The sequence below is a fragment of the Ruditapes philippinarum genome, unplaced genomic scaffold (genome assembly GCF_026571515.1).
Source record: "Ruditapes philippinarum isolate M1 unplaced genomic scaffold, ASM2657151v2 ctg64_1_1_1_1, whole genome shotgun sequence".
NCBI lineage: Eukaryota > Metazoa > Mollusca > Bivalvia > Venerida > Veneridae > Ruditapes > Ruditapes philippinarum.
Window position 1 is genome coordinate 122,395 of NW_026859760.1, and position 144,179 is coordinate 266,573.

General features: G+C 32.4%; 5 protein-coding genes and 1 long non-coding RNA gene across 9 annotated transcripts; 4 read left to right on the top strand and 2 right to left on the bottom strand.

Annotated features, from left to right (window-relative positions):
* Positions 1-2,766: 2,766 nt before the first annotated feature.
* Positions 2,767-35,497, top strand: LOC132757831 (uncharacterized). 2 transcript variants are annotated; one of them, XM_060749274.1, is made up of 21 exons: positions 2,767-2,946; positions 3,905-4,123; positions 5,403-5,414; positions 8,195-8,305; positions 8,600-8,722; positions 10,706-10,872; positions 11,271-11,628; positions 12,214-12,755; positions 13,097-13,265; positions 13,555-13,708; positions 18,215-19,200; positions 19,900-20,081; positions 21,226-22,399; positions 23,153-23,436; positions 24,943-25,111; positions 25,766-27,108; positions 27,567-29,060; positions 30,846-31,687; positions 32,174-32,406; positions 32,968-33,099; positions 34,096-35,497. In XM_060749274.1, the coding sequence occupies exons 2-20, from the start codon at positions 3,931-3,933 to the stop codon at positions 33,081-33,083; spliced, it is 8,652 nt and encodes a 2,883-aa protein (XP_060605257.1). In that variant the 5' UTR covers positions 2,767-2,946; positions 3,905-3,930; the 3' UTR covers positions 33,084-33,099; positions 34,096-35,497. The 2 variants fall into 2 exon arrangements, with proteins under 2 accessions (XP_060605257.1, XP_060605258.1); XM_060749275.1 differs by lacking the exon at positions 5,403-5,414.
* Positions 35,498-39,060: 3,563 nt separating this feature from the next.
* Positions 39,061-50,410, top strand: LOC132757833 (metabotropic glutamate receptor 2-like). The gene is made up of 8 exons (XM_060749276.1): positions 39,061-39,240; positions 41,326-42,197; positions 42,440-42,537; positions 43,104-43,457; positions 43,771-43,886; positions 44,628-45,933; positions 47,550-47,783; positions 48,850-50,410. Exons 2-8 carry the CDS (start codon positions 41,326-41,328, stop codon positions 48,882-48,884), a joined length of 3,015 nt encoding a protein of 1,004 aa, XP_060605259.1. The 5' UTR covers positions 39,061-39,240; the 3' UTR covers positions 48,885-50,410.
* A 1,649-nt stretch (positions 50,411-52,059) lies between these two features.
* LOC132757834 (inositol polyphosphate 5-phosphatase K-like) lies at positions 52,060-79,563 on the bottom strand. Of its 2 annotated transcripts, XM_060749277.1 has the most exons (13): positions 79,283-79,563; positions 72,927-73,031; positions 71,876-71,969; positions 70,873-70,989; positions 69,384-69,491; positions 67,630-67,697; positions 66,971-67,082; positions 65,809-65,918; positions 65,107-65,257; positions 62,165-62,239; positions 57,783-57,926; positions 56,568-56,756; positions 52,060-55,812 (listed from the first exon to the last, which is right to left on the bottom strand). In XM_060749277.1, exons 1-13 carry the CDS (start codon positions 79,459-79,461, stop codon positions 55,801-55,803), a joined length of 1,464 nt encoding a protein of 487 aa, XP_060605260.1. In that variant the 5' UTR covers positions 79,462-79,563; the 3' UTR covers positions 52,060-55,800. The 2 variants fall into 2 exon arrangements, with proteins under 2 accessions (XP_060605260.1, XP_060605261.1); XM_060749278.1 differs by lacking the exon at positions 62,165-62,239.
* Positions 79,564-84,800: 5,237 nt separating this feature from the next.
* Positions 84,801-105,480, top strand: LOC132757836 (RPA-interacting protein A-like). Its single transcript, XM_060749280.1, has 8 exons — positions 84,801-84,895; positions 97,653-97,749; positions 100,606-100,770; positions 101,335-101,413; positions 101,908-102,028; positions 102,703-102,766; positions 103,389-103,526; positions 104,871-105,480. The coding sequence occupies exons 2-8, from the start codon at positions 97,672-97,674 to the stop codon at positions 104,898-104,900; spliced, it is 675 nt and encodes a 224-aa protein (XP_060605263.1). The 5' UTR covers positions 84,801-84,895; positions 97,653-97,671; the 3' UTR covers positions 104,901-105,480.
* LOC132757837 (ciliated left-right organizer metallopeptidase-like) lies at positions 84,948-87,640 on the top strand. The gene is given in 1 exon segment (XM_060749281.1): positions 84,948-87,640. A coding segment is annotated over 1 exon segment (1,716 nt). The 5' UTR covers positions 84,948-85,243; the 3' UTR covers positions 86,960-87,640.
* On the bottom strand, positions 91,601-94,284 carry LOC132757835 (uncharacterized). 2 transcript variants are annotated; one of them, XR_009629504.1, is made up of 2 exons: positions 93,879-94,284; positions 91,601-92,913 (listed from the first exon to the last, which is right to left on the bottom strand). It is a non-coding gene; the product is annotated as an uncharacterized LOC132757835 (long non-coding RNA). The 2 variants fall into 2 exon arrangements; XR_009629505.1 differs by lacking the exon at positions 93,879-94,284 and adding an exon at positions 93,115-93,226.
* Positions 105,481-144,179: the final 38,699 nt, after the last annotated feature.

Sequence of the window (144,179 nt, forward strand, 5' to 3'; positions counted from 1 at the left end):
GCATTGCATAAGGGGCCAGTTAAGTGTCAAATTTCTAATCAGCGATGCGTGTTCTTATTTGGTTTTTTTTTTTACTCATTTTTGGCCAAAAAGGCCGGACCGGCCCGACCATCGACGACGGCCTTGATAATATAACAGTAAAACTGTAGCCAGCAAAATGCAAGTCAATTGCAAACAGCTAGGTCTTGTGTCAGCAAATTTTAGATGCATGCATTTATTACTGCAAGTATTGAATTAGATATAATATCCGTAGAGTTTTTGTGTATTTTTCCAGTTTTGTTTTTTTGTAATATGGATGGCGTTGTTCACTTACAATCAACGCTGATTATCTTTGTCCCTGTATCAATAGTTTGAACAGTGCAATTCATTGCTGCAACTTCTAGACCAATTTTGCTAGGATTTGAAATTATATATTTATGTAGCATTTCTTTGTCCATCTTGATCCTAGCTTAATGATTTACAAGGACAGCGACCTTTGTTGTGCCTGTAATTTGCAAGTTCAGAGGCACCGTCTTAAAAGTCTTTTGCTGACTGTTTGGTCAAATGTCTTTGAAAAATCTGGTTGCATATTGGGGTATGAGCACTTAAATCTATTAATTTACTAAAGAAAAGGTTGGTGACACAGAAATTGTGGTTCAGTTTATTTTTCTGTGATATCACCTTCACATCAAAAGATTTTTTCACTTTGTCTCGGACATGATTTTGCCACAATTATGCCATGCTTATCGTATTACTTTAGTGTCAAACAGAGCCGGATTATGTCTAACATTATAGCCAAATACTAGTACATGTTGTATAACAAAATGCATATTCAACAATGTCCACCCGTTTTCAGTTTGAGTGATATACGTTTATTAATAGTTAACATAGTAATATTGCTGCATAAAATGCTAAGTAAACTCCATAGCTATAGTCCATCTGTTTAATGAACGTAACATTCTATAATAAAATTATAACATAAATGATGAAACATTTGAAGTCGTCTGCTCAGTTAAAAAGAAAATGTTGCACACCCGGGTTGATGGACATGCAAATATGCCCCTAGCACCGGTTTTAAAGCCAATTTCGGCATTATAGTATAAAATATATATATAAATGCACGTGCACGAGTGCTCCGTACTCTTAGTGCCTCAAAGGGCGGATGGACCCTTATTAAGTTATATAAACATCCGCTGACGCGGTCTTACGTAAGTGTTATCGCATGACCGCCACAACTTTCCTTTGAAGATCGGCGTTCTCTAAATTTCAGTATTGGAAAACTTTGGGGTGCTCTAAATGAAGTATCAGTACGCTTTGGGGTGCTCTAAATAAGGTATCAGTACACTTTCTCGCGCATGCCCAGTTTATTATTTTATTTCAAATAATATAAAAATGAGCATACCTGGAAAAGAGCAAAACAAAACATTACACAGTTTACAGACTTTTTTTAAATACATGTATTTATATATCATCTCGATTTTTTTCAACATCTGAAAATGCAGTTATTATAAAGATGGTGACTCCAGTGGAAAGTAATCGCCATTTTCTGCATCCTGACCTCGAGGACAAATCTGACACAATGGTCAAATTATTCTTTTTTTTTTACTTTAAACAATGTCTTCGTTTTACAGGAGATTCTGACCAGTAAGCCATTCAGTAAATCACTACAGGTATATGAACATAATATTCTAGCGTTATTATTAATAGATGGAAGTAAAATCACTACATTGTCGTTAGTTTTAAAAAAATACGCGTACATACCTCTGAAATATACACCGGGATACTTATCGACAATCTTTCCTTGATTATATTTTGAAAATGAGCTGGAAAGATGATTATTATTTCGCATTTAAAAAATTGCATCAACTTACCTCGTGAAATGGTTATTTATGTCCAGTTCCTTCAACGGCATCTAGTGGGTGTATTTCTGTGGGTATTTCTTAAAATATTTATATGCTTAAATAAAGCAAATATTACGAGAGAAGAAAAAAGTCGTGATGGTCATGCGATAAAACAGTTACAGAATAAATACTCGGACTTCACCGGCTGGTATCAGCGCATGGGGCGACAAAAGGGTCAATCATGGAAATTAATCTCGACGTTCCGTCTCGATTAATTTCCTATGATTGACCCTTGTTGTCGCCCCATGCGCTGATACCAGCCGGTAAAGTCCTCGTATATATTCTATAACTATTACTTCATGAAACTTTCAATGAGACATTTACGTGCCGTTCTACATGACAATGCGGGGGCGTCAGTTGGGCGAAACTAATTTGGAGGTTTAGTGAAATTCGGGGATTGTGAAGTATGCATATAATATGCCTCCTGGCACAATTTAACAGCCATTGGTGTGCTGAACGACTTTCAAAGACTAAATGTTCAGCGCTTCTTCTGAAGCTGTGACAACAAAAAAGTGAAAATCTTTCATTTTATTGGGATATCTTTACTAGATCAGATACATATACTACATACATGTATATTTTAGTATCTGACTGAGTATAGACCCATACCATATAAGATTGGTTAGAGTAATATAAAGCTCCAAATACACAGAAGCGCATGGACAAACTCAAAGAATCTTGACATAAACAATTAAAAGCTATCAGTTAATTTGTTTCCTTTTAAATTTCAAGTTATCCCGCACGATTATTCCCCTTCATCCCGCGGGAAATTTAGTGATGCGCGAACGATATGTAAAACCGATATACTACAGCGACCAGTCATGCGCGCAACAACTTGTCATACTGGTTTTGAGTCTGTCTAAAAATAGCTGCGGCGTTTACAATACACAGGTACGTCTAAAAATAGAAGAACTTGTTGGACATACAACACCCTGCCTGTGTAATTTTCGGAGTGACAGAAGAAAAAAGCCGAACAGACGGACGGTTTTAAGGAATAGGGTGTGTGTGTGCAGACGTAAAAACCTTTTTATTTCGTTGTTATGTGGAACAGTTAATTAATTAACAGGTAATTATTTAATTTAACCGGTAAAACTTATCAAGGCATGCTAGCTGGTGTTTACAAATTTTTCATAAGGTGGGGTAGAAAGTACTGTACTGCTACATTTACAGATTATTTTATAATATTTTGTCATGTTTTTGCTATTAGATCCTATGTCTTTTAATGATACATTTTTTCTGTATTATTTAATAGATATATTCAAAATAGCTGGAAACGTACAGAACCATTAGAATGTCAAAACTGCAAATTCACAGTGAAAATTCTCAGTTAATCTGTTAATTGGTTATCTCTTTTTGCACTGGACCCCAGTGTCAATTCCATAGACACATACTGAATGAGTCTAGTAAGTCCCAGATATACCTATATTGTAATACTTGCAAACTTTCTTGAAATTTTCTTGAAATTTTAAATGTTTTAAATTTTTCATAGTTTTATTAGAATATCTCATATTTTACAGAAATACATGTACCATTGGTTTTGTTTTAAAGGGACTCCACGAGGATTTTGGACATACTAGGACTGAAAATATACATTATTGAGATTTATGTACCATGAAAATAACCTATAACTAATGTGAAAAATTTTAGATCATGAAGAATTCACTAGCTCTGTTTTCCCAGAATTGTGCAAAATAACCAAAATTGTTATGTTAAAATTAACATGCTCTTAACTCAAGAATCACTAAGAATCGCATAAAAAATTAATTTTAGATTTAATTCTGAGTGAATTTCTTATCATCTTTTGCATACGTTTCTGTTTAAAGTGCCACCACAGTTGATCTATAAATGCCATGGACGCCAGTTGAGTTCTTTTAAGTTAAGTTAAAATTTGATGTGATATTACCTCACCTAATATTTTACTTCATGTTAAGTTTCGTTGATGAAGTCCTTTCTGTTTTCCTTTTTTAAACATATTATTAAAATGTCAACATTATTTAGGTATTTTTATATTATTTTTTTTGTAGGGTTGTCACAATAAAAGTTAGGAGAGATGTTGACTCCACTAGTACTTGCAGCGGTTCTGCTGGTTGGTACAAATGGACAGACTATGACGCGTCAGAACTGTAACAGCGCGGGACACGAGGCCGTCATTCAAGCCGATGCAGACGCATTTATTGCAGGCTTTTTTGCTTTCCACGAGACAAACGATAATGGTGTAGGCTGTGGAGAGATTCGCACCGGAGGTATATTGAAGTTTTTGCTCATTGTCAATATCGTTAAAAAAACCTCCTGTGTGCCATTTCCTATATAGGGTATATTCCATTTTGAAAGTGCAATAGAAATTTTAAATTATAATAGGGGTGAATAAAAAATTACAGTTAGAAATTTACGAAACGGGGAAATCCCCCAAGAGCATTATCAGAATGTAATATTTTCAGTCTTGATTTGTTCTAAACTGGCATTGTACACAACAAAATGGTCCCTAAAATCCAACTCTTTTGTTCCTTACTCGGTATAGAAAACATTTCTAGCAAGATCATTGTCCAAGAGGGTTGTTAAATTGTCCCATGTGGAATGCCAGTTTAGAATTTTTACAGAATCATCATCATCTTACTGTTAGATTTTATGTAGGTGTTTCCAGCTGTGCTTTTTAGTTTCACAATTTGTGTTAAGCAATGCAGTATTACTGTGCTTTCATTTGATTGGCTTAAATGCGTGAAATAAACACCAAGCTTTAAAATTCTGCTGTATTTATGTATACAGGAATGGAAATTAGTGTTGTGTTGCATGAGCATGAATAAAAAGAAAATGTTGCATGATTGTATAAGTAAAACAGACACTTATAAAAGTGGATATTCATATTTAATCTTGATAATACAAGTTTTAAATCTCCAAAGCTCTAATTATCGATAAAGCTCTGAGTGGTTTGTGTTTGTATATATAATAAGAATGAGACATATTTATTGATTGACCTATAACAAGTATACCACCGGCTTCTGTGGTTGAGTGGTTCAGGTCAGTTACTATTTTCAAAGCATTTTCCCTACACTGCTGTGGGTTTGAATCCCACCAGGGACTTTCATGCCAGTTAGATTGTTGGACGAAATAAGTCTCTTGGAAAGTCACATATGAAAGTCTCTACTGTATTTGTAATAGATAAATTCTTTGATAAATGGTTAACAAAAAAAATGTAAAACATATTCATAGTTCTTTTGTTGCCTGGTCTCTTAACCCTTTTTATGATCCTGAACATGAACGTATACCAAGTTTGGACCGAGGTACCCACTAGAGCATACCAGCCTGCCTGTATACTGGTATTAATCAATGCCCAACGACAGTGTTGCATGAACTTCTAATTAATTAACAACAGCTGCATGTTTTTCTGAAATTTGAAATATGCGTACAGCGAATTGGGTACTATTGATGCCTGGAATGACATATGTGTAGTATGGCTTTATGCATGCATGTTCTGTTTGTAAAACCAATGTGTAATTGTATGTGTTAACTGATTTTCCTTTACAGATTCTGAGGAGGGTATAAACTGTTTTTGAATTTGTTGTTTATTTTCTTTCAATGTTTTTGCTTTAAATGTTTTGCAAACATGTATGTCTGAAAATGGAAATTTCACTTTTTAAAAATGGTATTTTGTAATAATAAAACATAGTAACTCCTTGTCAGTTGATTATAATTGAATATTATCTACATGTAAATGCATGTTTAATTTTAACATTAATAAAAGAAGGGGAAATAATTTTGCGTAACTCTTAAAAGCTATCAGTCACAATATTTTAGCTATGTCTACTCCACTTTTTGCAATGCAAGGGATAAATTAGATACTTGTTTGTTCAAAGTTGTTTTTTTTTTGAAAAAGTGAAATTTTCAAGTACAATTATTTTGCATGTATATAGCTTAGTGTTTGCATGTTGTTTGCTTATTTCCAGATATTTTTAAAGTTATGTTAGTTGGTATGCACAAGGTGGCTTTATAAAACTTACATTACAAGATTTTATATATTTAGGACTAGTTCAACTTTGAATTTGAAACAGTCCATGTTTAAGATTCAGATCTTTTTTATTGTAATAGACCCATGTTAAAATTTTATAAGGGATGACAATTTAGAAACAATATTCATAGGGACTTTTTGCATACCACTGTGTTATGAACTAGTACCAGTCTGAAGTTGATCTTTTCTGATTGGTTTAAAAATGGATGGAACTGACCAATGGCAGATAAGCTTTCTTCAGACTGATTTGGAAGGCTGATTTGTTAAAAGCTTTGAATGAATAATACAAATACAAATGAAAAAGCAATGAAAAGTTATTGATCATGTATGTGTGTGTTGCAAGAATAAAATTTCTGTATTTTTGAGCTGTTACCGAACTTTATTCAAAGTATTGTTCATTCAAAGTTTAGAAAATTAGCGAACAATGTTGTTTTTGTTTGTGTTATCATATATAATCAGATTTTGAACACATTTAGTATAATGTCAGTGTACATCATTATCAGATTTGATGAAGAATATTGTATTTCCATGTAATGAATGAATTTAAAAGCATATTCAAATAGTAGGGATTTCCATGACCAAGGGGCTAAGGTCACTGTCTTCAAATCTCATACCCTGCATCACTGTCCCAGGGTTCGAATCCCAATTGGCAAGTCAGGTTCTGTCATGAATAATTATGAGGAAGCTATCCAGGTAACTTATTGAAGGCCTGTGGTCGTTTTAGCTGGTTATAAATTGAATGTCAATCAGTGGTTCTACTAGAGTGCCAGCTTATGTTTAAAAATACTTGTATTACTCCAGCCAAAAATCTGAAAAATTATGAAATGAGAGTTTTTCTTGTTAATCTTAACAATATGGTTGAAGACTAAGTATTTACTTGTGACTATTTTGTTACACAGTCACACCTTATTTTACTGTTTTATATGGGAAGTTTTGAAATTTTACTGGAAGTGGGGCTAAAACTGTGAATTGAATTTTATGTTCTAAAATGAGTGGAAAATGAAACTACCATATTTGTTAATGGAGATAGATAGTGTTCATTCACACATGGTAAAGCACTCATGAATTGACAGTCACTTAGTCAGTAGTCACTTGAGTTATATTATCTTTACTTTTTTTAATCATTGACTTTTCATATCTTTTGTTTATTTTCACCACTATATTAAGTCAGAGAAAAGACAATTTTTATCAGATATCAATCTTTGTGTTTGTCTACTATAATAGCACTTCTTTATTATTTTGATACTTTAATAAAAGACGTACCATACACAATATATGAAGATATAAAAACTATAATATACACTTTTTATATGAGGATCTTTACACTTTTTTATATGAGGATCTTTACACTTTTTATATGAGGATCTTTACACTTTTTGTATGAGGATCTTTACACTTTTTATATGAGGATCTTTACACTTTTTATATGAGGATCTTTACACATTTTATATGAGGATCTTTACACTTTTGATATGAGGATCTTTACACTTTTTATATGAGGTCTTTACACTTTTTATATGTCTTGAGATTATTACACTTTTTATATGTCTTGAGATCTTTACACTTTTTGTATCATGTAAGATCTTAACACTTTTGATATAAGATCTTTACACTTCATAAATGAGATCTTAACATATTTTTTACAAGAACTTTTGATTTTTTATACATGAATGACATCTTCACATTTTTGATATTCACAAAGTATGTAGACTTTTAAAAGTATTTTATATGGAATAAAATTCTGCTTAAAATCTTTTTAAAAACCTTAGTCTTTTTGAAATAGTATTACCCATTTATTTTTGTGCATTTTTATTGTCCTGCCTTTATAGTAATCTTATTATTTCTAGTGTCCTTTTTGTTTAAAAGATAAAGATATATGTATAATATTCCTTTTTAATATAGGTGCTGATGTAATCTAAATGTTTACAATTATTCCCCCCCACCCAATTCCATTATCATTTAAATGCAGAGACTTTAAGTTCATCAAATTTGCCTGTTATATTTACTAGTTTTTTTTTAATATGAATTCTTCAATAGAAAAAAAGGATACATTTCAATACATCATTGAGGGAGTTGCATTTTTGTAAGTGAAAAGCATAAATTAAAAACCAATTATAATAAGAGTATTGCTTGTTCTTGACTTAATAGATTCCAACTATTTTTTATGATTCAGTTTTTTAGATATCGAATCTTTTCAGCTAAAAAGAATAAAATGATAGAATAATATAGAAAACTAGATTCTAAACTTGTTAGGTATACCTATAACTGAATGAATTAAGATATAAAACATCTATATATTGTTATATTACAGCCATGCAGTCGTATGAAGCCATTCGCTGGGCCCTCGATCGTTTAAACAAGATAAACGAAGTTCTAAATGGCGAAGATTTAACAGACTATTACATTCCAGGAGTCAAAATAGGTAAACATGGACCTCAGCTTTTGTTTTGCACAAATCAGAGTCTTTAATTTCGAGACAGTAAAATGAATATTTCTGCTTCTCTGAAACTTTCATTTTCTTTGTGTTTGAATGTTACAATAGACTTTAAATTCTTTCATTTGAGGAGGACACCCAAAGTTGGTGGTTTTACTTGAGCACTTGGCAGATGCTATGCGACTGGTATTTTGTCAGGGTGATTTGAAACCCAACAGAAAAACGTGATATTTTTAAAAAGCATGTGTTGTTACCATATTAAATTATTTTCTTTATTTACAGGAATGATAGCAAATGATTATTGTAGCAGTGTGACAACTGCTATCAGTAAGGCAGAAATGTTGTTCCCGCAGTTTGGTGCTGCCGAGACGGAATGCCAGAAAAATACAGACAAACTAATGCTCGGTAATTTATTTATTGTTATTTTATGCATGCATAAATTCACACGTAGTCACTTACTTCTTAATATTGTATTTTTTGTGTATAAAATTTCATACAGTTAGAGCAAATAAGTTTGTCTGTAGTGTAGGGCATAGACCATGTGTCCATTCTAATAGCATAGATTTTTATGCCCCCGCCATGTAATGGCCGGGGCATATAGTGTTACCCTGTTCTGTCATTCCGTCCTTCCATCCTTCCGTCCTTCCGTCATTTTGTCATTCCGTCATCATCAGTTTCCGTTCATTATCTTAAGAACGGTTGCACACATTCAACTCAAATTTGACATATGGATATGTCATGAGAAAATACAGGTCAAGTTCGAATTTGGTCATGGTTCGATGATTTTTGACAGAGTTATGCCCCTTTTACTTTGAAAATAATATGAAATTTCAGTTTCCGTTCATTATCTCCCCAACGGTACAACACATTCTACTCAAACTTGACATATGGATATGTCATGAAAAAATACAGGTCAAGTTCGAATTTGGTCATGGTTTGATGATTTTTGGCAGAGTTATGCCCCTTTTACTTTGAAAATAATATGAAATTTTCAGTTTCCGTTCATTATCTCCCCAACGGTACAACACATTCAACTCAAACTTGACATATGGATATGTCATGAATAAAATACAGGTCAAGTTTGAATCTGGTCATGGTTCAATGATTTTTGGCAGAGTTATGCCCCTTTTACTTTGAAAACAATATGAAATTTTCAGTTTCCGTTCATTATCTCCCCAAAGGTACAACACATTCAACTCAAACTTGACATATGGATGCGTCAAAGGAATGCGCAGGTGAAGTTCAAATTTGGTCATGGTTCAATGATTTTTAGCAGAGTTATGCCCCTTTCACTTTGAAAGTAATATGAAATTTTCAGTTTCCGTTTATTATCTCCCCAATGGTTTAACACATTTAACCCAAATTTGACATATGGATATGTTTTTGGAATGCCCAAGCCAAGTTCGAATTTGGTCATGGTTCAATGATTTTTGGCAGAGTTATGCCCCTTTCACTTTGAAAATAATATGAAATTTACAGTTTCTGTTCATTATCTACCCAACAGTGTTACATATTCAACTTAAATTTGACATATAGATATGTCAAAGGAATGGGCAGGTCAAGATGGAATTTGGTCATGGTTTGATGATGTTTTGGCAGAGTTATGTCCCTAATTTCACTTTGAAAATAATATAGATACATCTTAGGAATAAGCAGTTTAAGTTTGAATTTGGTCGTTGTTCAATGATTTTAGACAAACTTATCTTTCCTGAATGTTGGAAAAATTTTGAACTTTCAGTTTCAGCACTCATACTTTTAGCCATTATTTTGGCTACAAATATGCAATATGCTATTTTTAAAAGGTTAAGACTGAATAATTTCAGTGCCTTGAACATTGTATGAAAATGGTTTGTGTTAACATTAAAGGTTTTAAGGGCTTTGAACTTAAAATGAAAAAAATAATTAATGCACCATCTGAAATTTTGGCTGCATGCGGGGGCATCCGTGGCATGATGACACATTTCTAGTTGTCTTAAGTATTTTACAAAAGGTGTGTGTTTATTCTAATAGAGCGAGTTCGTTTGTTTTGTAGTGCATAGTTTGCACATTTTAACACAGCACATCTTGTTATGTGTTTATTTTAATTTGACAATCATGCTATGTGTTTATTTTGATATATAATATTTGCTGTGTAATCAATTTAATTGAACACACAGGCTATGTGATCATCTTAATATAGCATATTTGCTGTGTAATCAATTTAAATGAACACAGTCATGCTCTGTGTTCATGTTGATATAGCACATTTGCTGTGCTATCAATTTAATTGAAAACACATGCTCTGTGTTCATTTTGATGTAGCATATTAGCTTTGTAATCAATTTAACTGAATACACAGGCGATGTGTTCATTTTGATAATGCACATTGATGATTATTGTATATTTCAGGTTTGTATGTTCAAATGGCCAGTGGAAATGCTATGGCTATGCATGAAATGGCCCACAATCGAAACCTTCCATTGGTTTCTTATACTTCATCAGCCCCTGCTCTATCCAATGTAGAGAAATATCCAAACTTTATGCGTACTATACCACCAGATGGTCCATTGACTAAAGTAAGTTTTTTTTTAAAAAATAGCAAAAAACAGTTCAATATATTGTTAGAGCAAAATTATAAAAAAATTGTTCTTACTGTTTCTTGTTATATTAAATAAAAAGCCTGTCAGTTTGTATATTTGGAAGCCTGAGTGCTCATTCATTCATTTGATCAGATCAGAGCCAGTCAAGTTAGGTTCTCTAGGCCTGAAGTCATTGTAACTGCAAATGGTCCTTAATGGATTTTGGAATAAAGATTTAAAGATGTAATGCTCCTCAAAGTTTGATGCGTTTGAAGCATATTCTTGTAGTAAAGATATGGCAGGTTTACACAATAAACTTTTTTCATTTTATATTTACTATTTTACAAGTCAATAAAAATATGTCCATTGATTTTGTTTTTTCTGTCTGTTAACAGGCAATTGTAGAGTTTATAAAGCAGCTAGGCTGGGAGTACGTGGTCGTTGTTCATACTGATAACAGCTATGGTAGGGAAGCCTACAGAGCCATACGCCCGTACCTGGCTGAAGCCGGAATCTGCCTGACCGCTGCTTTCCCTGCTGACCCTAATGACGACTCTGACGCAACTGTTGACGGATTATTAGACAACGTCATGGCAACAAATACAACTGGAGTGATCTACCTTGGAAACAATATGATTATTGAGGCATTCTTGCGACGTGGAGAGGTTAAGGACAATGCTGGTTTGCTCCAATGGGTGGTAACTGACAGCGTTTCGTTATCGGAAACATTTCCCGGACAGAAATACCCAAGAGGTTTGACAATCTATCTTTTTCAATTGCATCAGTTAATTAAAGTGAACAACATACATATCTGTATTAATATTTTATGATATCTTTAATATTTTCTATTCAGCTATTTAATCTAACCTTGGGACACCTTTCTTACCTAACCCATAAGATTCTGATGCAGATAATATTGATAGTAACTTATCAAGTTTATAAGTAGATGAGGTACTGACATGTTGGTTATCTAAGTAGGTATAAAGCCAGACATTTGGAAATAGGTTTCTATTGTTTGATCTATTATGCTGCCATGTCATTTTCCCCAGTAAGAAATATTTTGAAAGAGCATTTATTTTTTTATTCAAACCACTGTTTGCCTTCCATGAGAATAAATTGCTGTAATTTTTGACTTAATATTGTTCTGTAAAATTTTATTGGTTCTTTAGAAGACCACAATTATTTGTATATTAGATTTGTTATGATGTGAAGTGTCAGAGCATTATTACATTTGTATGCAGTAAGAGAAAGTCTTAACAATTTGCTTGGCACCAAATTTGATGAATTTTATATGAGAAAATGGCAATGTATGAATTATTTTTGCAATTTTACATTTAGGACTGATTTCTGTGGTACCATCTGGACGTAAGATCATTGAATTTGAGGACCATTGGGTGAGAATTGACAATAACAACCCGTCCGATGAGAATCCCTGGTATAAAGACATGCATATGAAGAGCTATAACTGTCGTCTGCCGGGTGTAACAAATTCTGAGTATACGACAGATTGTCCGGTCAAAACAGAAACCCAGAGGAGAAATGAATTCGTTCAAGATCAGTATGTCGAGCCTGCTGTACATGGTGTCTATATTTATGCACGTGCCTTGAAACAAGCCCACGCCGTGTTGTGTGGCGGCCAGCGAGGAATGTGCGCAGCGTTGAGACAACTGTCGACAGCTGATTTCTATAACAACTACATGAGAGATATTGATTTCATGTATGGGAAGGCAGAACGTATTGAAAGTTTAGCTTCATTCAGTCTTGACCCATATAATGCTGCGGCACAGGTTAAGTTTGAAGGCAACGATTTGACCAATCCGTCATTCGAAGTTTTCAACTTTAATGACTATCCATATGGGGATGCATTCAAGTTTCAAAGTGTAAGTTTTCAACTGACTTTCATTCAGAAGTGTTTGTTTAATAGTTAGTTAGAAGTTTCACATATGTATATCTATATTTATATAGAGAAAAATATATATTTGTCGGAAATCAAATTCAATTTAGATGATAATTAGAAAAAGTATATATAGAAATTGTTTCGCAAATTCTTTACTAAGTAATTTGTATTTAATCCCTTGATTTATGTAAACAAAGAACAAGTGTGATTTCATTCTTTTCCATTATGAAGAATTGCTAGAAACTAAAAGAGAATATTACTGATATTTTATGTTAGTTATAATTTTAAATCTATATATAAATACTTTTATTTTATTTTTGACAGGTGGCCACTTACATTAATGAGTTACTTGAAGTAATTACATCTCGTCTGAGATTCTATGATGAACCACGTGATACAGTTCTTCCATTTATTCCGAAGTCACAGTGCCCAAGCAAGCCTTGTAATCCATGTTTAGGAGCCCTGATTGACTCAAAATACGTCTACATGCCAGGTATGATTGTCAAAATATTTTTCTCTTGCATTTTTTTTAAGCTAAAAAAAGTTATGTAGAAAAATTGAAGCTATTTTTGATGATCACTGCGTCATGCTTGTCATCGTAGTTTTAAAACTTCTACGTAGCAATGAACGCAATGCTCTTGTTGGAATTTGTCATTTACATGTTATATACATATTGGCTAATTGCTGAAAAAATGATTTTAAATTTCTGATTTCAAACAATCAAGCATACTTTATTGTGGATACACTTGATTTATATTGTTATATATTTTGGTTTGTTTCAGGTGACGTGCTAATCAATGCTGCATTCAGTGTTCATATGCCTGGGTCTGTACCGTTATCATGTGGAGCATTTGATAACTCTGCACAACAAGGGATACAGGCAATGCAGGCCTTCATTTTTGCTGTGAATTATGTAAACAATCAGCTTGCACCAAGGTATTGTTTTTATGACATATGAAGGGGTTGGGAGGATGGGTACCGTGGTCCAGTACCGTCCATAAAAGGGCTCATTCAAACTGAGCCTGCAACACTTTTGGCGTTCTTAAGGAATTCCATTTCTATTTAACCTTTTTCTGCCTTACATGCTGTCCAGTTGTCCATCTGTACACCAAACAAACATGGAATGTTAGGGTTATTCTTGTCCTATAATGACCTATAGACAAATTTTTTAGCAGTTATTTTTAGCTCACCTGAGCATATGCTCAGGGTGAGCTATTAGGATCACTCTTCGTCCGTCGTACGTCGTCAGTCGTCCATTGTCCGTCATACGTTGTCCGTTCACACTTTTCAAACGACATCTCCTGCCTTACATGCTGTCCAGTTGTCCATCTGTACACCAAACAAACATGGAATGTTAGGGTTATTCTTGTCCTATAATGACCTATAGACAAATTTTTTAGCAGTTATTTTTAGCTCACCTGAGCATATGCTCAGGGTGAGCTATTAGGATCACTCTTCGTCCGTCGTACGTCGTCAGTCGTCCATCGTCCGTCATACGTTGTCCGTTCACACTTTTCAAACGACATCTCCTCTTAAACCATAAGGCAGATAATAATGAAACTTCACAGGGATGTTCCTTGTGTGAAGCCTTAACAAAGTTGTTCAAAGAATTCCATTCCATGCAGAACTCTGGTTGCCATGGCAACCAAAAGAAAAAACTTTAAACATCTTCTTCTAGAAAACCTAAAGAGCTAGAGCTTAGATATTTGGCATGAAACATCTTCTAGTGAGTGTCTACCAAGATTGTTCAAATAAAATCCCTGGGGTCAAAATTGGCCCCGCCCCAGGGGGTCATTGATTTTCCCTATATGCATATAGTAAAAACTTTAAAAAATCTTCTTTTAAAGAACCCAAAGAGCTAGAACTAAGATATTTAGCATGAAACATCTTCTAATCGGTGTCTACCAAGATTGTTCAAATAAAAGCCCTGCGGTCAAAATTGGCCCCGCCCCAGGGGGTCATTGATTTTCCTTATATGCATATAGTAAAAACTTAAAAAAATCTTCTTCTAAAAAACCCAAAGAGCTAGAGTTTAGATATTTGGCATTTAATATGTTCTAATGGATGTCTACCAAGTTTGTTCAAATAAAAGCCCTGGGGTCAAAATTGGTCCCGCCCCAGGGGGGTCATTGATTTTCCCTATATGCATATAGTAAAAACTTAAAAAAATCTTCTTTTAAAGAACCAAAAGAGCTAGACCTAAGATATTAAGCATGAAACATCTTCTAATAAGTGTCTACCAAGATTGCTCAAATAAAAGCCCTGGGGTCAAAATTGGCCCCGCCCCAGGGGGTCATTGATTTTTCCTATATGCATATAGTAAAAGCTTAAAAAAATCTTCTTTTAAAGAACCCAAAGAGCTAGACCTAAGATATTAAGCATGAAACATCTTCTAATAAGTGTCTACCAAGATTTCAAATAAAAGCCCTGGGGTCAAAATTGGCCCCGCCCCAGGGGGTCATTGATTTTCCCTATATGCATATAGTAAAAACTTAAAAAAAAGTCTTCTTCTAAGAAACCCAAAGAGCTAGAGCTTAGATATTTGGTGTAAAACATGTTCTAATGGATGTCTACCAAGTTTGTTCAAATAAAAGCCCTGGGGTCAAAATTGGCCCAGCCCCAGGTAGTCATTGATTTTCCCTATGTGCATAAAGTAAAAACTCAAAAAAATCTTCTCTTAAAGAACCCAAAGAGCTAGAGCTAAGATATTAAGCATGAAACATCTTCTTATCAGTGTCTACCAAGTTTGTTCAAATAAAAGCCCTGGAGTCAAAATTGGCCCCGCCCCAGGGGGTCATTGATTTTCCCTACATGCATATAGTAAAAACTTAAAAAAGTCTTCTTCTAAAAAACCCATAGAGCTAGAGCTTAGATATTTGGTGTAAAACATGTTCTAATGGATGTCTACCAAGTTTGTTCAAATAAAAGCCCTGGGGTCAAAATTGGCCCAGCCCCAGGGGGTCATTGATTTTCCCTATGTGCATACAGTAAAAACTCAAAAAAATCTTCTCTTAAAGAACCCAAAGAGCTAGAGCTAAGATATTAAGCATGAAACATCTTCTTATCAGTGTCTACCAAGTTTGTTCAAATAAAAGCCCTGGAGTCAAAATTGGCCCCGCCCCAGGGGGTCATTGATTTTCCCTATATGCATATAGTAAAAACTTAAAAAAAATTGTTTTAAAGAACCCAAAGAGCTAGAGCTAAGATATTTAGCATGAAACATATTCTAATGGGTGTCTACCAAATTTGTTCAAATAAAAGCCCTGGGGTCAAAATTGGCCCTGTCCCAGGGGTTATTGATTTTCCCTATATACATAGAGTAAAAAGTTAAAAATCTTCTATTAAAGAACCAAAAGAGCTAGAGCTAAGATATTTAGCATGAAACATGTTCTAATGGATGTTTACCAAGTTTTTTTCAAATAAAAGCCCTTGGGTCAAAATTGGCCCTGCCAGGGAGAGGGGGAGGGGGCAAAAGTCATTGTTATTCATTATTTGTCTATAGTAAAAACTTAACATCATGAAATATCTTTTAATGGGTGTCTTCCAAGTTTGTTAAAATAAAAGCCCTTTGGTTTAAACTGGCCCGGCCCTTGGGGCCTATGTTCAGGTGAGCGACCCCAGGGCCATCATGGCCCTCATGTTTTGTTTGGTCATCAGAAGGCATCCAGGCTCGGTGACTTCCTGCTGTCTAGCACAGTGTAAAACAATGCAGTTCATGTATATTCTACAACACAAGTTTAAAGGAAAAATCTAAATAGTTTTCTTCAAAAAATGTATTTGAAGGAATAAGGTAGCAGTGGTCAATGTGTCTGTCTATCAACCCGAGATTGCGGGTTATTTTCTCATTTTAAACCAGTACTTTGTCAGTTCCAGAAAGCGGACTCGAGAATGGTTTAATTTTGCTAAAGGTTTTTTTTTCAAACTTCAAACTGAAGTCAAAAAGCATGTATACTAAATGTGATTAAGGAGACATTGATTTCACAAATCTAATTGGTTTAAGATATATAATTGTTGAGATATTTATACCTTAACTATGAAGTATTGTGTGATAAAAACACTGCAAGAAGCAATTTTTAGCTCGACTTTTCTATGAAAAGGGGAGCTATCCTACTCGCCCCGGCGTCGGCGTCGGCGTTAGCGTTGGCGTCACACCTTGGTTAAGTTTTTCGTACCACCCCACTTTATTTCAGAAGTATTACAAGTATGGCTTTGAAACTTACCATACTTGTTCACCATCATAACCTCCATCTACAGACAAGAGTACATAACTCTGTCAAGGTTTTTGACAGAATTATGGCCCTTTTTTGACTTAGAAAGTGTATTGAGCTTGGTTAAGTTTTTTGTACCACCTCACTCTATTTCAAAACCATTGGAGGTATTGCTTTGAAACTGACCATACTTGTTTACCATCACGACCTTCATCAACAGACAAGAGGACATAACTCTGTCAAGGTTTTTGACAGAATTATGCCCCTTTTTGACTTAGAAAATACATTGAATATGGGTAAAATCCACTTATTGCCTTAACCCTTTGAGATATTGCTTTGAAACTTTTAATGCTATTTCACATCATTACCCCCATCTGTACGCAAGAGAAGGTAACTCTGTCAAGGATTTGTTTTAAAAATTAAGGCCTTTTATCGACTTAGAATCTTGGTTAAGTTTTTAGTACCAGTCCACTTTTTGACTGAACTGTTTGAGATATTAATTTGAAAGTTGGAATACTTGTTTACAATCATGATTCCCAAACATGTCCAGGAGAAGGTAATTCTGTCAAAGATTTTATTTGAATTATGGCCCTTAACTGTCAATGTTTTGTATTATAGGCAAGCACTAAAAAAGTTTTTTTTTCTTTCTTACCAGCCCTCTTTTGACTTAAACATTTCAAACTTTGCTGCAGTGTTCAAGGGTATCACACAATTCAGTAAAATAATTCTTCACTAAATATCTTAATGCTCATGGCCATTGTTCACTTTAAAAATACAGAGATTCTTGTATTGCCTTTTACTGCAAAAACTTTTTTTATTGGCAAGCAATAAAAAAGTCGAGCGCGCTGTCTTACGGACAGCTCTTGTTTTATATGTAGTTTATTAGCTAGTTTGTCATAGTAATGCCTTTAAAAGCACCTGAAAGAGTAAATAGTACTTTCTTAAATAGATTATGGAAGTACCTTAAGATGGTTAGAGTCGATGACTTCTAATCCAGTTACCTCTTTGGCGTGGGTTCGATCCCTGGGAGATGCTTTGGTAGTTTAGCGCAGAGGAAGGTAGTCTAGTACTGGTGTAACTCTCCAGGAACGATGGTTAGGAAACTACCCACCTATATGACTGAAATACCGTTGGATAAAGGCGAAAAATGAAACAAACAAACAAACAATAAGATTACATTATTTGGGATGTTATATTACGCAAGTGCGTTTAACTTTTGTTTAAATTTTTACAGCACTGGCCGATTGAAGGGAGTAACACTTGGCGCACTTGGATTTGACGACTGTATGGACCCAGTTTTAAGCAATCATTTAATCACTGAAGTTCAGAGGTATGGCCGCCAGATCACAGATATGAATGGCGATAACATGCTTGACCCTCGTACTGTAGAGGTGTTCATGGCGCGAGGTCTTGACCCTTGGATGGCAATTTCTATGTCCAATTTGATGGATACAATGAAACGTCCAGTAATCGGAGTAGAAACATACACTGAGGCTCTAGATGGATCCGATATGTACAAGTATCCATATTTCCTGCGAGCGCAGTATGGCCTTCGAAATCAGGCTATGTCTATCGTGAATGTGGCGAAGAGAAATGGCTGGAAATATTTACAGAGTGTTCACCACACTGGAATGTGGGGTATTGAGGCAAATGATGTTTTAAAGCGAGTTGCCGCAGAAGAGGGTATCTGCATTGTAGCCTCATACGAAATTCCTGATATGGGTGGTGGCGCTGAAGTTGTTGAAAAATTGCGTGCACGACCAGACGTACAGCCTGTTGTTTTAATGCTGCTTTCATATGGCTTTCGCAATTTTATGGAGGGCATGAAGGAACTCAATGTTATTGATGAATTCCAACTTATATCTGCCATAGGCGATAATAAACAAAGTGTGGCAGGGTATGAGGATTACATCAACGGTATGATCAGTTTTGAGCTATGGTGGCCTGCCACTTCTGTTGGCGGATTGCCAACTTTGGAAGGGTTCCGTCAACATTTGAAGAATATAGATGTTAAGACGTACATGACCAATCCATGGATGCAAGAATGGTTTGAGAACTTCTACAGCTGTAAGTTTAATCCTACGGGCTCTGAAGTAGCATGTGGAAATCAGAAATTGTTCGAAGATTTCGAACTGAACTCTGATGTGATAGCAACAATTTATGGTGTTTTTGCAGCAGCACAGGGTCTTGACGAAACATTAAAGGAATATTGTGGGACAGGTATGTAAAATTTCTTATCTTTGAATTTTTTTGAAACTTTTTTTTTTTCAATTTAAGTGGAATTTTATTTATATAACTACTGTCTTTGTTATGATATTGAGACAATTCAAATTATGAGCGGTTAAGTACTGGTAATCAGGTAAGAAACTTCAATTCATCCGTGTTACATAATGTCAGGGTTCTACTTGAGTGCCTGTTCGCACCTGAAGTAATGAACAGAGTCACATGATGTCAGTCCCTCAAGCAGTAAAGCTGGAATGTCAGCATGTGACATTTAAAGTGTTGGGGCAACTTAAAACCAAACAAAAACAAAAAAATTATCGATTGTTGCAGAATGAGTAAATCCATTTAGAACATTGTATAACAAAACCATCATCAATGTTATTGAAAATTTCAAAATAAGAACCGGTACTGACTGAATAGGGGAACAGTGCAGACCATGATCAGACGGCAAAGACGTGCTGGCTGAGCTCTGTCTGCACTGTTGCATAGGTAGTTTTAGTATCTGTCAGCAAGTTAAACATGATGTCAGTCCCTCAAGCAGTAAAGCTGGAATGTCAAAACAACAATTTTAAGCTAGCTTATTTGGTAATACATAATAAATTTTAAAATGTTACCTGGATCATTGGGTCAGTATGTCTGCTCACAAAATATATATATAGATAAACATACATGTATTATTTTATTTTCATATTTTAGGATATGATGGGTTATGCGGTGATTTTATCAATGCTAGAGATAAGGGAATGGTTCTGTTGCAAAATATTCGTGGGAAAACCAGATACACCGAAGACGCAAATACGTATAGATTTTTTGACAACAATGGCAACTTGCCAACAAAATACTTCAACTACAATGGAGAACTGGACACATTTACATATGTAAGTGTAAATAGTAAATTTTCATCATATTTTAAGTTTTTGTTGTTGACACATACATACATTTTATATTGTGATGAGCAAAATTAACTTTATCTGAAAAATCTTTACCCATCTGGCAGTTACTTGAATTATATTTGATTGTTTGGTTTGTTTGGTTATTACCCAGGCATGAATTTTCTTAGCCTTTATCAGAACATATTCTGGAACATTTTATCTACAAAATGTGATTTTAGGATTGCTTGCCAGTCCATTGACCTAGTAGAATTTAGGTCTGTGAAAATCAAGCAGCTTATCACCTTATTTTCTGAAAATGAAACGACTGATTTTCCAATGGAGGGACTAATTTATCCTTAATCAAAATAAAATGATCACAATTCTGGGCTTTTTAAACCTGGTGAATATATCAAATGGACTTGTCCGTCTTTCAGTCTGGTAAAAACCATTCATCATTTATAGGGAAAATTCATTATTAAGTTCTGATTGAATAATAAACAATGCAGATCATGATCAGACAGTACAACCTTTACGAAATTCCTTTTTAACTCACTTGTATGCTAGTTTATATGTAAATTATACTTTAATGTGACGGCAGACCAGACAGCAAGGTTGTGCCAGCTGATCTTGGTCTGCACTGGTCACATGGGTAGACTCTGTTCCTTCCAGAAGGCTTCAAGTTTAAATGATTATGAATGGAGGTTTTTTTTTATCAACAAATATATACCCTTAGACATAACAGAATTGGGTGACATACCATTGAAAAACAATGTAATCTATTGACTTTACATACTGTTGATGACTGAATGAAATTTCTTGTGCTCAAGGGGCATGAGGGATGTTGCTTTTTTCAGTATCCCTCATGTACAGGCTTATTTAAACTGAGTCTGCAATTTTCATGTAATTGCGCTGATTTAAATTGAAAAATTTAAATCAAAATTTAATAAAATTGTATTTTATCCAGATATCCATATATACTGTTTGTAGTATAAGAATATTATGAGGGTAAAATTACATTAAAACATGACAATTTGTGTGTTCAAATTATATTTTATAAATTATTCTGTATGTTATTGAGAGTTGATGTTTTAATATATTTTCATCGGATATTTTTAGGTATTATTAATTTTCGTTGAATTTTATTTTTCAGGTTGGCGATTATAAACCAGCTGAGGGAGTACTTTACTTAGAGAACTTCAGATTAATTGGGGACAGCAGTACTTCTCAGGTGTCATCTGAGTGTCCAGGCGTCTGTATGGAATGCTTGTACCTGTTTGGTAACCAAAAGTTCATGTATATTCCCGGTGACATTATCATACCAGGAATATTTGATGTACATTACCAGGGCGATTCTCCATACAGCTGTGCTGATCTCAGAAAAGACAATGGATTCCAGTACACGGAGGCATTCCGTTTTGCTTTACAACAAATAAATTTAGGTCAGGCAGGTGTGAAGTTGAATAATGTCAGGCTTGGAGGTCTGGGTTTTGACGGCTGCACCGATCATATAAGAGCATCGGCTATTGTAACCGGAATGTATTCTGGTGCTTTCCCAACTCCAGGTTCAAATCTTGCAAATGTTGATGTTAATATTGAAGATTTAGCAGGGTGGTTATCATATGAAAGTGAAAGTACAATCAGTATTACAAAAATTCTGGAAAGATTTAATGTACCTGCTGTTACCCCAGGTGCTACTTCACCAGTTCTTGATGACAAGTCCGAATTCATCAACTTTTTCCGTACCATTCCATCAGACGGCCGTGTTGCTGAAGCTATGGCCAAACTGTCCAATAAACTTGGCTTCAGTTATATCGTAACACTAAATGCACCAGAGGAAGGAAGCCGTGATGCAGTAAGGCATTTCCGCATGTATGCTGAAGACCTCGGCATTTGCATCGGGGCTTCATATGAGTTTGAGACAGACGGTGATGAAAACCAAATTCTTGACTATGTTCTCCAGTCAACAACAAAAGTAGTTGCAGTTTTTGCAAGCCCTGATCGTTACATTGAAAACTTGATAAAATTAAAAGATTCAAAATCAGCTGCTGCCAATCTGATTTTCATCGCCAACCAACCATGGGACACGCAAGCTAAAAATGCCATTCAGGGCTCATTTACCCCTATACCAGCTACAATTAATTTCAGAATGGACGGAAATGTAGTAATCGAGGAGTTCTTGTACTATCTGGAAAGTGAGAGTACCCGACTACTAGAAAATGCGAATCCGTGGTTCCGTGAGTACTATGAGGTGGTCATGCAATGTAACCTGGCAGGAACGTATAAATATGACAGAGCATGCAGAGATACTAGCTTTGATGCATTAGGTATGTGAAATGTATCATTATGTAGTTTTTTTACTTAATATAATTATAATTTTATGCCAGTTAAAACCTGACATACTTGATAGCTAGCTCCAGGATAGCTTTCTCAAATATTTAAAAAAGAAATTCAGTACTTAAGTCTTTTGTTAGTTCTGACCACGTCCTTTCTTTGATTTTCATCAAGGCACAAAACTTGAAATGATAAATATACAAAGTAATAATTTTTTAAGGGCTATGTAGATATGTGTTGTTGCTGAGAGATGTTGCTCTAAGTTTATTGTGAAATCATAATTTGGATGAAAAAAGAACCCATGCTGTTGTTGTAGAATGGCTTTTGCTCTAAAAAAAAACAAAGGGCCTCGAAGGCAGAAGTTGCTTTGTACATTTTAAGTTTGACTATTTAAAGAATAGGGAGAGCTATTGTTCACACTAAGGCCACGGTGTCACTGTCTACTTTTTTTTGCATTCAAGATGGTATATCCAAAACTACTCTAGGGAACATGTTTAAACTTAAAACACTTATTTGAAAGCAAAATAGGATGTCGCTTGCCAAAGACCCATAACTCTAGCATGGATATTTACTGAATTATGATCTTTTTTATGTTAGTTTACCTGACTCTTGACTGATAGCAAGAGCTAATTACTTTCATTTCCTACAGGTTAAGGGATAATGTAATACTTTACCAGACAGAGTTAAAACATTTTAGTTTTGCCTTTATAATACAATATTGATATTATCATGTTACTTTCAAACAGACATTGACCGGATCCAGCAAGATATTCGTGTTGTTCCAACAATGAATGCCGTATACGCATTGGCGGAAGGAATACATCGTACGTTAGAACAGAAGTGCGGCGTGAACTACAATGGCGTATGTGCAGCTTTTATCAGCGATGACGACACTTACGCTCATATAATGAACAATATGGATGCTCTGAGTTTCCAAGATATTACAGCCATGGCGTTCCGATTTGTACAGCGTGAGGCCGACAGGAAACTTCAGTTTACAAGATTCTTGGTTGACGGGACAGTTTATTTGGTATGGTATACTTTTATTATAGTACTTCATATTTGTAATATTGAGATAGTTAAAATAGATAACATTGACATAGTTAAAATAGATAACATTGACATAGTTAAAATAGATAACATTGACATAGTTGAGAAAGGTAACATTGACATAGTTAAAATAGATAACATTGACATAGTTAAAATAGATAACATTGACATAGTTGAGAAAGGTAACATTGACATAGTTAAAAGAGATAACACTGAAAAGTTAAGAGATAACATTGACATAGTAAAAAGAGGTTAGATTGATAGTTGAGATAGGTAACATTGACATAGTTAAAAGAGATAACATTGACAAAGTAAAGAAATAACATTGACATAGTTGAGATAGATAACATTGACATAGTTGAGATAGATAACATTGACATAGTTGAGATAGATAACATTGCAGGGTTGAGATAGATAACATTGACATAATTGAAATAGATAACATTGACATAGTTGAGATAGGTAACCTTTACATAGTTGAGATAGATAACATTGACATAGTTAAAATAGATAACATTGACATATTTTAAAGAGATAACATTGTATAGTAAAGAGATAGTATTGACATAGTAAAAGAGATTAGATTGACATAGTTGAGATAGATAACATTGACATAGTTAAAAGAGATAACAATGACATAGTTAAAAGAGATAAAATTGACATAGTTGAAATAGATAACATTGACATAGTTGAAATAGATAACATTGACATAGTTGAGATAGGTTACATTGACATAGTTGAGATAGGTTACATTGACATAGTTGAGATAGATAACATTGACATAGTTGAGATAGATAACATTGACATAGTTGAAATAGATAACATTGACATAGTTGAGATAGATAACATTGACATAGTTGAAATAGATAACATTGATAAAGTTAAAAAAGATAACATTGACATACCCGTAGTTGAAAAAGATAACATTGACATAGTTAAAATAGATAACATTGACATAGTTGAGATAGATTACATTGACATAGTTAAAATAGATAACATTGACATAGTTGAGATAGATTACATTGACATAGTTAAAATAGATAACATTGACATAGTTGAGATAGATTACATTGACATAGTTAAAATAGATAACATTGACATAGTTAAAATAGATAACATTGACATAGTTGAGATAGATTACATTGACATAGTTAAAATAGATAACATTGACATAGTTGAGATAGATAACATTGACATAGTTGAGATAGATAACATTGACATAGTTGAAATAGATAACATTGATAAAGTTAAAAAAGATAACATTGACATACCCGTAGTTGAAAAAGATAACATTGACAAAGTTAAAATAGATAACATTGACATATTTGAGATAGATTACATTGACATAGTTAAAATAGATAACATTGACATAGTTGAGATAGATTACATTGACATAGTTAAAATAGATGACATTGACATAGTTGAGATAGATTACATTGACATAGTTAAAATAGATATTTAAACATTTTTATTTACTTGTCTACAGGAGGGTTCTTACAACAAAGATGGAGAATTTGAAATTCCCCTTGAGGAGACACTCAAAGCTGTTTACAAAAATGTTCCATCGACATGTATTGGTGAATGTCTGCAGTGTCAGAGAGATGGTTCTGGTGAGGAGGAGTTTATGTATGTAGCTGGTGATCTCCACATTGCAGGTATGTAATTTTTTTGTAGTTATTTTAAAGCAGCACACCTCTAGATTCATGCTTATTTTCATAAAAGTTTTAAAAATGTATTTAAAAGTAAAATACTGTGTAATGTATTACTGATATTAACTGTATAAATTATAAAAAAAAAACTGTCACTTGATATTTCGTTTCTTTTACGTTTCAGCCTTATGGCTTTTAACAAACTATTACAGTTCTAGTAAAGTTTAGCATCATGTCATTCTAATAATAACCATAGACTGAAAATGTGTTGGGGCATTACACTAAATTTGTATTCCGGTATATACCGGACAAGGTGCTTGGATGATTTATAGCCCAAATCTTGCCTTTTCTCCCACTGAAATGCACTTTAAATAAGGCAGTTATTTCATCTGCTCTCACCAATTTATATACCGTAAAGGTACTGATCCAAAACTGAAGTGAGTTAAATAGGAGCAATAATCATAACAAGGGAGAGAATTATAATCATAGCAATAATCAATAATATCAAGGGAGACAATTGTATTATTTTGATAAATCCATAAGGCTAAAACGTGAATAAAAAGTCACAAGTGAAACAATAGAGTTTTAAAATCTAGACTGTTAAAATTTTCTTGGTTTAACATAAACAAATGCGAACATTTTTTCATTTGAATTTTACAGCATTGTTTGATGTACACAAAATGGGAGGAACACCCTACACCTGTGGCGAAATTAACGATATGCATGGTTTCCAATTAATGGAGGCATTCAACTGGGCTATGGAGTATGTTAATGAGAAGAAAGGAATTTTCAGCCGCAAACTGCAAGGTGTTAAACTGGGCTCATTGATCTTTGACACTTGTTCTAGTCCAGTTAGAGCTGGAAATCTTGTTGCAAATTACCATGCTAGGAATTTCGAGATTCGAACCAAAGAATACAGGATCGACCCATCTCTCATCGACTTGTATATTGGACCAATGACAAGTGAGGCTTCAATAAGGGTTGCAGATGTGTTAGCAGAAATTGGCATCCCACAAATAAGTTATGGCGCATCATCTCTGGAGCTGCGTAATCAACGTAAATATCGATATTTCATCAGAACGGTTCCTGCTGATGATAAGCAGGCAAGAGCTCTCATCTCCATCCTAAAGAAGTATGAATTCCCGAATATCCAGTTAGTTACAGAATTCACTTCAGTTGGAGAATATGGAAGGCAAGAATTCCTGAGGCTGGCTAAGTTAAATAGAATTTGTGTTTCTGCAGAATATGTGATTGGTCAGAGTGGAAAGGTGACTGAAGCGGAGGCTAGAATGGTTGCCTCAAAGTTAAGAGAGAAGCCTGATGGCAGGGTAGTTGTTGTTATCATGGATGATCCATATACATTCTTGAATGAAGCAGATAAGTTTGATTACATAATAGGAAATTACTCGTTTATTGCCACAGATAAATGGGGCTTTGGCATTTCAGGTTATAAAAACCTTGAAGGTTTGGACAGGTTAATTGTGAGTGGACAAGTCCTGACCCTTGATGTCGAAACTGCAGATTTCCCTGAACTTGATCTATATTTAGAATCGAAGACGCCAGAAAACTATTTGTCAAACCCATGGTTTAAGGAATACTATGAGTATATTCATAATTGTTCCGTCGGTCCACCTACAACCAAATACCCATCTGTGTGTCCTGAGTATTTGGTCGGATATGCAAGAGCTGAAAACTATATTCAAGATCCTTATGCTTTGTATGTAATAAACGCAGTGTTCTCAACAGCTTTAGGAATCGACCGAACACTTTTCCAATGGTGCGGAGGTGAGCGATATTATGGTGTTTGCAATATTCTGCGTACCCATGGTGAACGAAGAGAATACTTCCTTGAGAACATAAAGAAAGCTACATTTGTAGACCAGACCGACCAGCCATTCTACTACACCGCAGATGGGGAAAGCGACCGAGGTTTCCATGTGTACGAACCACAGGCCAATGGCATGTCACTTTACTATGGTAGCAACGGTTACTACTGGGAAGATGTAAGTATATTATAGACACTAAATTTAAACTGGCTACAGTTACTTCTTCTGAAAGAAATAGTATGCATATATGTTTATTATTTTAAGTGAATGGACTGTTTCTTTCAGATAACAATTATGATAAATCTTTCATTACTTAGTTAAAGGAAGAAATATACTGCATGCTAATAAATATGTGTCAAAAGTTGAATACTTTAAAAAAAAGGGTTTACTTTTTCCCCAAAAATATGCTTTTGATTGGAAATTTTGCACTTTATACATAATAGTTATCTCTGCAAATAATGATCACCTGCATAAATGAAAATTTATTTTAGGCTCATTTACCATTCAACTTTAATTCGAAACAAATGCAGTTCACTTTATATCATTATTCAAGAGGCAAAATTTAAATGATTTTTATCGACTTCCAAACTTTTAGTGTGTATTATTCCTTAATTTGATACTTTTAATTATTTCAGATTGGAAGTTATAATGACAGTCATTACTTAAAAATGGACGTACGATATGATCCAGACTGGTTTTCCAGTTGTGATAGACCAGGTTCATGCCAGTGTGAATTTCCTGAGTACCAGCCCTCTCGCTACATGAGCAAACCATCACCGCTAGATCTAAATGTTGTATTTATCTCGGACATCCATGCAGCTGATCCTAACAATGACATGGGCTGCGGTGCCATCGATACTGGTAGCAGCATGCAAAATCTATTCGCCTTCTTGTACGCTCTTGAATCTGTTAACAACAACACTGATTCCAAATTCCCAGGAAGTTTGAAACTGGGTGGTGTTGCCCTCGATACATGCTCACAGCCAAGCCGTATCGGGCAGGATGCTTATAGTTTGTTGAGCGGAGAACCTGTATGTGGGGATGACTCGGCAACACAGGTGGTTCCACCGGCATCTATTATTTCTTACATGGTCAGGAATAGTGCCAATTCCATAGCAACCAGTAGCATGCTGTCACCACTGAAAATTACCTCCATTAGTATGAGTGCCACATCTGTCGAATTAAATGACAAGTTGGAACATGCATATTTCTTACGAACAGTACCACCAGACAATGTACAAGCACTGGTTGTTGCAGAAATCCTGAAGGTTTTTGGCTGGGATTATGTCACTGTTGTCTATGCTGAAAACTCCTACGGCAGATCAGCTGTCCAAACTCTTCTATCACAGTCAGATCGTACAAACCCCTCGTTTTGCTTCGGGCGAACAGTTTCCATGCCCCTTGATGCTGACCTCAACGATGCTAAAAGTGTGATCGATAAGCTTAATCAACTGATCGGAGCTAAGGTTGTAGTCACCTTCGTCACTTCTCAGCAAGTACCTCTGCTTCTCCAAGCTACAACAGAAAAGGGACTTAATCACAGATTTATCTGGATTGGCAGTGATACGTGGGCAAATAATATGCATCTCGTACGAGGCTACGAGGAAACTGCTGCCGGTGCAATTACTATTCAGATCCGCTCCGAATACAGCCAAGATTTCAGAAACTTTGTAAAAAGTATTAATTTTAATGATCGTAAAGGCATTCCAGATGATTGGTTTGAAGAAATTTATCAGACTGTTCACCAGTGCCGAATACTAAGCAGCCAGATTCAAAAGACTTACACTAAGATCTGTACTGGTGACGAAAAATTCACAGACGAAATGATCCCACAAGATCCATACGTTCTGCAAACAATCATCTCTGTGTTCCAGATTGCAAATGGTCTCAGTGATGTAGAAGCTTGTAAACAAAGTGGTCTCACAATATCATCATGTTTGTCCCTGCAGCCAGACAGAAGGCAGCTCATTTACAATAGCATTTTGAATGCCCAGCACGATGTACTGCCCGAGGACCTTGGTGAACGATCGTTTAATTTTAAGTTCACAAGCGAAGGCTTTGGTGATATTGGTTACAACATTTTCAACTTCAGAAGAAACTTAACCTCTGGACAATTTGAATATATTCAGGTAGATCTATAAAACTTTTATCCATAATAAAGTTCTTCTTAGAACTATTAGTACTTTAATCAGGTTTTATTATGTTATTATGCAAAAGTAATTGTGTATATATACATTTTTCGTGTTTTTCAAACTTTTAAACAACAGATATAAAAATTCCTACAGAAACGAAATTCTTTCAGTAGAAACTATTGCGCCACCAAAACTTGTAACTCTAGCATGGATTTTTACTATATTTTTTTTGTATAGCTTTTCAATTTACTATTTAACATCTTGTAACAGCTTTGTTTATTGAGAATTTTAAATAGAATTATAGCATAAAATCGGCTATTTTTCCCTCTTTTGCCCATGTTATAACGGGACCAAAAACCATGTGTTAACATAGTCACGCGCTCTTGTTATAGCCCGGTTTCACCTATGCGCAATACATACAGGGCCCAGTAAACAAACAAACAAAAAATGACGATTTGGCCTGTTTGCCAAAGAGTCATGCGCTCTTGTTATTTTGAAATTTATTGGTTCGAGGGCCTCAGTCGCATATTCAAGTAACTATGCCGGAAAAACGGCGTATAGACATCGGTGCTTATCTTGGTTGTCGCCCTTTCTAAGAAACGGACAGTTGTCAATGTAAACAAATACAGTAGAATCTACCTGTCATTCAGTTTAACACTCCGATTAACTTACAAAACTAGATAACACAAAATTAATATGAGAAAATGTTTTTTATTTATGTTTATGTTGATAAATGCTCTTTATATTTCTTAGAGAGAATATCGCTTAGTGCCTGATTTTTTTGTAAACTTGTTTGCTTGAAAAGAAAAACCGATTCTGTCTCTGATGTCACTGATCTTTTTCTACCGTCAATTTGAAATCATTCTAAGAATTTCTGAGGGTCATATTTTGTCTTGGGTAGAGGGTAGAGTAATGTAACGTTTTTTTTCTTGAGATAATAAATCTCCAAAGGCCAAGCTTTGTTAAATCAATTAAAATTCAAAATTTCGTTTGGTTCCGAGAATTTTCCAAATTGTTGGCCCCGGAAAAATGAAACGCATACGTAAAACATAGAATTGGATAAATACCGTCCAAGCACAAGAATTTAATGTTATTGTGTTTTGTTTAAACTATACATCGCGACTCTGTTTGAAAATTTTATGCTATAATAGCGTCAACGCACGTTTATTTCGTGTTATAAAGTCTGCAGAGTCCCTCGGAACTGTTGGAGCCCTCGCCCTACCGGGCTCGGGCACCAACCGTTCCTCGGGATTCTGCAGACGTTATAACACGGAAAAACGTGCGTTAACCCTATATTATTAAATGTGAAGGTTAAAACCCATTGAATTATAAAGCATTGGTATTGAATTAGTGATTGCATGAGGTATTGCACATTCAGGAAGTAGGTCTATATATATTTGAGCCGTGTCATGACAAAACCAACATAATGGGTTTGCAACCAGCATGGATCCAGACCAGCCTGCTCCTCCGCGTAGTCTGATCAGGATCCATGCTATTCGCTTACCAACCCTATTACAAATAAAGAAACTGATAGCGAACAGCATGGATCCTGATCCGACTGCGCGAATGGGCAGGCTGGTCTGGATCCATGCTGGTCGCAAACGCACTTAGTTGGTTTTGTCATGACACGGCTCATTTTATTATTCGAAAGTAGTTCTATATGTATTGTATTATCAGAAAGTAGTTTTATATGTATTTTATCATCAGAAAGTAGTTCTGTAGAGATTGTATATTTCAGAAAGTAGTTCTATTGGTATTTATGTTCTTTTGTACTTTCTTTAGGTTGGAAGCTCAGCTGGTGAACTACGTCTTGATAAACGTCTGTATAAGAGCTATAGTTCTATAGTCAATTACCGGTCTCAACCTTTGTCCAGATGTCCTCTAGGTAGCACATGCCAGTGTCTCGACAATACTGGGACACCGTTCCCATTTAGCCGCCAGGAAGATGGTTATGTCATCACAGAGGAGGGCCAATACGTGGATCCTACAACTGGTGCACTTGTAACGATCGAAGACACACCTGGCATGACCGATAGATTCCGTGATATTTGGGCAATTATTGTCTGCACTCTAGCAGCGATTGGCGCGTTTGCCGGTCTTTGCATGTTTGTATACCTCCTCATTGTATATCCTGTACGCGGTGGAACAACTGTACTTGGTTACATGCTGTGCTTTGCCATAATTCTTATGTACTGTCTGGTGTTTGCTTTTATTTTGCACGCGTCACGAGAAATTTGTGGACTTCGTCGATTTGCCCTAGGATTTGTTTACTCAATCGCATACTCGGCATTATTTGTAAAATTAGTTGATTGTTGGAGAACAAAAGACAAAGAGGACATTTATATGGTAAAATATAACAAAATCGGTAACCCATGGGGACTTTTCTTCAGTGCTTGCCTTATTGTTCTGGTTCAAGTGATGATTAATGCAGAGTGGTTGATTTTGGAGGACCCAGATATGGTACGCGTAATCTACAACAATAAGCTGTGGCCACGTTGTGTTCCAGACGACTTTTATGATGAGGGTCTGATATTATCGAACTTGTTCATCATGTTCCTAATATTTGTCAGTGTTCTGGTAGGACTAGCTGCCTTCGGTAATGACAAGAACCACTGGGATTGTAGGTAAGTGAGATTTATCGTCCAATTTTCATTCTACATCGTGGAAACTGGTACCTTGTATTCTGAAATAATACAGAAAGTGGCCCCTGAGGTTGTTATTTCTAATCAAATCTGATACCTTGTATCAATATCTTTATTAGAGTTAGCATTGATAACAGAGTTTTCAAAGCTTAATTTATTGTCACCATTTTGTACTAAACTAAATTAATAACTTGAATCTATATGGAAATAATGTGATGGTTAACAGAAAAAGAATAATGTGCTTTCAAAATTACTTAAATTTTAGAGAGTGAGACTCTTACATATTACTTTTTCCCCCAAATTTTGAACAAAAATTTATAATCCTAATTATATTGACCATGTTCCAAAACACTGACAAAAACTTTTGAAATCGCTGAGTCATAATGTACATTTTGTTCATAACTATATTTTCTTGGTATCATGCATGACATCACAATGAAAATGACATCATCATCTAATCCTGCACAGGTGGATTGTGGGATGTGTTGTGTTGACTATACCAGCATGGATGGTATGGTGCCTGGTAGCGGCATTAGGGGAGTACAAGATGCGAGATGCTGCAGCTGCCATTGGTCTGCTGTACAATGCCACAGTAATGTTGATGTGTGGGCCACTAAGAAAGTTATACCTACTGAATAAATATCAGGCTAGCCTTGAAGAAGAGGAGAGAAAGTCTCAGCTAGCTCTCTCAAGCCAAAAAGGTAACATATTAAGTTGATAAATAGCGGATGTTTTGTTTTAATGAAAATACAGGCAAACCTATGTCAATATACACAATTTGGCTCTTTTTAAGAAAGGGTTACAATATAGAAATATTTGCAGACTTGAGCCTCAACAGGCATCCGTGGCCGAGTGGTTAAGGTTGTTGACTTCAAACCACTTGCCCCTTACTGCTGTGGGTTCGAATCTTGACAGGGACTTTGGATTATTTCATGTGAGGAAGCTATCCAGTTAGCTTACTGAACGTGGTTCTACTCAGTTGCACGTTTTTGCCTGAAATAATGCACAGAAGGGCACCTGAGATGTTTTTCCACCATTAAAGCTGGAGCGTCGCCATATGACCTATTCTGTTTCGGTGAGACGTAAAACCCAATCAAACAAACAAGAGCCCAAACAGATATTCACATACTATTTTCTATTTACTCAGGTGACTGATACGAGTACACTTGAAGCTCTTGTTTTATAAATACATTGTACATGATCTGAAATTATATTTTATACTCTTCACATTAATGGATGACAAATGTTATTTGTTATTTCAGACTACAATTCCATGTACGGTAGACAATATGATAATATGCCTCACATGCAGGATGGTGACTCTATTAGAGGGAGCACTATGAATGATGATGTATTTATGTATGACCCTAAAAGTTAGTCTTCATATTTAATTGGTGAGTATAGGTATTTATAACTTACGCAGTATCTGGAATAGTATCATTAAAATAGAAGATATTTGCCTATTTGTATGGCTTATTGGATAACATTTCCAATGTTGGTGTGAAACCCATGAGGGAACTTTGTAGTTTTTTTGCTTTTGGAATGTATTAAGCTATTTAAAGCAAGTTGAATTAAGGCAATTTCTGAAATGGTTCATGTTTATAATTTGTTGCCATGACAATGCCTAATTACAGTTACTATAGCAATGACCTTCACCATAACTTATGTTGATTTTGTCATGTTGAAATAAGACAGTAAAAATATATACATATGATATTGATCCAAAATAAATACGTAAATCATCAAAAGTGACTTTAGAAATGCTTCAAATGATATTGGGTTTTGCCGTGGCGAGGTGATTAAGGCAGCTGATTTCAGGTTCCTGTGGCTTCAAAAATTCCCACCACGTTTGGATTTCTTGAAAGTTACTAAGCTATTCAGATTACAGAATGTTGTGGGTTTGCTCATCTTACTTGTGCGCATGATCATGCCCCTAGATTTCTTCACTATGTCACTGAAGCTGGAAAATGGTCAAATCTGTTTAAAAACCACTTCTTAATAAAGATCACTCTGTCAGTTATGGCCACTTTTTGTCACGGCATCATTTATTAAGAAGCAGATTTTAACCTCCAAATAAAGACCACTTTCCTATTTAATATTATAAAAGCCATTTTGGGTCTTCCATTTGGTGGCCTTTTGTTCACAGGTTTAACTGTAGCTAAAATATAACTTTGAAGAAATTATTATTACAGGAAAAATTGCAGCTTTTTTTATCCTTTCTTAAAATATTTGTTTGTTTCTAAAAGATTATGATTAAATGTGTTTTAACATGCTTGCAAAATGAAATGATATATAGATATGTATATACATTTTGTAAACTCAGAAAGTAGCATGTAATATGTAATATATGTCAGTAAAAAAAATAAAACATTGTTTCCATTTTTTTTCAGTTATAAATGTGTACAGAGAGACAGAGTAAAATGTGTTTAAAAACAATTTGTATGTTGCCATGACAACAACAGATCAGTACCTGATTAATCCTCATATCAACAGTTACCATAGCAATGACCTTCACCTTCAAGTTTTACCTGCTCTTCTCAGGTGTTACGATATATAGATATGGATAGATGCGTCATTGGTTTTGTTATAAATAAGTATATAATCATGTGTTTTAGTAGTTAAGTCTTGTAAAAGATCTTTAAAGAATAAGAATTATGGAAAGTCTTGCATAAATACATGTACATCAATGTACACTGTTCATGTTATTATAAACATTTTAAGCGTAGATCTAAGTCTTGTCAGTTTTGTTTCATCATGGCTTTTACTTAAAGGCTACAAAGCCAATGAACACTGTTAAATAATGTTTGTTTTAGGATAAATATACAAATTACATGTCAGTTTTTTAAGTTCTCAAGATTCATTTAATATATCAACTTTTGATGGAAATCATAATACATGTAATTGAAAACATATTTAGCATGATAAAATTTGTGTGACCGAATGAAATGCAGACTGCTCCATGAAAACCCAGCTATATGTGCTGCCCAATGAAAATCTTTTACAGACATTTTTTATGTTTCCTTTCTTTGTTTTGTCTCATTTTTGTTTGTGAAATACACTTTTAAAGTCTTTAAATTCAAGTAGAATTCAGTAGAGAATTTAAAGTTCAGTCATTTGCCATTCTGAACATTGTAGCAGTCTTAATCCTAGGTGTAAATTAGAAAAATGGGGGTGATATATTAAACTTTGTCATAGTTTTTGAATTATAAACATTGTTAAATCTCTGAATTTGTATTTGAAGAATGTGATTTTTATGAGAATTTGTATTTAAAGTTATCCTTGAATTCTTGAATATAGTAACTGCTTTGAAAAACTGCTTTTCATGCTGGTTTTGAATGAAATTTAATTTTGGTACCCTTTTGGTATCCTTTGAGATTTGATTGTTTGAAAGTTTGAAAGTAATTTTAGAAACCAGTCTCTCTTTCCAACAAGTGATTGGCTGTTTCTTAGTTTAAAAAATTTGAATTTAGCCAATAGGAAGAGTTGTTGTATTGTGGACTGGTCCCAAAGTGAAGCAAAGCTGTTATACACTAGTTAGAGAGTTTGTTTGTGATATGAAATGATTTGTTTACCATTTTGTACATAATATTTTTTCACTGTTGATTTGATACAGACTAGCTAAACCTAACTGAATAAATATTATGTAGATGCCTTGTTTAGTTATATATAATTGTTTATGTACATACATCGATACATTTTAGAAACACATGCAAACATATTTTCCTGTAAAGTGCTTGATATTTTTTATATATAATATTAAAAAGAAAAAATGCAATAAAAGTATATTTCTTATGTTGAATATTTGTTATTATTTAGTATTTCAGTTGAAAACTTATTTAAACCCATCTATTTTTAGTTTAAACAATTTTATTTTAGCTTGGTTATAATTGATTCTTAAAGATTATTTGAATAACCTTCAAGTATGCTGCCTGGAACTAACCATTACTAGTGCCATTTAAGGTAAAATGGTTATGGCTCAAGAAGGGCTGAAACCCAGTTCCTTGAATTGAGAGACAAGATACCTTAACCACTATTCCATCCCTTCCTTTAACCATATTTTTGTTCTGTGTAAGTATTCCATCAGTAGTGTTAATTCTATAATATTCACCCCTTTTCTATTAAAACCAGGGAGTTACCAAGATTTTTCTTCTGCTGTTTCTCCACAACACATAGAATTTGTTGTGGTGCCCTCCGATTCAAATTTGTGACAGCATGCTACTTCATTTTAAACTCGCCTGTCTTTGTAGTAATAATGCACCTAACTTGGTATGGACATTGTCCATGACCAGTAGATGAACACTCTTGATTAAGAGGTTGGCAGTTTAAAGGTCAAGGTCATTGTAGCCTTGACAAGTTAAAGTTGTCTGAGCAATAACAAGAAGAGCTTTTGACCAGAAGTCTTAAAGATTCGATGCGCAAGTTGGTCATGAGTAGTAGAAGATGACCACTATAGAGCTTGAGGTCAAGGGTCATGGTCACAGTAATACTGTAACATCATTGTCCTGTAAATAACTTTGAGAAGAAATAAGTCTTAGTAGTGACATTGTCCGTGGCCAGTAAATGTCTTCTATTCATTTTGAGGTCAAATGTCAAGGTTACAATGACACTGTGTAAAATCATTGTCTGATTAATTAATAAGCCTAACTTTATGAAACTTTCTAGCACATAGTCTAATCTATAGCAATAGTTTAAAGCACAAGCACAAGATGAAACTTATCAGTTATTATACCATTAAATGTATATATTAATACATGTACGTGTATAACATTATTATGACATATGCATAATTATGCAAATATGTCACAGCAGATAAAGTGGGGTATCAGTGACCTATGAACACATCTCTTGTTTCTCTATGAATACCTGAATAACAAATACTGTAATATAGTGCTAATGGTAATATAGTGCTAATGGGAAGTACGTTGCATATTTGTGGCCTCTGGAACAAGTGCCAATATAAAATGGGATAAATCTAGAATTGATCAGCATGGATTCTCTATAATATGATTAAGGAGAAGCATTGCGAATAAGACAAAGGCATGATAGTTCAGTGTGTTAGGCATAATAAACAAAGCACGAACACTTTGGTCCATTTTACAAACAATTTTCCCTACTGTTACACCGTTGGTAAAAGACATTGTCCATTCAAAAAATAGACTTGTTATCTCATGTCAAAAGATTGGTATAAAACATCGCCTGTTTAAAAGATTATCAGGATTATCTTTGACAAGTTTAATTAGGTGGATAATATTAAGAAGAGAAATCATGGTTAATGTCACGAATCAATGTCGCTTGTATGACTAATAGGTTGCGAGGAAGACGTTAATATTTAACATGCACAAAAAACGCGCGCAATTTTGGTATCATGCATTGTTTGAAGATATTTTAACCGAATAAACTCACAGCGTTTTACCGCTCTTTTTATCAATTTTTTGTTGTTGCAATTTCTCTTAATGAATAGGATGTCCAATGGTGTTATCCCCCACGTTTGATAGTATTGTTCCTACACCTTGTCGTAATGCTTAAATGGTGTGCTGTATAAGATACCCTTTTCTCTCAACGTTTTCAAATAACCACGAACTTTTGGAAATAACTTGCGTTCCATATAGGCTGGACTTCTAAAAATCGTGCATCAGACATCACGAGTAACAAACACGAAAGATAGAAAATTAAATTTGTTGATCGTGAAACAAACTTCGTATACAGTACATAAATTTGTAAATCGTGAAACAAACTTCGCATACAGAACATAAATTTGTAGATCATGAAACAAACATCACATATAGAACATAAATTTGTAAATCGTGAAACAAACATCGCATACGGAACATAAATTTGTAGATCATGAAACAAACTTCGCATACAGAACATAAATTTGTAGATCGTGAAACAAACATCGCATGCGGAACAAAAATTTGTAGATCGTGAAACAAAGATCGCATATAGAACAATAATGTTGCAGATCGCGAATCAAACAGCGCAAGTCAAACATGATATAAATTTGTAAATCCTATTTAAACATCGCAAACAACAATTAGAACATAATTTTGTAGATCGTGAATCAAACTATGACATATAGAAAATAAAGTTTTGTCCCTTCATCTAACGTAGCTTGTTATAGATGGCCCTAACATTTGAAAACCTTCATGAAACATTGCATGTAACGTATAGTACTTATAGTCTATAAGGTCGAGTGTGAATTTTCATAAACGTATCACAGACAGAAAATAAAATTATTACCCGCAAGAAGATCTAACTGACAGAACATTAATTTGTATTCATGATCATAAATCAAATATTTCAAGTAACGGATAAAATATATTTGTGTAAATCGAATTCAAAAATCCGTATTACATACAAATAAGATTGTCCGTATCAAAAATCTCAAGTGACGGATATGTAGAACATACTTCGCCTCGTCTGCGACGACTTTTTAATAGGTAACCGTTCCGTTTATATACGTATTTAATTACAAGTTCTTCCATGTCACTTTAAAAACACATTTCATTTCTAATAAGACAATATCACGAAAGTCAATGCAGTAATAGATATGTAGATGTTACAGTAGAAATATAGATTCTAGACAAAGCTGTTACGATCAGGGTCTTTCAAATACAATGTAGAATTTCAAAGACCCTGCAATAATTAACCCCAGCTTCTAGGTATATATTAACAGTTCATAATAGCAGATACTTATATTCAAATATAGCTATGTGATAATAGTAAAGTCTCCTCTCTCCATTACAAGAAATTCTAATTATGTAACTTGACTTTTTATTATTTTTCCAAAAACCTTGGAAAAGTAAGTCATTTAATTAGCTTGTTTTCTGATATAAGGCTGGATTTTCTAATGCTCAAAGCCTCAAACTCAGATACATCATTGGCCATAAACCACCACAGAGTGTGCACTGATCAATGAAAGTGAAAAAGTTTAATAATTTATAATCTCGTTGAAATTAACATTTTTTCTCAATAAAGCTTAATGTTTAAAGTATAATTTATATATAACCATTAGAATATGAGGCACAAAACCGGTGAAACATTTTAATAAGATTAGAAAGTTAGTGACAACCCCATTCCGTTAACTTATAACTTGTACAATTTCGCGGTGCAATCAACCAGAAAGGTAAGCGCGAAGAATTCCGATTATGATCATTGACCTCGGAAATTCCCGAACAAGTGTAAATATCACGTTATCTCGGTCATAGGCATACCTAATAACAACAGAAGCATCCCGAATGTGTATTTAAAGTTACAGGTGATTGAACACAGGTGTGATAAAAATAGAATACTCTATATTTAGAAACTCGTTTTACCAGTTTTGCTAGCTTCAAAAAAGAATGCTACACCAAGCGTGTCGGAATACACTGTGTATCTATTTGTAGCGCTCCCGTGTTGTACAGGTATTTTCGACAATTTGTATACTGGGCTGGGTTTAACCCCTTTTTCCAGTTGAAACGTGAAAGCTGTCTCAAAAAAGGACTTACTAAGGGGTCCGGAATAAGACAGCATTTGAAAGAAACCGGCATAGCAAGGTAAGTAATTAATTTTACTTTATTTATGTGAAAATCAATTAAAATATCCAAGAGACAGGCGTGTTTTGTTTTTGTCTGCAGAAAATGCTGCCATTTAGAATAACTTGTGTATTTTAATAATAATGATGACAAGTTAAGGAAAAGTAATTGTAGATAAATTAACAAATGTGATTTATTAAATTTATGCACTTTAATAATTTGAAAGTATGGAGACGATGATTTTGTTTACCCCACCCCGTTTCGATTCCCTATATATACTCAAAAAATATATATAACTATTTAATATAGAAAACCTAAGTCTGATGCAGTTACAAAATAGTTTTTCCTGAAAACTTTTAGGCAAAGAAAATTAATTTTTTATTGATTACTTTTCCTATGTGTACTTCGTTTTTTCTACTGAAAGACAGATCTACATATCAAGACCAATATTTATCCAATTTGGTGAATTGTATGTAAATTTATATGAATTAATTAAATCAATATTATAATTTAATATTTTGATATTTCAGGCTTTTCCACAACATCATAATAGTATTGTTGTTGTTTTTTTGTCAGTAATGTTTTTGTCAGAGATATGGCAGAAATCTAGATCTATAATCATAATGTGCCAATTAAAGTTCATATGTATATTATTTCACATATTGCCTTCCAATAGTTATGTGAATTTTTGTTATTTGCCATACCTATTAAGTTTCTCCAATTTAAGTGTAGTGTAAAAGTTGGCACCGTTTCTCTCTTTCATAGATTTCATTTGTATAAAATAGAAGTCATTTTACTTATCCCATTTAATATACCAATAAATAGATATTGCCTTAATATGTATAGAAACTACAATAAAATCCATATTGATAAAAGCTTTTTAAAATAAAATTTGGACCAAAAGTTGTGCGTATCATAATATGTCTTAAATGTACTAAATACTGCTTTAAAAATCATTGCACTTTTTTACTAACCAGGCACTTAAATTTGTCTAGGTTTAGCTGTTAAAACAAAATAGTTTAATAGATAAGAACAAGTTAAAAGAAACTATACAAGACTTAAAGGCCCAGAGAAACTGAAGCTACAGACTGTAGTTATCTAACCACATGTTTTTAATTTCCGTCATCCCATAGGATTTTACAGATTTCAATAAAATGATAATAATGATAATGATAACAAAAGGAGTGGTGGCCTAGTTACCTTAAAGCACCTGCTTTTCATTACTCCTTAAAATTATGACTGTTTCCAAATTTATTATGACTGTTTCCAAATATGACACTAAAGAAGTGGTCATTTCTGACTTTAAAAAGATTATGATAAGTTTTAAGAATTGGTTTCACAGTCAGTCTTAGATTAGTTAGATATTGTGTGCTGATAATGATGCTGATGATATTGATGATGACAACTATGATGATGATAATGATGTTGATGATGATAATAATAATGATGGTGATGATAATAGTAATGATGATGATGATGACGGTGATGATAATGACTAAAAATAATGATGATATTGATGATGATAATATTAATGATAATGAGGATGATATTAATGATGATAATGATGATGATAATGATGATGATATCAATGAGGATAATGATATTTGAGAACAGTCATGGTTATCATTACAATCATTGTTAATGTCACTATAAAAAACTAAATATTGTTGAACTTGGCTTTGACCTTTATAAATGAAGTTGGTTGCAATTTATAGAAATGTTTCATTGGTTTTAAAGAGCATATTAGCAGTCTGATCCATTATTTAATAACTCAAAGTAATAAAAGTAGTTATTAAAGTCTACCTAATAGAAATATATACATGTATTCAATATAATAACCACGTCACGACAAAACCAACGTAATGCATTTGCGACTTAAGCATGGATCCAGACCAGCCTGCGCATCCGCGCAGTCTGATCAGGATCCATGCTGTTCGCTTACAACCCTATTACAAGTAGAGAAACTGATAGCGAACAGCATGGATCCTGATCAGACTGCGCAGATGCGCTGGCTGGTCTGGTCCATGCTGATCACAAACGCATTACGTTGGTTTTGTCATGACGCGGCTCATGTGATATATGCATTTCTTTCAATTTAAATTTCAGATGGCATTTACGAAGTTTATCTTGGCCTTTGCCCTCATCGGGCTATCTCAGGCCCAAATAGAATGTCCTGCTGATGGCTGCATCTCCACTGACGTGGCTCTGCTTAAGACCGGAAACACCCAGGCAACCAATCATTATTATATAGGCGCAATGTTTAATGTTCATGAGGAAGGTGATGATGCGTATACCTGCGGAGAGATAAGTCAACGAGGGCTCGTAAATTCCGAAGCTTTCTTTTGGGCTATCAAAACATACTCAGAACGTGCTGGTCTAACAAATAATGTAGATCCAGTGAGTGTCGGTGGTTTCGTTATGGACAGTTGCGGTAGAGTCGAGAAATCAATTGAAGACGTGTACAGTTTCTTAACGTGTAGAACGCAGTATACTAATGTGAGTCCACGGAATACTGTTGCCGTTGTTGGTGCATCAACTAGCGCCCAGTCTATGGCTACTGCGAAACTTCTCAATGACATGGAAGTTACTCAAGTCTCGAGTACCTCAACATCACCAGCCCTGAGCAATGATATGTATGAATATTTCCTTCGTACAGTACCGTCTGATGCTCTGCAGGCTGTCATTATGGCCAAACTTATGCAGTACAAGTCAATCCGGTTTGTTCAGGTTTTATACGAAGATAATGCCTATGGAGAGGGACTTCTGCTGGCTTTCAAAAAGGCGATTGAGGATGAAGAAGATGAAGATGTCTGTATTACTGCCCAATCTCAGTTCACGATGAACGCACGTGGTGCCGAGTACATTAAAACAATGCTATCTGGGCCAAAAGACACCAAGTTTGTACTAATACTGGGTACCAACACCGCTGCACGATTTGTCCTGGAAACGGTGGAGACAGAAACTGAACTAAAGAACCAGTAAGTAAATAGTACCTCACATGAGCCCATTAATGCTAAAAGAATAAAATTAAAGAGACTTAGATTTAGAAATGTCCAAAAATAGCTGCATCATGACTCATATGTTGGCCAACACAATACTTGAACACTTACTCAACTGTTAATTATTATATTTCTATTGGCCAACACAATTACTGAACACTCTACCAACTGTTATTAGTATTCCTATTGGCCAACGCAATAACTTTTTTGTTCTCTTGCAGATTTATATTTGTCGGAACATCATCATGGGGTACTGATCTTGATGTGATCCGTGGTCTTGATTCAGCAGAAAATGCCATCACCTTTTCTTTTGATACTAGTAAGTTGGGTTTTTATCTCGCTCCAATCAAATTTAGCACTTTTTGAGAAAGTTTGTAAAATGTATATGTTTTTCCTTCTTTGAATAAGTCTTGTAATTTCAAAAAAGTGACATACACTTTTCAATAGTAAAGTTCAGTTTCTAAGTCTGGACAGGGACATTAACTTTTTGTTTGAAGAATCATTCATGTACATGTGTATTTACTGTCTTTTGGCTGCAAATTTTGCTGTTTTTGGTTTAAACTGTATTGAAATTGCTCAGAGATGAAATCTTGCTGCTTTAATAAGGTTTTTGATTTTGTTGTGAGAACATATGATAACTTGTAACATATAGTGAGATTCTAAGGGTTGATACTTGCTATCTCTCACAAAGGGGAGATAAAGAAAGACTCTTATAACAAACTAAACAAAATAGTAAATTTGTTAACACCTTCACAGTATAAATGATATGAAGTGATTTGTCTGTACATACATTGTACCACATGAACAATATAACATTAATAAAAACAAAACAAAAAGTTGTTTAAATTTGTATTCTTAGCAATTTTTCTTTGCTGTTTCTTATAGACAGTTACATGAATAACGGTGACGTAACAGCTTTCTACAATAACATGTTCTTGATGGAACCCGACAATGGCAAAAACCTTGATGACCCCACTGTTAACATGTACAACCCATGGTTTACCCAATACTGGCAGACGGCATTTGGCTGTAGTTTTGAAGCAGGCACATGTGATTTACCCAATCAGAGACTTGAAGACAAGATTGGTAGGGACGACCCATATGTTCCATTTACGTTGATGGCAGTGGATGCCATTATTCGGGGAGTGAAGTCTGCGGCCCAGGCTAAATGCGGCGACATCCACGTCTGCTCGAATCTTCTAAATCCAGACAGGAGCCGAGGCACTGATCTCTTTAACTGTGAGTATAATCAGTGTCATTTATCAGAAATTTTCAATATTTTTTTGAAGTAAATAGGAAAAACTAGTATGAAGTATTTCAAACAGTTCTGTGCTTATAAAATAAACTAAATTGTAGAACTTTGCATTTTATTTGGTAATTACATTGCTTAAATAGTTAAATATTTTCAAAATCATCAATTAAATTTTGACCAAGTTAAATATCTTTAATATTAATGTGACAGATAATATTAAATGAATATAGATCAAATGGCAATTTATATGCTACTTGCGGTATAATAGCGACTTACATGCTTAAATTTGTTTTTTACCAGACATAAAGAATTCTACCAATAGTAATGGCCAACGATTCTTTAGTGTCAACGGAGATGCGTCATCTGTGTATGGAAATTTCATGGTACACCAAGTAAAAAGTGGAGCTTATTACGACGTATGTTGAATTCATCTTCCCGCCCATTTTGCTTGTTCAGTAGATGCAAGAGTCATGCAACATAAATTTATCACAGATTTGACAGATTTCTCTATACAAGAATTATGCAAAAAAAAAAAATCTTCATAGAATTGATTGCTTCAGTGTTTGAATATCATGCCGTGTCACGACAAAAACCAACATAATGGGTTTGCAACCAGCATGGATCCAGACCAGCCTGGGCATCCGTGCAGTCTGATCAGGATCCATGCTGTTCACTTACTTACTCTATTACAAGTAGAGGAACTGATAGGGAACAGCATTGATCCTGACCAGACTGCATGGATGCGCAGTCTTGATCCATGCTGGTTGCAAACTCACTATGTTGGTTTTGTCATGACATTTTTATTCTATAAATAGCACCGCAATTTAAAAGGTTTTCTAACACATGTGCATAATTATTCTTCTCTGAACATAAAAATCACAACTTTTCAGCCCTATTTATCTATCTATGAATAAGGACTATGAATAATTATGAATAATTATTGAGATGTTCTGATTGTGTAAGAGCTGACCACAATTATATATTGTGAAATTTTCTCTAAAAATGTTGAATAGTAAGAAAGACAACTTGTTTAAGATATATGCATGTAGCTAGCTTGCTAATAGGGCTAATAGGGCTAATAAATTTGATGAAAATTGCAGTGTGTTATGTGTTTGTAGTACAATATTAGTGAGGTATATTTTGTTTCATCATTTCAGGTTCTTGAGTACAGGGATTCAGTGTCAGAAAACTATGGTTTTAATGCCGGCAACAGGCCAGCCATGGTTACATTCTCATCATCTTGCCCAAACAATCCATGCCTTCAGTGTGGGGACAAACAAACAACAACTGAAGTACCGGAAACGACCACGACTGTACCTGTTGTCAGGACCTTGCCACCACTTTCAACAGAGGAACTTCTAAGCCAAATGATAAATAAATATTTTGAAGATGATCAAGAATTTACTGGGGTTTGGAGAGATCAGGAACGCATGAGTAAGGATAGTAGTACACGATTTGAAAATGGATATGATTGGATAATTGCTCTTGGCGTCTGTGCTGGACTTGGTCTTGTTTGCGTGTTAGTGTTTGAAATCTACATCCTATATAAATTGATGGGAACAAAGATTGGAAAACAATGGCGTACCATGTGGCTAGGGCAGCTCCTCTTGTTTGGACTTTTCTGTTCGTATTTGACCCTATTTGCTTACCTTTTTACACCAACAAAGGCTACTTGTGGCATTACACGATTTGGTGTTGGGGTTTCTTATGCCATGTGCTTTGCCATTTTATTAGTGAAACTCATGGTGTTGCTTACTTCAAAAACGTCAGCAGATACTCTACTTCCTGGTGATGTCGACTCTCCGAACTATCTCCGTGGAATCTACCAATTTTTGATGTTCCTCTTCGTTGTTGGCGTACAAGTTGTGATTGCTGTTCAGTGGCTTATCCAAGTTCCTCCGGATGCAGTTCAGGTTAAAAGTAATACTGGGGACCTGGTCTGGATCTGTAATCACTACACATGGTCGTTAAACAACAGCTGGGACGATATGACAACCTTTGTTCGTACAGATTTTGAAAATCACCTCATTTCACTGTCCTACATTATGTTTTTGATCCTTTTAACAACAATCATTGCAATGAAAGCACATGGAATTATTACCAACCATAGAGAAAGTGTGTTTATCGGTATCGCCGCTGGCTTTTCGGTCCCCGTCTGGGTGGCCTGGGGTCTTGTAGGAGGTTTGAATAAGGACCACAAGTATGCTGAAGAATTTGGTGATGCGTCAATAGCTTTTGGCTTATTCATCACCGCTACATTAGTTCTGTTTTCCATGTTTTTGCCAAAGGTGCGCCAGCTTGTCAACATGGGCGTTGAGGGAATATATCTAGAAGACGATCGAGATACATACTACGGTGGTTCTGTGGTGATGGCGCCACCTAGCTATAAGAGCAGACCAAGCTCTGTGGTGTACGTAAATGGAGGGAATGGCTACAATGATCCAGTTATAATCGGAGATCAACGTAAGTATACAGTGTTGCTCTGCAATTGAAATATGTCCGAAATATCTAACATTGATCAGTAAAAATTGTAATAATTTGGATCATAAGATCAGTTCTGAATTGATTGTATTGAAGTATTGAAAATTGATTTGGGCCTCTGTGCCAGAGAGGTTTGAGTTGTTGACTTCAAGTAACTCTCATCTCACCACTGTGGGTTTAAGTCCTAAAAGGTTGGCGGTTCTACTTATGCCTGAAAAAATGTACTATTGCAGAGACGGGGCACTGTATGTCTTTCTTTACCAGTACATCTGGAACGTCACCATTATAATGAGCTTAACCGTGTTATTGTCATGTAGCACTTACATTCACATTATTTCATTCGTTAAATAATAGTTATTACATGTACTTTATTTTAGTCATTGGTCATTTTGCTATTAATGGTTGAAAATTTTGTGGTATTTTTTAGCTCGACTATTCGATAAGAATAAGTAGAGCTATTGCAGTCACCCGAGCGTCGGCGTCGGCGTAACCACTTATGTTAAAGTTTTTGTAATAGTTCAAATATTTTCAAAGTCCATTGACATATGGCTTTGAAACTTTGCACACTTGTTCACCATCATGACCCCAACCTGTAGACAGGAGGAGGTAACTCTATCAAGCATTTTGACAGAATTATGCCCCTTTTTCGACTTAGAATTTACGTTAAAGTTTTTGTAATAGTTCAAATATTTTCAAAGTCCATTGACATATGGCTTTGAAACTTTGCACACTTGTTCACCATCATGACCCCAACCTGTAGACAGGAGGAGGTAACTCTATCAAGCATTTTGACAGAATTATGCCCCTTTTTCGACTTAGAATTTACGTTAAAGTTTTTGTAATAGTTCAAATATTTTCAAAGTCCATTGACATATGGCTTTGAAACTTTGCACACTTGTTCACCATCATGACCCCAACCTGTAGACAGCAGGAGGTAACTGTATCAAGCATTTTGACAGAATTATGCCCCTTTTTCGACTTAGAATTTACGTTAAAGTTTTTGTAATAGTTCAAATATTTTCAAAGTCCATTGACATATGGCTTTGAAACTTTGCACACTTGTTCACCATCATGACCCCAACCTGTAAACAGGAGGAGGTAACTGTATCAGGCATTTTTTTTACTATCAAGCACTAAGAGTAGTCGAGCGTTGCTGTCCTACCGACAGCTCTTGTTAAAGTTTTAAAAAGTTGGAAAAAAACCTAGCTCAATTTGTGATATTTAAAGTATTGATTATCATTATCATCATTTCATTTGCATGAAGCATGTTACTTCCTTTTAGAATTAAGTCAAACCGTTTTCATATTATACAATGTATATTCCTATTGTATTTTTTTAAAAAGTTGAGATAGTTTTGGCATCTATTTGGGAATATTGTTTTTTTGGGGAAAAAAGTTATTTTTTATTTGAAAATTGGGTGTCATGGTGATAGGGAGAAAATGCCTGGCAATATAGATGGAAACTTAAAATATTACCTGTTATTTCATAACCCCATCTATAGAAAAAATAAAAAATTTGTATAATTTTCTTTGATGATTTTTGAAAAGTAACTGAAAGTTTTAAGTTTTAATGGTCATGGATTAAATTTTCTCTTGAAGATTCGGTTCACCTGCGTCATCCTGGCAGCAACTACAGTGCCCCCGTTTACGTAAAGAGACCGGGTTCAACTCTGGGACATAGCGGTAAAGTTTTACAGGTGACCGGAGATTTGACGGGTAAACATCCAACGAGGGAAAGTAAGAAATCGATGTCCGAGGCCGGGTATGCATATGCCGGATCTGGGTATGGTACCTATAGAAAATCCCAGTCAGAGATGGGTGGAACTTTGAAACGTAAGTATTTTTATAGTACCGTATTTAATTTTGGAAAATGTAATGGCCTGCCCTAGACGTTTATTAAAGAATATACAGTAGTTCAATATGGAGGTAATTATAAACGTTAGTAGGATACTGTATTTTATTTTTTTTTTGAAAATGTAATGCCCCCCCTCTAAATCATAAATGTTTCTTAGAGAAAATACAGTAGTTCAATATGGGTGGAACTTTGAAACGTAAGTAGGATACCATATTTTATTTTGGAAAATGTAATGCCCGCCCTAGGTGTTTATTACAGAAAATACAGAAGTTCTGTATGGAAGTAATTTTAAACGTAAGTAGGATACTGTATTTTAGTATTTTAAATGTAATGCCCCGCTCAAGGTGTTTATTAGAGAAAATACAGTAGTTCAATATGGGTGGAACTTTTGATACTGTATTTTGGAAAATGTAATGCCCCTCCCAAAGTGTTTGTTAGAGAAAATACAGTAGTTCAATATGAGTGGAACTTTTGATACTGTATTTTATTTTAGGTGTTTATTAGAAAATATTTATACAGTAGTTCAAAATGCACGCGTATTTTAAGACAGTGCAGTTTTTGGCTCTCATAACTTTCATCTAATGTAAAATAAAAATATTGGGTTACATCCCAAAAGTGTATGATATTTCATAATGGCATAACCAGCTCACAAGATATTTTGATGAGGAATCTCAAAAAAAGAGTAACTTAATTATAGTAAAGCAATAACAGTAGTATTATGTACAATTGCTTGAACTAGTCATGGAGTTGAAATTATTTTCCTTCATTGCATTGATATTGATATCATTTCAGTAATATAAGTTTGGGTCTTGGTCCATTCAGTATGTTGAAAAATATTTTATCACATATTCATGTTCTTACATCTTCAAGTGGATACAGAGAAAGGCAAATTATGATTTTACATCAAAAGTCATTCAGAATAAAAATTTGGTATCTAAAATAAACAATATGACATGGAAGCACATACCCAAAAATATATTGTTCAATGGAAAAAATATTTCTCGATTTATATTGAAAATTAATAATTAAACTTTATTTTTGCAGGATCAACTTCAACAAGTAATATTGGCGCTCTGTGAGGGCATTATGGACATTAGTGCTATATTAAGGACATTACAGCCTAAGTGACACCTCATTGGTCAAATATACTCAACAAGTAGCCAATCAATTTGCTTGTTACAAACAGTGCTAAAAACCATGAAACAAGAAATGGATTTTCCAGCAGAGAAGCCCCAAAAATATTTTTTAATTTTTTTTTTTCATTAACAATAAGGGAAATAAAAAAGGACCATTGGTAAACTACCGGTATTTATAGTGTGTTTTAATTTTCTAGCAAATTTTTATATTTATATAAAAAGCATAATATTTGGAAACTGGTATTTCACGACAAACACCTCAATTGATAATGCCTTCATAATTTTGCATGCTTTTCTTGCATTTATTAAAATTTTATTAATACTCTTTAACTGAAATATTACATAAGCAAGTTTTTTCTTCTTCATGAAAACAAAGTGTTCAGATTTTCTTCTCTTTTTTATTTCTTTACTTTATAAATTATATATACCATTTATTTCTTCTACTTTTTAAGAAAAACTATATCTTTTTGTGATACAACTTTGTGATTGTCTTGTTAAAAAAGAGGCATAAACGCTGACTAAAAATACTCATTTGTGAATCTGTAATTACGTCACTTTGGTGATAGACAAGTATATATTTAAATGTAACTTTCTTTTCTCTGAGAGCTAGTTTTTTTGTGTTTTTTTTTTAAGTTTATATTTTCACCATTTTAAAACTTGAAGTTTTAAAATGTTAACTTTCCTTCCTGCCATTTTGTTTCAGTCCTGAATTTAAAAGATTTGATGAGGTACACACGAGTGCCCTGGTAGGAAAACATTGCATCTGGAAGAAAAATATAGAAAGTAATAATTGTAACCCTTTTCCTACTGATTTTTGAAATGGACTTGCCTATTTTCTGTATACATGGACCAGTGCATTATCATATTCAGGGATGTTGAAATCGATTAATATATAAAAATATATACATGTACATCAACAATGAGATTAAGTAAGGCTACTTAGATGTACAGACGGGCCTCTTACATTTTGGACCATGTCTGTGGTTACCATAACAAAAAAACTTAAGTAGTATAGATGCAGGATGACAATGCGACACTTGATAACTGAAAGTAGTATAAATGCAGGATGAGAATTTGACATTTGATAGTTCAAGCTTTAAACTGGTGAACATGGCAACAAGAATATATTGTTAGCCACTTAATGACATAGTTAATTTTGTAAATATTGTTTTGTTTTGTTACATATACATTATATAACATTCAGGCAAGCAAATATTTGGGATTTTATTGGTAAATCTTTAAAATATGTTGCTTCTGAAATGCTACTCTATGTAAATTTTATTATAACATTTGTTTTGGTTGAATTGATTTAGCAGCAAAACATGATATTTTTTTCTATATTGATGTGCATTAAACACTTACCTATGTATTCTAGGGTGTCACAAACTACTTTTAACATGCACGCCTACATTTAGAGATTAGATTTGAATGATGTTAATTGTTGTTTGTTTATTTTAAATGTTTTTTTTTTAAAGTTTGTTTACAGTAGGACAAAAAGCTGGAAAAAAAATTAATAATCAATATATTGTAGAAATTTTTCAAAATATAAGTCTGAATTTTTGTATTTTTATTTTCTATTTAGAACTATATCTATATGCCATAAAATGTACAAGTGTGATTAAGGTTTAACTAGTTTTGAAATTTTTTTTATTTTTTTTTTTATTTTTGTAAAACCAATTCCGTGAGCATGATGAATATATGGTGTTGGTTACCAGCTTAGTGTTGCTGGTACCATGTACATTGTCATACATGTATGTATGATATAATAGATGCTGGGTACCATTCTGGTTGTGCTGGTACCTTCAAACATGTGCTGGTACCATCATTTGTTAAAGCAAGGTATCAATATAGTTTTGCTGGTACCCCAACATATGTTATTACCATCTTTTTTGGTTCCAGTTTTCACTGGTTCCTAGTTTGTCAATCAAAGCAAGTCATTTGCTTTCGTTACAATCATTTAAACATTTTTCCCTTCGGTTTCAGATATATCTCGATTTTTCTTTTTTCTTTATTCCGTTGTAAGTGTCCACACTTTACACGAAATATGCAATAACCATTATGTGAAAGAATGACTGACTAAAATGAGTGAATGAATGATTATGTCTCAGAGTTAAAAAAAAAAAATGCTTATATTTTGTATACAACCTGTGTATGTTAACCGATGCTAAATGACTATAAAAAAATAAATTGTATAGATTGTATATTTTTGTTTTGTCTTAAAAATAACGTTAGTGGCACACAGTAACTAGCAGGTTGCACATTGCGATACCTTGGTTTATAGTTAGTGTGACCGCAGAGGACCAAAATATAACTTCTCTCGGATGATAGCCAAAATCAACAAAAATATAAATTTTCTTTAGGGATAGCCATCCATAGATCTCAGGAGATTTTTGTTGGTTACTTATGAAAATGAAATCGGCTACCTTGTTACTTGGAAGGACAACATATTTAGGACATCACTATCTTAACTTGTTTTTCCCTCTCGATAAGAAGGTTGCCATAAGATGGTGACTGATATACTTTCAAAAGCTTTGCAGAAATGCAAAGAAATGCGTTTTATTGATGGATTCAGTGGCATTGGTATATTTGATGGCCAACCAAATTAGTTTAGCGAAATTTGTAAGAAAGATATATTCACAAGTTTTCTAACTTTCCCCTCACCGCTGTGGGTTCGAATCCCGACCGAGACTTTGGATTCTTTCATGTGAGGAAGCTATCCAGCTAGCTTATGGAACGTTGGTGGTTCTACTCAGGTGCCCGTTCATGCCTGAAATAATGCACAGAAGGGCACCTGAGGTCTTCCTCCACCAGTAAAGCTGGAACGTCGCGATATGACCTATACTGTGTCGATGTGACGTAAAACCAAAAAAAACAAAACTTATGTAAGGGACCACAGTGAAATTTTCAGGAGTCACCAAAATATATATGTATAACTGCAGTCAACAAATATATGCTTATACACTTAAGAAATAATATTGATCTCAGCGGTCTTCATAGGCTATATTTAACATAAGCTTGGAGTTTTGATGCATAAGAATGACCACGAGCATGTTAAGAAACATCATTAATTTTATATTCTTTTGCCCATTCTATATTCTCAAAAACTTCAAGTCGGTGCTTTAAATTTCTTTCTCCTTTTTTATTTTATAAACTTTGGTATAAGAATACAACATCGTAAAAATAAATTGGTTATAAATACTTAAAGAGAGATGCAGAAACGAAAAAGACAGAGAATAATGTAAAGTACAAAAATATCGAGAATCCATATAACACACAAAAACAATACAGTTAACAGTATTCTAAAGGACAGTCCCAATAATAATATTTATATAATATTTACAGTTTGATATTCTTAATTTTCATATTTCATCAGTAAAACAAATAATTTTTTAAAACGCTTCTACAATAATAATATACCGGAACTAGGCAAATGTGGGTTTTTCCCCATCTAATCCGGAGGTTTGTAGGATCACTTTGTTTCCAGATTTTTTTAACTTCACAACAGCAGATGTTAACCCGTGTAGCAGCTGTAAAAAGTTGTCCCGTAGTTCACTTCAGTGTTGTTATATCTTTCTGGTCGTTCGGAATCATTGATACCAGCACTATTAAGTGTTGAGAATTGAGTCACTCAGGCGGGTGTAGGGGGCGTAAGGGATGTTGCACTTATTCATTATCCCTCATGTACAGACTCAATCATACTGAGTCTACAATTTTCAGGTTATTTTGTTGTGATTAATGCTTCCAAAGCATGACTTTCTTTATAGATTTTTAAAATTTTGCAACATGTCGATCACTCTATTGTGAATCATAATGATAGTGCACCAAGAAGCTGTAAAGGTAGAAGTTAGTTTGAACCCCCCGGATTAAATTGGTAAAACTACATTTGCCAAGTTCTCGATAAAATCTATTGCATCATCACAAATTATTTTCATAATTATAAGTTTACAAACATATATTACATAATGTTTTTTTTTAAATCTGCTTCTACATGAACTGGTGTATCCGACCTGCTTGTTACAAAACGGACATGTCCTGCTAAGAATTCAACCAACAATTTCAGGTAAAATAAACTATATGGTAGATAATCAACAGTAAAATATTCCAACTGCATATATAACACTTAAGTTGACTAATGCATCATTAAATTGTAACCCTGCACATCCATTTGACCAGTCAGTAAGGGGATGGATAGAAAGGTAAAATCTCGTCTCATTTAGGCCACCCACAACTCCCAGGGCTGGAGGCGGGGCCAGGGTTTACAAATGACTGGCGCATAAAAGTGCTCAATTATATTGAAGGTGGAATGTGTAAAATGAAAAAGGGAGATCTGACAAGTACTTAATGACTTAGGAAATACAACTTAATCATAGGTAAAATTAATGCTATAATAATGGCTATATTTCATATTATATAATTATATACATTCAAAGATGCAGGCTGATTTTTTAAGAAATTTAAATGTACAGAAAATGATGCTAATGTATAAATACATATATAATATATATTTATAACAAGAGGGCAATCTTTGCTCATTTTATCACCTTCGTAGGTGAGAACTCCCGAGTCTTGCCCATGTTTCATGTGACTTTTCTATATACATGAATATATCAGATATGTCTTACTTGATTATAAAATTAAGATATCGGAAGTAACAGGAATATATAATCTCAAATCATGTGAGACAATCATCAGGTTGTGTCATACACTTGCGTAAAAATACAGAAACAAATAGTTAACGCTATTATAAATTTAACAGACAAAAGTAAAATGAATAAAATAACATATATAGCTTACAAAAATCTCTAGCTTATAGCATGATAAATAGAATAAAGCAGCAGTAAGAAGGTAGGACATTTCAATTTGATTTCAATCTTCTGAGGAAAAAATATTGATGAAATATATGAAGTGTTAAAAATCGATTTACTTAGTAAATATTAAGCATGTCATGAATGTTTTACATCACATATAAATACCTCACCAGCCCTTTTTTGACAGCAAAATTAACAATTTTATGATAATTATTACTATCATTGAAAAAAATCATTGAAAATTTACCAAAATAACTTAAGTTACTTATAAAGTACAATTTCTTTAAAGGAGCTCCACTGAGGTCAAAAAAAAGCCTACAAATGTAAGTTTTCAAATGTTTTTGTAGACCAAGAGAAGTACTTAAAATGAAAGAATCTGCAAAGAATAGTAAAGAAATATACTCAGAATTATATTGAAAATCGATAATACCGGTAAGTGCAATTCTTGGTCCGATTTGAGTGAAGTGTTGCCACACTTCATTTTTGGTTCATTTTGCAGAATAAAATTATTCTGGAAAATGGAAATAGGCAACAATCTGAAAATTTGCTCAAAAACTTTTTGTTCAAACCAACATCAAATAGTACACAAATCACAGAAAAATATCTCCAGTCCTGTCATGTCAAAAAACGTCAGTGGAGTCCTTTTAAGAGTGTAACTAAGTATATATAACTAAAGTGTGTCAATAACTACATTGTATTCCATAACCTAAGAAATAAAGTACAACAACATACTAAGTAAGCATAGTTTTAAAGTTAAATAACAGTTTAGATATTAACAAAACATTAAAGTTTCTGCACCATCAAAGTAAATAAGGCACTAAACATGACCTTGACCCTCAGATATCACAAATAAATAAAGGTTTTATGCTAAAAAAAAAGAATAAAAATCTATACCGGTACTTAACCTTAACAACCTTGTCCTTCTATGACGTCAAATCTCACCTATGCAAGGTATCTAAATCCCAAATATGTCACAATCATATTCATCAATAAATAATGCTCATTAAAGAGCAGATGAGAACTATATAATATGCAACCCTAACCAAAACCATGTGCTACAAGACATTCAAATTAAAGAAAAAGACAAAAAAGGACTACTAAAATAACATGCAAAGTCTTACAGACTATAGTAGAAACATTAACATTCTAGGCCTTCCCCTCCTTGAGAGTATTTTTTACAATTTTTTTTCAGTTGCCATAGCAACTTAAGTTTTACTAGGATAATATAATTTGAGCAAACAATAATATTATGACATACATCTTGTATCTTTATGCAAAAAACATCTGTTCATAGTTTTATCAACATTGGCCGAGATGGTTTGTTAAGAGGTTGTTTAACCCTTACCATGCTAAATATCATAAATGGACTGGTTCATCTTTTTGATTTAGACAAAACAATTTACTTTGAGGGAATATTTCAAAAATATGTAGTGTAAGTGTAGACCATGATTAGATTGCACAGATTATTAAGATGATACTGGTCTGCACTAGTAACATGGGTAAGATATGTTGCCACCAAGCAGACTAAATTAAAGGTTAAATGAAAATATGAATGGAAGGATGATACCACAGAGGCAAGACTACGAGTGTTCACAATAATCGACACAGGCATTTCATACCAAAGGAAAATGTTCATACAAGGTACGTCCATACCAAATAGATAAAATTAGACAATAAAAGAAGGCAAAATGAGAACAAAAATCTATTTTTAGCCTCAATGACCGTCACCTTGAACCCATATACCTCAAATTCAAACTAAAGGTAAACATTCATGTAAGGTAATTACCAAAAATTTGGCACAATCAGAAAAAGTTAGGAAGAATAAACGAAATGTTGGATGGACAAACTGGCTAAGCATTTGCTTCTACGTCCAAATTTTACTCTGAACACTTACAAAAATATAAATCTCGAATAAATAATCTATATTGAAGGTGCATAACACTTTTCAGATTTACTAACTACTAAGTAAGAATAAAATATATTGTCCTTCTAAAAATAGCACTGTTCGATCAACTGGAATTCCTTTGAAGTCTTCTATTCTGAGCACTGATTCAGCCAACAATCTACAAAGAAAAATGCAAAAATTATACATAATGACAATTTCTCAGTAACAGAAAACAGGAAATCTCTCAAGACGAATAAAAATATAATAAATAGGACAAGAGCTGTCAGTAAAACAGCAGGCTCAACTATTCTCAGTGCTTGATAGTAAAACAAGAGCCTGGATAATACAGAAATATGTTAGTTCAAAAAGGGCCATAACTCTGTCAAAATCCATGTAAGTTATGGGCCTAGGATGATGACCTCCTTCTATGCCCTTAAATATGTGTAAGAAGTTTCAACCCATTTCCTTTCAGTAGTTTATTACATACCAATGTGTATGCAAAACCTTTAAGTGTGATACCAACACCTGGGCGAGTACAATAGCTCTCCACATTCTTCCAAAAGTTAAGCTTATAAATTACATGCAGTCGAACAAGTCTGTCCCAAAGACAGAACATATAGGCACATGAATATAAGTATTGCAGTTTTTTTCAAAGTAACCTTTCTACACAATAATTTTAGTTTAAATATTATTTATTTCAGCACATTTGTGAAGAAAGCTTATATCTTATTTTAACAACTCTTAATTTCACTTCCTGGAGCTTGCCAGTTACAGTATCATATAAGGAAACATGACTGAGACCACATTTAGACTCGAACCCATGATCCCTGGGTTCAGAGGCAGGTACCTTAACCACTAAGCCACCATGTCTTACTAGTAAATAACTTAAATTAACTGCATTTTATTTTGTTAAAAATAAACATCAAACATTACCTCAAACACGTTACTCATTCCCCTCAACCATCCTTTGTATTTACTGATGTAACATAGCACATATTTCCCTGGGGGTTCCTTCAGGTAAGACCCCTTAATTTCCAAGGTAACGCCCTTATCGCCCCGGTCTTCAGCATTGTTCTTTCCATATACCCATGTTTTGTAGTCATCAAATGTTTTGAAATCAGCCTAAAAATTAAAAGAAATATAGTTTAAATGTGAACAAATATTGTATATTTTATATTTTTATCATCATTAGAAAACAGGAAGGGGGGACTCAAGGCCAAGTGGTTTCCGAAAAGATTTTCCCTGCCCCATTTCAGTCTATATAAAACCGAGTAACCCCTTAAGAGAGTATTTTTATGCAAAGGTCAGAAATTGACACTGCCCCAATGTAATACCATACATCAAACATCCAAGCTACAGGCCTTCAAATTTCTTAAGAGTTTTAAAATCTTTTCTTATCCATAAAGATTTATGTAAAATCTGGTTATCCCTTGAGCAACATTGACACTAAAAGCATGATTCAAAACAAAGTCTACCAGGCATGCTGTGTATCAAATACCAAAGCTCTTAGAATTGTATCAAGGTACATAACTTCAAAATCAAATATCAAATATTTGCATTGTAGGTCAATAAATTTTGCTTTTTGTTTTTTGTTGTGTGTTACACCAACAAAATATACTAGTAGGTCATGTGGCGATGTTCCAGTTTTACTGTTTAGGGAAGTCTTCACGTGCCATTCCGATCTTCAGGCACGAACGGGCACCCAAGCAGAACCAACAACGTTTCATAAGCTAGCTGGATAGCTTCCTGACATGAAAAAAACTAAAGTACTTGTCGGAATTTGAACCCACAGTGGTGAGGGGCAAGTGGTATAAAGTCAAGGACTGTAACCACTTAGCCACGGAATCTATAGGTCAATAAATGAAAGCTGGATGGAGAAAAGTACAAGAATTTATTTATAGCCTTGGTAACCTTGACCCAGATTCCAATGAACTATAGGGTTAAATTCAATGCGACTTTACACCATAAAAATATCCAACATATTGGTGATTAATTATAAACAACAAGACAAAGAGTACTTAATTATCTTTCTATCAAAACAAGTGATCCATCGAGTAGGGATCAATCTTGTACTTGACAGAACTTTACAACATTTAGTTAAACCAAAATAAACTTAAAGTACAAGTGTAAACAAATGTAAGAAATTACCTTATAAAGTCCTATGAAATCCCATGGTGAAGAATCTGGCTCAATCCCACATCGAATAGTGTAGTGAAACGTTTGTGTTTTACCATACCCCCACTTGTTGATGGGATCAAAAATGACAAACGGGTTCGGCTCCATATCAAACACCTGAAAATAGACAAGAATATCAGCGATGGGAATAAAATATTTCCCGACGGATAAAAAAAAAAACATTGCCAAATTCTATGGACATGTGGAAAAATCAGTTTCTAGCCAAAGTGACCTTGACCTATTTACATCAAACACAATCTAAGGGTAGCTGTCTATGCAGAAAAACAACATACCAACTATCTATGACATTATTGAATCAATGAACGCTATATGAGAGAAATCTATTTTTAGTTGCCTTGGCCTTGACCCCATTGTCCTCAAATCCAAACCAAAGAAAAAAGTTGTATCAACAAATAAAATATCTGAAAAAAAATCTTAATTTTTGTTAAAGTGCAATAAGAAAAGATACCATAAGTATGATGGAAAGGGTGAAAGGTCAAGTTTTATAACATTTCTTGGATAAGTTAAATGTATATGAAATAACAACATATGTGGAGGAACTGTATTGTCAAATGAAAATGACCATTTTATTATACATCTACAAAATGGCGTGAAACTGCAAAATCAGAATTCAACTGCCCCTTTTCTTTTTTAAAAATGTGTAGTAAAAAGAAATATAATCTATGATATATTTATAGTTCATTGAAAAAAAGCAATGTCAAATGATAAATATTTTATTCTGGCTACATGCTAACTTGTACAGCTCTACACTGATTATAATAGTGTAGTATATTATATCTAGAATATCTAATATAATATAGATACTAGCAATAGGGCTCCCAGTGTTTAAAGCAGCATGCCTCCAGATTTACGAATTCCAATTGATGAATCTTCAATAATATGACTCATATCTCAAGTGTACAAAAAAGTGCTTAAAGCCATGTTAATTATAAAAACACTTATTTTTAACCAAAACTATCTGAATTAGGTCAAACTTTAAAGTGCTCTTCAGAATATTCATACATACATGTATAAATATGCTAACCCATATATTTTTCTTAAGAACTATTTTTAGATAAAGGGTGTTTATGGTACTTATCTGGAGATGTGCAACCTTAAACTGACATGAAGAAAATGTCTTTTTACAGACATTCAATAAAAATGTCTATTCTATGAATATTTGATAAAATGTCTACTGTATTTATGAAAATTCAAAAAAATGTCTATTTATGGACATTCTAGAAAATGACTTTTAATGAAAAATTCTAAAAAAAAATGTCTATTTATTTATTATTTATGTCAACATGCAAGTGAGGATTAAGAAACATGTTTTTATCCCCTAATCCATTTAGTTTTAAATCTGTAACATGACTTTTCAGAAATATTCCAGGGAATTTTGGGATATTATGCAAGTGAATGCAAAAAGATGATTACATAAAATACAAGTTAGACTTATCAAAATTTACATAGAGTTGCATGCGTATCATATTAAAAGTTTATATATTTCAATTTTCAAGTATTAAAGGGACTCCATTGAGGTTTATGACCAGACAGGAAATATATTTTCCAGATTTTTCTACCATTTGATCAAGTCTATACAAATAATTTGTATGCAAATTTCAGATCATAATTTTATGCTCACTAAATCCAATTCTTTGTACTGAATAATCAATTTAATTGTAGAAAAAAAGCCAAAATGAAAAGATTTTAACACTTTAAAGTCAAATCAGGCTAAAAATGGCACAAATGAAATTCTGAGTATATTTCTTTATAATCTTCTTCACATTTTTCATATTTTTAAAGTGTGTCCCTGTCCCATGATCTTTGTAAGAATTTCAAATTTTATGTTTTTGGACCTCAGTGGAACTCCTTTAATATAAGATTTAAGATACACACAACAACAACAACAAGGTCCCAATATAAAGGTGATAATCATAACAAATTGTTGAAGTGCGACAATTTTTGGTTGTTACCGGTACTCCAGTGAATATCTTAACCATTCATCAAAGTTTAATGTAAATATGCACAATTAAATTGGTAATTTGTTAGGCATTAATATTAAAACAAAGCCAGCCAAGTTATCTTTGAATTGAAATAAAAAGCTTACAATAACAATATAAAATGAAATAAAAATAAATCAATAAATAATAAAAAAATAATAAAATCACTACATTTAGAAATATGTAAAAACACATCAATATCAAAAGGTTAAAGAGGTATAGTAAGGAAATCACCCTGGGGCTGACGATGATTAGACACCCTAAGCTGTTTTTATTTGTGGATTTATTCAGTATTTGCAGAGTAATTGCCCTTGACTTAGATAAAACCATTCCAAAATGTTGATGTTTTTTCCCATATAATTTTAATAAACAACATTAATTTCCTACTTATTTCAATCTCTATAATGATGGAAACTTTGCTTATTTATAATGATCCCTGTTTTCTTCATATCAGACAGTTAACATGACATTGTTTGTTTGTTTTGTTTGGTTTTATTGTACAGCAACACAATTTAGGTCATATGGCACCTTAACAGGAAAGATGATTTTGGTTAACCTTGAATGTTACAAAGCAACACCAGGGTCCAAAATCACCTCACTGCTGGAGCTAAGAGATACATAGATTCCAGTAATTCGGACCCATTTAGTCGCCTCTTACGATCAAACACGGTTTAACAGTGGCCGCAATTCTGATGTCTCAACCCAAAAAAGCTACCCCTCAGGCATTGAAATGTACACAAAAGAAAAGGGTCAAATCTAGGTAATCTGACCATATATCTGAATAACAAAATTAAGACATTAGCAGACATTAATCTGGACACAATTAAACTAAAAATAGCAAAAGCTAAAAACTATATCAACATCTTCATCATAAGCATTTTATACCAGTTTGAAAAACTTATTTTTTTTATATATTTGAATATATATTCTGTATCTAACTTTGTCAAATAAAGTAAACTATGAAGTGTTATATAGTCAATAACATAAAATGTAAGCAGAATTACTTGCCCTTATATCAACAAGTAAATTTCAAGTAACTTGCATGACATTGTGTCAGTAAAATACAAATCCCGACAACCTCTGAAAGAATCTTATGCAGGAGTTAAATTTGAGCCCTAGAGGTGATAAATGCACAAACAAGAGGCCCAAGTGGACCTGTATCGCTCAACTGAGTAAATGGAAAATTGTCTGACCCAAGCTCCATAATTTATATAAAATTGTTACCAAGGAATAGACAATTTTTGACTCAAGGGCTTTGATGAGGACCAAAAGGCAATACCATTTTCTTGGTATTAAGGCTTACAAAAGGTCTTTTCTACAAAAGTAGATGTAAAATGTAAATCTATGTAAAATGAGCAGTCCCCAGGAAAAGGCGTACTATAGCAAAATTAAGCTATACTATGTATACATACAAAGTATCTTAAATCCAACCCTTGTAGTTTACAAAGTATCTTAAATCCAACCCTTGTAGTTTTTGATAAATAGATTTTTATGACTTCATATTTCAAACCTATTTTTAGCTCAGCAAGATATAGAGGATATTGAATGAGTGTAAGTTCAATACTGAATTTATTGCACGAGTTGAATAAAATTTTATTATGCTAGCCCCTGGCGAGCATAATATTATTTTATTCAACGAGTGCAATAAATTCAGTAATGAACTTACACAAATTTAATATTCTATTTATCACATACCCAAAGTAAAGACCTTTTAAAGTGAAATAAGAGTCATTTTTCATTGACGCGTCTATAGTATAATGCTAACATTTAGGGTGTCTTTACACTATGTTTGTTTAACGCTAATGACGTCACGTCAAAATATATGCACGGCCGTGCAATACCATATTTACGGAGTCTCAAAATCGGCAAGGGTGTGTGATCAAAACTTATATGCATCAGACAGTATGTTTTATAGAGGACCATTCCTGTCACGTAAGGTCAACATATTCACAGTGGACCCTACAGAAATGACAGACTATGCACAAACGGACGACAGCTCATCACAATAATTCACCTTAGAACATATTATGCTCAGGTGAGCTAAAAATGAGGTGAGTTAGAAAACTATAAGAGAGGCCAATACAAAGATTACTACTAGTACACTGTAAATTCAGATATTTTCGTTCAGCTAAAATTTCAAAAAATCTGTATTCAAGACAAATGGACAATTTTAAATATTTGACTTACAATTCTTTTAAATAAAATTAATTAATATAATACTTAATGATAATATCAAACTTTCTTTGTGAAAATCAGCAAATTTTATTTTTTTTTGGCGAAAATCTTCAATTCGCAAAATAAGGTAAATTTAATCTGTTGCGAAAATTTCTGATTTTATAGTATACTGTAACTTACTTTAAATTCATACAGTCCCGTCATGGGTTTATGATCGCTGTCTTTGTATGACGGACGACTCTTATAGTGTATCAACTAAAATATGTAATGTTATAATACTATATTCTAACATTTACAACAACATTTAGCTTTAACTAACACACCCTTTCTTGAGCTTATTGCAAAGCAATTGTAACTGAAAAACAGAAATATACATGGAAAAGCCTTTGAGAAATAAAAAAAATGAAATGTTTAGTCTGGCTTTGCAATATGAAAATTTTTTAAATGGACTGGGCTGTCTTTCAATTTAGACAAAACCACTCAGCTTTTCAGAGAAAATTTCAAAATACCGACAAAATAGAGAACAGTGCAGGCAATGGTCTTGGTCTGCACTGGTAGCAGGGATTAAATCTGTTGCCAATAGTAGGCTAACAGTTGAAGGACACAAAACAAAGCTTTCATATGTTGTGATCTTTGGACAATAATAAAAGTGCAAAAGAAAACTTATGTTGGTAACAGGGAAACATCTTATAAATTTACTAGTAGTTCACATTGTCGATTGAATATGAATCATTTCAAATAATGACTTTTGACCTTTGACCTGTTTGCTAAAAAAACCCCATAGTTTTCCAAACACAAGCAGTTGTCACAGAAATTTGGCAACTGTTAATGTAATTGTTTCAGTATAAATTTAATGTGTCATTAAAAGCAGTCCAGCAACAACTCAATCATTTGATTAATATGAATAAAAAAAACCGGAAAAGTATATCAATATAAAAAGTTGAGACAAAATAAATAAATTTTCATATAGTTAAAGGAGGAATTCATAAATTTGATCAAGAATTGAAAATCGATTATGTGGGAAATCTATGTAAATCCTTATTTCTTGAAAAACTAAAATTTCTAAACACATTGCAAGGTGACACCACTTGCAGTGTGTCCGATTATTTGACACGTCAGACTAGTACATTTGTAATTCAAACTCAAGCTTTTGTTCCTTTGAGCAAGAAACTTTACACTCACTGCTTAGAACCACTTAGTTCCAGGAACAGATTCAAGAGTGTGTATATAAGCTAATAGCTTAAATCATTAATGAGGGATATACGTTCATCCGTAACTCAACTAAACAAAATATTTTAAACATATTGCCATTTGTTGCCAGTGGCAGCTTGGTAAACACTTCAGGCTAGTAATTTAAGGATTGATGGCCACTTGGGTTCAAAACCCATCAGGGACAAGCCATTGGTCCTTTGAGCAAGAAACTTAACACTGATTGCTTGGTGCTTGTTTGACACAGGAACTGATTTTAGAGTGTATCTATAAGCTAATAGCTTCCTACACAATCAAATAAAATTAAAACTCTGTATATAAACTTAGTAAAAATTGGTTGCAACAAGCCCAACTTTGATTTGATTTGGTGTAAGATGGAAATCTATTTAGTCAAAAGACTAACTGTGAATTTACCACTGATTAGTATTCTAGGTTTATAAACACATATAATCAAATTTTCATCTTAAACCACTATGAACATTTTTTTTTTATCACAGCACTCAACTATTGTTACCATGTACAAATAAAATAAAAATATACTACACTAGTACAGTTTAACAATGAGACAACAAAATTAATTTTAATACTAAACTATATGAGTATACAATATAAATTATGTGCTTAAAACAAGAAACCCAAGTAGGCCCATTTCGCTCACCTGAGTAAAACATAAAAAGTAAATGGAATGATATTTGTAGGATCACAAACATCACTCTAGTTGTTCCAAAGATAGAAACTGGAAATTGGTAGCTCAGGCTCAAAAACCTCTGACCTTAAACTATGACCTTGACCTTAAAGTGATGCCACCTACAAACTTTAAACTTGCAGATTAACCTACATGTTCTTGTTATAAGTCACTGCCTTAAATTTGATAGCCATGTATACTTAAAAGTGAAGGTGCAAGACTTAATAAGTATTTTTTTCTTAATACAAACTGCCTGAAAATTATGCAACTACCCTACCCACATGGACCATCCTTATATGTGATATTGGGGGCAAGTAAAGATGATCGTCGAAGTGTTTCAAGTGAGTATGACTTAGAATAACAATATCTGGCATGAATGAATGTAGAAATGCAGAATGTGAATGTACCAGAATGTAAATGTACATACATTTTAAGCCATTACAAAAAAATGTGAAACACTAAGTCAAATTATAAACAATAACTAAAGCGAACATCTTACAATACTAGTGAGTTTTCCTAGCTACTCAATAAAGAGCAGAGTAAAAATCTCTCAAGCAATGTGAAAATGATATAGCCATACATTGTAACATTTTATACTAATAACACAAAAGATCTTTCCAGTGTTGATCTTGTATTTTCATTTGTTAAAGATATTTGCTAATTCTGAAAATCTCAAATTTTTGACCGAAGCAAGCAACAAGTTGATTGGAGGGTTGATGCAGTGATGTCATACAAGCAGTGCCGGGAAATTACCATCACACTGTCCCCACAGGGCATTGCCTTAAAAATCAGAGCTCTGCCGATCCAAGTCAATGTACCCTGCTTATTCTTGGGAGAGGGGTGGGATGAGGGGTGCTGGTGTTGCGTATGACTGGTGCATAATTCACATAAAGAAAATATCTTCCTTTTTGTTTACACAATCATTTATATAGGAAGAAACCATTTTGGCAACCAAAATTGCATGAAATGAAATTATCTTTTTTTGCATATAACTCTCCGATTATATTCAAAACAGAAAATCACATTGATAAGACACATCACAATGAAATTATCTCCCTTCTATAAGAATTTTTCTTTAATCTAGCGGCCAAAATATAATCTTCTTTTGACTATCAAATAAAATGATCTTGATCTTCTTACAAACTTTCTCTCCCATCAATTTAGAGTGAAAATCCTATTTGGTTATGCACACTGAAATTACCTCCCTTTTGTATACCATTTAACTTACATTTATTTCAAAACTTGCAGCTACCGGTTTATGATCTCCCTTGTTGTAGGCGGGGCTATAGTACTTTCTTTTAGACATCTTCAACCCATCAATGTCATCATGAGTTTTGTATAAAATCCGATCACACCATGCTGGTATTCTTTGCTTCTCACTGCAAAATGGAACATTTTTTTTCTTGGTTTCTTGTACAACACTGTACAGGTCATTGCAAAAAAAAAATGTGTGACTACTGTCTATAGGCATGAGAAGGCAGATTGGAAATACAACTAGTCTTTCTCACGCCAAATCGATAGCTTATTAATAATTTATGGCAGAATTCAGTCTTAATCAGGAAATGAAGTAAGAAATTATTAAATCAAAACCGTTAACTTTCTGGCTCAGTCTAACAGTTTAATTATTATCAGTCTTTCAAAAGTATTTAAGAAAGTCTTAACTTTAAGTCTCATATATTTCAAATCATGGGCCTTAACCGGTTTGAAACGAGAGTAACATTAGCCACCAATATAGAGCTAGGCCAACCTGCACATGTGTGCGATTTGACTAAGCACTACATAAATTGGCTAATTTTCATTTTTGATATCCCTTAAATTGATTATGATCAGTTTCAAACATGGAAATTGGACAAGTCCATTTAACAAATTCAGCAGGTAACCATTAAAATTATGCTATTATTACCGTACAAAGACTGGTTCCCAGCCTTACCTTGTATCATAGATATCAGTATCTTTATCAAATTTGTATGTAGGTTTAAAGTTGATTGGTCCCTCATGAAAATCAACCAGCATTAAGCCCTCCTGTTGAGCTTGTTTTAACTGAAATTACATAATGATGACAAGAATATAAATCTGACTTGAAGTAAAAAATCTCTTTTTATCCAATGTCAGTATTGCCCTTACGACTAATATGCAAAGAATTCTTAGTGTGCTATGAAGCAAGATACACCTTGCAAAATATATGTCAAGAGCTGTCAGTAGAGCAGGGTGCTCAACTATTCTCAGTGCTTGAAAGCAAAACAAGGACCTAAATAATGTAGCATTTTTTAATTTCAAAAAGGGCCATAATTCTGTCAATGACAATCTTTTATGGGCCTTAAAGATCCTGTAACACAATTTTTTTTTATTGTTTTATATCATAAATATAATGCTCAAATGAAGATTTATCAATATTGCAAGTTCCAATAAGCATTATTTGTAAAGATATTACCGAATTTACATTTCATGTTAGTAAAGGGTGGTTATCAGAAATTTATTTTCTATAAAGTTTAAGTCAAATTTTTCAATAAGAAATGAATCCATATATTTTAATGATTACATATAATGTGGACAAATCTTTGCATATTTTACATATTCTTCGATGTTTGAAAATTGTTTTAGAAGCATAATTATACAAATATATAAAATTTAACTTAAGTGTGGTAACAACCTTAATTACAAGATACAGGATCTTTAAACAGTGACCTCCTTATATCCTCTTTAAATAGTGTGTGAAGTGTCAACCCATTCCCTTCAGTACGAACTTGCACGAAAAAAATTTACCAAAAAAAAGTGACGACAACTGACACAAATGAATGGCTCTCCCTCTTGTTTGCATAGTCAAACTTAGAGTGCTTAAATTTGCAATGTCTACTGAATATTTTAGTCAAACAAATTTCAAGCAAATTATAGCTTACATTGTATATGAAATTCACTTACAAATCTCTCTTCGCCATTTTCGAAAAAAATGTACATGTATCATATTCCAACTTATGGCGTGTGCCAACAGATATACTCAAAAGTTTTGCTGATACTTGCCGGAAATTTCCAGAATTTACTCAGCTCATAAAGTTTCCTCTGCCTTAAACAAATACATGTATAATTTAACTTACCTGGTCTAATTTGAGCAATTTGTCGAGTTCATTTTTTTCTATAAGTTTTATGGCAGCATCCTTCGATATATTCTCTAGACGGCAGTTTAAATCTCCCATCCAGAACACATAGCTAAAAATAAAACAAAACAAATTTTTTAATTAATAAAGAGAGACACACAAAAGATTTTTATTAAGAATAAGATCTAATAGAGAAAAGCAAAATGCAACAGTTTGCTACATGACAAAATGCAAATAGATTACGACACAAATCTTTAGACGCAAGGTTGAAAATGCAGAAGAAAAAAAACCCCGATAGTATGATGTTTACTGGTAAAAATAGCTGGTATTGCATTTGTGAAATTCCCAATTTCTAATAGAGAAAGATGTATGATTAAAGCTGCACATACCAGATAACCCATGACAAGTTATATCCTCTTGTCTAGAAATGGTCTGATGATCTTATATAAAAGTATTCCAACTTATAAAGCAATACCACAAAAGGTTAACGCAAAAACAAAATTGTAGTTGACACAAAATGCTTAACTTAATGTGTGACACTGATGACAACACAAACACCCGGGCAAAGAAGGATAACTCTCCCTATCATATCAATGTAACAGTCACACAAAGTATTCACATAATTTAATCTATTGCTGTAAGAAAATAAAAAAACATACTCATGATCTAATATATTCTCAACATCCCGATCCCTGAACTTTTGCGTACTTAATACAACATTGTAGTCCTGTCAATGAAAAAGTTAAAATATGAATGTATACATTCTTTAGAATAAACTCGAGACTAAATACTGCACAAAAATGTCATTTGATAATTGAAACTATGGTAGTGAAATACAGTTAACTGCGCTTATATCAATATGATTTAAACTGATATACCACTTATAACGATGCTGTTGCCACAGTGGGAACTTATCAAATTGATTGCATGAAATCTTTTTGATTTAAAGATATCCGGAAATAACAACATAAATTTAGCTTATAACAAAATTCAGGGGACTGCTGTCGTTATATCTGGATATCGTTATATCCGAGGAGGCAACCAATTTGAAAACAAGAGTCGGGAAACTGCTGAAACAGCATTGTTATAATCAATATATTATTATAAGCAATATCGGTATAAGTGGAATTTACTGTAATGCCATTAACAAGTATATAAATTTGGTCTTTCAAAAGCATAGTTAGAAAAGATTTTCATCTTGTGGCATTGTTTATTTTCTGTGAAATATTTATAATGCATTTTTTATATTGCACATGTTTAAGATACAAATGGTGAATTTGCATGCTCTTATCTTAAAAGTTTTAAAATTATCATAGGCTAAAAAGAAAATAAAAGTCATTGTATTCCCTTAAAACATTTTCTGGACATGAACAAAGCAATATTTCAAGACAGATGTAGTGATAGTCTAAAACAAATAATGTGGAAGAGATATGTTCATTATTGTAATTTTTGATTTCTAGTAATATAAGTTATAGCTGTATGTTAAAATAAATGCAATAATTACACAATAAACTACCGTTCTAACAAACAATATGTGAAGAGTTAAGAGTGTTATCTTAATAGATCTTACATTAAATTTTCTCTTTTACATACAGTACAGAACATGTACATAATATAAAAGTTTGAACAACTGTTGTAACTGAATGTACTTAGAATTAACCCATAATCTCCTAAATTTGTGTTATGATTTCAAAATGTTGTTCAAAATGAAAAGACTTTACAGTTTTCTCCAAAACAAAAATAACTACATATAATTTTACTCAGTTTAAAACTGCAAAACTCCAGATTTCATGAAAAATTTTATTTTCATTTTTTTAAATTTTCAAAAAATATTTTAAGAAATGAAATAATGAAATTTATACTGAAAAATATTAATACTTATCTACACAAATTACTTAAAGAAGACTTCAGCTTCTCCAAATGTTAAATATCTTATTTTTAGATAAATCAGTTCATGTAATTGTCAAATCAAAAGAATTAAGGTGGTAAATAAAATTTGCCTTGGATAAAATTTATAAACAATAAGGAAACCGCTCGATAATCTCTAATCTACCAGTCCATTCTCTATATGTTAATTAGTAAAGCGGACAATTCGTTTCCTGATTCTCTATTTTTAGAAACGAAGATCACTCAAAGTGAGGCCCTATAGAATTGCTCTGGGGACGCTGTTTTGAAGTAGGCCTAACAGTGATATGATGCACTTTTCAAAGATAAAATTACTGAAATACTTAGTCTGAACCAACACAAAAATGTTTTTCCAACAAAAAATTAAAGCTGAAGGCCGCTTTAAAAAAATGTAAGAAAATATGCAAAAATAGCCCTTTCTCTCTAAACAAAGAAGTAATATGGTGATAATATATAGAGTACAAACACATTTTTTAGTAAAGATGTAAAATAATTAGAAAATAAAAACCTCTATTCTCTCAGCCATTTCTTCAAGATGAGCTGCCAAATGTGTATTTACAATGATTACATTGACCCCACCCACATCAAACCGTATGCTCACACCTCCCTTGTTCCCCTGCAATGACACAAATAACGTTTATCTTTCTTTACATATGAATGATCTTAAGGCCTCTGTGGCCAAGTGGTTGAGGTCCTTGACTTCAAATCACTGGCTCCTTAGTGCTTTGAGTTTGAACCGCAAGAAGGAAACTTCGGATTCTTGCATGTAAGGAAGCTGTCCAGATTTCAATATAGGTTATCATTAATGGAAGGTCTTTCTTGCATATCACACTTACGATTACACATGCTAGAAATTTCATCTGGCATGAGGGGTGCCAGATGAGTTGCGTGTCTCAAAATGATGTAATTTTGGCACGTTTTATGAATAAACTGCGTTCCTAGGACTATTATTATTTTGCTGTTATGAATGAAGTTGCTAACTGATTATTCATACAAAGTAACAGATGAAATAACTAACATTTCATGAAAAAATAATCTACTGAAGTAAAACATTTAAAATTGGTAGAATATGAAAGGAATAATTTCTGAATAGTGTTTGCTGTTCAGATCAGAATATCTGTCCCTCAGGGTACATATCTAAGGGAGGTAACTCAGCAATCCTGCTAAACTCTCGATGGGTAGGTACCCTGGGAATGGATATTCCAATCCGAAATGCAACATTTGACAGATATTCTTAATCATATGTATCAAACCTCAATTTGCTAGACTTTACTGTTTTGATTGTTAATGGTGAACTTGTCTGACATACACAGCAAAGAAGAAAACACAACCTACTTCAATACAGAAATAAAACTGTTAGACATATGAACGTTTATTTGACAATAGAGTCAACAGCAACAGAATTTACATTGAGATTCAAATTTCTTGGAAATTTATAATTGTAGTAAGCAGAGCCTGGGAAGTTGAGAACATTCAATGAATAATTGTTTGGGTTTTTTTTGTTTTGTTTTTTTAAAATTCATTTCTATTTGATTCATACATTGTAGTTCATTTGTCTAAAGGTTTTTGACTTACACCAAAAAGGTCTTCCTGAAATTATATCAGCATTTATACTCTAAATTAAAGTAAAATTAAAAAATTGTTTTATCAAATACAAAATACAGCACACTCTCTGTTATAAAAAGTCTTTCCTTCTCAAAGAAAAAGTGGTATTTGATAAATGTATTTAATAATGTAAATCTATGAAGTTTCAGCTTTAATTTCGCATTAGTTAACTAACTATTCATTTGATTTCAAAACTTATAAATAATTTCTAGTACACTGTCAAGTAAATAAAGCAAAAGTCAACAAAAACTGTTCCTGAAATATTAAGTATATTTACCTTACTGATATTTTGTGTTACAAATGTTCCAAATTCTATGTAGGCATCTAAAAAAAGACGCAGAATCTAATATCATAAAAATCATAAATTATTTATACATGTTTTAATTACTTACCCACCAACCACCCATCCCTGCTTTTGAATATTCTGATTCTATGCTTGTAACATGTAGGAGTAGAGAACGTTTTACAAACACTTGTAGTGATATAGCCTGCATCCGCACTACTTTTATCTACAAAAAAATAGTTCCATGAAGCAAAATCAAAAGGTGGTTTAAATAAGTTTCAAGCTTACAAGACAATCAAGCTAAAATAAATTTTATGTGTTTAACTGTAAACCTACTGGTGGCAACAGATTCTGGTCATGGGACCAGTGTAGACCAAGACTAATCAGCCCATTTGTGTCGGCTGACATGATCTGTACTGTTGTTTACTCCATCAATAGAGGTTTTGAATTTTCCCCTGATGAATGGGTTAAGGAAGACTGAAAGTTGGACATGTGCATTAAAGATATTCAGTGCGGTTTAAGTTAAAGCCCAGTGAATAATGTTACTTATGATAATCTAAAGCACTTGCAATGGTAATTCTAGCTTAAAGTGGCAAAAATGATGCTTTAATTTTTTTGTTGGTTGGATTTTTGAAAATCGGGGGATTTCGATCCAACGCTGGGAGATCGGGAGACAAGGTCGAAAATCAGGGTTTTTTGTCTCCAGGCGGGGGATATGGCATGTTTGAATTTAGTGCATAATTTTTTGGCTATCCAGTCAAGCTGAATGACTTCAATAGTAAAGCAAAAATTGTCATTGACAAATAATTGGTAATGAAAAAGTATAGGATAAAATAGAAATACTGCTTAAAATATACAAATAATGTTAATACTCTTTTTCATCAATTGGATAACACCAATACATTTTGAAGGGCATTTTTATACAATTATTGACTAGTGAGCCATTGAATATGATACGATATTCACCGTCAGATCACAATCATATTGACCGAGGTGATCCGCATAAGACAAAAACAAATCAAAGCCTTTTCAATTTCAAATTTTCTCCAAATGTTTATTAACTTTAAAGCAATTCCTTAAAAGTAAATAATTTAATATAATAAGATCTTTACCCTGACATAATCAAGCCTGCCTAGGTCATCTGTTAATCTACATGTCCACTGGTTGTCTTTCATATCCTTATCTGTAGGATCCAACTCCTGAAATCTGGAACAGAAAAATTAATATAAACTCATTTTTGTGCTTTCTTAGTTAGTTTCCAACCTTTGACACCAGTATAGAGCTAGACCAGATATTTTTGTTTCTAAATCCTGAGAATAAAATCTCTAAAATCAACAATGGACTGCTCATGTCAATTAAAAGATCCAGTATTTGTATTGTAAACACACATACCCAGGAAATCATTCTTGTAAGGCTTAACCTTTCCCTCCCTAAATATTGCATATGGACTAGTCCATCTTTCAATCTGGACAAAACCATTTCTAGGGAAAATTTCAAAAATAGTGAACAGTGTAGTACATGATCAAAGGGAATGGATGCGTCACCTGATCTTGGTCTGCACTGTTCTCACTACTAGCAGGCTCAGGTTTATGATCATGACACAGTCAAACAAGTACATTTGTATTTTTCACAATAGATTTAAATTCTCTCTCCCTTAAGAAAGGATTTTTGTAATTTTTTCTTTCTGTTACCATAGCAACCAAACTCTGTAATACAGGTAAATATCTGGACAATAATGAGGTCAGACTTCCTGCAAGAAATATCGCAGAAAAGGTTTCGTTCACATATTCTTAAGTTTTTGAAAAGATGTTGTTTGAAGAAAAATGAAAACAGTTGTATGCCATACTCAAATTTTAAGCATACCATGAGGCACTATAGCAAGCAAATTACACTAACAGTGACAGCTTTTACTGCTGTAGGTTCGAGCCGCGCCAGCATCTTCAGATTCTGCATGTGAGAAAGCTATCCAGCTAGCTTACAGAAAGTCAGTGGTTCTACTTAAGTGCCTGTATATGTCTAAAATATTTGTACAGAGAGGCACCTGAGGTCTTCCTCCAGTAGTAAAGCTGAAAAGTGACCATATGACTTATACTGTGTTGGGAAGATGTTAAACCTAACAAAAAAAGAAAGAAAAGAAGCAGAATAGCTTTTACATGAACTTACCCAATACCATAGATGTCTGGGAGTTTTTCTTCTTTGAGATCAAGAAGTTCTGTGAGATCTTTAGGTGGCCCAGCAGCCCCAACATTCCATGTCACCAAATATACCCTGAAACATAGAGTAAAGTTTTCATCACCACATTTAGGTAAAGGGTTATTATTTCTACAAACAAGTATTATTATTTGTTGTTTAGAATGGGGCAGACTGTACCATGGCAGACCTTAGATAGAGACAGGGCGGACTGTGTTTTTGGACAGGGTGAACTATGACTCAAGACAAGGCAGACCGTGATTTAAATATCAAATCAAATATTTCTATTTCATAACTTTTAAGATCAGTAGTACCATAAGTTAAATGTAGTCTACTTAAGTGTTATGAAATATTTAACAATAAATTGTTGTGATTGAAATTATTGAGATTGAGTTAAATATAAGTGAATTTTATGACACATGACCCAAGGCAGTCTGTTTGATTCATTAGGGATGTATATAATAATAATCCTAACATATATATGTAAATAAATGTTGCTGGATTCATTGATGTAATGTTTAAAGGAATAGGAATGGATGGATTGATGTTTGTCTAATATAAATATTCATCTTTTAAAAAGAGGTATCATGACAGTTTTTCTGTTGACATCAACCCTATAAGTGAGAAATTCGTGTTTTAAGACACTATTTTTTACTTGAGAAATAAGTTCATGGACGCCGCCATTTTGGCGTTCTGTCATTCTCGCGAGACAGACGAGACCGAGATTGTGACATGATACACCCACTTCCGGTATAGGTGTACACGCTGGTACAACTGAAATATTATCTTGATGAAGAACTTATTAATCTTATTGCGTACATTATATATTATTTATGAAAACATCATATGGAACTGAATTGCTTTAATTAATTAATAAATTGAAGACGCCGCGACATTAATTATCATTTGTCCGATTTTCAAGCTTGCTGATGATCCCACCACATGATTTAAGAACTAGAGGATGCTTTTGTAAAAAAGCGCATGTCTCCCCCACTGCTGAGAATAACTGTGAATGGAAACAGGAATGGAAATGGAGAAATTGACCAACGGTCACTGTGACCTTGACCTTTGACCTACTGACCCCAAAAACAATAGGGATCATCTGCTCTATAAGACCAATCATCCTATGAAGTTTGAGGGCTGTAGGTCAAAAGGAACTCTAGTTATCATCCGGAAACGAGAAATTGACCAACGGTCACTGTGACCTTGACCTTTGAACTACTGACCCCAAAAACAATAGGGATCATCTGCTCAATAAGACCAATCATCTTATGAAGTTTGAGGTCTGTAGGTCTAAAGGAACTCTAGTTATGATCCGGAAACTAGAAATTGACCAACGGTCAGTGTGACCTTGACCTTTGACCTACTGACCCCAAAAACAATAGGGATCATCAGCTGTATAAGACCAATCATCCTATGAAGTTTGAGGGCTGTAGGTCAAAAGGAACTCTAGTTATCATCCGGAAACGAGAAATTGACCAACGGTCACTGTGACCTTGACCTTTGACCTACTGACCCCAAAAACAATAGGGATCATCAGCTCTATAAGACCAATCATCCTATGAAGTTTGAGAGCTGTAGGTCAAAAGGAACTCTAGGTATCGTCCGGAAACGAAGAATGGACGGACGGACTGACGGACGGACGGACAGGGCAAAAACAATATGTCTCCCCCCGAGGTGGGGGAGACATAATGACCGCTTAATTTAAAAGATAAACCATCAGTTTAATTTGGGTACTATGAGAAACTTCTTCAAATTGACGATATATCCTTTTATTTTGTACTTAATTTTCGCTAGAAAAGCTGTCCGAATAGGGTACATTGCCGGTCATGTATCTTTTTTATTCAGCGTAAAATATCAACTAAATCCAATATGCACAGATCTGCCTAGGACGCGATTTTCCGCCATTGACGCTAAAAATGAGAATGGCGCAGCCAGAATAATATCGTATGAAAACAAAACTGTCTGTTAGGTTATTTAGGCACCCAGTCAAAACTTGTACCAACAGCAACAGGTTACCCATTCCCCTGTAATTACGCATATTCTCGGGTTTATCCAGTTCCCTATAGCTATTTTTCCACGTTATCTACTTACCCAATCCCTTCCCCACACATAAACGCATTTCTACTACCGTAAATTTAATCCAGTAAAACAAAAAATCATAATTCTACTTAATATTTAAAACTAGACCTATCACTGAAGGTGATTAATACCCCCACCAGCAACTTTGACTTTTGAAAAATAAGTTGTCTGAAGAAAAATTTGAAATAAACCTACAGTAAATAAAATTTCAATTTATTGCAATCCCAACTATCTTGATCTTGATATAAGCTTGCTATACACCAAGTTTGATAACAATATCTCATTCCTAACCCTAGTAATTGTCTGGAAACCCTTTTTCTATTTTTAGTAACTGTGACCTTGAACCCAGGGAGTCCAAATGCAATACCAAGCGCAGTCTTCATGTAAGCTTGCTAAACACCAAGTTTTATTACAATATCTCATTCCTAACTTTAGTTATTGTCCTGAAACCATTTTTCTATTTTAAGAAATGGTGACCTTGACCTTGGCCCAAGGGGGGTCCAGATGCAATACCAACGGGGGTCTTCATATAAGCTTGCTATGCACCAAATTTGATTTCTATAACTCATTCTTAACTCTAGTTTTTGTCCGAAAACCTTTTGCTATTTAAGTAACAGTAACCTTGACCCTAGGGGGTCAAAATGCAATACCAACCGGGATCCCCATATAACGTTGCTTTATACCAAGTTTGATTACAATATCTCATTCCAATCTAGTTATTGTCCGGTAACCATTTTTCTATTTTAAGTAACGGTGACCTTGACCCCAGGGGGTCCAGATGCAATACCAACCGGGGTCTTCAAATGAGCTTGATGTACACCAAGTTTGATTACAATATTTCATTCCTAACTTTAGTTATTGTCCGGAAACCATTCTTCTATTTTTAGTAACGGTGACCTTGACCTTGGCCCCAGGGGGTCCAGATGCAATACCAACCGGGGTTTTCATATAAGCTTTCTATATACCAAGTTTGATTACAATTTCTCATTCCTAACTTAAGTTATTGTCCGGAAACCATTTTTCTATTTTTAGTAACGGTGACCTTGACCTTGGCCCCAGGGGGTCAAGATGCAATACCAACCGGGGTCTTCATATAAGCTTTCTATATACCAAGTTTGATTACAATATCTCATTCCTAACTTTAGTTATTGTCCGGAAACCATTTTTCTATTTTTAGTAACGGTGACCTTGACCTTGGCCCCAGGGGGTCCAGATGCAATACCAACCAGGGTCTTCATATCAGCTTGCTATATACCAAGTTTGATTACAATATCTCATTCCTAACTTTAGTTATTGTCCGGAAACCATTTTTCTATTTTTAGTAACGGTGACCTTGACCTTGGCCCCAGGGGGTCCAAATGCAATACCAACCGGGGTTTCCACATAAGGTTGCTATATACCAAGTTTGATTACAATACCTCACTCCAAACTCTAGTTATCGTCTGGAAACCATGATGTGGACCGACCGACGGACCGACCGACCAACCGACAAGCTGACTCCTATATACCCCCCCTAAACTTCGTTTGTGGGGGTATAATGATTATTGGTAACTGAAAAAGAAAATGTGTTGCTACTTTATGAAATGCTGTAATTTACAGTATAACTTGACAGGTGCGGAACTTAAGCCCTAAGGTCATTCAGTTCACTGATGACGCGTAAAAAAATAGATGTCTATTTCGTCATTATAATATTTGACAAGGGGGGCAACATTGTGCATGATCAAAAGATCTGTCGGCACAGAGGCATACAAGGAGCAATAACAAGAGCTGTCCGTAAGACAGCGCGCTCGACTTTTTTATTGCTTGCCAATAAAAAAAGTTTTTGCAGTAAAAGGCAATACAAGAATCTCTGTATTTTTAAAGTGAACTAGTTGTTTGATACCCTTGAATATTACAGCAATGTTTATATGACATAATTTATGGTAAAGTGAACAAGTGGATAGGAATGAATTTTTTTAGATTTTTTAAGTTTTTTAGTGCTTGCCTATAATACAAAACATTGACAGTTAAGGGCCATAATTCAAATAAAATCTTTGACAGAATTACCTTCTCCTGGACATGTTTGGGAATCATGATTGTAAACAAGTATTCCAACTTTCAAATTAATATCTCAAACAGTTCAGTCAAAAAGTGGACTGGTACTAAAAACTTAACCAAGATTCTAAGTCGATAAAAGGCCTTAATTTTTAAAACAAATCCTTGACAGAGTTACCTTCTCTTGCGTACAGATGGGGGTAATGATGTGAAATAGCATTAAAAGTTTCAAAGCAATATCTCAAAGGGTTAAGGCAATAAGTGGATTTTACCCATATTCAATGTATTTTCTAAGTCAAAAAGGGGCATAATTCTGTCAAAAACCTTGACAGAGTTATGTCCTCTTGTCTGTTGATGAAGGTCGTGATGGTAAACAAGTATGGTCAGTTTCAAAGCAATACCTCCAATGGTTTTGAAATAAAGTGAGGTGGTACAAAAAACTTAACCAAGCTCAATACACTTTCTAAGTCAAAAAAGGGCCATAATTCTGTCAAAAACCTTGACAGAGTTATGTACTCTTGTCTGTAGATGGAGGTTATGATGGTGAACAAGTATGGTAAGTTTCAAAGCCATACTTGTAATACTTCTGAAATAAAGTGGGGTGGTACGAAAAACTTAACCAAGGTGTGACGCCAACGCCGACGCCGACGCCGGGGCGAGTAGGATAGCTCCCCTTTTCATAGAAAAGTCGAGCTAAAAATTGCCAGTACACAGTGTGACATGAGCATTTGGTGCAAATTAGGAACAATTAAAATGGATAATGCACAGTGTGAGACATAAGTAGTAAGAACCAGCAATTTTGTGAATAAATTATGCAAATTAGATTTTTGAGCAGCCAATAAAATTGTTTTGCCTGAAGTTAATATTAGGCTACGATTACAATTAAAGTAAATAAATACCACGCAGCATTATACGTTGACAGACATGTTAACAATTTACTTTTCTAAATAATTGTTTATATTTTTGAATGTGTACATCAATTATAACAAATGTTCACACCTTTTAATTTGAAAGTCAGAATCAAACTGCAAAAATTTAATTACATGTACATGTAATAAAAATAGCATTGTTTGGAGTAACGGGCATCACTGGCCTGAAGTGGTGCGACCGGTAGACGTTGATTTTTTATAATAAATGTTTCTTTATTATTTTTTTTTATTTTTTGATATTGTTACGTATTTTGAACCATAAAAAATCTCCTCTACACCTCCTATGAAAATCAAATTGTCTGGTCAATACTTTATTATATTAATATTTCGCTACGATTCAACTATCATAAATCTAAAGATGTGGGGAAATGACATCACGCGCACCTGTTTTTATACGGCCAATACACAAATATGGCCGCGCCTACTGATTTGTAGAAATCGGTGATTCAGCGATTTAAATTTTGTTATCATTCGTTAAATATAATTACTTGTCGGCAGAAAATTTGCAGATTTATTATTTATAGTATTCTTTTCCTGAAACCAAGTTTTTATTCTAACCTTGTCTTTCCCTTTAAAATTTCTATTTATCAAGATACAGTCTGCCCTGTCACGATTTCTGGTCCCCCTTGTCACATGGTTCGCTCTGTCCTTAAATCTTATTATTTTGGATTATGAACAAATTTGATTTAAAGAATTAGTATGCTGATACAAGTGTTAACTCATTCCTCTAGAAAATATTGCGTACATTGCTATGTTTTTTTAAAAATATTTTTGGTACAGGAAAAAATAATTAAATATCACAAAGCTATGTTTTACATGTACAGTACCTGTAGTCCTGCGGCGGCACGAAATACCCAAATATACCCAAATAAGTGTATATTGTATTATTTGTTTTTTTTTTAGAAAATTTAATATAGCTCTAATGGAGTGTACTGCACTGTATTTGAGTATATTTTGGTTCAAAACACAAGATAGGAAAATGTATATTTTTGAGTATGTTTGATCAATCTTAGTGAAAGTGTATATTATTAGTTATAAAGATTGTTGACAGGTTATATGGCCCTATATAAACTGTTCGTAAATATAACCCGAGCCACTAAAAATATCATTTGGGAGTGAAACGTCTTGGTGTGAACCAACTTGGTGTGAACTGTCCCAATTTATAGTAATAATACTAATGACCACAGCAGATTTTGTACAGAAAATGTGTAAGCTTTCAGCATTTTGTCAACCTGCAAGATAAGAGCCTTATGTTCATAAGGTTATAAACATTATGTACTATACCTTAATGTGTCATATTTGTGACTTTTGGCATTCTTGACTGACAAGTGGTGCAGTTTATCTGACACCTTATGCATTTTTGCGCATGGATTGCGCACGGCAGTCTCAAACAACAATCCCAAATATAGCCTGTATATGATGACAACAACTAAAACCTTTTGCAAATTTAGTCTATGTCGCATTCAATTAATGTCACTACTTAAACGGACCGATAAACTTGTTTTATAAAATGAAAACCAGCAAACAATTTGTATTTCCTGGGTCGCTTTGCGTAAATCGTCATCAAATGTTGTGTACTAGACGGGTTTGCCTAAAATACGAAAGTGAGATTTTTGACGAAAGTGAGCGAAAGTGAGCGAAAGTGACTTTTAAAATATTAATTGTAACGTTTTAATAGACTTTTACAATAAAATTGCAAGTTGTAGACGTATATTATTAGAAATTACTTATATTTATTATAAAAAATAATCATAATAATGATTTATTCGGTTTTTATTTGCATAATTTATATACACAAATTCTTATATCTTCCTTTCGCTTACATTGAAAAATACGAAAGTGACTTATAAAATATACCGTTTAAATTGAAATTATTTTTACTATTATTGCACAAATTGGACGTATAATATCAGAAAATGATAATATTTACTTTCAAAGATAATCATTATGATGATTAAATCGCCATTTATTTTGCATAATCTCTATACACAAGTTATATACAGAGATCTTCCTTTCGCTCGCATTGAAAAATACGAAAGTGGCATACAAAATATCAAATATACTGTTTAAATTGAATGTATTACTAAAATTGCAATTTATTTGTAGACGTACAATATCAGAAGACAATTATATTTATTTTTAAAAATAATCATTATGATGATTTAACCGGTCGCCCTTTATTTGCATTACACAAGTTAAAAGATCTTCCTTTCCCTCACATTGAAAAATACGAAAGTGACTTCAAAAATGTCAAATATAGCGCTGAAAGACGCATGTTTTCAGAAATGATTAAAATATATTAAACAAATAATCATTATGATGATTTAATATCCATGTATTTTCATAATTGCTGTATACCTGTTCTGATATCTTACTTTTGCCCACATTGAACAATACGAAAGTGATTTAACCGGACGAAAGTCAATGTCAATATTCACGATATTAATGTTTATTATAATAAAAAAATAAATGAGTCATTTTCATTATTATTCATGTTTTCATGGTGATTGACCTATAACTGATGATAAAATGACTAGCACAAATCATTTAAAAAAACATCCTAACTTATAAAAAGATTAAACTTTACCGATATATATAGTACGAAATTTATAGAAATTTCCGTGGATTACTTATTTCCTTTTTTCATAGTGAAATATTATTTTAACAATGATGGGAAATTCCAAATTATTTTTCAAATTAACATGTACATTGCTCATCTACACCTGGATGAGCATAATAACTGCCACTTTAATCCGTGCAAGATATCTATGGTGGTGCAGAAGAAAGGTTAATTCAATTGTCCACTCAATAAACAACCGGGCAAGTGTCATCAGTTACATACCTATGATTGGATTATAATAATACTTTACTGGGATTAAAGCGTCATGCGGTCACCGTCGTGATTACTATCAATTAAAGTGGATGCGAAAATGATATGACAACACGTGTTTGCACGTAAACATATTCATACTTTATTTTGTCTCATTCGTATACATGCATTTTTAAACATATATACAACTATTCACATAACACCTACATAAGACCATTCCATTTGAGAATTTCAAGAGACATTATAATAATGAGAAACACATTCAAGACCTATTACTGTTAGATTAGAATCAAACAGTATATTAACAATATAATATATAAACAGAATATTAAATGTTAGGTATCACCATCGTTAATCGAAAATTAAAAACTGCCCGAAAAAGACGATGTAAGAAATTGAGAACTGTAAATCGGAGCCCTAACGCATAAATTGTATAATTCATGTTTTTGCCAATTATAGTTTACATGATAAATTTCATTTTTCATCTTAACATATTAAGTTTTTATAAAAATGATAGTTACTATAGCTTATAAACATACGTCTACAAACTGCAATATTATCATGAAATTCTATTTCAACGCTATATTTGATATTCTGTAAGTAACTTTCGTCAGGCTCACAGTAAGCGAAAGGAAGATCGATGTCTGAGCTTGTGTATATAAATATTATGCTAATAAATGAAGATCAAATCATATTGATTAAAAATACTTGTTTTGATAATATACGTCTACAAAACTGCATTATTAATATTAAATGCAATTTAAAACACTATATTGATATTTTAAAATCACCTTCGCTTCCTCTCCCTATTATTGAAAATACAAAAGTGAGCGAAAGTAAGATCTCTGAAATTGCCCTATATAGAAATAATGAAAAATGCATGAATATTAAAACCTCATAATGATTTTTTAAGTATTTTTTATTCATTTCTGAAACTATGCGTCTACAAACTGTTATATTAATATAAATTCAAAATAAACGGTATATTGAATGTTTTATAAGTCACTTTCGTATTTTTCAATGTGAGCGAAAGGAAGATCTATATGTAGTTGTGCAAATAAATAGCGATTAAATCATCATATATAATGATTATTTTTGAAAATGAATATTATCAATTTCTGATAATATACGTCTACTTAGAGCAATTTTAGTAAAAAAAAATCAACTTAACCGGTATATCTAATATTTTATATGTCACTTTAGTATTTTTCAACGTGAGCGAAAGGAAGATTTCTGAACTTGTGTATAGAAATTATGAAAATAAATGGCGATTAAATCATCATAATGATTATTTTGAAAAATAGATATTATCAAATTCCAAAACTATACGTCTACAATCTGTTATATTAATATAGATTTAAATTAATCCCTATATTTGATAGTTTTTTTGAAGTCACTTTCGTATTTTTTCCCAATGTGAGCGAATGAAGATATCTGAACTTGTGTATAAAATAATGCAAATAAATAGCGATTAAATCATCATAATGATTATTTTAAAAAAATAAGTATCATCAAATTCTGATAATATACATCTACAAATTGTAATTTTAGTAAAAAATTTCATTTAAAAACAGAATATTTAATATTTTATAAGTCACTTTCGTATTTTTCAATGTGAGCGAAAGGAAGATATAAGAACTTGTGTATAGAAATTATGCAAATTAGTAGCGATTAAATCATCATTATGATTATTTCTGTTAATAAATATAATTATTTTCTAATAATATACGTCTACAAACTGCTAGTTTGTTTTAAAAGTCTATTAAAATGTTATAATTACTATTTTAAAAGTCACTTTCGCTCACTTTCGCTCACTTTCGTCAAAAATCTCACTTTCGTATTTTAGGCATACCGGTACTAGACTGGTTCTACGAAAAGAAAAGTTTTACCATTTAAGTAAAAAGCGGCTTTGATTTAAAACTATATAAGGCCTTTTCTAGATTTTTTTTTCACTTCTTAATAGTGCAAAGTAATATATCAAATAATTAATAATTAATATAAATCCGTTGTTTAACTGACTTTACTTTTCACGCAATGTAAGTTTCAGGATGATGTCAGGTCAACTGGTCCATTGCTCAAATCGTCCCGTGCTCAACTTGTCACCTTTTTGCTTTATTGAATTGAAATAAAGTTTGTTAATTAATTTCGTCTTACATAAAGATGACCGCGTTCGTATAATATCACTCTCCCTTGGTGATCATTATTCTTAGATGTATGTTTTGTTTGCATTTTTTTATAAGTTTTATATATTTTAGGTGACATACATTTTAACCGACCATCAAAGAGCACGTGCATAAATTTGATATAGCAATAATAATGATACAAAGACTTCTAAGATTTCAAATATTCAATCAAGTGCAAATTAACCTTTGTTATTAACAATTATGATAGCATCGGAAGAATGACCCAAGATTGCTTTATAGATTTTGTACAGTAACTAGTGTGAATAAACAAAATATTATATGATAAAGTAATTCCTTCTGAAAACGATGATGTATTCCACTTTTTTGTCGATATTTGAAGGCATCAATATAATCAAAATTTTATTCTGCTACATTTGTACTTTGCATGATATTGTATCTGTTTATGTTTGATTACCCTAGCCACCGGAATAATTATCATATGGGCGAGCATATATATTATGCTACTTTGCATTATCAATAACAACGTTTAAATGGTACTAAATGCATGCTTATCAACTAGATATAATAGTATACGTATCGCGTAATGTATAAACATAAAGGGTGGTGATAATCCAGTTATGATTATTTAAGAGGACTCCCCTGAGATTTCTAGCCATGATAGGACACACTAACTTCCATACCATTTGACGCGGGTCCTTACTAATAACTTGTGTGCAAAATTTCAGATCGTTTGCTTAGTCTGTTTGTTTTCAAGAATAATCTTTTATTTAGAGCAAAATGAGCTAATATGACAAGCGTTTAAATGCTTTTCACTCAAAACAAGCACTGCATATCGATTTCCAATTTAATTTCTTGATTATCTTTAATATTATATGTTATTTTGGTTTTGGAGTGATGTATGTGGATATATTACCTGTCAAGATTTTCTATCACCCGAGCCGTCAGGCGAGGTTGATATATTATCTTGGCCGGTAATATATCCACATATCACTCCAAAACCAAAATAATAATTTTATTACCCTTCCCCTGCCAAGTTAAGACGATTTTAATACAAATCATTGCTACTTCAAATGAAACGTCGAAATAAGATTCCCTTTAGGGTACCCCTTCATCACAACATGACGTCACATAAATACATGACGTATTTTCTTTCGAACCTAACGAATGTAAACAAGAGAAAAGGAGTAGTCTGTTGAAAGCACTTTTTTGGAATTAATATCAAGCTTTCACAAGGTCATATTTGTTTTCAATACTGATGAGAATATGTATAATTACTCTATTTTGGTAAATATTTATCATTTGACAGTTAAAAAGTGCTTGTTAATCGGAATTTTCATCGCGTAAAATCAAACCGTACGCTCAGCGCCACAGCGCATGTTGTTTACAACGTGGGGTACCCAACGGGGAAATTTAGTGTGTATATTACCCGTCTGTCTGGGTAATATCAATTTCTTTCGGGTGATCAATTAATATCCAATCAAAAAGGCGGAACAAATCTGGAAGGGTAATAAAGTTTTCTGTCTTAAGTACCCAAGTCGATCTTTGCAAGATTTTCAAATTTTATGTGTTTAAGCTTTTCGGATCTCAGTAGATCATTAAGAGTATTAATGTGTTCATACTGATTTAAACACCGCTCCCCTTCATGGACTTATCTGATGAATATGATATTTGTTGAATTGAATAAAAAGATTGATATAAAGAACAATGTTATCAGAATTGAACAAAGAGATTTATATCTTCTCTGTAACATAAGTCTCTTCAAGGATTTATATTCGTGAGTAGTAACCTTCTGGTCACTTCTTGTCGCTACATTTCTTCATTGTCGCTTTTTTTTTTAATTTTAAAAATTTAAACCAGTCTGATTATTAAAGGGAGATTATAGTCTAGGTAAACAAGACGCGGGAATTACAAGAGAGATTCTAGGTAAATAAATTAATTTTATGACAACAATACATAGAAAAATGTATTTGGAATATTATAGATTATTTAACATTTATTAGAATTATTATTTTTGCTCTTACACGATATGGGTCCGCTTTTCATTTAAAGGTTACAGACATGTTTATGTTTACAAGTCTACACTAGAGTTGTTTCCCTTGATTTAATTGCCAGCTTCAGTAGCTAGAAATTCGCGGAACATGTTAAATAAAAGGTTATCAGTTGAACTTAATATTCGTGTCCGCAAATTTGTATCTCGTGATGGATTTTTATCAGAAATATTGTTGTTGAACTGTTTAATTAAAAACATGTTGTGAACTAAACTATAAAAAAATGGATTTTTATCATTTTTCTATTTTATTGCTGTTTTCCACAAGTTTTGTAACTGATTTTGGATGTTTGCCAGTTGTTGCTTATAACAGTAATATTTACCGACCATTAAGAATTTATCCTCATTATGGAAACAGTTTAAACAATGGATTTAGTGATGAAGAAGTGAAAATTTTGAAAGATACAGTAAACAATGTTATTTTATATGTTAAAAAGATTTTATCAGTTGTACCTATTGAAGGATATTTACTTCTTGAAAGAAATGCCTGCAAGAGTTCATGGACTCGAGGAAGAAATGTGGGTAAATGTGCCACAATTAGGAAGGATTATGTTGGAGAATTTTGTCTGGATTATTTCATGATTCCAAATGAGCATTTAGAGGCTTTTTATACATGGACAAATAGACCTTTACCTGACAGGACATGGTACACAGATGGGATTGGTGTGAGAAATGCAGATTACATCTTGTATGTTCAGATAGAATCCACTAAATCTTGTCTACTGTCTTCTGAAAATACTCTAATTAGCTATGCATCATATTGCAAACTTGGGGTAAACGACAGACCAGTTGCTGGATATATGAATTTTTGTCCGAGTGAGTTTAGGAAATACAAGAATGATCTATATAAACTCAGGCTTATAACTTTGCATGAAGTATTCCATGCATTAGGCTTTTCTAAAGATTTGATTCTAAACTTTCGTGATTATAGACAACCTGAACTTGATACTGATGAATTGCCACACTATAGTTTCCCTCTTTTACGTGAGTATAATGGTACATTCAGACTATTGACACCAACAGTTGTGAGTAAATTGAAACATCATTTTGATTGTGATATGGTTGGTAGAAATTTACCAGAAGGCGCCCCAATGACTGCAATAGGATAAGTACCTCAGTCACATTGGGATAGCACCATATTACCCGGTTCTATAATGACATCAAAACTTGGGGAACCAGAATACACATTTGTAGACGCGTTAACATTGTCTGTTTTTCAGGACACTGGATGGTATATGGTTAACTTTTCAAACGCTGATGACTATCTATGGGGAAAAGGCAAAGGATGTAATTTCCTGCAAGCGTTAAATTCTAGGAAAATTCCCGACTACGAAGAAAAATTATGTTCCACTAACTATAATTCGGGTTGTAATTATTTACAAACAGAAGTTATCAATTGTAGCAATACGGAATTATATTCTACCTCTTACACTGAACAGAATTCAATTCAGGATTGTAGGCTTAATTCACAGTCAGGTTATTTCTTTTATGAGCATGATTCTAGCTTAAGTTTTGGGAGGTGCATTCTTTTTGAGAACAATTTTGTCACAAATGGAATGTGTGTAAGTGCCAGGTGTTCCGTCGGTCATGTATATATCAAGCTTCGGAGCACAGACACTAACTGGATTAAGTGTACCTCAGGTGAAATCATCGAAGATGTTGTCAGTGGTGGTTTAATAACTTGTCCAATTGATGAAGAAATATTCTGCCACCGTAGAACACTGCCTGTTTATCTACAGGATTTAGTTATCGTTGAAGCCACAACTGTAACTGAAAGACCTAGGGCAGCATATGCAGTTACACAAGGCAATATGTATATTGTTGAGGAGATAACTAATGGTCGCTATCGTAATGAAGCCAGGTCCATTTACGCTGGTTTCAGGAACATTGCTATGACTGTGCTGTTAATTTTTGTTGGGAAATGGATAATCAAATTGTGATACTTGTGTACATGCATGAGGTTGCATTTAACTTCTAAGAAATCTACTTTTTTAAGTGCTGAACTCTTTATTTCTGGTTGTGAAATGGTGATGAGATATATAGGATTATTTTATTGAACTTGTGATAAACACTTTTGATGATCTTTATTTAATGTACAAATCAAATGTATATACAATGTATATATATCTTAAAGACAAGTCCAACAGATATAATTTATAATACAAAGTATTGATATAGGCCAGTATAAAGTTTTTTTATTTTGTTTGATAGGACTGCATGTTAGAATCCTTTGTTAGTGTTGAAGTCAAATATTTTATTTTCTATAGATTACCTAGCTATATTTTCAGTATTATGTACATTTGTAATTAGACTATTATAATTAGTGAAGAATTTATTGTTCCAGTTATCAAGGAATGCTATGTATATAATTATAATATTAAATATATGTGCAGTTGCATTTATTTGTAAAAACCTACTTGTGATCTATACATGTATGTTATAGCCAATTTAAAATACAATTATAAGTAACGACGTAAAATAAAAAAGATGACTTGAAAAATGTTCTCTAATAGTCTTGTCTTAACCAACTGAATTTGTGAAATGGATTATTCAATATTTTGATTTGGAGCAGTCCATTAAAAATTTAAGGGAATGAAAACGTAAAATTCAAAAATTGAGCTACCAGTGTTAGACTGGCATGATGAGCAGGCTGGTTTGCAGAGCTCCAGATAGCCTGCGTATCAGTGTGAAATTCGCATAGAAAATCTAAAATACTCATCACTTTGAAAATTCGTACGTCAAAGTTACGCACAACAAAATGAAAATACGCTTGTATGTCAAAATTTAAGCGCGAAACAATAGAAGAGTAAACATTTGATATTTAGAAAGAGGATAATTTGAGCATAAAAATCAATATATTTCTATTTTATTGCTTTGAAAACAAAAAATTCTGTTGTCAACAACACGTGTTAAAAACGAACGTAGCAGGAAGTACGGAAAGAATGTAACTCCCGTATATAAACCTGTGAAATTATTGATAAACATTTAAGTTGTGCCAGATAATCATCGTAGGAGTTAAGTTTGTTCAGGTAATCCGTATCTATTGACATGCATATGCCTCAATATAAACAAAAATATATTTTAATTCCTTTCACTTTTGTTGTTGGAACAAAAAAACATGTTTTTCACCTGCAGTTTTGTACTCAATATTTTCGAATCCAGTCTACAGTTACGGACAATTTTCTCTCAGACCAATACATTTTTTTTTAAAGAAAAGATAAAAAAATCTTGTTTATTTTAATTTTAATTTCAACTATAAATGTTCAAACTGCAGTACATGATAAGGTACGTCAACAGAAATAAAGAAAGAAAATATTGACTCCTAGAATATAAAATAATTTCAGGGCTTCCACTAGTGGAAGTTTGGGAGTCATTTAGTGATTTACTCCTTCATTTTGGCTCGTGACTTCCAAAATCAAATACTTTTCCTTTTTTACCTTTAAAATGTGACTTTCAATATATCAGAGATTTTGAAGTCTTTGACTTTCAAATTTTGAAAATGGAAGCCCTGATAATTTTGCTGTGTATGCTATAATATTCCTAAACTTGAGTTCCAGTATACTTTGGAAGTCTGACTTTACAGAGCATGACTGTTTTGTATTCATTATCAGTATTTTATTTGAAAAAGTTTAAAAAAAAAAGAAAATAAACAAACAAAAACAATAAGTTTAATTTGTTTATAAACAATGCGAAATGAAAATGCTTTTTTGACAAATTTCACCCCTTAAGTTTTTCAGAAATTGCATTTTACCACTCACTCTTTTTGAGGGGTAAAAACCCCTTGGCCAAAAAATTATCTGGAGCTCTGGGTTGGGTTCTATGCTGGTCGCAAAGGCTAATCAATTTTAGTTTTTTTCACCAGGCTAAGGATTAAATAATTAATTGCTGTAAACCTGTATTCTTGTCTGTCTAAACTCTTAATTGGAAAATCATCATTTACCTGAATTTTACAGGAATTAAACAAATTTGATCAAAAGCAGTTACATGTATGAAAAATATTATACTAAGTATGATTACAATAAAATTATCACAGAGACAAATTGTAGAGTTTAGAGCTTGATTTTGACTACTAGTCCATATGATATCAATAAAGTAAATTGTTTAATAATTCTACTTGTTTGTATATACAATGTACATATAGGCTGTGATAAAACTTGCCAATACATTCCATTGATAATGCCCCCTCTGAATCAGAAAGTTTTGAGTTGCCCAGCTGAAATATAACTTTTCTAAGGTAAAACCTACAAACAGAGGTACAGAGATGTAATGCGTGTATTAAGATATTTTAATTATATAAAATGTTCAGAATATTATTTTAAAATTTATGCTTGTGTTGATTTACTATAATTTGGAATATCTACAGACCACTAAAGTACTTGTATTATGTGTTAATAGCCAATACAAAGGATCGGGCAGGGTTGTCATTAAGTTTTTACTTAGAAGGTTTGTTAAGGTTTGAGGCATTTAGAATTTGAGGCAGTCATTTTTTTTTTCATCACATATGATACATGTATGTAACAAAGAGTGCTTTCTTAGTTTCTTAATGGCAACCCTGGAGGGGCCTCCTTGACTGAGTAGTTAAGGTTGCAAACTTCAAATCATTTGCCTTTCACCACTGTATGTGTTGTGTCAGGGACTTTGGATTCTTCTGTGTTAGAATGCTATAATCCAGTTAGCTTACAGAAACATTAAGTTAAGCTAAATGACCTATTATAAACACAGACCTTTCTCTGGGTGAAATATTCATAGAAAATTTGGAAATTTTAGTGTAGAAATTTGCAAAATTTGGCAATAAAAAAAGTTTTTAAAAAAGTTAACAGTGAAAATGTCAAATAATGTTAATATACATGTAACTGGTATATTAAAAATAAAAAAAATCATTTTTTTTTCTTATGGTGATTTTGTTTTAAAGGAAAATAATTCAAAACTGATAAAATCGTCACCATTATGCATATCATGAAATTTTCTAAAAAAAAATTCATATTATTTCTGATGTCAGTATTTCAGACTCCCATTTAAGTCATCTTTCTCTACATACAAATGACGAAGTTGTTAAATACAGGATTTTCCGGAATACAATGTATTGTGAACAACTAATTTTCACCCGTTGCACAAGACAATTGTATCTGATTTATTTATAATGTACATAGATGTTTCTTTTCTTATAAGTGATAACAGCATTGCTAAAATATTGGTTTGTCAAGTTTTACCGCTATCTGTAGGTTAAGTTTAAGTTATACATCAATTTATCATCAAATTTTACTGCTGTTTGCGACTGTAATTTACACTCAGAAAAATGTTGGTGCCACAAATATGACTGTTACACTAACGTGCGATAAAACAAATGCATAATGAATGAGATTTTGATGTCGATTCACCCATTATATAAACGAGATTTGACGGCGTGCTAGACAATAAGTTACGAGAGGGTGCTAAAATTGACGGGTAATCAATAATAACATTTATTAATTTTCTTATCAGGAAAATCATCTTGATTACAATACGTCCTCCCCGTGAACAGGAGATAAAACTTCATTAGTTTATGGTACGTTGACCTTATTGTGATCCAATTCGACTCGTTCTGCATTTTTAGCTCGACTATTCGATAAGAATAAGTAGAGCTATTGCAGTCACCCGAGCGTCGGCGTCGGCGTAACCACTTATTAGCTCGACTATTCGATAAGAATAAGTAGAGCTATTGCAGTCACCCGAGCGTCGGCGTCGGCGTCGGCGTAACCACTTATGTTAAAGTTTTTGTAATAGTTCAAATATTTTCAAAGTCCATTGACATATGGCTTTGAAACTTTGCACACTTGTTCACCATCATGACCCCAACCTGTAGACAGGAGGAGGTAACTCTATCAAGCATTTTGACAGAATTATGCCCCTTTTTCGACTTAGAATTTACGTTAAAGTTTTTGTAATAGTTCAAATATTTTTCAAAGTCCATTGACATATGGCTTTGAAACTTTGCACACTTGTTCACCAGCATGACCCCAACCTGTAGACAGGAGGAGGTAACTCTATCAAGTATTTTGACAGAATAATGCCCCTTTTTCGACTTAGAATTTACGTTAAAGTTTTTGTAATAGTTCAAATATTTTCAAAGTCCATTGACATATGGCTTTGAAACTTTGCACACTTGTTCACCATCATGACCCCAACCTGTAGACAGGAGGAGGTAACTCTATCAAGCATTTTGACAGAATTATGCCCCTTTTTCGACTTAGAATTTACGTTAAAGTTTTTGTAATAGTTCAAATATTTTCAAAGTCCATTGACATATGGCTTTGAAACTTTGCACACTTGTTCAACATCATGACCCCAACCTGTAGACAGCAGGAGGTAACTCTATTAAGCATTTTGACAGAATTATGCCCCTTTTTCGACTTAGAATTTACGTTAAAGTTTTTGTAATAGTTCAAATATTTTCAAAGTCCATTGACATATGGCTTTGAAACTTTGCACACTTGTTCAACATCATGACCCCAACCTGTAAACAGGAGGAGGTAACTCTATCAAGCATTTTGACAGAATTATGCCCCTTTTTCGACTTAGAATTTACGTTAAAGTTTTTGTAATAGTTCAAATATTTTCAAAGTCCATTGACATATGGCTTTGAAACTTTGCACACTTGTTCACCATCATGACCCCAACCTGTAAACAGGAGGAGGTAACTGTATCAGGCATTTTTTTTACTATCAAGCACTAAGAATAGTCGAGCATGCTGTCCTACCGACAGCTCTTGTGTTAAAGTTTTTGTAATAGTTCAAATATTTTCAAAGTCCATTGACATATGGCTTTGAAACTTTGCACACTTGTTCACCATCATGAGCCCAACCTGTAGACAGGAGGAGGTAACTCTATCAAGCATTTTGACAGAATTATGCCCCTTTTTCGACTTAGAATTTACGTTAAAGTTTTTGTAATAGTTCAAATATTTTTCATAGTCCATAGACATATGGCTTTGAAACTTTGCACACTTGTTCACCATCATGACCCCAACCTGTAGACAGGAGGAGGTAACTCTATCAAGCATTTTGACAGAATTATGCCCCTTTTTCGACTTAGAATTTACGTTAAAGTTTTTGTAATAGTTCAAATATTTTCAAAGTCCATTGACATATGGCTTTGAAACTTTGCACACTTGTTCAACATCATGACCCCAACCTGTAGACAGGAGGAGGTAACTCTATCAAGCATTTTGACAGAATTATGCCCCTTTTTAGCTCGACTATTCGATAAGAATAAGTAGAGCTATTGTAGTCACCCGAGCGTCGGCGTCCGCGTCGGCGTCGGCGTAACCACTTATGTTAAAGTTTTTGTAATAGTTCAAATATTTTCAAAGTCTATTGACATATGGCTTTGTAACTTTGCACACTTGTTCACCATCATGACCCCAACCTGTAGACAGGAGGAGGTAACTGTATCAAGCATTTTGACAGAATTATGCCCCTTTTTCGACTTAGAATTTACGTTGAAGTTTTTGTAATAGTTCAAATATTTTCAAAGTCCATTGACATATGGCTTTGAAACTTTGCACACTTGTTCACAATCATGACCCCAACCTGTAGACAGGAGGAGGTAACTGTATCAAGCATTTTGACAGAATTATGCCCCTTTTTTGACTTAGAATTTATGTTAAAGTTTTTGTAATAGTTCAAATATTTTCAAAGTCCATTGACATATGGCTTTGAAACTTTGCACTCTTGTTCACCATCATGACCCCAACCTGTAGACAGGAGGAGGTAACTCTATCAAGCATTTTGACAGAATAATCCCCCTTTTTCGACTTAGAATTTACGTTAAAGTGTTTGTAATAGTTCAAATATTTTCAAAGTCCATTGACATGGCTTTGAAACTTTGCACACTTGTTCACCATCATGACCCCAACCTGTAAACAGGAGTAGGTAACTGTATCAAGCATTAATTTTTACTATCAAGCACTAGAATAGTCGAGCGTTGCTGTCCTACCGACAGCTCTTGTTCGACTTAGAATTTACGTTAAAGTTTTTGTAATAGTTCAAATATTTTCAAAGTCCATTGACATATGGCTTTGAAACTTTGCACACTTGTTCAACATCATGACCCCAACCTGTAAACAGGAGGAGGTAACTCTATCAAGCATTTTGACAGAATTATGCCCCTTTTTCGACTTAGAATTTATGTTAAAGTTTTTGTAATAGTTCAAATATTTTCAAAGTCCATTGACATATGGCTTTGAAACTTTGCACACTTGTTCACCATCATGACCCCAACCTGTAGACAGGAGGAGGTAACTGTATCAAGCATTTATTTTTACAATCAAGCACTAAGAATAGTCGAGCTTTGCTGTCCTACCGACAGCTCTTGTTCGACTTAGAATTTACGTTAAAGTTTTTGTAATAGTTCAAATATTTTCATAGTCCATAGACATATGGCTTTGAAACTTTGCACACTTGTTCACCATCATGACCCCAACCTGTAGACAGGAGGAGGTAACTCTATCAAGCATTTTGACAGAATTATGCCCCTTTTTCGACTTAGAATTTACGTTAAAGTTTTTGTAATAGTTCAAATATTTTCAAAATCCATTGACATATGGCTTTGAAACTTTGCACACTTGTTCAACATCATGACCCCAACCTGTAGACAGGAGGAGGTAACTCTATCAAGCATTTTGACAGAATTATGCCCCTTTTTAGCTCGACTATTCGATAAGAATAAGTAGAGCTATTGTAGTCACCCGAGCGTCGGCGTCCGCGTCGGCGTCGGCGTAACCACTTATGTTAAAGTTTTTGTAATAGTTCAAATATTTTCAAAGTCTATTGACATATGGCTTTGTAACTTTGCACACTTGTTCACCATCATGACCCCAACCTGTAGACAGGAGGAGGTAACTGTATCAAGCATTTTGACAGAATTATGCCCCTTTTTTGACTTAGAATTTATGTTAAAGTTTTTGTATTAGTTCAAATATTTTCAAAGTCCATTGACATATGGCTTTGAAACTTTGCACTCTTGTTCACCATTATGACCCCAACCTGTAGACAGGAGGAGGTAACTCTATCAAGCATTTTGACAGAATAATCCCCCTTTTTCGACTTAGAATTTACGTTAAAGTGTTTGTAATAGTTCAAATATTTTCAAAGTCCATTGACATATGGCTTTGAAACTTTGCACACTTGTTCAACAGCATGACCCCAACCTGTAAACAGGAGGAGGTAACTCTATCAAGCATTTTGACAGAATTATGCCCCTTTTTCGACTTAGAATTTACGTTAAAGTTTTTGTAATAGTTCAAATATTTTCAAAGTCCATTGACATATGGCTTTGAAACTTTGCACACTTGTTCAACATCATGACCCCAACCTGTAAACAGGAGGAGGTAACTCTATCAAGCATTTTGACAGAATTATGCCCCTTTTTCGACTTAGAATTTATGTTAAAGTTTTTGTAATAGTTCAAATATTTTCAAAGTCCATTGACATATGGCTTTGAAACTTTGCACACTTGTTCAACAGCATGACCCCAACCTGTAAACAGGAGGAGGTAACTCTATCAAGCATTTTGACAGAATTATGCCCCTTTTTCGACTTAGAATTTACGTTAAAGTTTTTGTAATAGTTCAAATATTTTCAAAGTCCATTGACATATGGCTTTGAAACTTTGCACACTTGTTCAACATCATGACCCCAACCTGTAAACAGGAGGAGGTAACTCTATCAAGCATTTTGACAGAATTATGCCCCTTTTTCGACTTAGAATTTATGTTAAAGTTTTTGTAATAGTTCAAATATTTTCAAAGTCCATTGACATATGGCTTTGAAACTTTGCACACTTGTTCACCATCATGACCCCAACCTGTAAACAGGAGGAGGTAACTGTATCAAGCATTTTTTTTACTATCAAGCACTAAGAATAGTCGAGCGTTGCTGTCCTACTGACAGCTCTTGTTTTTTATCATTTTCACAAGTGCTTATTCTGCCAAGTAAAGTCATTTATCTTTTCTGTGATTCGAAATGATATTAAATCTTTATACAGCATTGCATTGCTATCGTAGAATTCCATTTTATGCAGGCATTTGATAGTGACAATTGTTAATGGTAATTTTTCCAATATATTCATTTCCGCACTTTTCCCCTGACTTATTCCCCTAATGCCTATGAGACCTGCATCATCTACATGTTAATATTAAATTTGTTTTCCTCTAAACATGCTAAAGATAAAAGTGGTTGGAGAGTTAAGCCAGGATCATAGATAAGAATGAGTAAAGACTACACCATATTACATGACTGGGGGCAAAAATTAACAATGGAAAAAATATTAGAGTTCATAATTTCCCTTTCTTAAAATAAATATAATGATGAAATTTTTCCATTCGATTTTTTCCCACTTTTTCAGCAAAATATATCTGGTTGACACCCTTCAAGAGCTGATTTGGGAATTTAAAATGACTGTTGTATGAATGATTGCATTTAAGAAGAAGAAAAAAAGCTGTAATGCGATTTGTACCTACAGTAATTTTAACAAATTTTCCTAACAGTAACATATCTAAAAAATTCATGGTTTTCTAGTTTGTTAATATTGGCCAGCAGCCACTATTGATTGAGGGATAAAAGAGTCCAAGCACAGTTTAATTAACTACTGATTTATTTTTAGGATAGAATTCTGACCGTTTTCTAGGCAGAAGTAAAATATTCCAGTTTTGTTAAGTTACTAAAATAATTTCTTTCCCCAATCAACAAATTGTTGGAAAAGTGGAGCACGCTGTGTTATGGACAGCTACTTGGTTAAATAAATTTTTCAAATAAATAGCTATGGGAATACTGCGGTCGATCGTCATCATTTTACTTATCGTGCGGAAAATTGAAGAAAAAATGATCAAAATGCTTAATGAAGCCTAACAGTTATCTTCAGAGCTGGCGAGGGCATTGATTTCTTGTTGAAAGAAATTTCTTGGTGTAATGAAGCAATTTAATCTCTGATTGTTCGCCTCATTTCAGTAGGTCCAAGGCTGATGGCATTTTTATCCTATAAATTTTGACATGGTAATCAAGTTGCCTGTAAATTGCTGCGTTGAATTTGTTCTGCATACAAAATTTGTGGCTCCTTAAAACAGTGAAGGAATGTAATGTCCATGTTTTTGACATAACTTTCATAAAATAAAATAAATTTCATAAAATTGGGTTTATGCTTAGATATGGTCGTGGTTAAAATTTTCTGCAAAATTTACAACTGTTGAACAAAATAAAACTACACATGTACAAAATCCAGTCAACACAGTTTTGTCTGTGAATTCTGCGCTTCCAATGCAGCGACTGTGAATTATTTAGAATGAAGCTTTTAAAACTTGTGTGAAATTTATAGGCACAAATATTAAATATTGGGAATGTACAAAGTTATGTATTAAATCACAGAGAGAGTGGTGGCATGCTGTTAAAGTTTTATTGTCTGGTTTCAGCGGAAATAAAATTTTGATTTGGTGACCTGAGTTGGAGCATCTAGGAAAAAAACTTTCAGGACTAAACTTGGCAGTAAAACTTTAAATGTTTTTTAAAATTATATCAAGTACTAAAAGCCAATCTTTGGTGTGCTAAATTATTTTTTTATAAGCTAATGATTTTTTAGAGCAAGATCATATTTTAAATGATTTCTTAGAACAAAACCATATTTTACCTTCGAGTTGACGGAATGTTTATAAAAAAAACAGTCCGAGTGGGAGTATTTTACAGGTGCCCGATGATGTAGTTGATTTATTATTATACAGTGATTAACTGTTTCATCTTGTCTTTAAAGGGACATCTCACCATCAAAGTTTAAGTTAATTATAAATGACAGTAACATTCCGGTTAATTAGTGGTGCTTTTTATGCAAATAAGTAATTGTTCAGATTATTGTTATCATGGTTGATATGGTAATGCTATCATTATGTACATGTACCAATTAGCTGGTATGTTGACATGGTAATATAGCATCTAGCTGACCAAAGTATAAAAGGTATCTATTGGGAGAAAGAAACTGTACCTTAAGGAGATGGAATTTTCACATCATTTTCTCTTGTAGGCGATAATTGCTGCACATATATATAATAGTAACAATACTCATGTTGTTGATAATTACATATTTTATTGGCAATAATTTTCAATAGAATATTGTTAAAGGTCCCCAACTTTTGTCAGATATACATGTAGGCAAGTAAAATTTGTTAACGTACATTTTGCGTCCTGGACAGTTTTCCTTTTTTTTTTGCAGCAGACATTTGCTCAATTGCTCCCTTATATCCTTGAAAGGGGCTGGCATTTGCCCTCCCTGTATTAAATATATGTTTAAGGGTGGACATTTGCACCCCTGTTTTAAAAAAATTATTTTTAGGAGGGCAAATGACTGCCCTTTCAAAACATGAGGAGTGATATATCCACCACTGCAAAAAAAAGGTGGGGATGGGAAACAAAATTACAAGCTACTGATAGTAGTGCAGCTACATGTAGATGTCTAATTTTACAGCTCTTTGCTCATTACTTGGCAGAATGAGCAGAAAAGAATTGGCTATCAAATTTACAGGTCATGTTTTACAAAGTGAAATTTTCCTTTCATAATCACAATCTTTATAGGTAAACAACTTTTATTATGAAGACATTTGCACTGTTTTAGGTGTAACACACATGCAGAAATGAGTGAAAAAGTTCAGAAGTCACATAGGGACATGTATAAGGCAAAAACACCACCGTGGAAAGATGCTTACAGAAAGGTAAACAGTATATATATGATTTATATCTTTATAAACACCCCTTATGTGTTAAGTTGTACCTGGCCTGGAAAAGAAGAAGAAATACAATGTATATATAAATATCAATAATCTTTTCTAAGAAATAAGCATATCCAGAACATTATGGCCACTGCAAATTAGACTTAAGACTGACTTTTTAACCCAGACAATTCCCTGTTAATTTATTTTGACCAACCTGTTATCCCAGACGGTGCCCTGCTTAGTAATTTTGACTAACCTGTTATCCAAGACAATGCTCTACTTATTTATTTTGATTAACTTGTTAATCCAGACAATGCCATTCTTATTTATTTTGAGAATATGACCTGCAAAGTAATTTTGACTAACCTGTTATCCCAGACAATGCCCTGCTAAATAATTTTGAGTAATCTGTTATCCCAGACAATGCACTACTTATTATGCCCCCATTTCGAAGAAAAGGGGGTATATTGCTTTGCACTTGTCGGTCCGTCGGTCCGTCGGTCCGTCGGTCCGTCGGTCCGTAGACCAAATGGTTTCCAAGTGATAACTAAAGAACCCTTAGGCCTAGGAACTTCAAACTTGGTATGGTGATTGGTCATGACAAGTAGATGACCCCTATTGATTTTGGGGTCAAGGGGTCAAAGGTCAAGGTCACATTGACCTTGTTAGCAAAAACGGTTTCCGATCAATAACTAAAGAACCTTAAGGCCTAGGAACTTCAAACTTGGTATGGTGATTGGTCATGACAAGTAGATGACCCCTATTGATTTTGGGGTCAAGGGGTCAAAGGTCAAGGTCACATTGACCTTGTAAGCAAAAACGGTTTCCGATCAATAACTAAAGAACCTTAAGGCCTAGGAACTTCAAACTTGGTATGGTGATTGGTCATGATCAGTAGATGACCCCTATTGATTTTGGGGTCAAGGGGTCAAAGGTCAAGGTCACATTGACCTCTTGGGTAAAAACGGTTTCCGATCAATAACTAAAGAACCCTTAGGCCTAGGAACTTCAAACTTGGTATGGTGATTGGTCATGATCAGTAGATGACCCCTATTGATTTTGGGGTCAAGGGGTCAAAGGTCAAGGTCACATTGACCTCTTGGGTAAAAACGGTTTCCGATCAATAACAAAAGAACCCTTAGGCCTAGGAACTTCAAACTTGGTATGGTGATTGGTTATGACCAGCAGATGACCCCTATTGATTTTGGGGTTAAGTGGTCAAAGGTCAAGGTCACATTGACCTTGTAGGTAAAAACGGTTTCCGATCAATAACGAAAGAACCCTTAGGCCTAGGGACTTCAAACTTGATATGGTGATTGGTCATGATCAGTAGATGACCCCTATTGATTTTGGGGTTAAGGGGTCAAAGGTCAAGGTCACATTGACCTTGTAGGTAAAAACAGTTTCCGATCAATAACGAAAGAACCCTTAGGCCTAGGGACTTCAAACTTGATATGGTGATTGGTCATGATCAGTAGATGACCCCTATTGATTTTGGGGTCAAGGGGTCAAAGGTCAAGGTCACATTGACCTCTTAGGTAAAAACAGTTTCGGATCAATAACTAAAGAACCCTTAGGCCTAGGAACTTCAAACTTGGTATGGTGATTGGTCATGATCAGTAGATGACCCCTTTTGATTTTGGGGTCAAGGGGTCAAAGGTCAAGGTCACATTGACCTCTTAGGTAAAAGCAGTTTTCGATCAATAACTAAAGAACGCTTAGGCCTAGGAACTTCAAACTTTGTATGATGATTGGTGGTGACCAGCAGATGACCCCTATTGAGTTTTGGGTCAAGGGGTCAAAGGTCAAGGTCACATCGACCTTGTAAGTAAAAAACGGTTTCTGATCAATAACAAAAGAACCCTTAGGCCTAGGAACTTCAAACTTGGTATGGTGATTGTTCATGACCAGCAGATTACCCCTTTCGATTTTGGGATCAAGGGGTCAAAGGTCAAGGTCACATTGACCTTGTAAGTAAAAACGGTTTCTGATCAATAACTAAAGAACACTTCGGCCTAGGAACTTCAAACTTGGCATAGTGATTGGTCATGATCAGCAGATGACCCCTATTTATTTTGGGGTCAAAGGTCAAGGTCACATTGACCTTGTATGTTAAAAGGGTTTCGGATCAATAATAAAAGAACCCTTAGGCCTAGGAACTTCAAACTTGGCATGGTGATTAGTCATGACCAGCAAATGACCCCTATTGATTTTGGGGTCAAGGGGTCAAAGGTCAAGGTCACATTGACCTTGTAAGTAAAAACGGTTTCTGATCAATTAAGTAAAAACGCTTAGGCCTAGGAACTTCAAACTTTGTATGATGATTTGTCTTGACCAGCAGATGACCCCTATTGAGTTTTGGGTCAAGGGGTCAAAGGTCAAGGTCATGACCAGTAGATACTTGATAACCCTTATTAATTGTTTGATCACTGGGTCAGAAGTCATGCATAATTACCTTATCACATGAATAATTGGCTGCTGATAGGGGGCATACATGTTTTACAAACATATCTTGTTTATTTTGACTAACTTGTTGTTCCAGACAGTGCCCTGCAAAGTAATTTTGACTAACCTGTTATCCCAGACAATGCCCTGTTAAGTAATTTTGAGTAACCTGTTATCCCAAACAATGCCCTGCTAAATAATTTTAACTAACCTGTTATCCCAGACATTGCCCTGCTTAGTAATTTTGACTAACATGTTATCCCAGACAATGCCCTGCCTAGTAATTTTGACTGCATGTAACTTGTTATCCCAGACAATGCCCTGTTTACTTATTTTGAATGTTGTCCCGAACAATACCTTTAGTAATTCAGCCATTATTGTATTAAAATGAAAATGGTGTATAACTTACAGAGATGCATGGATAGATTAAGGGATAGCAGAGACAAGCTGAAAGCTCGCTTCAGAAAGTTACCAGCAATGAAGAACAATGATAATTTTATTGAGGAATTGATGAAGGAGGAATGGGAAATTCTAAGGAAGGAACAGGAGAAAGCAGCTCAGGAATTTGACATAGAGGTAAGGTCAAATATTCCTTAGTTTGTGAGATCATACTTGAAATAAAGTAATTTTGTAGGAGCGTAGTCTATTTTCCTTGTGTATAAAAAATTGTTGATCAGATTTTGATGTTATAGCATAGAAATGATCTTTTGATGACCATCTACCAAGATTGTTCAAATAATTCTGATTCATTGAAAAAAATGGCAGCATGTTTGATAAGTACAGATTAAAGTAAAGACTGGTAATCAGTTGGTTGTACAGTTTCACCAAATTTACATAGATGGCACAGTAGTTCTAAGATATTAAAAATTAAATTCAATTTTAGAATAATTTACCATGTTATTTCAAGGGAAACAACTCATAGCATTACAAAATTTTAATTTAGAAATGACTGTCATTACCAAAGAAAGATATGGTCATGCTTAATTGTGTAGCTTTTTGTCTATGTATTTGCCAGCCCAAGGGGTGGATACATTGTAAGTTATTATTTTCAACTGGGAAAAAGGCCCAGTCTGTTAGAATAACAATGTAGAAAATTTTCAGATTAACGTTCCATTATGGATTGATAAATTACTATTTCAGAATGAAAGCAGCCTTGACTTTAATATTGATCAGATACTAGACATGTTTGAGGATATACAAAAGGAACTTAGACAGGAAGGTAAACTTATATATTTGTTATTCTGTAAGATGTCACTTACTTTGTCAGGGGCATGCCTGAATTATTGATGTTACTAGAAACTGATAAATCACATACATATATATCATGTATATAGGTTTGTGTACCTGTGTGGTTGAAACTCTCAGTGCCTGAAATAGACCCTCATTAAGTGTAGAATACTCATTTGTGTTTACCTGTATAAATGAGTAACAAAAAAAGCTAATAAATAAAATTGGTTAAGCAACAAAAAATAAAAAAGTAAAAATTACAAAAAAAAAATAAAAAAAAAAAATTGAAAAACCATAGAATTCAATGGATATTCTCTATAATATTATTGCTGTGTATGTAGTCTTGTAAAAAGGGCATCAGAGAAGATTTGACTTCATGCAAAATTTTGGTAAGAAAATGTCCTTTATAGGACTTGAATTCATATAAAAAATAGTCTTGATTTTAAAACATTTTGCAAGTCAGAACTTTCTCCTTGTTTATTGTAGAATTACTCATGATGGAAGATTATTCAAATTATGAAGAAAGTTTGTTACTAGAAGAGAAGTCGTTGTGTACAGCCATTGATAAACTGTCAACTGAGGAAGTAATTTGTCCTTTGTGTAAAAAGTGAGTTATTTTAACAGTTTAATTACTGGTGTTAAATTGTTGTAACCAGGTAGCTAGCCTATGTGGGATCTGGGACCTGATTCACAAATAAAGATAAAAACATTACTAATAGGGAAGATCCTTCAAGAGCAATAAAAACTGAAAATTGCAGACCAGGTTTGATGTAAATGTAAATGAAAGATACTTGTAATAAAATCTAAAATATCTGTCGGGCCCCCTAGCACAGGCTTGAACAGTATTCAATCCCCAACAAAAATACAAGTTTATATTAGTATGTTTTGTTGGAAGGTAAAACCTTATTGAAACACTTGAATCTGTTCCTGGAATCAACCAGTAATAAGCAATGAATGAAAAGTTTCTTCCTAATGTAAACAACGGCTTGCCCCTGAGGGGTTTGCAGTACGTAAGCACCCAAAAAAACAAATTGAGATATTTTATTTATGAAAAAAATACAACACCTGGTCCATTGATAAAAAAAGACAACAACTTCAGTACAATGACAGTCTATTCATGTACGTCCTCCAACTCGACAATTGATAGTCAGTATGGGAGAAAAAATGTCAATTATTTGATTTCTAATACATTTAAGATCTTTCTCTGATTAAAAGAGACAATCTATTTTTCATAGGCTATCTTCATATCTGACAATAACTATTATTTCTTTTATTACACAGGAGTGCTCTTCTTACCAATAAATCTGTGATATTTTGCTGCTGTGGTCTTCGAATCGATACGGAGGTATGGCTCTTTTTTGTCATGTGGAAAGTGATAGGAAATTGAAAGATGCCATTTGTGACATTATAAATTGAAAACATATCTGTCTGTGGTCTGTTGAAAAAAATAAACTATATTTCTAAAGTAGTGTTTAGGCATATGTCTCATTAAAGTTGACAAACACGTAGGTTTTGAAATAATGACCATTTAGGTCAAAGTTGATGCAGTGCTGGATGTCTCTGGTCTTTATGTTAGTCTTTAGATTTAGTATAATCTTTTATATAGTCTTACAGTTGTATTTAAGAAAAAAAAAAGAAGAAAAAATAAACACTTTAAAAATACATTCTTCTCAATCTATGCCAGACATAGAGCTTACAGATATTTGGCTTGTGGGTTTGCTAAAAATAGATTTTCTACTTCAAGGTTATGCTCACTTAAAATGAGATGATAGTTATTACAGGTATTCATTCAGAAACAAGGGGAAAGCAAAAGAAATGGGATATGTGAAATGGAGTTTACGTTTTTCTGTTTTCACACCTTGAGTATAAATAATTTCTTGTTACAAGACAAAGTTAATTCAAAGGTAGGAAATTTGAACCTTATTTCACATCATAAACTGTAATCAAATATATATTTTGTGTTTCAGCAAGACTGTCTCACTTTAAGTAATGTGAAACAGATGCTGGACTCCGGCTTGGAACAGCATGGTGAAAAATGTGACTGCGAGCCAGTATATACTGTGATGTCTGAAACGGGAACCAGCAACCTGTTAATGACTTGTCCTGTAAGTATAAAATATCTATGAGTTATTATTGTAAAGATTGTCATGTGATGATAATTTGGAACCAGCAATATACTATACTGTAATTCTACATGTACATGCTATGATAAAACAAACGGGAACCAGAACTTTGCTCATAGTTACATGTTCAATGGAATTTTACTACATTATGTAGCCTTTTAAGAAAAAAGGCAGTTAAAATCTAATTTGAATACATTTCTTTCTGTGGACAGGGCAAACATGGTTCTGTAATGTAGTTCTGATGCATTTAAAGCATGTTAGAGGGGATCATGGCTGAGTGGTTGAGGTTGTTGACTTCAAACCACTTGTCCCTCACTGCTGTGGGTTTGAATCCCAACAGGGCCTTTTGATTCCTTTATGTAAGGAAGCTATCCAGCTAGCTGACAGAATGTCAGTGGTTCTACTTAGGTGTCCCTTTGTGCCTGAAATAATCTTGGGAAACTACAATATAGAGAAAACAATATATCAGCCTTGAAAGTACTGCTTTCTGTAAGCGTCTATTAGAACATGTATTTAAAATTATTTATTACCAGTTGGAACTCATTTCATATTCTCCCTAATAAAGTATGATAAAGTATAATGATCTGTGATTAATGATGTTCATGAAGAAAATTACCAGTGAATTATAGGTAGTGAAATTGACTTTGTTTAGGATGCTGTTTTAGAACATTAAAGGTACATCAATTCTAATAGTGTTGCTGATGCTAAGTTAATTTCAGGGAAAATGTCTTGTTTGAAAATAGTTTTAATCTGTTAACTTAGTTTGAAGCAAAAAACACATTTCAGAAGTTTAATTGAATCTATTATGTTTTGTATTTGGCACATGTATTCACTGGCAACAGTACTGAAAGCAATTTATTTTCAAGGATTTTTAAGAATATTTTTTGCCTAAGTATGGCAGTCTTTCTCATCAGACACCTGCTTCCAGTTCAACTAGTGCAAAGTGCTTCAGTAAGCTATTAAGATTGTCAATAGAATATTGTTGGCTATCCACTCACATTTTCCCTAAGATAATCATCCTCTCTGATACTATTAAGAGGGTTCATTAACTCATAGGCTGCTGCATCTAAATGTACCTATCCAAACTTATAGAGGTTTGAGGTCACTTAGGTCAAGGTCATAGAAAAGAAAAAAATATGTGTCTGCTATTCTTTTGTCTTATTTTCTGTTTGGTATATAAAGGTGCATTTTGTATTTTGAATAAGTTACATTAAGATCCGAGGTAGAAAACAATTTTCTAATTTTTTGGCACTTTTCCAGCATCATCTGAGATAAAATAGAAAACGAAATTGAAAAAACTTATGACATGTTTTTTTTTTATTTCAGGACTGTGATTGGATGTCTGTTGTGATATAACTACAAGCCCTGCCTTCCTCATTTGCATGCCTAGTTGTGTTCATCAAATGAAAACATTGTGTCATTGCTTAATTGTTGTATGTACATGTATGTAATGATTAGGTCTGAATATTAACTTGTATTTTCTAGTCATTTAAATATGGCTAATTGTGAAACAAAATGAAAATGACATTGAACAATTCTTGAATATTAACAAAATTAGTTTATATTAATTGGAGAGCATTACATTTAAGTTTATGTTTGAAAAATTGAAAAGGGGAAAAAAACTATGAATCCTAATATGAAGGACTTCTATTGGATTCTGTTTACTATAGAAATTACAAAGTAATTTTATATGCAGAATAATGTAAATGTTTCATGTCAAGGAGCACTTGTTGAATAAAATGTCAATTTAAATGTCATGTAAGAAGGAAAGTCACAAATAGATTCAATATTTCTAGGATTCAACAGTTTATTATATTGCCTGTTCTGTGAACAAAAATTATTGTGAACGTCCCACAAAGTTGTGATAAGACATGTAGATATATTTATAATAAATGTATAAATGTTAATTGTATTTATATTAAATATGTAAAAGTTATTTCTTGTTTTGTTTATATTCATTTATTTGTAAGTTTTATGCTTTTTAGCTGAACTATACACTATATATGGAGAGCTGTCCTCCATGTCCTGATTTCGGATTAAAGTTTTGATGCAGTAAAATATCTTTTACTATTTTCTTATTTTATTTTTTGAGTACTGCTTCCGGTATTTAATAAGTCGAGTGTCGTTGTTTCCCCTGACATGTGGTGTTTAAGGCTTTACGGATTGGAATGAGAGTTTTGAAACTTTCTAACTTAAGCCGAAATTTTTTAGTTCACTTTGTGTATTTGGCAGTTTTCATTAAGTTGTGATACTATCCTTTTGGCAACCACAGTGTCGAGGGCTCGCTCAAAAAACACATGTTAACTAAAATATGAAAGTCCAAAAAGTGACCATTTTGTACTTTTTTTTGAAAATGTGCAATATGAATGTAGCAATATGAAAAATTTAACTTCATTTCTAAAATAGGAAAGTATACTAGTATATAAATATATAGAGGATATTTGTTTGTTTCAGTGTAAGATCGAAAAATATTTCACCGAGTGAACACCAGATGCAATATTTTCCACAAGTGGCGTAGCCACGAGTGAAAATATAATAGCTGGGGTTCACGAGTGAAATATTATTTGATCTTACATGTAAAACAAACAAATTTTCTGTTTATTTCATGATTTTTTAACGATTTTTACACCATTTTACTGATTTTTGCCGCGTAACGTCATGCTCTTATCTTCATGACGTCATCAAATAATGACGTCACAATGTTGAAGCAAAATATAATTCCATGATTATTTTTAGATTTTAGATGTATTTCAGCACAACGTTCGTAAATATTTACGAACTACAGTTATCACGTACATTTTTTATTATGATTGACTACATTTTCGCTGAAAAAAAACATTCATTAATGATAAATATTTTATTTTTACGCCAAATATAGTTCGGCTACTGTGAAATTATATTTGGTAATCATTACTGTGAAATTATCAGAATATATTTAACCGTTATAATTCAGTAATCTACTGCAAAACATGTAATAAAACAATTTAATTGTACATTCAATATTGCAAAACATACACACGGGGGAGGAAGTGTTACACGAAGGATGGAGTTCTTGTGATAACTTGTTTGGAGTTCTTATGATAACTGTTACGGAGTTCCTGGAAAACGTTACGGATTTATGTGGAAAATTTTTCTATGTACTTGGAGAACTCGCGTGAAAAATGGTCATTTTAACTTTAAATGGGGAGTTTAAGGTGCTAAATTAAACTTTGATATTTAAGCTTGCCCTACATATTGTATAATGTTTCAGAAAAACCGTTTATTCCATTTTTTCATCGCCTATTTATAAAAAAATTTGGTAGTTTTGAGTAAAATTTCCAAATTACTTGCTCATTCGTACATATTGACCTTTTCATTTGTGATCTTCTTCGTTGCTATACATAATTACATAATTATAATGGAGAGTTGCAAACATAAAGCCCAGGCTAATAAATTTATACCCGATTTTTCAAATGTTCTTTTGTTACTGCCAGTGTGTTTCTTGTGCTAAATTACGACCCGTTTAACGTATTTTAATAGTCAATAAGTGTGTAAATCATTATGAAGCATAGTACGCGTATCATTTGCACACACATTCGGTTATTTAACGGTGGTTTAGAGTGTATTTCAGTTCAAGAGATATTTTTATTACCTCTGTTTCTTGTGTTTTTTTTTGTGTTTGTTTGCGTTTTTGGGTTTGTTTGATTGTTGTTTTTTTCCATTTCATTGGTATTAATGACTGAAAACATACTTGATGTAGAGCATTTACTTACAGGATAAAAATACGCTTTAAATTTAATATTTAAGCATGATTTCAATTTATCAATTTTGTCATAGAAACGTAAAAAGTACTATGACAATGATATGACAATAGAAAGTAAGAATTTAATAATATATGTGAGTCACCATTAAAGGCTTACTTTCTATTGTCATATCATTGTCATAGAACTTTATACGTTTCTATGACAAAATTTATACCTTTTAGAAATTAAGATATCCATTGAATATCTAAAGATGACACCCACCTCATTAAATTTAGATAAAGGTAGTGCATACTACTTCCTATTTTGCTGCAACCATTTACATGTAATTTGTTTCTGCAGACCGATAGCATAATTACTTTATGTTCTCTAGAACTGCCAGGAATAATGTATACATGAAGAAATCATGCTTAGATATTAAATTAAAAGCGTATTTTTATCCCGTAAGTAAATGCTCTACATCAAGTATGTTTTCAGTCATTCCAATGAAATGGAAAAAAACAACAATCAAACAAACACAAAAAAAAAAACACAAGAAACAGAGGTAAGAAAAATATCTCTTGAACTGAAATACACTCTAAACCACTGTTATATAACCAAATGTGTGTGCAAATGATACGCGTACTATGCTTCATAATGATTTACACGCTGATTGACTAATAAAATACGCTTAGACGGGCCGTAATTTATCACAAGAAACACACTGGCAGTAACAAAAGTTATCATAAGAACTCCAGGACATATTTTGAGTTATCTCAAAAGAACTCCGTGACATTTGAAAAATCGGGTATAAATTTATTAGCCTGGGCTTTATGTTTGCAACTCTGCAATATAATTATGTAATTATGTATAGCAACGAAGAAGATCACAAATGAAAAGGAATGAGCAAGTAATTTGGAAATTTTACTCAAAACTACTAATTTTTTTTTATATAAAGGCGATGAAAAATGGAATAAAAGTTTTTTCTGAAACATTATACAATATGTAGGGCAAGCTTAATTATCAAAGTTTAATTTCGCACCTCAAACTCCCCATTTAAAGGTAAAAATGACCATTTTTCACGTGAGTTCTCCAAGTAAATAGAAAAGGTTTCCACAGAAATCCGTAACGTTTTCCAGGAACTCCGTAACAGTTATCATAAGAACTCCAAACAAGTTATCATAAGAACTCCATCCTTCGTGTAACACTTCCTCCCCCGTGATACAAGCTATTTGAATTTGTCATTGCGGCATTTGCTATTAACTGCCCTGGATAAGGAATATCTCGTCTGTTAGATCTGGAATTGATAAGGTCAAAGCATGTAACAAATACCTTATTGTCAATATCAACCTGGTTTTCCCTTTTTCCCAACTGACATTTATACGTATGCACCAAAAGTTCGTAGAACACTGTCCATCATTTATTTACAGAAAACTGCTAATATCAAATGGTCTTTCAGACTAATAATTCCTTATTTGGACATGATCCAAATTGCAATGAGGTATACGGTCCTAATATCCCGTACATGACCTGTCATGCTTGCCACATGCTTGTGTGTATTTGAGCTTTGCTCAAATCACCTAGGTTCTACATCTTTATGGTGTTTTTGAGATTATGCATGCAACTTGCTAAAATAATGAATATATAAATATAAAAATAATAAAAAGCGAACCTAATATTGATCTTTTTAATTATTTATGATATACGGTAATTAATTAATTAATGCAATTTTTTACGAGGCACAATTTTCAAATTGGAGACCAAAAATATGTAGTGTTAAAAATTGACAGATGAGCTTAATGATATTGTTTAAAAGTAATCTACTGAGGTCTAGTAGTTTAAAATCATGATTTTTTAATTCTCTAAATCAACTGGCCCACTAAAAATTAAAAACTATACAATATATAAACATATTAAAATAATAGTAAATTGTGGTGTTTCTCTTTTTGCCCGATTTGAATGAAAAGCGTGACGCTTTTCAATTGAGGGTTAATTTGCACAATAAAAGCGAATGATCTGAAATTGTGTTCACGAGTCATACAAAAATCTTGAAAAAAAGTTCCGGTCCCTGTTGTAAAAACCCTCGGCGGATCCAAAGATTATAAAGTATATTTAAAAGATAGTTAAGTATATTTAAAAAAAATGTTTAAAAATAAAGCTGAAAATTGAAAGAAAATTAAGCCAAAAATATTTAGTTTCAAGGGAGCAAAACCTATTTCATTTTATAATGTGTATTATTTCTTAATTTTTATATTGAAGTGATAACTCTCTAGCTCACTCAGCATAAATTACAAGAGGCTAAAACCTTTGGAAAGAACAGAAAGGCATGATAGCACATGTGCATATTTTATTGTAATAAAAAAGTACTGTTTGAACATTAACAAAATGAATAAACAAATATGCACTACATAGACATATCGATAAATATATAGGAAGAAAATAACCTTGATATAAATAAATAAATTGTGGCAAGGTTTTTCATTATCATAAGAACATGTTACAGGTAAAAGCATTTTACTTATAAGCCTTGTACAACGTGGTGTAAAATGTACAAGAAAATTATTTGTATGCACTTAGATCATAACACGTGATAGACAGGGCATGTGCGGTTTTTGTGGCAATGGTTTATTCAGATATCGCTCTGATGAGAAAGTCATTTGTACATTTCTTTTCTTACATCCTGGTATAATAATTTGGTACAAAAAAGTAATTATAAGTAAATCTTGTTTTAAACGATTGTGTTAATTAAATGATATGGTTTTATTGTTTAGTGTTTGTACTTGGTTTAAAAAAATACTTGGTATCCTCTTTCCTTTTAACATTACATGAACTTCATTTTCGAGTTTTTTCATAGATACTGTGTAACCTCTGCCTTTACTATACATGTGTTTTCTTCTATTTTTGGTAAGGGAAGATGTACATTTGGGAGCGATGGAAACTTAAGAGGTTAAAATTGCAGACTCAGCCTGCAGACTAGGCTATGCATGAGTCATAATATTTATTGCAACACCTCTTACGCACCCGTTCTCTTCCAGTACCAGTTCCACATTCAACACTTGTTAGCGGTCAATTATTCTAAAGCATAATTAAAATTATTTTATATCAACAGAGAAAAAGTACAAAAAAATAACAGCTGTCGCACAACAATATTTGATTAGATACTGTAGAATGTTTTGTTTTTTTGGCCTACGGCAAACTATTTTTACTTACATGTTTTGTATTTATAAAATGCAGCTTTAGCATCTGTTGTGAGAATATAAAAGTCATAATCATAATCTATCATAAGTAAATGGAATAACATGTAAGTTATATAGTAAACTACGAAAATCTGTTAATCTTGGTTGAAGACGGAATTAAATTCTGGAACGACTTAACGTAAAAATACCACTTATAAAATCGGAGTTAAACATTTTTAGCAACATTGCATGTACGGAAACGAATTTACTCTCTTTTATGTCGAGTGTTAGTTAGAAACAAGCAGTACAGACATAGGAATATATACCTTTGCTATTTGAAAGTACATTATACATATCAGTGGAATTAATCGGTATTTATTTCATCCACATCTGTTTCATGGATGAATATACAGTTATTATACAGAATTATACAGAATATACAATATCAGTTACTGTGAATCATATAGCCTTTGGTGTTGTAGCTAAAGCATTGCTGAGACTACAATCTACTTGAATACGTGGAAACAGAAGTGTTAAAACAATTCATCAACGCACGAATTAAGTAATTGAATAAATGATACAGTGCCATTTATTGTAAAAATACGAGAAAAAAATCATTGTTCTAAGCAATTTTAAGAATAACTTTCAAGGAACTCTGCCCGGGGGCCATGCACAAGCTAGCTAGGATATATAAAACATAAAATACTTATAAAACATACGAATAAAAAGCAATTACAAAACACAAAATACTCTATTCAGTCATAAAATGCACGTGCAAAATTAGAAATAGATAACTTAAGGTTATCACTCTGTATCACACCGTATTATAACTTAAGGTGGAAAACCAATAACACACAGTCCAATTATACAAGAATGATTTCATATTTACACGGCAACAGAAACAAAGTTTAAGAAAAATTTTAAGTTATCTGTAATTGGTAGAATATTTGTTGGAGATTTTATTATAAAAAATATATCAAAGTACCTAACATTCACGAATAAAGTTTGTAAATTTTTAATAAAGAATGTGACTCAAGTGCGAAGTCATTGTATAAATATACTTAACAGCTGTGGGAAACTCTTTATTCGATTTACTTAGTATATTCAAATATCAAGTGTATTAAAATGTCAAATGTCAAAGCCCATAAGAACATCTGACAAATAACATGTAATAGTAACATGATTAACAAAATAGCATAGCAAAACAACAATGGAGCATACTATTAACAGCGGTGAAGGGTGAGAAATTTAAGTTACAATGAGTTGAAACATATCATATCTTTTATATAATATTGCCAACTGCAATACATTTTTTGGTTGTCAATCTTCCTAAATATGGAACATTTAATAGAATTAGGATACATATATTTGAAAGAAAAATAACTGTCTTTATAATTCTTCCTAATATCTTTTATGTAAATGAAGTAGAAAAGAAAAATGAAATTCGTCACCTATGAAGTTATTTATACCTACGTTTAATAATAGAGACACTGCATTAAAAATGAAGATATTATTAATAACATGCTTCTAAGGATGGTAGTTTGAACTTTAAAGTATCATCCAAGAACAGGCTCAATCAAACCGAATCTGCACCATTTTCAATTTTACCGTTTTGGACTTTCTTTAGGAATTCCTTTTTTTCTCTATTGTATTTTGTCAAGTACATTCTGCAAGTTACAACTTTACATTCTGTCACAGATTTGTCAGATTGAGCGTAGATAAGAAAATAAAGCCAAAGGTTGTAGTTGTTGATGTCACCTTTAACACATGCTGATTAAGACTAAACTTTACACAAGATTACTGATTGATCGGGTTGTTTGAGGAGAATATCAAGTTTGTCTGGTAGTCTGCTTTGTATCTGAAAGAAATCCGATAATTAAAACGAAATAACCAAGCAAAACATGATACTCGAATTGTAGAATGTAAGTTAACAAAGTATAAACATAATGCACTGTTTGTTGCCTGTTTTGACGTTGTCAACGCAGTTAAGTTTTTTCTTCAAATTAACACCAATATCGGTCTGTTCAGAATAACAACAAACTTGGTCACATAAGATCGCTATCAAAAAGACAACAGTATCTCTTGTTCCAATTTTGAATGTCAACAGTTATTATATTACCCTGTTCAATATTGTAACAGTATAATGACAACAACATTGGTCTGTTTAGAATGACAACACTATTAGAATGTTCACCATATTGTTAATTTGAGAATGACAACAATATTGTTCTGAAGCAAAGTACAAATGCACTTAACGTCTTCCTTCATTAGTAGAGCTCCAAAATTGCAAATAAAACCAATGCATTGTCGTTAATTGTTTAAACATTTTTTAACTTTAATTAATGTTTTAAGATAAACATGGTAAATGTATTGTTTTGTCACAGTTGATTTTAAGCAGAAATGTCTCTTTATTTTTATAGGATCGACCCCGTCTAGTCAGTCTGGTACATCGTGATTAGTGTCAAATTGAACGGATTATTGGTCTACTATTTGTGAAACATTGCTTTTTTCAATGATAGTTCTACAGATCCTAATGAACTTGAACTTTATCTAGTTTGGTGACCCTTACAAATATCTGAAATAAAAAAGTAGGTTCAAATTAGAAATGTAGAAATCCCTCAAGAGCGATGTAAAACAGAAGTTATATGAGATATTTTACAGATGAAAAGGCAACACCAATATTGTATATGGTCATTTTATGTTATATAATCCTAAAGTCTTAAACGTAGAACCCACGAGTAAAACAATCTTATCATATTTCCGTTACAAGAATTAATATTTACACATTAACGAACTTTCTCTGATTAAAAAAGAGACAATCTTATTGCCTATACTCTTGAGAAATCTGATAATGATAATCACTTCTTTTATTAAAGGAACTATTTTTTACCATTATAATTATCTGCAATAATTTGCCGTTGTTGGCGTCGAATCAGAAAAAGGCACGGCACTATTTTCACTATTCTAAAGTGATTCAAAATTGATAGCTGAAGGTGAAACTTTTAAAAAATCGTATACAAGGTATACGTCACATGCAGAATAAAATTTCTACGCCTTCAATGACTCTTTTTACGTAAGTGAAGGACCTGTCACATTAAATATTGGTAAAACTGAAAGTTGTACGACCTATGACTTTGTTGACATAAATGAACCTGTTAGATTAAATATTGACAAAACTGAAAATGACAAGACCTATCACTTTATTGACAAAAGTGAACCGGTAAGGACTAATTTTGACAACTTGTGTCATATTTATATAATGAAACTTATTTACAAACACCATATCAAGTAATTTGTTAATCAATATTTGTATTATATTAAATAATAAACTAAATAATAATATTACATTATATTCTATATTTTTTATTTATTCTTCAATTTCTTTATCATAGAAAAGATATTCTCGTCGTATACGAAATGCTGAAAGAAAATTTATGTTAAATTCGCCTCACAAGGAAGCAAATTATAGTTCTTTCTTTTGTTATAAAACTATAAAGTTTGACAGTTTATTAGAATGTTCTTGTTTATTATTCCATCAAGAACGCAATCTAAAATATAAAAGAAAGTAAAACTATTATATAGTATGAATATTCCAAGTAAGCATGCTCATACAGTTAAATTTGTCTTAAGTTTTATATGGAGTTAGTTACAATTAACTGGTCGCTTTATAGTACTTTTAGCCCACCGACTAGACAGTTATTACATAAAAGGGAATATAGGGGAGTCATAATTTTTTCTCAAACGATTAACAAGTAATACATGTGATAATATTGGTGGTAAATAAAACTAAACTTGCGCATCAAAACAAAGAAGGTTTTCTTTAAGTTGATTTATCTATCTTGTAATTCTGGATCATTGATTTAAACACGTTAAATATTGACAGGGGGCGTGAATTTTTCAACGCTATTAAAAGATGTAAGTAATGGATATATTATATCTACCAAACTGGATTTTCGCCCTATATCTTTGTGACCTTTTTGTTTGTTAGCCTAAATATTTTGTAAGCACACCATTCATTTGTTATCAATTAAAATCTAAATTATCTAAAATTCTGTTTATAGAGTAATATATTTTGTGTTACTTGAAATAATTCATTAAGATTCTAGAAAAGTGTATTTATCATGAAGAATAACTGCTATTTTAAGACGAAATTCCCGATGAATTATTTCGTAAATCATTAATGGATGCATAAACGATAATTAAAAGATGTGATATATTGCTGCAAGAAACGAGAAAATACCATTAGCCCAAACTGTAATTAAGATCATCAGGCCTTCAGATTAATGCTAATTATCATGGATATTTAGAATTTATTTTAAACAGTTAATATATATTGTTAAATAAAGAAAGTGATTTAAAGTGGAACATGTACTTGAAATTCACACGATTCACATAAAATGTGTTGAAATTATAGCAATTATTTTTGTTAGGAATGGGAAAATATGATTAAAAATATTCTACACTAAGCCCTATTTTGCATGAAACTTGTGATGGGGAGCCATAATTAAGAATACAGACACACAGCTTTATTGAGACCTGTTTTGAAAGATAATGAAATGTGCAAAAATATAACTCACATCTGGCACCGACTAGGACGATTTCGTAAAAACTAAAACTCATTCAACGCCATAGTTAGAAGCTTAAACTAAAATACTTTTGTTTGTAATTACAAGACCTAAAGCTGACGTTTTTAATTTAACGTTTGTCTAGTTCTAGTCTCTTTACGAATATGAAATAAATATGTTTTGACTTCACACAAAGTAGATATGATATATTTTATATTCTACACACTATAGGTTGTCACAATATGATGTCACAATATGAATATGATTATAGTGTCATTATGAAAACTGGCAGTTTTTTAAGAAACGACCAATTTTATTTGACTTGTAATATGGAACGCAGTTTTCCATACGTAGTTTATTTGTTGTTTTATTTTATTCTATTCAAATTTGACATATTCAGTAAGAATTACATAAATTTCAATAAATTTTTGTGCTCAAAGATGAGCATAGTATATCTGTAAGGTACAGAGGATATTAGTTTTTTTTTTAAATTTGGCGTTTCATTTTGAATAAATACTATTCCATCCCATAATCGTTTTATCATTAGCAATATAAAAACTACTACAATGTCAATGAGTTTGATAATATCCTAGGTGACAACTTGAACAAATTCTATTCATACAAATGTGGTTTTGTATTGTGTCAATACAATTAAAGGCATCATTGATTGTCGGAGATCATTTACACTGAGATATTTTTTCTGTAAATGATATTATTTAGCTAGAATAGCAGACGCTACGTAGAAAAATTCGATGTTTGGCAAAAGAAGTCATATCATTTTTTTCAGTCTCTTTCACCTAAAACTATCTTTAAGCGCCACATACAACAACAAATTTTCAAATAACTTTCGACAATTTGGAACTGATTCGTAGACTACAGACGCAAAATATCACAATTTTATTGGTAAGATTTGCTAGTGTTTCTATAATAACAAAAATGACAAAAATGACAATAAATGTCATATCTGTCAAGAATACATAAATATAGATTTATCTTTCTAAGGTTTGACAGATCTTATTTGATATAAGAAATGGAATCAAATTGTCTTGTAATGATAATATGACAGTTTCGTCCTTATTGGACCTCACAAGATGACACATGAGTACTTTTCTCTTGGTGTTTAATCATAGTTTCAGAAGAATAAATGTCTTAGATAACTGAACTATATTGGAAATAAAAGAGAATGAAAACATAGCTAATTTCATTATAGTATTGATCATATGTACAAAAGGCTGTCGTGTTTTAATATAATCTTCCAAATTCATTGCCTTTAACTTTAGAATGTTTTTAAGTTTTATATATACCAAGTATAAACTAACATAGGAACAAAAGATTTCAATAGTTTTTCAATGTTTGTATGATATTTTGTTGATGTATTCTAACACCATTCATGTTTAACACTTTAAACTGTTCCATTTTTTGAATGGGCTTGACAAGCATAAATGTTTGGAAATGTCCACCATCAATTCTGGGGATATCAAGATGAAAAATTAAACTTGCAATCATCCACAATCTATTACTTCATTAAATTTGAAAATATTCCCTAGTTTTAAGACATTGAAATCTTTGTTTGCTGACATAGTTTCAAGTACACAGGTGATTTGCTAAAACTTCTATTTCAGTCTTTGTTTATGTCTTAGGCAAGGTAAATAAGATGGAAAAGGGGCAAAGCTATTATTGAATTAACTTTTACTCCAGAAAACACAAAGGGCACATGACATCAATAAACATATACAATTCAACAAGAAATAAGAAAAAAGCAGATTCTACAGTCCCGCAATAAGGCAGCTTTATCTAAATTGGAAGTGACAGCTTGAAAACACTTAAACTTTTTCAATGTTGTACCCTCGAGAATTGACAGAATGTATATGTTAGACAAGTCAAAAATACTGTCTCAGCGAGTAAGTATTAAATGAGTGCACCTACACCTTTATTGAAAAACACAATTCATACTTAGTAGTCAAAGATCTCTCATATCCAACATTTTATCGTGAAAAACAGTTATCGGGAAGTAGGCTTTATCTCATAAGTTTCTTCCTCGTCAAGAGGACTTTCATGTAGAATACGATTTCATGTAAAAGACATTTTCATGTAAAAATGGCTTTTTCGTAAAACTTCCTTTATCGCCAAATAGCATTTATTGTAATGCATGCTTTCTCGTAGAATATAAGATTTTCGTAAAATATCCTAAGTTGTAACAGTAAGAATTTTTCTCTTGACGCATTTTAATTTGTTTTGACTGTTGTTAATGTCCCGATATACCTTGATTTTCTTATATGCGACCGTTTTTCTTTGATTGGCTGCTTTGTAGATATTGCGCATCTCTGGCCTCTAGAAACGATATGAGAGTCACGAGTTTGATTTAATAATTTATTTTCCTTATTTTTAAAACGATTATAGTCATTACAAATTATGTTTGGAAATTATGTTTTTATGTAACAATTAAGATTTGTTATCAAAGCAACTTAAAATTACTAAAAATACTTCAGGAAAGTGACACAATGGTTTATACTAGATATTAAAATCAAACAGTCCTGAAAGGATCTCAGTATCAAATGCCAAAATCTTGATTTTTGTGTAAAAAATTAAAAGCTGTTTTATGAACATTAATGAACATTTAACCTTTAACTAATACGAATCTAACTGTAGGAATTTGTTTGAACAGTTGCCATTACTTATGTCTGGAGCAGAGGTCTATAAACTTACGACTCCGATTTTAAAGAGCAAAGATAATGAATTTAGCAGTTCAAACAACCTTATTTATGGGTCGATCGGCAACATAATTAGAAATGATTAAAATTGAAAACTTTAGATAATTTAGTTTTACTTTTAGATTCAATTCAGAGTATACATGTGGTACATTCTGTTAAACAAGATATTCTAAAAGCTATAACATGCAAGCAATAAAAAAATCCCCAAAAGAACTAGTGTTTCCTTTACCACACATTTATTTTGCAACAACAATTTTAAGACAACTTTTATCGTTTAAAGAAAACATTTTATGAATAGTAAATGATTTATTGAATAAGGTAACTTCTTGTGTCTTATTAGTTTAGCGCTCCATCTTAATTAACAATCCCTAAATGGTTATCATTTTAGATTTGGTTGTGTAATTTTATGTTATCGTTAGAATCAGTACACTATTTAAGATGATGCAAATAAATCTTTGTGTACTATGGAGTAAGATATTGCCAATCATAGCAACTTTAATAGCTATCTTTATAAGTTAAAACCGACAGAAAAGTTCACTAAATAAATTCAATTCTTGAATGTGCATGTCTGAAATTTTTAATTACTGAAATATGTGAATTAAATATGGGATCATATTTGTAATCGTTAGACAATTGTCACGTATATGTATTGTTAATTTTTTTTTGGTTTTGGATATGTTGAAAATTTGCAGGGATAAGTAAATATACTTTTATGTGTGTTAAGTTTTGAAATTTGTCGTCTACAAAACATGATCATTTTGACAAAATTATTTTGCTAAGCATAATATGTAATGATCTGTTTTTATATCTGAAAAACGTGCATAAATCGATTTTCTGATAATATGCCTTTAATTTCCTTTACAGATGTTTTCATTTAAAGTACACTGTACATGTACTTAGTATAGCACTTTCAAGAATTTCAAATTTTATGTTTTAAGGCTTTTTAACCTCATTAAAGCTCTTTTAATCTAAGAATTAAACCTGTCTATGGAACATTTCTAGAAACAATGGAACTGATAGAAAGAAATTTTGCAAAATACTCTATATCAATCTTATCAATTATTCAGTCAATAGTTCTTAAGTTCTTTTGCCCTTTAAAAGTTAAGAAGTTAATTTAAAGATATCTTTACCAGACGGCTGTGATGGCAAATGTTCAAGAGACTACCTAAATAACAGCCAGCGTTTGATGGTTTGATCGATTTAGCGAATAAATGTGCATCGATCAGTTTCTATAAAGTCCTTTGTTATTTGTCAAAAGGAGATATTTTAAGATTAACATTGAAGGCTTGTCTAGAAGTAAACGTTTGACTGGTAGATGCCTAGATTTCCCGGCATCGCACCGTTTCTGATGAAATAGGTAACTCGTCCGAGTGTATTTGATAAAATATTTAAAAAAAAAGCTATATACTGTTTGATGACTAATAGAATTAGAGTATAAAGTAACGGTCGTATGTAGCTTAAATGCTTAGAGAAGTACGGATACGTCTTGTGGTAGGAGCAGGGCAATATACCAGTTTTATGATAAAGCCAAGTAATTACTGTTTATCATTTTAAAGTTTTACAGTGATTTTTAAATTATATTATCAAATGGAAGATATCAGGCTACGATGAGTCGGCCACTTGAACATTTTATTAGGGTTTTAAGCATTTTAAGTTTTCTTATGAAAATGTCAATGTATGAATTGCCTTTAAAATATCCTGTCATTTTGTTTTGGATAGAAATTCATTTCATTTTGTCATCAACAAAAACGTTATTTTCATATATCGATTCACTTATGGTAAAATACTTTTTTCTTTGAACTTTTAATGAAATAGAATTCCTTATCATAAATAATCAAACAAATAAATTGAGATTGCTTTGGAGATATACGAGACGCTTCCAGTAGAGTGATGGTTTATTGTATTTATTTGGAGAAAATATGTTTTAAACTCTTATAAATGTATAAATGAAATGAGATACAGTCCTGATAAGAATTATTCAATGTATGCTTAATTAGAAATATTAAGTTAATTAAATTAAATAAGTAATATCAATGAAATCAAGTTACAGATAAATAATGTTGATAAGTTTCTACTTAATAACTTTAAAATCATTTTAAAAAAAATATGTCCTGCTTGCTCTCATGTCAGATGTGTTCAAAACAAAAGAAAATGTTGCCTGTTTGTTTTAAGTTGATGACAGTTATAACTAAAAATGCTCAAAGTAACAAGTATGATATGAGTAATTGATTCTGCTGAACTAGAGTAAGATACAACCTCTTTTACTTGATGATAGTATATTCTTTGAAATACTGTCAGAAAACTTAACAAAACAAAACTTAACACAGAAGTCAAACACTTGAAGGGGAAAAACGCAGTTTGCTTTTATTGACAATTGTTTTTTTTTCAATACAAATGTAGTTTACGAGTACACAGCAACAGATTCAATATAGAAGTCAAACACTTGAAGAAAAAAATGCACGTTGCCTTTATTGACAATTGTTATGTTTTCAATAATTTACTTTTTGTTTGAATATAAGATAGCCGAATCCATGAAATGACTTGTTCTGCTGTTATTGTACACACAACACACGTCAATCTAATCTTCTTCAATTACCAAAGTACCTAACATTAAAGAATGAAGTTTGTGAAATTTGAAAAAAATGTAATGCATGCGCGAAGTCATCACTTAATATACTGAACAGTTGAAAAAGAAATGTCAGGAGAACGCTTTAATATGTTTACTTATATTCAAGTATCAAGTTTATTAAAATGTCAAATGTCAAAGCTCATAAGAACATCTGACAAATAACATGTAACAATTATATGATTAACAAAACAGCATAGCAAAATAACAATGGAGTATACTATTAACAGTGTGTAAAGGATGAGAATGAGAGGAGAAAGTTAGTTGAAACATAACAAAATATCTTTTATATAATATTGCCAACTTTAATAATTTTTCTTTGGTTGTCAATTTTCCTATGTATTATACTTGTTCGTTAAATAACAGAGAACACTCGTCAGATATGATCATAAAAATCATAAAGAAATCATTTTGATAACATGCTTGTAAGGATGGTTGTTTGTCCATGAACAGGCGTAATGAAATCGAGCCTGCAACATTTTTGATTTTACCGTTTTGGACTTTCTTTCGGAATTCCTATTTTCTCTATTGTATTTTTGTCAAGTACATTTTGTTACAACTTTACATCCTGTCATAGCTTTGTCAGACTGAGCGTAGATAAGAAAATAAAGCCAAAGGTTGTAGTTGTTGAGAACACCTTTGACACATGCTGATTAAGACTAAACTTTACACAAGATTACTGATTGATCGAGTTGTTTGAGGAGAATATCAAGTTTGTCTGGTAGTCTGCTCTGTATCTGAAAGAAATCCGATAATTAAAACGAAATAATCAAGCAAAAATGTTTCTCGAATTGTAGAATGTAAGTTAACAAAGTATGAACATCCTATATTGTTTGCTTCTCGAATCTGTGTGCCTGTTTAAATGTTGATTACATATTGTCCTCAACGCAGTTTTGTTATTTAAAGGCGCATTATGGCTCAGATTGGTTTTTACTTCCAAAGAAAGTGAAAATATGAATTTTATAATATTTAGATAATGGTTTTAGAGAATGTTAGATGCTTGTTACCTGAAGGAAGTAGAGACAAACGTGAAGTAATTTATCATAAAATTAGCAAAATGTAAATAAAGTAATAATTGGACTTCCAAACAAAATAGTAATTCACTATGATTTACTTTATTGATAAAAAGCAACAAATGAAAAAGATGGCTCAGACAATTGGCGAATGAGTACCTTTTTGGATAGCATAAAAGTTCACAAAAATTAAAAGGCTTTTGAGAAGTAAAAGTTTAAGCATTTTTAAAGCATAATCGGCCATTTCGCCGATATCGATCTGTTCAAAATAACAACAATTATGGTCTCCAAAAGACAACAGTATCTGTTTTGAAATTTTTTGAATGACAACAGTTATTATACATGTATTACGCTGTACAATATGGCAACACTATTACAACAATGATGGTCTTTTTATAATGACAACACTACCAGAATGATCAAAACATTGTTAATTTGAGAATGACAACAATATTGTTCTGAACAAAGAACCAATGTACTTTACTTCTTCCTTCATTAGTAGAGCTTCAAAATGGCAAACGATAGTTTAACATAAAAACCAACTTGAATTTTAATTAATGTTTTAAGATAAACATGGTAAATGTATTGTTTTGTCAAAGTTGATTTTAAACAGAAATGTCTCTTACTTTTTATAGGATCGACCCTGTCTAGTCAGTCTGGTACATCGTGATTAGTGTCAAATTGAATACATTATTGGTCTACTATTTGTGAAACATTGCTTTATTCAATGAGAGTTCTACAGATACTAATGAACTTGAATTATATCTAGTTTGGTCAGCCTTACAAATATCTGAGATAAAAAAAGTAGGTTCAAATTAGAAATGTAGAAATCCCTCAATAGCGATGTAAAACAGAAGTTAATCAGTTAAAAATAATACAGAAATATCTGAGATAAAAAATTAGGTTCAAATTAGGAAATGTAGAACTCCCTTAAGAGTGATGTAAAACCGAAGTTAATCAGTTACAAATTCTAGACAAATATCTGAGATAAAAAGTAGGTTCAAATTAGAAATGTAGAAATCCCTCAAGAGCGATGTAAAACAGAAGTTAATCAGTTAAAAATTCTAGACTGCGTTTGAGTTTGTTCATCTCTCACCCTCAATAAAATCATATTTGTTAAAAAAGGAAAAGGAAAATGCTAAAAAGAAATGAAATGGAATAACAAAAACACAGTCTTCGTATCAATTCAATTTCATTTCAACACAAGACAACACATTATGGTTTACGTAAATAGAAAAACAGTTATTTTATAAAGACGCATGCATGGTTGTTTTGTCAGAATACCAATTGGTGTGTATTAGTATCATATTCTACTGAGGTCATACTTTCATAGCATACGGTATACTCCAAACGTTTGACCTCAGTAGTATTGCAGTAACAAAATAAAAAAAATGCACTAAGATTCATATAGCCATACAAATAATAATTCCACCTAAATGTATAATAAACTTCTAGTTTAATTGTTGCCAACCTGATTATATATTTTTTTTACAATGTATGTAACTAAGCTATATAATATATCATTGTATGGTTAATGTTTGAAATTAAACACTGACAGTAACTTGTTTTTTTTTCTTTCTGTCTTGCACTGTAATATGAGAAACTTTACAGATGTAAGGGCAACACCAATATGGTATATGGTCATTTTATGTTATCTTATCCTAAAGTCTTCAACGTAGAACCCTCGAGTAAAACAATCTTATCTTAAATGAGTTAATATTTACACATTTACGATTTTTCTCTTATTAAAAAAGAGACTATCCTATTGTCTATACTCTTGAGAAATCTGATAATGATTATCACTTCTTTTATTACAGGAACTATTTTTACCGATATAATTATCAGCGGGAATTTGCGGTTGTTGACGTCGAATTAGAAAAAGGCATGGCACTATTTTCAATATTTTAAAGTGATTTAAAATTGATAGCTTTAGGTGAAACTTGTGAAAAAATCGTATACAAGGTATTCTTTTTAATGTTTTTAACGTGACATGCAGTATAAAAGTTCTACGGCTTCAATGACTTTTTTACATAAAGAACCTGTCTGGTCAAATACATGTATTGGTAAAACTGAAAGTTGTACGACCTATGACTTTGTTGACATAAATGAACCTGTTAGATTAGATATTGGCAAAACTGAAAATTGCAAGATCTATCACTTCATTGACATAAGTGAACCGGTCAGAACTAATATTGACAACTTGTGTCATATATTTATATGATTAAACATATTTACAAACACCATATCAAATAATTTGTTTATCAATTTTTTTTTGCACTTTATGCATTCATTTCAATAATAATATTACACTATATTCTACATTTATTTTTAATTTCTTTATAATATAAACGTTATTCGCACCGTATACTAAAAGCTGAAATAAAAAATTATGCTAAACTTGTTTCTCACAAGGGAGCAAATTATAGTTCTTTTTTGTTATAAAGCTATAAAGTTTGACAGCTTATCAGAAAGTTCATGTTTATTATTCCATCAAGAACGCAATCTAAAATATAAAAGAAAGTGAAAATATTATATAGTATGAATATTCCAAGTTAGCACAGTGTAATTTGTCTTAAGTTTTATATAGAGTTAGTTACAATTAACTGGTCGCTTTATAGTACTTTTAGCCTACAGACTAGACAGTTAAAACGTAAAAGGGACTACAGGGGGGTCATCATTTTTTCTCAAAACAAATTAACAAGTAATACATGTGATTATATTGGTAAATAAAATTTAACTTGCACATCAAAACAAAGAATGGTTTTTTAAGTTGATTTATCTATCTTGTTATTCTGTATTATTGATTTAAACAAAAATTATTGACAGGGGGCGTGAATTTTTCAACGCTATTAATAGATGTAAGTAATGGATTGTTATATCTACCAAACCGGATTTTCGCCCTATATCTTTGTAACCTTTTTGTTTGTTAGCCTAAATATTTTGTAAGCACACCATTCATTTGTTATTAATTAAAATCTAAATGATCTAAAATTCTGTTTATAGAGTAATATATTTTGTGTTACTTGAAATGTTTCATTAAGATTCTAGAAAAGTGTATTTATCATGAAGAATAACTGTAATTTTAAGACGAAATTCCCGATGAATTATTTCGTAAATCATTAATTGATGCATAAACGATAATTAAAAGATGTGATATATTGTTGCAAGAAACGAGAAAATACCATTAGCCCAAACTGTAATTAAGATCATCATGCCTTCAGATTAATGCTAATTATCATGGAAATTTAGAATTTATTTTAAACAGTTAATATATATTGTTAAATAAAGAAAGTGATTTAAAGTACTACATTACTTGCGATGCACACGATTCACATAAAATGTGTTGAAATTATAGCAATTATTTTCGTTAGGAATGGGAAAATATGACATAATTGTTTCAGTAACTTTTAGCCTTAAGTTTTAGTCTGGGTAACTATTATTTCAGAGTTTCAATAGTTGCCATTCTTAATTGACATTGAATTAGAACTTGTTTTGTGATAATTCTAGTTAATATTTAATGTCAATTTGCCATTATTTTGTTCTAGGTTTTTTTTAAAGTGATATTTTGTTTTATATTCTAAGAAAAAAAAGCTATTTAATCGCAATTAAAAGATTGATAATTCTGAAATACAATTAATGACATATCAAATTGTTTTAATGCGCTCTAGTTTAAACATATTTTATTTCTCAGAATATATATACATGTTATAATTCACAATATACAGAGAGCAATTCAAATATTCTTAAAAAACAGGATTAGAATGAAAGACAACATGTCTTATGAAAGTCTTCTCCTTAATGCGCTCTGTAATTAGATTCATTTTTTAAATGTTTTTGGTGCTTGGTTTAATTATTATAAATCATAGTCCGTATCAATTCATTTGGAGAGAGATGCATATCCATCTTTGCATGCTAGCATTCATTTCAGGGAGGTAAAATTTAATTACACAATTAAATGCAATTACAGAGAGAGGTTATATTGACTGGTTAGAAGTTAAAGTTCTGTATTGTTCCATACAATTAACTGAAACTATATACACTTATATCAGTATAATCTTCTAACACAATAATATTGTTAAACATTCATGTATTAGTTATTTTTATTCGAAAAAGTTTAACATATATTTTAAAAAAGTTTTGAAAATATTACATATGTTTTGATTGAAAATAAGAACAAAGCATTATTAGAAATATACCTCCAACTATTTACACGAACTGTTGAATTCGGTCATGTCGTATGTTTGTAAGAAATGCTTTTTACCTACTTCTGATATTGTCAATTCTTCATTCATCATTAATTCATCAGGCTTATCAGATAAGACCATAAACTGTTTAAGATACATGGGATATTGGATTTTTTTTGTAGATTTGGCGTTCCATATATTTTTAAAAGACAGACTTCCATCCCATAATTGTATGATCATTAGCAATATAACAACTACTACAATGTCAATGAGTTTGATAATATCCTAGGTGACAACTTCAACACATTCTATTTATACAAATGTGGTCTTGTATTGTGTCAATACAATTAAAGGCATCATTGATTGTCGGAGATCATTTACACTGAGATATTTTTTTCTGTTAATGATATTATTTAGCTAGAATAACAGACGCTACGTAGAAAAATTCGATGTTTGGCAAAAGAAGTCAAATATTTTTGTTCAGTCTATTTCACCTAAAACTATCTTTTAGCGCCACATACAACAACGAATTTTCAAATAACTTTCGACAATTTGGAAGTGATTCGTAGACTACAGCCGCAAAATATCACAATTTCATTTATATTCTATTATAACAAAAAATGACAATAGATGTTAGATCTGTCAAGAATGTATGAATATAGATTTATCTTTCTAAGGCTTGACAGATCTTATTGGATATAAGAAATGAAATCAAATGGTCTAGTAATGATAATATGACAGTTTCGTTCTATTGGACCTCACAAGATGACAGAGTACATGCCTCTTGTTGTTTGATCATAGTTTCAGAAGAATAAATGTCCTAGATAACTGAACTATATTGGAAATTAGAGAGAACGAAAACATAGCTAATTTCATTATAGTATTGATCATATGTACAAAAGGCTGTTATGTTTCAATATAATCTCCCAAATTCATTGCCTTCAACTTAAGAATGTTTTTTTAGGTATACAAAGTATAAACTGACATAGGTACAAAATATTTCAATAGTTTTTCAATGTTTTTATGATATTTTGTTGATGTATTCTAACACCATTCATTGTTTACACTTTAAACTGTTCCATTTTTTGAATGGGCTTGACAAACATAAATGTTTGGAAATGTCCACCATCAATTCTGGGGATATCAATATGAAAAATTAAACTTGCAATCATCCACAATCTATTACTTCATTAAATTTAAAACATTTCCCTAGTTTTAAAGACATTGAACCCTTTGTTTGCTGACATGGTTTCAAGTACACAGGTGATTTGCTAAAACTTCTCTTTCAGTCTTTGTTTATGTCTTAGGCAAGGTAAATAAGATTGAAAATGGCAAAGTTATTATTGAATTAACTTTTACTCCAGAAAACACAAAGGGCACATGACATAAATAAACATATACAATTAAACAAGAAATAAGAAAAGAAGCAGATTCTACAGCCCCACAATTAAGCATCTTTATCTAAATTTAAAGTGACAGCTTGAAAACACTTAAACTTTTCAATGTTGTTTTTGACCCTCGAGAATTGACAGAATGTATATGCCAGACAAGTCTAAAAGAGTAACTATTAAATGAGTACACCAATATCGTAAACTAGCCTTTATTGAAAAACACAATTCATACTTAGTAGTCAAAGATCTTTCATACCCAACATTTTATCTTAAAAAGCAATTATCGGGAAGTAGGCTTTATCTCAAAAGTTTCTTCCCCGTAAAGAGGACTTTCATGTAGAATACGATTTCATGTAAAAATCATTTTCATGTAAAAAGGCTTTTTCGTAAAACATCCTTTATCCCCAAATAGCCTTTATTGTAATGGAGTCTTTCTCGTAGAATATAAGTTTTCGTAAAATATCCTTCGTTGAAACAGCAAGAATTTTTGTCTCGACACATTTTAATTATCTTTTAATTGATGTTAATGTCCCGATATGTCTTGATTTTCATAGATGCTTCCGTTTCTCTTTGATTGACTGCTCTTCAATGAGATTGCGCATCTCTGGCCTCTAGAAACGATATGAGAGTCACGAGTTTGATTTGATAATTTATTTTTCATTATTTAAAAAACGATTCTAGTCATTACAAATTATGTTAAGAAATTATGTTTTTATATAGCAATTAAGATTTGTTATCAACTTAAAATACTAAAACTACTTCAGGAAGGTGACACTTCAATCAATTCTGACAGGATCTCAGTTTCAAATGCCAAAATCTTGATTTTTGTGAAATAAAATAAATGTTGTTTTATGAACATTTAACTTTTAACCAATACGAATCTAACTGTAGGAATTTGTTTGAACAGTTGCCATTACTATTGTCTGGAGCGGAGGTCTATAAACTTATGACTCCGATTTTAAAGAGCAAAGATAATGAATTTAACAGTTAAAACAACCTTTTATCTGGGTCGATCGGCAACATAATGATTAAAATTGAAAACTTGAGATAATTCAATTTCTCTTTTTGATTCAGTTCAGAGTATACATATGGTACCTTCTGTAAACTAGATATTCCAAAAGCTATAACATGCATGCAATGAAAAATCCCCAAAATAATTTGTGTTTCTTTTACAACACATTTATCTTTCAACAACAATTTAAAGGCAACTTTTATCGTTTAAAGAAAACATTGCATGAAAAGGAAATGATTCCTTATTGTGTCTTATTAATTTAGCGCTCTATCGTTATTAACAATCATTCAATGGTTATCATTTTAGATTTGGTTGTGTAATCTTATGTAATCGTTAGAATCACTACACTATTTAAGATGATGCGAATTAATCTTTGTGTTGAATGCAGTCAGATATTGTCAATTATAGCAACTTTAATAGCTATTTTTACAAGTTAATACCCGACAAAAAAACTTCACTAAATAAATTCAATTCTTGAATGTGCAAGTCTGAAATTTTTAATTACTGAAATATGTGAATTGAATACGGGAACATATTTGTAATCGTCAGACAACTGTCACATATATACATTATTAAATATTTTGGTTTGGGATATGTTGAAAATTTTCAGGGATAAGTAAGAAAAGTGCAAATATACTTCCAACAAAAATACTATTTATCAAAATAAGTCTTAAAGCCAATAGTTGTTAAGTTCTTGTACCCTTTAAAAGTTAATTAGTTAATTTATAGATACCTTTACCAGACGGCTGTGATAGCAAATGTTCAAGAGACTACCTAAATAACAGCCCAATGTTTGATGGTTTGATAGATTTAGAGAATAATTGTGCATTGATTAGTTTCTATATAGTCCTTTGTTAAGTCAAAAGAAGAGATTTTAAAATTGAGATTGAGGGCTAGTCTAGAAGTAAACATTTGACTGGTAGATGTCTAGATTTCCCGACAGCACACCGTTTCTGATGAAATGGGTAACTCGTCCGAGCGTATTTGATAAAATATTTGTTTGTTGACTAATAGATTTAGAGTAAAAGGAAAGTAAGGGTCGTATGTAGCTTCAAGTGTTTGGAACAATGACAGAAAGAAGTACGGAAACGTCTTGGGTAGGGGCAGGACTTTGACATTGATTTAGTAACAAATATTTAATTACAATATACAAGTATTATGATAAAGCCAAGTGATTACTGTTGATCACTTTTTTCAAGTTTTTTTCAGTGCTTTAATTTTTTAAGTTATATTATCAAATGAAGATATTACAAACACACGTGATGTGTATCAGGCATTTACAATGAGCCGAGTACTTGAACATTTGATTAGATTTTTAAACATTTTAAGTTTTCCTATGATATTATTAAAGTAAAAATTGCCTCTAAAATATCCTGTCATTTTGTTTTGGACAGAAATTCATTTCATTTGTCACCAACAGAAGCGTATTTTCACAAATAGATTCAATAATGGTGAAATTATTTTTTTCTAGGAACTTTTAATGAAATGGATTTTCTTTTCTTAAATAATAAAACAAATAAATTGGGAATTGCTTTAGGGATCCGCGAGAAATAACTATTTATTTTACCATAATAATTATATGCGGTAATTTGCCGTTGTTTACATCGACTCAGAAAAAGGCACGGCACTATTTTCACTATATTAAAGTGATTCAATTTTTTTTACAGTTTTCAACGTCACACGCAGGTTAAAAGTTCTACGGCTTCAATGACTCTTTTTACATAAAGAACCTGTCTGATCAAATGCATGTATTGGCAAAACTGAAAGTTGTACAACCTATGACTTTGTTGACAGAAATGAACCTGTTAGATTAAATATTGACAAAACTGAAAATTGCAAGACCTATCACTTTATTGACATAAGTAAACTTGTCAGAACTAATATTGACAACTTAGATCATACTTATATGATGACTCTTACTTACAAACACCTTATCATATAATTTATTAATCAATATTAATTTTGCATTATATTAAATAAACTTAATAATAATATTACATTATAAATTATTCAATTATCTACATTTATTCTTCCTTGAGTTACGGCAATTTCTTTATCATAGAAACGATAACATTATACGGGATGTTGAAAGAAAATTAAATTTGTGCCAAATACTTCCTCATAAAGGAACAAATTATGATTCTTTCTTGTTGTAAAGCTATAAAGTTGACAGTTTAGTAGGGATTTTGGTTTATTATGCCAACGAGAACACAATCTTATAATTAATTAAATATAAAACAAAGTGTTAACTTGCTTGTTTAATGTTACAAGTCCTAAACTTTACATAGAGTTATTTAAAATTAACTGGCCGCTTTATCGTAAATTTAACCTACTATCTTGACAGTTAATATGTAACAGAGCCTACTTTTTCGAACAGGGGAGTCATAAAAATGTATGTTTTTCTAAAAAGATTCACATGTGGTAAATAAAACTTGCACTTCAAAACAAAGAAGGTTTTCCTTAAGTTGATTTATCTATCTTGTAATTCATTCAAACACATTAAATATTGACACGGGGCGTGAATTTTTCAACACTATTTATAGATGAAAGTAATGGATGTATTATATCAAACAAACTGGATTATTTTCCGTATCTTTGTAACCATTTTGTTTCTTAGCCGAAATATTTTGTAAGCAAAGAATTTATTTGTAATTAAATAAATTTTATCTAAAATTCTGGTTATAGAGTAATATATTTTGTGTTCCTTGAAATGTTTCATTAAAATTCTAGAAAAGTGTATTTATCATGAAGAATAACTGTAATTTTAAGACGAAATTCCCGATGAATTATTTCGTAAATCATTAATTGATGCATAAATGATAATTAAAAGATCTGATATATTGCTGCAAGTAACGAGAAAATACCATTAGCCCAAACCAAAATTTAGATCACCACGCCTCCAGATTAATGCTAATTGTCATGGAAATTTAGAATTTATTTTAAACAGTAAAGATATTGATAAATAAAGAAAGTGATTTAAAGTACTACATGTACTTGCAATTAACACGATTCACATAAAATGCATTGAAATTATAGCAATTATTTATGTTTATAGATGGTAAAAAATTCTAAACTGAGTCTAATGTGCATGAAACATGTCAAAAAGAAAAAAATCTGAAAAGGATATTAATATTGCACATAAGAAGAAAGATGCGAAGTTGGAGATCGCTGACTCGGTTTTATTGAGATTCATCAATATTAATTATTTCTTTAAGAGAAAACGAAATATGCAATATCACCCATGCCCTCTGGCACCGACTAGGACTTTTTCGTAAAAACTAAATGTCTTTTAATACTATCGTTATAAACTTAATTTAGTTTGTAAAATAAAATAAAATATCATTGTTTACATGAACATATCCCGTTTGTCAAAATACGACTCACTCATCTCATGACTTTACTTGGTCAGTGAACATTCTGAGCAGGTTTCTGACCAATCAAATACTGGATTTTTCATTTTGAGCTTACAAAACTTGAAAATTGATATAGGGAAACAAAACTTGAAAATTGATATAGGGAATTATCTTTGAAATCGTCTTTTTTAAACTAAAAGATCAAAAGGTGAAATATTGGGTATGTAGCTTTGTTTGTTTGCTTTGTTGGTATTAGTGGGTCTGTGCAATTTCTAAATGAAACATTTTCCTCCGGTAGAAATGGCATCATCTGTCCTTTTTAAAGAAATTGATTCGCTTAGGCCTCTCATCACAAACATAGATTTTCGAAACATCAAAGTAAACGAATATATTTTGTTGAACAGGCAACATTGAAATTAGTTTTAAACAAACCCAACTTTACATGATTCTAGATGACAATAACAAAGATGTCCTTACCTTACTTCTCAGGCCCTAAGTCTTCCCTTTTTCATAACATATATGCACCAGGATAGAACGATTATTTAGACAATACAGTCATATATTATTGTTTAAGTAATTTTAAGTCTTAAGTTTTAGTCTGTATAAGTATTAGTCGTTCTTTTTTGACATCGCATTAGAACTACTTGTTTTCTGACAATTTTAGTTAATACTTAATGTCAGTTTGATTTTATTTTGTTCGAGGATTTTCTTAATGAGATATTTTGTTTTATTCTAAGAAAGGAAAAGTCATTATAAGGGTAATTTAAAATTTGATATTTCTGAAATACAATTAATGACATATCAAATTGTTTTTAGTCACACTCTAATTAAATTCAAATTCTCTTGAATGTTTTGGTGCTTGGTTTAATTATTATGAATCATAGTCCGTATTAATTCATTTGGAGAGAGGTGCAAATCCATCTTTGCATGCTAGCATTCATTTAAGAGAGGTAAAATTTAATTACACAGAAAATAAATACAATTACAGAGAGAGGTTGTTTTGTCTGGTTAGAGGTAAAAGATTCTGTAAGTTAAATTTAAGGATGTACCAAACAATTAACTGATATTATATACACGTATATCAGTTGCCTTCCAACACATTAATATTGTTAAATATTCATGCATTTGTTATTCTTTGGCGTTCCATATATTTTGAATAAAACGTATTCCATCCGAATACTACTACAATGTCAGTGAGTTTGATAATAACCTAGGTGACAGCTTGAACAAATTCTATTAATACAAATTTGGCCTTGTATTGTGTCAATACAATTAAAGGCATCATTGATTGTCGGAGATCATTAATACTGAGATATTTTTTCTGTTAATGATATAATTTAGGTAGAATATCAGATACTATTGAACGTTTTCAATAGAAAAATTTCGATGTTTGGAAAAAGAAATCAGTTTTTCAGTCTCTTTCACCTATAAGTATCTAATCGCGCCATATGCAACAACATCTTTTCAATAGCTTTCGACAATTTGGACGTGATGGATTCGTAGACTACAGCCGTAAAATATCACAATTTTATTGGTAAGATTTGCTAGTGCTTTTATTATAACAAAAATGACAATAAATGTCAGATCTGTCAAGAATACATAAATATAGATTTATCTTTCTAAGGCTTGACAGATCTTATTGGATATAAGAAATGGAATCAAATTGTCTTGTAATGATAATATGACAGTTTCGTCCTTATTGGACCTCACAAGATGACAGACTATATTTCTCTTGTTGTTTAATCATAGTTTCAGAAGAATAAATGTCTTAGATAACTGAACTATATTGGAAATAAAAGAGAATGAAAACATAGCTAATTTCATTATAATATTGATCATAATTATGTACAAAAGGCTGTTGTGTTTCAATATAATCTCCCAAATTCGTTGTCTTTAATTTAAGAATGTTTTTAAGTTTTATATATACAAAGTATATAATAAAATAGAAACAAAAGATTTCAATAGTTTTTTAAATGTCTGTATGATATTTTGTTGATAAATTCTGACACCATTCATTGTGAATACTTTAAACTGTTCCATTTTTTTAATGGGCTTGACAAGCATAAATGTTTGGAAATGTCCACCATCAATTCTGGGGATATCAAGATGAAAAAATAAACTTGCAATCATCCACAATCTATTACTTCATTAAATTTGAAAACATTCCCTAGTTTTAAGACATTCAACTCTTTGTTTCCTGACATGGTTTCAAGTACACAGGTGATTTGCTAAAACTTCTCTTTCAGTTTTTGTTTATGTCTTAGGCAAGGTAAATAAGATGGAAAAGGAAAAAGTTATTATTGAATTAACTTTTACAGCAGAAAACACAAAGGGGCACATGCCATCAATAAACAAGAAATAAGAAAAGAAGCAGATTCTACAGCCCCATAATAAAACAGCTTTATCTAAATTTAAAGTGACAGCTTAAAAACACTTATTAAACTTTTTCAATGATGTATTGTGTTTTCGACTCTCGAGAATTGACAGCATGTATACGTCAGACAAGTGAAAAATACTGTCTTAACGAGGAAGTATTAAATGAGTACACCGATATGGTAAAATAGTCTTTATTGAAAAACACAATTCATACTTAGTAGTCAAATATCTTTCATACCCAACAGAACTTTATCTAAAAAGCAGTTATCGTAAAGTAGGCTTTATCTCAACAGTTTTCCTCGTAAAGGGGACTTTCTTGTAAAAGACGATTTCATGTATAAGACATGTAAAAAGGGCTTTTTCGTAAAACATCCTTTATCGCCAAATAGCTTTCTCGTAGAATATAAATGACCGTAATATATCCTACGACGTAACAGTAAGAATTTTTGTCTTGACACATTCTAATTATCTTTTAATTGTTGTCAATGTCCCGATATGCCTTGATTTTCTTTGATTTTCTTTGATTGGCTTCTCTTTGAGGAGATTGCGCATCTCTGGTCTCTAGAAACGATATGAGAGTCACAAGTTTGATTTGATAATTTATGTTTCAATTCTTTTAAAACGATTCTAGTATTACAAATTATGTTTAAAAATTATGTTTTATTGTAGCAATTAAGATTTGTGATCAACTTAAAATGCTAAAGTTACTTCAAGAAGGTGACACAATGGTTTATACCAGATATTAAAATCAATCAGTCCTGACAGGATCTCAGTTTCAAATGCACCAAAATCTTGATTTTTGTGAATTAAAAACAAAGCTGTTTTATGAACAGTTGACCTTTAACCAATACGAATCTAACTGTAGGAATTTGTTTGAACAGTTGCCATTACTATTGTCTGGAGCAGAGGTCTATAAACTTACGACTCCGATTTTAAAGAGCAAAGACAATGAATTTAGCAGTTAAAACAACCTTATATCTGGGTCGATCGGCAACATAATTAGAAATGATTAAAATTGAAAACTTAAGATAATTTAATTTTACTTTTATATTCAATTTAGAGTATTCATATGGCACCTGTTAAACAAGATATTCCAAAAGCTAAAACATGCATTGAATGATAAATCCCCCAAAGAACTTGTGTTTATTTTACCACATATTTATCTTGCAGCAACTTTTATCGTCTAAAGAAAACATTTTATGAAAAGTAAATGATTAATGTGTCTTATTAATTAAGCGCTCCATCGTAATTAACAAATCATTAATGGTTATCATTTTAGATTTGGTTGTGTAATCTTATGTAATCGTTAGAATCACTACACTATTTAAGATGATGCGAATAAATCTTTGTGTCCAATGGAGTAAGATATTGTCAATCATAACAACTTTAACAGCTATCTTTACAAGTTAATACCCGACAAAAAACTTCACTAAATAAATCCAATTCTTGAATGTGCAAGTCTGAAATTTTAAATAACTGAAATATGTGAATTAAATACGGGAACATATTTGTAATCGTCAGACAATTGTCACGTATATGCATTGTTAATTTTTTTGGTTTGGGATATGTTGAAAATTTTCCGGGATAAGTAAGAAAAGTGCAAATATACTTTCAACAAAAAAACTCTACATCATAATAAGTGTCACCGGAATTTCTTTAAAAAGAGTTCATATGTGCGGAAAGTTTTAAACTTTGTCCTCTGCAAAACATGATCATTTTGACAAAATTATTTTGCTAAGAGCCATATGTAATGATTCTATTTTTCTATCTGAAAAACGTGCATAGATCGATGTTCAAGTTACTTCTAATTATATGTCTTTAATTTCTTTTACAGATTTTTTCATTTTAAGTACATGTATATCACCTTCAAGAATTTCAAAATTTACGTTTTAAGGTTATTTAACCTCATTTAAGTTCTTTTAATCTAAAAGTTAAACATGTCTACATTACATTTCTAGAAACAATGGAATTGATAGAAAGAAATTGTGCAAACACTCTCTATCAATCTTATCAATTATTCAGCCAGTAGTTGTTAAGTTCTTGTGCCCTTTAAAAGTAAAGTAGTTAATTTATAGACACCTTTACCAGACGGCTGTGATGGCAAATGTTCAAGAGACTACCTAAATAACAGCCAACGTTTGATGGTTTGATAGATTTAGAGAATAAGACTTAGTGTGCTTTGATCAGTTTCTTTAAAGTCCTTTGTTATTTGTCAAAAGAAGAGATTTTAAAATTTAGATTGAAGGCTTGTCTAGATGAAAGATGTCTAGATATACCGACAGAGCATTGTTTCTGTTGTTGAAATATATCTTTCACTCGTATTTGATAAAATATTTGAAAAAAGCTAGTTTGTTGACTATTAAATAAAGGTCGTAATTAGCTTCTAGTGATGCTTGGAGCTATGACAGAAAGGATAATGGATCATCGGGATGCGTTTTGTGTAGGAGCAGCCAAGGACTTTGATATTGACTTCAGTAACAAAAATGTAATTGTAATTTTCAAGTATTATGATAAATTCATGTGATAACTGTGTATCATTTTAAAGTCTTTCTGTGATTTGTAAATTATATCATCAAATGAAATGAATATTGAATATGTGAAATAAATATTATTTGAAGTCACATTTTTTTACATTACTTTTTTTAAAGATATTACAAAACGCTCGTGATGTGTATCAGGAATCACGATGCCCCGGTTACTAGAACATTTTATTAATTTTAAAACATTTTCAAGTTTTCTTATGAAAATGTCAATGTATAAATTGCTTCTAAATATCCTGTCATTTTGTTTTGGACAGAAATTAATTTCATTTTGTCATCAACAGAAGCGATATTTTCACATATCGATTCAGTTATGGTGAAATTATTTTTCTGGGAACTTTTAATGAAATAGATTTTCTTTTCTTAAATAATAATCAAACAAATAAATTGAGGATTGCTTTGGAGATATGCGAGACGCTTCCAGTCAAGAGTAATGGTTTTGTGTATTTATCCGGGGGAAACATGTTTAACTTCTTATAAATGTATAAATAAAATAATATCTAGTACTGATAAGAATTATCTAATGACATTTTATGAAATATACTTAGTTGATGATATATAATAAATATTGTCGATGAAATTTAGTGACGGACAAAAAATGTTGATTAACTTATAATAAATGATTTTGTTTTTAAAAAGAATTTTGTTCTGCATGCTCTCATGCCAGACGTGTTCAATACAAAATAATGTTGCGAGTTGTTTTATGTTGATGACAGTTATAACTTCAAATGTTCAAAGTCACAGATAATATTAAGATGTTGTCTTAAAGGGTTGAGTTATCAGAATTGAAGCCACCGTTTATCCCTGTGCGATCGTATGAGGTGACTTAATTGGTTCAAAATACTGGAGTCTATGCATCTCTTAGCTCCAGACGCTTAGGTGGTTTTGACCCGTAATGTTGTTTTAAGTTTGCAACATCTGAGTAAGCCAACCTCATCTTTCGTGTTTCGACGCCATATGACGTAATTTGCGTTAGTGCGCTGTAAAACCAACCCAAACAAAGAAATATTTATTTAGTATTTTTTAAACATTAAAACCAATTAAAAACAGTCCAAACGTGATTGTCCCCCAAAGCATATTTAAAGTGCAGGAATGTATTTAAGGTAATTATAAAGAAATAAAAAACATTTGTACATTATTTTGTTTATATAATTAACCAAAAAATGCAAACTGATTTAATGAAATTTTGCTTTACACTTAATAAATTTTAAATATATTAGAGATTTTTTCTTATGAATGAAAATATATCGAACAACAAAAGGACAACATCCACTTGTCTGTACCGTAAGTCAACTTGTGAAATCCAATAATGAAGAAACTATGATACCTTCATTACAAGGCCATCTCCGATTTCCAATACCCAATAAAATATGTTCAGGCTAAAAAAATACAAAGCCACATTCATATTTTCTGGACAGCTCTTTTAATAACTGTCAATTCTTTTAGAATGGGAACACTTTTTACAAATATATTTGTTGTGTTTTCCTATTGTGGTCCTAGAATCAATACAGAAATACAACACTACTTGGCATTTCTATGTATTAGAAAGTAATTATAAATTTGCTCTTTGTATGTGACACTTGAGGATGGTAAAACTGGTCAGAGCATAATTATTTATGACAAAATATGAAAGCTCTAAACAGGGTTGCCCGGTACCTTATCTCAGAATTCTAACTGAATATTGTTTAAACAAACTGTTGCCAGTAGGCAGAGTGATAGTTGTTACACTTTATTTAGTTTATATCGTTTTCAGACATTTATTGCAGTCTATTTGTCTGTTGTTTACTTTCTGATTATAAATAGATCTACAACTAAGATTACAAAACCTATCTTTAAGTGAAATAATTCTACAAGGTAACTCTCCATTTACAATAGACAACCTTTCAGATAAATTAGTGTCAAATTATACTGCAATTATATGCTATAACTGTATGAATCATAAACAAGTTGAGAGATTTATTGGTCATTCTATGTTAATATTTTCGTAACTCAGGTTTCCGTATCATGTCTGACAATACCATTTCTTTGATAACACATTGTCTATGATAAGCTATACCAAACTTTTCCTAAATGTGATGATACATTGGTTTTCACATACGTTTTATTCGACATTCTGCAAAATCTTTTTAATTTTAGTCAATGCCTGTCAACATAAAGCTTTTTTATCCAAAATAACGGCTATGCTTTCCTTTTGGAGTTTCACAATATTAATGAATATGAAATGGTAACATTTTTTTCTACAAATAAAAGTAGACAAATCAAGTTATTATCTTTTTGATGCCGTATGTTGCATATTAGTTTAAACTATTTTGACGTAATTAATATTTCAATTATTAAAAAAAAAATTTGATACATCTCAAATGAATAATATTATAGACTTTGCTAGTATTCATAACAGAAAATTAATATTATGGTATTAAAAAGTCACAGAAGTAAGCGTAACCACGTGTGGTTGGTGAAAATTCTGTTTGTCCCAATAAAAAAACGCATGTAAAAATGATAAAAAGAGACATTATTAACAGTTATTTCTATGGTTATGTTGAACAATAATGATGGTATCTACTATAATATCATCTAGATAGTATTATACGCAGTAATATTTCTCAGACTGATCTATTTAAATTCACTATCTCTACAAGCTAACGAGATGCTCTTCTATTTTCAGTTTAATGTTAAACATAACAAATATTCATTCTGAAATGCCACAATTGTTACAATGAAAAGGCAATTCTTGTTTACCTATATTTGTCTAATGGTAACATTCTACACGTTATTTTATGACAATTTGCTTAAGTATAAACACTACGAATATCTTTTCACGTCAAACCATATATTCTTTATATTCTTTAAATGATGGGTAAAACTTTACTTGATAACAAGATAGTGAGTACTGATACTGCGATAAACACACTTGGCTCGTTCATTGCCCTACATCAATCGGATTTCAGACAAATAAATGGTTTACCTTTTTAATGATAATTAATGATAATAGATGCGCCTGCTAGATCTAAAAAATGACGTTTTTGTATAATCTATTAGAAACCTTGAAACAGTTGAAAAATATTTAAGGAACATTGAAAATATTTAAGACAATATTGAAACAAATCCGCTTACTTTCTGCATAAACCTGGAGAAAGGTTAATCCCTCGGAAGCATTAAAAATACATGAAAATTCAAACTTGGTTTGATTGTAGTGAAACATTTCTCACGCCCCTAGAACAAGCTTGAGCGGTACACCATTTTCAACAATGTGATGGAATCAATGATTCCGAAGGAACAGAAAAATATAACAACACAGAAGTGAAGTAATGGACAACAGTAAGTAAAATCAGGACCATCTTCAAAAGCATATTAAAGTTTTAGGAAATTTGTGTTGGAAATATTTATGAAATTAATATGTACATTATTTTATTTAATTTATACGGAAAATAATCAAAAGGCACTATCTCTTTAACATTCTGCCTAAGTTTTGATAAATTTAGATATATAATACATTTTTCTTTAAAATGAATTAAATAATCAAACAAAAAGATGATAACATTCACTCGTCTCTACTGGATGTAAATATGTCATAGCCAATAACGACGAAACGTTCATATTCTTCATTACAAGCCTTTTTAATTTCCAATATCAAATAAAATATGTCCAGTCTCAAAAAACGACAAACCTTTATTCATTTATTATTGACAGATCTTACAATAACTGTCAGTTCCTTTTGTATGGGACATTATTAACCAATACAATTGATGTGTTTTACTGTTATTGTCTTAGGACTAATAAAGAAGTACGGCACCACTTGTAGTTGAAAGTGATTGCAAATTGATCTTTTGTAGGTGACTCTTAGAGACAGAAGAAAAAATATTTGTTGACAAGATAATAAACGAAGCTTTGGACAGTGTTCCCAGTACCAAATTTTAGAATTGTTATATTTTTGCCTGGTTCTTCCGGATCATAGATTCAATTACTTTTGTTAAAGTCCCAATACAGTTTTAGCCGGGATACGTCCCTTTTGTTCTCATTGCATTCAAAATGAATCTTCCCTGTCTAGAAAATTTGACATATGCATAAACGATTATTTTCTTTATTCATAATTATCTTTATGTATCTTGTCCTTTAAGCAATTAGAATTGTGGAAATGTACAAAATTCAGCAAGACACATCCAATAAGTTTGACAAGATAGCCAGAGCTACGTTCAAATGGAGTCTACTCTTTAACTGTAGGTTTTTATGTATATCTGTCAGTCTGTTGTTTAAGCAGCCATTCTTTAAAGACAATGAATTAAAATTACATGATTGTGATTTTACTCTAATTTTTTTTCAGAAATTTCTTACAGATCCTAATTTCGTTTTTGGTATAAACATGTTATGTTACTGCTACTTCGATATGACACAAATGAACTGCTATGATATAGATAGGAAAAACTATTATAATTTTGGTGACTTGAAATGTTCAACACAGTTACTAAATTAGACATTTCTAAAACTCAATAACAGACCTCTAAACTAGCTTTAATGTGCGCTTTTATTAGATTAAAATGCTATCATTTGGTAAATTGATACGGACAAAAGGTTATGGATAGAGATTCAAATCCACCTAAGCACCGTGAAATTCGATTACAGACGGGTTTGATTAAATTACACCACACATTTAGTAAGGGAGAAATTAATGATTGGTTAAAGGTTAAAATATTTGAATTTATGTTAGTTTGGCGTTCCATATTCCATATCCTTTGAATAAATTATTTTCTATTGTCATTAACAATATAACAACTACTACAATGTCCAGTGGCGTAGCTTCCTATAGGCACTGTAGGCACGTGCCTACACTTTTTCCTCAAAAATGAAAAATTAAATTATTACAAAAATGCGATAAAAATTTAAGGGTAAGGGCGGTAGATTTGTAGGTCCTAATATTAGAACATTAATGCCACCAATCGAGTTTTATACTCTTTATATCGAGTTTTATTTCATAACTAAAGTGTTGCCGTGTTATAAAGTTGTTCTGTGGTAAAACCTATCAGAGACGGATTAAGTTTTTGACAATATAAAAGTTTTTGAGCGCTTCGATTCAAAATATAAATATTACAAGTATGCACGACAATGATCGGCCATATCCAAATATCGGTAGTGCTAGCTTTATATAACTGATGAGGAAGCTAAGCGATATCTTTCGAATGAAGCCTAGACATCTTGACTTTTATATTCTCTTCCCTTCTTAAGGTATTCATGATTTAATTATTTGTACATTATTCTGTTCAAACTGCATCTCCGTCAAATCTTGAGCACAAGTCGATTTGAAGTAAATGTGAAACATAATCTGTGTTATTACATATTTTTTTAACTGTATTTAAATTATATATAATAAATCTATATACAAGTAATGTGTTCGAATACACATCAAAATCTGCATTTATTAGCGTAGGTGTGGAGAGTTTGCTTTTAAAGCTGGCGATGCAATTCTCTTTTTTAATTTATACTTTAATGAAACTTTATTTATTCATTAAATTGCACATAAAGTAACATTTACAAACATTTCACAACAATGTAATTCAGATTGCATTGGAAAATATGTAAAATAAAGATACAAAATGTTGCAGATAGATGTAAGCTCTTTAAATGTACAGCGAAAAAAATAAGAGAATAATTGATTGTTGAATTATCACTACAGTATAGAGAGACTAAGGGAACTTATAGAGAAATATCAGAAGAAAGGAAGAATGTAAGGAAAAACATGATTGAAAGTATCCGATTTTTTAGTTCTTAAAATAAACATGTAAATAAATATGACCGTTCTGACATGCCAAGTTCATTCGCACTGACAGTAATTCATACAAAATTTGTAAAAAAAAAAGATTTCTGAACATTCTGACACTACTTCGCGCGAAATAGTTCATTGAAGTTACAAAAATGTTGATAATAAAAGTTCTTCTTACTGCAGGTAACGTGCTGGAAGTGTAAGTTTGCTTTGTCTTTACTCTCTCTATATGTTTGACTTCCGTTAACAGTCTATTCTATGTTCTATACATGTATATGTTTCACTAAGGCTTTCATTCATAAATTATGGGAGCATAAAATCTAATTGAGAAAATGTATTCGATGCTGTTTGTGTGACATTACATATTTCATCATCAATTGGTATTTAAATACCGATTGTAACGTGTAAAGGGGTGCATTTAGTTAATGGGGTTCGATCTTGTTGATCTTTCTTTTAATTATTTTCTAATTATATATTTAGACAACCTTATTTTGAATTTAAAATTTTGATGATTGCTTAAAAATTTGCATAAATTTGTTCTTTTTAAATGTATAGTTTTGGATTCATATATTGTTACCCAAAACTATGTACCGAAAAAAGCTCTTTTTGCCAAAATATCACAGTAGCTTTGCGTTGAGTAAGTGATATTAGTATGGTCATCTTGAAATTGATGGAAAAAAATGTAACCAAAACTCAGCAAAATTATGAATACTCTTCCTTCAGAACATTGCCTTAACATACCCCAGAATGCAGCTATGGCAATGTAGATTTTCAAAATTTTTCGGGGGAGCATGCCCCCGTACCCCCCTAACACAAGTGCCTACACATTGGTTTCTTTCAAGCTACGCCCCTGATGTCAACGAGTTTGATGATATCCTAGGCGACAATTTCAACATATTCTTTTCATACAAATGTGGCCGTGAAGTGTTTTGTGTCAACTAAAGGCAACATTGATGGCGGAGATCATTAACACTAAGACATTTTTTCCTGTTAATGATATAAACTTGCCAGAACCATAGGCCGCCTAACAAACAAATTTAGTCCAATTACAGCTTGTTCCTATGTTGTAAATAGTGCTTAAACGTCAACAAACTGATATTGCTTGCCTAATACGCATTACAAACGTTACCTGTTTAAAAGATCAATCAAATCAAGCTTATATTTTTATTACTAGTATGATGTTTGAGAACATAATCTTTTTCACATTGATTGAGTCAGGCCTTCTGGCTGGATAACATTTTTTTCTCAAATGTATTGAGTTACGTGTAATTAGTATATAAATCACAAAAAATATATTTACCGTATTAAATAAAATAAATAAGACCTTTCAGGATTTCAGTTACATAAAACGAAGTTCTCTGTAGGTTTATTGTGTGATTGTTATACATGTTATACACGTGCATATTATGTGAAGGGCTTGATAAAAAACCAAAATTTCATTAAGGAGAAAATAATATAGTTTACATTATATAGAAAAGTATCAACAATGCTCATATTCTAAATGAAGTCTAAATGATTACTAATATATTATTTATGCAACTGTTTTCTATCTTTGATCCAGTCGCTACGGAACATTTTCTTAAAGCAGCTTGCCTCCAGATTCATGATAATTTTCATGCTAATTAAAAAAATGTATTTTAAAGTAAAATATTTTGAAGTGAGCAAAGGAAATAATGTATACATGGCTAACAACGCTTACAAATTATGTAAATAATAAAAAAATCAAAATATTCAAAATAACCCTTATTGTGTTAGTCGCGTAGAAGAAACATTATGATACATACTGCAAAAAATCATTAATTGCACATAAAATATAACTTATAACATAGATTTTGAATCTGTCTATTGTTTGAGTTTTCTCAAGTTTCATTTTCTTAAAATTGTTTGGCTCACCTGGAGCCATGCAGCTTTAAAGAAAAGTTCGGTGCTTGGTAAGGTCACCTATAACTTTTTCCAGTGTGACCTACAACAACCACTAAACTATCACATTCGACCACTTGGAAGTTATTCATAGACTAAAACAGCAAAATATCACAATTTTATTGATATGATTTTCTATGATAACAAAAATGATGTCAGATATGTCAAGAATGCTTAAAATATTGATTTATCTTTCGAAGACTTGACAGATCTTTTTTGATATAAGAAATGGAATCAAATTGTCTTGTAATGAAAGTATGACAGTTCTGTCCTTATTGGACCTCACAAAGTGAC

Excerpts from the sequence above, each read along its gene's own strand:
- LOC132757831 (XM_060749274.1), top strand. The coding sequence starts at position 3,931 with ATGTTGACTCCACTAGTACTTGCAGCGGTTCTGCTGGTTGGTACAAAT. Across the intron at positions 11,629-12,213 it reads CGGACAGAAATACCCAAGAG|GACTGATTTCTGTGGTACCA; the intron begins GTTTGACAATCT and ends TTTTACATTTAG. Across the intron at positions 13,266-13,554 it reads AAAATACGTCTACATGCCAG|GTGACGTGCTAATCAATGCT; the intron begins GTATGATTGTCA and ends GGTTTGTTTCAG.
- LOC132757833 (XM_060749276.1), top strand. The coding sequence starts at position 41,326 with ATGGCATTTACGAAGTTTATCTTGGCCTTTGCCCTCATCGGGCTATCT. Across the intron at positions 45,934-47,549 it reads AGTTATAATCGGAGATCAAC|ATTCGGTTCACCTGCGTCAT; the intron begins GTAAGTATACAG and ends TTTCTCTTGAAG. Across the intron at positions 47,784-48,849 it reads GATGGGTGGAACTTTGAAAC|GATCAACTTCAACAAGTAAT; the intron begins GTAAGTATTTTT and ends TTATTTTTGCAG.
- LOC132757834 (XM_060749277.1), bottom strand. The coding sequence starts at position 79,461 with ATGCGACATAGACTAAATTTGCAAAAGGTTTTAGTTGTTGTCATCATA. Across the intron at positions 67,083-67,629 it reads GAGAATATATTAGATCATGA|CTATGTGTTCTGGATGGGAG; the intron begins GTATGTTTTTTT and ends TTTTATTTTTAG. Across the intron at positions 57,927-62,164 it reads CGGGACTGTATGAATTTAAA|GTGTTTGATATGGAGCCGAA; the intron begins GTAAGTTACAGT and ends GTCTATTTTCAG.
- LOC132757836 (XM_060749280.1), top strand. The coding sequence starts at position 97,672 with ATGAGTGAAAAAGTTCAGAAGTCACATAGGGACATGTATAAGGCAAAA. Across the intron at positions 100,771-101,334 it reads CTCAGGAATTTGACATAGAG|AATGAAAGCAGCCTTGACTT; the intron begins GTAAGGTCAAAT and ends TTACTATTTCAG. Across the intron at positions 102,029-102,702 it reads ATTTGTCCTTTGTGTAAAAA|GAGTGCTCTTCTTACCAATA; the intron begins GTGAGTTATTTT and ends TTTATTACACAG.